Source organism: Vipera berus (assembly GCF_964194415.1).
Source record: "Vipera berus genome assembly, chromosome: 2".
Taxonomy (NCBI): domain Eukaryota; kingdom Metazoa; phylum Chordata; class Lepidosauria; order Squamata; family Viperidae; genus Vipera; species Vipera berus.
In genome coordinates, this window is record NC_138203.1 from 125,080,932 (window position 1) to 125,224,444 (window position 143,513).

Consider the following 143,513-nt stretch of genomic DNA (forward strand, 5'->3'; position numbering starts at 1 on the left):
ACACATCACGTGATGTTGTATGTTTGACACCCATGGTCTAGAACAGGGGTAGGCAACCTTGGCTCTTTTATGTCTCATGGACTGGCTCAGGAATTCTGGGAGTTGAAGTCCACGAGTCATAAAAGAGCCAAGGTTGCCTACCCCTGGTCTAGAATTTCAGGTGCTGGTTTAGAAACTAGGAGATAGTGACTTCTAGGCCTCCCTTAAGCCTGAACGCCAGCTGGGTGACTGGGCCAGACGTGCTGTCTCAGCCCAACCAACTTCATCCATACGATTCATAGGATGGTTCTTGTGGGGAAAATGAGAGGAGAAAGGAGTATTTTATGTCCACTACCTTGCCTTATTTATAAAAATAATAAAGGCGGGATAATAAATAAACAATAGAATTGCCCCTGGAAAGACTTCAGAGGAAAGGAATCTTTACTCTGCATAGAGATGTAAGAAAACCTTTGGCATTTTTAAAAAATGAATGAATAGGAGTTGAATAGCAATAGCAACAGCACTTAGACTTACATACCACTCCACAGTGCTTTGCAGCACTCTCTGAGTGGTTTACAATGTCAACATATTGCCCCATGTAATTTTCAGCCCAAAAGAAAGGGAGGCTTAATTCTTTCCTGGAAGGTCATTTTCCCTTTAAAAATTGTCCACTTACAACTGTAGCACTAACATGGCTGTAAGTAGGAAAGCAGCTGGGTGAGCAGACGAAGCACCAGATCCAGAGGGTAACAAAAATCTTTCCTTTCCTTCAACCCTAAACCACAATCCAGTTCAAAATTCCTCCTCCCAGGGGTTCACTTATGCAGAAACAAACACACAGAGGAATCATATCTTATAAGCAATTCATGGTATTTGGGAAGGATGCCATTGAGCAAATGGCATGCATTACATAATTTAAATCAGTTGCATGCAGAATAAGATGAATTATGGAATGAGTGTTAGCTGAGGATTTTTTTGACTGAGGGCAATGACATAATTCATGTCATAGCCTGCGCGGGCAATGTCTTCGTGATTTGCAATGTAATGTGATGGATGCCTATGATAACATCTACTTGTCCTTCAGCCTCTTGGTTGAATGGATTGGAGTCTAAGTCTCCTTCTTAAGCACCCCATCCAGTATGAGCCATAATTTGTTTAATCAATGACTCAAGTAGTACTACGTGGATTTGAAAAAAGCATGCAAAACCATGGTTTATAAAGACAGTGGCAGGATTTTCACCACACACTAAGCCACATTGCCCAAACCACATTACAGTTTAATGTGATGCATAAACAAATATATTTAAAAGAGAATATAAAATACTCTCTTTTATAACAGAAAGAAATGTTACAAGAGAAATTGAGCTGCTGTATTGCTTTCTTGTTCTGGATAATGACTTATAAGTGATGTCTTATGTCCTATGACACAATGCCTGGAATCATGCATTCTGTTAAGCAATAATGTTTCATTTGGATTTGTAGGGATCCAATATCTGGCTGGAAAGAATAACAGAAGACTATTAAATGGCAGCATGAAGCATTATTAATAAGCTCTAACCATTCATTTGTCATCCAGCAGTCATCCACATTTTTCAGCCCTTATACTGTGGCCCTAATTTACTCATGTGGTGAACCATTCACAGTGATTTGTGAAGTATGATTTAGGCTATTATAGGCTGGATTTGTAGAAAATACTTCACCTGATTATTGTGTTAACCCAATTTTGAAGTTTGTGGAACACACTGAGCAATAAACTATCCAAATCATTAGGATTTGCACCAACTATAAAAAAGTGGGTAAAACTAAATTTAATATATTATGCAAATATAACTGTTAGCAGATCCTGCAATAGAGCCAGAGCATAACTTTCTCATGCCCTCATGCTTTTAATCTTTTTTTTTTGATGTTCAGTTAGGAGGTCATGCAGTGCTATCATATGATCTAAATCTCATAAATAACTATGTATGTCACATCACTCCAAAAAACAAAACAAAACAATAAAGGCATACAGCTCATGGCTCTTTCAAAACTGAACTCTACTTTTAATGCCAGGCTTCCTGCATTTGAAATTTTCTAGATATGTTGGACTTTTACAGCAAGTGATAGGATGGTTTTATTTCATTTTATTTTATGCCTTCATAATTTTATTCGTTATAGTCCTATTGTGTATGCATAAGTATTGAATACCTTTGGTTTTGCTCTTGTTCACTGTAAGCTACTGAAAAATCAGAAGGAATCTAGTAGCATCCACTATTAGTCATTCTGACTTTTTGCTATTAGAAACTAACATGGCTCTCTTCCCGTACTGTAAACTACTCAATGTCTATGTAATTGCAGCAGATATAAACCAGACCATTACATAAAGAATTCCCAGCCTGCTCAGCTAGGCATGAAAGCCAGTTGGGTGACTTTGGGCTAGTCACTCTCTTTCAGCCCAACCCACCATACAGGATTGTTATTGTAGGGAACATGGGAGGAGGAACGTGTTCATATGCTCATCACCTTGATTTATTTGTAAAAATAAGAAAGGCAGGATATAAACAAACAAACAAACAGACAGACAGAAGCCATTGCCAGATCTAGAATCCCAAGGTCAATGAGGGTTGAGATCTTGAGGGTGGAGGGAAGTAAACTCTATCTGGGATGGGTGTTTGATTGAAATGGTCTTTTACCTGCCTGTCTACTTATCTTTATTGGAAGGAAATGGGACGCGATTAATGAGCACGCCTGGGGCCTTCATTCTGAACTGGGATAACTTTTCTGAGGTAGAACTTTTAGAGCAGCGTTTCCCAACCTTTATCACTTGACGTATGGACTTCAGCTCCCAGAATTCCCCAGCTAGCCAATTGGGAAACACTGTTTTAGAATGCCTACAACTTCACAGTAGCTCTTAATACAAAGACATCAGAGACCACCTGCTAGAGCTTGGTAGTCCTGACCGCTTTAAGCAGTGATACTTGTTTGCTTATTCATACAGTTCAGTTTCTAGATAATCTAGAACACCATGCAGATGAACATTCCTCTGAAGACAACAACTCTTCACCCTGGCTCTGTGGTGGCGAACCTATGGCCGTTGCCCCAGTCCTAGGCCTTCAGCTGGGTTTTATAAAACCTTTTCGCTTTAGGCCTCCGCCGCCGTGTGCAAAAGAAAAAAAAGGTTCAATCAATCAATCAATTTCAACTTCTCATCTTGCAAAGTTGGAATTGATTGATTGAACTTTTTAGTCCCATCCAGTCTGCCGTTACCACCGCAGCCACGCCCACCCAATAGGCCATGCCCATCCAATGGGCCACACCCACCCAATGGGCCACGCCCACCCAGCGATACATAAGTGGGTTTGGGTTGCAGTTTGGGCACTCGGTCTCTAAAAGGTTCGCCATCACTGCCCTAGCTGAACAAAAACCTACCAGCCTGCTGTGAGGAAATAAGATGGGAGCACCTTCTTTCCCCAAATTGCTTTGAAAGGTGCACTGAGCCAAAAGCAAGGGAACTCTATGCCAGTAATGGAAGACATGGCAATGTACTTTTATTGGATCATCAGAATGTGCTCAATGGCACATCCATCCCTATTTCAGGCCTTCCTCAAAGATCATGAAAATAGCCTTTGAGGGGTCAAGCTGGTGAATGCAAGTTCCAGATGAGGGCTGAGGAGCTGCATGCCACTATTTTAGACATCAGGTAGGAAATGCTTGAAAGTTTTGATGCTCCTCCCCTAATACATACTGATACAGAATGAGCCTGAGAAGGAAAAGGCTTGAAGGTTTCTAACCTTCTGCAATTCATGGGCATATTTGATATGAAAAAAGTCCATCAATAAAATCTGTTACGAGAAGGACACCAAATGGGAATGTCCCAATTGTTTCTCTCTCTCTCTCTCTCTCTCTCTCTCTCTCTCTCTCTCTCTCTCTCTCTCTCTCTCTCTCTCTCTCTCTCTCTCTCTCTCTCTCTCTCTCTCTCGCAGGTGACTCAACATGGGGGTGGGTGGGTAAGGTTAAAAATCCCTGTTTGACCATGGGGTTCATTGGGGGATTTGGGGACAGTTCTTTTTTTTCAGCCTAATCAACCTTATTTAACTATTCTTGAGAGGATAAAAATTAGAGAATGTCTATTTTGTTGTCCTGAGTTTCCAGAAGAAAGTGAGCATGTAAATGACACTAAAACATAAAACAGATGAGGAATCCCCCAGGCTTGTTTTATAATGTGTAAAATGTCTTTGCAATCCCCAGCACCCTACTTTGGCGATCTGAGAAAAAACTAAGAAGCAAAACAGCTTTTTTTAAACCTTGCAAAAGTTCAAAGCACAACCAGCATTCCTGTGAACCTCAACCTCCCAAAACTGGGATGATTTTTTCCCCCATTTGGGGAATGGATTTAATGATTTAAAAGGGGTGCCATTAGCTCCTGAGAGTGCCTAATGCAGCCCCTTGACATTCCCTAAACAGACAGAATGAAAAAACAGGACAGGTCTGACTTTGTCAGCTTTGCCTGTTACGGTGTCATCATAGCTTAATCAGCAGCCCTCGACTTAACAATCATTTGTTTAGCAACCGTTCCAAGTTACAATGGCAACTGAAAAAAGTGACTTGGAACCAGTCCTCACACATACAAGTGTTGCAGTATCACCACAGTCGTGTGATCCAAATTCAGGTGCTTGGCAAGTGGCGTGTGTTTGTAATGGTTGCAATGTCCCGAGGTTATGTGATGGCCATTGGGGAGGCCTTCCTAGCCAGCTTCCAACAAGCAAAGTCAATGGAGGAAGCTGGGCTCACTTAATGCCCACATGATTCACTTAACAACATTGGCAAAAAGAGCCCACAATTGAGCACTCAGGTAACAACTGCCTTGCATAGCAAAGGAAATTTTGGTCTCAAACCGAAGTAACTGTGGCGATGTTGCAACAAGGGGTGAGGACAAGTGATAAGTCACTTTTTTCAGTGCTGTTGTGACTTGTTTAGCAAATGGTTGCTAAACAAGTGGTTGTAAGCCGAGGACTACTTGTACGTAAACTGCATCGTCCCTTGTACCACCCCACTCCTTGTCCTGATTGCTCCCACCTTCTCCGCTGACTGAGATGTGCCAAAGAAGATGGGCACAAAGGCCAGCCAGATGATGCACGTTGTGTACATGGTGAAGCCAATGGGTTTAGCCTCGTTGAAGTTCTCGGGCACGCCACGGGCCTTGATGGCATAGATGGTGCAGGTCACCATCAAAACAATACTGTAGCTGAGACAGGAGATGATAGAGAGGTCTGACATGTCACATTTGAGGACGCCCTGGGCAAATTCTGGGTTGGGGGTACGTTGTTCTTCATAGTCAATGATGCTATGGGGTGGCTGCACCCCCAGCCAGATGACCACAGCCACCACTTGCACAGACATGAGGCTGAAGGTGATTACCAGTTGGGAGGTGGGGCTGATGAACTTGGGTGGAGTCACAGACTTCTTGCCTTGTTCAAAGATGCGATAGATGCGATTGGTTTTGGTCAGCAATGCCGAATAGCTGATGGCCATGCCCAAGCCAAGGAAGAGGCGCCGGAAGGCACAGATGGTGACACCTGGTTCAGCAATCATCAAAAAAGTGATGGTGTAGATGAGGAAAATCCCGGTGAGCAGGACATAGCTCAGCTCACGACCTGAGGCTCGGACAATGGGGGTGTCATTGAAGCGGATGAAGGTGATAACAATGAAGACGGTGCCAAGGATGCCCAGGATGGCCAAGAAGATGGGCAGAATGGACCAAGGAGAGCTCCACTCCAGCTTGACAATGGGGGTTGGGAGGCAGGCTGTACGATTGAGATTGGGCCGCATGTCAAAGGGACACATTTCACAGTTGAACTCATCCAGTTGGTACTGGTAGCCATCGCATAGCTCGCAGTGCCAGCAGCAAGGAACACCTTTCACCATCTTCTTCCTCTCTCCTGGGTTACAAGGGAGGCTGCATACTGATGAGGGGATCTCCTTCTGTCCACCTGACCATTGCATGTCCTCAATCTGGGGGAGAATCAGAGAAAGCCAGAGAACAGTGACTGCCAATTATCCCAGGGAATCACATCTGTGTTTCAATACCTTGCAGGTTCCTCTTAGTTGATGGGATGTGGCCACAATGGACTTGGCGGCCTCTCAATTAACATCATGAACGTGATTGGGGCAAACTGGTCAAAACTCACTAGTACGTTACTACTGGACTTTGCACAAATGGATAGACTTACACTGAAGATTAAAGAAAAAGAAGAATATTTTCAAATATGGAATGTATTTTATCAATGGCTAAAAAAACAGAGAAAGGGCATAAACATGATTTAAAGATGATGACGATGATGACAACGATGATTGATTAATTCTATGCTGTATCACTCACGTTCAGTCGAAGGTATTCTGTCCACTGGCCAATGGACCTGTATCCTGGGGCTGTAGTATTTGTCAGCTGATACTGGAAAATATCATAGCGCCCAGGGGAATCTCCATTTTCATTGAACATTACCGGTGTCCCAGCACTGCCTGCAGAAAAGAAAAGATTACAGGGAGACACAGACATCCTTCAAGATGGAGATTCTCTAAAGGGGATAAGACAACATTATGCTAAGGGACACCGGCCAACAGAGACTAGTGGGAAGAAGAGTTGTAGGCAGCCTCCAAAGTCAAATGCGGTAGGTCATCTACTTGGGGGCCTCAGAGGTGTTTGGTTAGCTGTTGTGAAAACCTGATTTGCTATTGTGATGTGAGACACAAGAGGCTTAGGGTCTAATCCTGTGAGCCTTTTTTTTAAGACTGTTTCCTGCTGCAAGCATTGATGGATATAGAAAACTGCAGATCAGTTTTCTCCACTTCTCTATCTCTCTAGAAGATGGGCATGTTATCTATTGGCAAGGATAGGACATGTCGAGTATGACATGCCTACAAAATGGGCATGACAAATATGTTGACCTGGAGCTGTTGGTTTGCACCTCAACATGCAGCTTCCTTTTGTTTGTGACCTAAAGCTGCAGAATCTGGGTAAAGCTTTCTTACTCCTTCCTGCCCTGAATACTGCAAGCTTGTACTTGCCTGCCAGTTCGTGATCACAGCCCTACGTTGCTCTTTGCTCAGGTCTCCACGTGTGCAAATGTAGAATACTACCTCTGACATAAGAGTGATACAACCCAGCCTCTTGGCTGAAAAGCTGATCCTCTGCCGATCTCACCATTGAAGTTGACCCCCAGAATGTAGTGCAGCAGGGTACGCCCGTCAATGGGGTCCATCTTGTCACACACCCCGATGTGGCCTGAACACAGCTCCATATGCATGTTGTGTAAGGCGTGGGCCATGGCATAGACAGCGTCAATCACAAACTGCACCTTCCCCTCCTGCTCGTAAGTTGATTCCCGGCCAATTCGTTCATCTCCTGAAGAAAGGGTGGGGGGGAAAGTGAGTCAAAGCCACTGGCAATTCTGAATAGCCTGTCACATTAAGATACTCTCTGGCTGTGAAAGCTTTTTCTTTGACTCTAGTGCCTTGCTTACAGAATTGAGCTCTGGTGGCGCAGTGGTTAGAATGCAGTATTGCAGGCTAACTCTGCCCACTGACAGCAGTTGGATCCAGACCGGCTCAAGGTTGACTCAGCCTTCCCTCCTTCCAAGCTCAGTAAAATGAGGACCCAGATTGTTGGGGTCAATATGCTGACTCTGTAAAATGCTTAAGAGGGCTGTAAAGCACTGTGAAGCGGTATGTAAGTCTACCCACAATTGCTGTTTCTTCCCCAGAAAGACTCAGCTATCACTTGCTCTGCTTTTCTTTTCTTTTCTTGAGATGCAAGATTCTTCTTTTAATTTCCCTGGCCTTTTAGATGTTCTTTTCTTTTTTTTCTGGCTGTGATAATTTGGTTACCTGTCTCATTAGAGCCATCCTATGCCTTATTCTCAAACATACCAACTTTGTTTTCCAAGAAAAATAGCTACCCAAATAATAGATTCATATTTGGGCAGCGTTGTAACTCCTTTCATAAATTATATTGCATCCCCTGTTCTCAGCTGTATTAACAATGCTACTTAGAAGGGGGGGGAAGGTTTGATGCTATTTGGTTTGCTATAAGGAAAACGCTTTGTGCATTCCTCCATTCTGAAGTAGAACAGAATTTATTACGATAGACAAGTTTTCTATTCTTTATATCAAGCAAAAGGATGTGTACCCAGCTCAGAATAAGAAATTAGGCTAGATGGCTGATTATAGGGTGCCGCTGTCAATTTCCTTCCATACTAAAGAGAAAAAACAAATTGAAAAGTACAAGGCTAAAACACTAAAGCAGGGCTTTTCAACCAGTGGTACAGGTACCACCTGTGGTACATTGGCATCTGGCAGGTGGTACGCGACCATCCTAGAAAAGTGGTAGCTGGGGAGGGGAATGAGCTAAACCAGTGGCAGCACCGCACAAGCCTGAGCAAGAGATGGCTGAAGCTGCAGGGCTGTCAGGGCTCAGCGGAAGCGCCAGGATCAGCGCTTCTTCGGGGCTGTTAGGGCTCAGTGGAAGTGCCAGGATCAGTGCCAGGCTCCAGCTGGAGCTTGGCACTGATCCTGGCGCTTCTGAGCCCAGAAGAAGTGCCGATCAGCTGGAATGTTGCAGCATCTCCAGAGGGTCTTGTGATTTACATTCAGATGCTTGGCAACTGATTCGTATTTATGATGGTCACAGTGTCCCAGGGTCATGTGAAGTGACCAAAACCTGCTGCAACCACCCAGCAGATGGGGGAGGGGAATAAAAACCAAACACCCCCACCCCACCCCTCCTGCCAATCCTCCAACAGAAATGCTCACCACAATGAAAACCTCGGACAGGAGGAAGAGCACCGCCGGGCGGGCAGGCAAGTGTCTTGCTCAGCTGTGGCTTGGGGGGCACGTTTTTCAGTGCCATTGTAATTTCGAACAGTCACTAAGCGAACAGTTGAAAAGCCCTGCACTAAAGCACAACCTACTATAGAAGAGTATGGAGATGGGCTTAAAAGGGGATTCAACAATTCTTATGCCAATGTCAGTTTGTGTCCGATAGATGCAAAGGGGGTGAGGAAAAAAGTCAGGATTGCCCTGCCCTGATTCTCTTTGGTATAAAAGGGAAGAGAGAAAATCTGTTAGGCTTTCACTGTTTTTTTTTTATCATATTTTATATTGTAATAACAGAATTGCAGTAATTCCTGTGACGTCTATTTTCCTGTCCTGTTCTATTTCAAAGGGTTGACCTCAATCTTGAAAGCTTGACAGAGATTCTCTCTCTTTCTCTCTCCACCCCTCTTTATACAGATAGTCCTCGACTTACAACAATTCATTTAGTGGCCGTTCAAAGTTAGAATGGTACTGAAAAAAGTGACATGACTGATTTTCACACTTACGACCATTGCAAGATCTCCACGGGTCACATGATCAAAATTCAGATGCTTGGCGACTGACTCATATTTATGACGGTGGCAGTGTCCCAAGGTCATGTGATCGATCACCTTTTGCGACCTTCTGAGAAGAAAAGTCAATGGGGAAGCCAGATCCACTTAACAGTTGTGCTACTAACTTAAACAACTGCAGTAACTCGCTTAACAACTGTGGCAAGCAAAGTCGTAAAGTGGGACAAAACGTGCTTAACCACCGTCTCATTTAACAACAGAAATGTTGGGTTCAATTGTGGTCCTAAGTCAAGGACTACTTGTAGTAAGGAGAATCCAAGCAGGACAATCCTGAATTTTTAACTCACTGCCCCAGTCCTGTTGAGCTAGGCTGAGCTGGATGCTTGCATAATGGCTGTTGAATACCTTCTTCAGGCCATCTCCGTATTCCTCCAAATCTACTTGCTGTTTGGTTAGGTTTGTGACTTGTAGAGATTTTAATTTTTCCCCAAAAGGAAGCAAATGCACCTGTAATTTGAAGTGGTGCATTTAGCATCCCAGAACTTTAAATCCCTTGCAAATGTACGCCTCTTCTTCTTCCCACCTAAAATAGAGCAATTCTGCTCTCTCTTTGTGGAAACCTGGAAGGCAAAGGTGGGCAAGAAATGGCTGTGGTGGAGGCTGGCTAGTGTTGGCAGGAGGAGGCATTTCAACCCTTCCAACCCTTCCAAAACATAACCTCGGATTGCATCCAAGTAATGATGACAAACGTTATATGCCTTGAGGCTGAATTTGGAGAGTCTTAGAGTGAGGGAAAATCTGCTTTCATACAGGCACAACTAATCAGGACTTAAAGCACTCTTACGCACTAAATGGGGATGAGACAAGGGCAACCTCAAGGAGAGGATTTCATTTGTCAGTACAAACTGTGTACAGTACATGGGAATGGGGGTCAGGTTGCATGTCATGATCAAGGCAATGCCTGATGTATAAGTTGTACTTATACAGTAGATGTCTAAGCTTACTGTTGTAAACAGACATATCCTTAGTTCATGTAAAGAATAATAGCCATTCACGAGGCTGTCTATGAAAAGTGATGCTTAGGACACTGATGCCAAGTCAAATTGGCAGGTCTTTTCCTTCCTTCCTTCCTTCCTTCCTTCCTTCCTTCCTTCCTTCCTTCCTTCCTTCCTTCCTTCCTTCCTTCCTTCCTTCCTTCCTTCCTTCCTTCCTTCCTTTCCTTCCTTCCTTTCTTTGCCAGCTCCTGACTTTTGATGTATTTCTTTCCAAAGCAGTTGCAGTATTTTAATCTTGCTTGCCTGCTTTCTTGAACAATTTGTGTAACGATTGATAATTTCTCAGTTGCTGAGGGAGGGAGGCTGAACCTAATTTTCTTGGTCAACTTTTGTTAACTTGTTTTTTTTTTTGGCAAGGCACCATGCACCTTCACCATGCACCTCCAACTGCCGGCAGTTCAGTGGAAGAGAAGCGGATGTGGGAAATATTGGGGAACTTTGGAGATGGGCTTGAGAAATCGAGGGGAACAAATGGATTCGGACTGAAGAAGTCACTAAAACAACTAGAAGCAGCATAGAAAAGGAGGCTGAGCTGGACATTTTTCCAGGAAAAAACAGGGCCTGGAGAGGAAGCAGGAGTTCCTTGCTTTCTTTCTGTCATAAGGGGAGAGGGGACACTTGAAGTCTAATCTCCTCTGTTCCCGGTGGAGTTGAACAACAGCCTAGGCCAGACATGTCAAACACAAGGCCCGGGGGCCGGATCCGGCCCGCAAAGTGGTTTCATGTGGCCCGCGAAGCCATCCTGGAAACAGTGAGGGAACGGCCCCCACTGCCTTGGCCCTGGCCCAGAGACCCTCCTTCTGCCAGAGACCCTCAGATCTGTCCCACTCCTGCCCAGGCCCCCATTGGCACCCTTGATGCGTATGATGTAGAGCTGGCCACGCCCACCCAGTAGGCCATACGCACTCTAGCCACGCCCACCCAGTAGGCCACGCCTACCCTGGCCATACCCACCCGGCCCCCTGAGGGCAACTGCAATGCTGATGCGGCCCTCAATGAAATTGAGTTTGACACCCCTGGCCTAGGCCAGTGATGGCGAACCTTTTAGAGACCGAGTGCCCAAACTGCAACCCCAAACCCACTTATGTATCATTGGGTGCCGGGTGGGCGTGGCCCATTGGGTGGGCGTGGCTGCCGTGGTAACGGCAGACTGGGTGGGACTAAAAAGTTCAATCAATCAATTCCAACTTTGCGATTTCCCGTGAGAAGTTGAAATGGATTGATTGATTGAACCTTTTTTTATTTTTGCACACAGTGCATGCGCCCACAGAGAGGGCTCTGCGTGCCACCTGTGGCCCGCGTGCCATAGGTTTGCCACCACGGGCCTAGGCCTTGAAGCTCTGTGATGTTTTCTACCACAATCACCTCAAAACCAGGGATTAGTGTGCAATTGGGGAATTATTCGTTGAAGCAATTATTCTGTGCATTAACTCCCCTGGCTTTACTCCTCCCTCCTTGGCTCCACACATCAGGAATAGCCCTACCAGTACATTTGCGGCTGCCTTCCTCATATTGGAACCCTGGGCGGGTCAGTTTACATCTGAAGTCTTGCTCCCAGTATTCAGCAAACCAGATGTTGCGCCGATTGTTCTCCAAGGAGCGGGTGGTGAAGTATTGGTCAAAACCTGGAAAGAGAACAAGGAGGAGGATCATAGCTGTGCAGTCATATTTTTTTTCAAAGAACCGTCAATGTTTTTTTTTTAAAGGTAGTTACTGAAGTTGAATCGTGATCAGCCACGTCATCTCTCAGTTGCAGGGTTATCTCCATGTGAAAAAGTTTTCCTTCTTGGCTTTTCAGAGTGGATGACTTTTAAGAGCAAAGGAGTATGTTGTGTGGCTTTTTCTCATGCCAGATGTGTGTGAATGTATGTCAGCATCCAGTCATCAAGTACTTGGATGTAGAGATGGTGATTTTTATCCATCAAGCAGAAACTTCAGTAGAATGGAACATTACTCATTCCTGCCAGTCAAACTTTACCTTACAGAATTCTTTCCCTTGAGAGAGGAGTCCTATTCTCTGTTACATTGTATCCTTTTATTTTAGAGACATTAACGAAGTCTTTTGCGTCTCGTCATTAGCAGATTGAAATCTCTAAGCACAAGTATCGGTCTGGGGTAGAATGGAAGGAAGGCATCTGTCTTCTCACTCATTGATCTTCCCAGCTCTGAAGAGTTGCTTTAAGTCTATTAAATCATGGCTTCTCTATCACTTTAAAATGGATTAGTTGCCAATAATGCATTTTAAAACCCTCGCACATTCACAACCCAGGCTCTTAGAGAACAGAGCTTAAGAATGAAATGCCTCTTTTAAATGAATTAATATGCAGCTGTGCTCAATACAAAATGAAGGAACAGAGAAAATAATTATTTAAGGATGCATTTTCCAAACATTTACTTGGTTTGCTTGACATATGCAACTGGGACATATGTGTCATTGTTAAACTGTGCCAGCTGTAAGTTACAGAGGGTTAGTTTTACCCAGACCAAGCATGGCACTTTTAAATTAAAGTCCCATGCATAGCCATGTCATGCAAACATAGGAAAGAAGATAATTATAGGTTTAAACTAGGACTGCCACATCTGGGCTGCAAGCTGTTGGGAAGGCTTGTTCACATATGCTACTAAGGGCCACCATATTGGATGGCAAAACTCTAATCATGGAATCCTCTGTGTTCTCTGAGCTTGGCTGTTTGCTTGTGGATGTTTCATTATTTGACTAACTTCTTCAGTGCTAGTGAGTATGGGGTTTGCTCCCTGTTTAATTACAGTAGCTTGCCCTGCCAGCATTGCTGGTGTGGTTTTCTCCTTGATAGTTAGTTACCCTTAATTAGGATATTGTTTTCTACTTAATTGTTTGGTGTCCATCCCTACTTATTCGGGTGTAAGCTGCTGGAGAGGATGCATTCTGGTCTTTTTGTTTCCTTCTTAGCCTTTTTATTGTCCTTTTTCAATGGTGTATAAATGTGGCTTATTTCTATGTGTCTGCTGATGGCTGATTTGCCTGAATGCCAAGCTTTCAGAAATTCCTAATGGTTTTAGATTTAGCTTGGTCTAAGATGCTTACAATTTCCCAGTTGAAACTGTGGTTGAGTCTGTCCATGTACTCTGAGATTAAGGATCTCTAGTTCTAACTGGCCATCACAACCTCTGTTGGTGGCTGTGATTTTTATGGTTCTGATCCCCAGCTCTTGTTAAACTTTCCTATAGTGGTCAAGGTAGGTGGCCCTGTAAAATGGGTATTAATAGGAGTCCCCTCTCACCCATTATTTTACTCTCTATCCAATCAGTAGTGTGGGGATAATGAAACAGGCAGAAAGGGATAGAGATAGGTAAGAAAAAAAAAACCCATTCCTGTCTTTTCAGGAAGAATAACAAATGCAGAAGTGGCAATCATTCTGAGGGATATCTGCCACCAGTTTGCCCAGGGTAATGCTGGTCATTTTCTACTAGGTCTCAGGAAGGAAAGTGGATCTTGGAATCATGGCAAAGTGGGCCAGCTGTGTCATGTGACTTCAGCCAATTTGTGTTTCTCTTCCAAACTGCACGCTGCTGCTCCCTTCTGCTCTGTCTAAGCTTTTGTTACCTTCAATTGAGGCTCTTTTGGGTAAGATGGTCACTGCTCCTTCAGCCACTTCTTCTTGCATCAGAATGGGGGAGATCTTGGAGCCCCAGCTGTCAGAACCTACCCAGAGGAACTGCCCTGTCAGATTGGCAAAGCGGGAGGCTTCCAGCACTCTTCTGCAGGGGTGCAATGGAAAAATGAGAGACATTCATGACTAATCCCTAAGCAAGATACAACATGCTCTGTCAATCACCTCTTTTTTTTTTGCTGTGTCCCTGTGATGTTGTGTTGCATGGATATCTTATCCCCAGCTCTTGCATGCGATAGACTTGAGTCTACTTTGGCCATACCGATGTTTTGCTCCTTATTCCAACTGATGCCAGGAAAACCTCAAGATCTGTATAATCTGTCAGGCTCTGTCTAACGTTACCTAGGCAAGTCAAGGGACTAGGAACCAAATTACTAAAGGCAAGATAGGGGTCTTCAGTGAGGACAACTAACAGGGAAAGCGTAACTAATGAATTCAGAACTTCAGCTATAAGCCACCATGTGGTTAATGCTAGGCTAGGACTATATACTATTACATGCTGCACTGAGTCAGGAATAGACACCTTTTTTCCAGCTTGGGAGGTGAGCAGCAATTTATTTATATATTTATGGGGGGAAGCAAGAGACATATCTAATGATGGAAAGACTTTGGGAAATGGTAGTGTGGAGAGGGGTGTGGGAGTATATGAAATCTAGCAGAGGTTAAAGACAGAGTTAATATTTTACGAAAACCTGCTGAAAATTATGCAGCTGCGAATGAGTGATTTTGCTGACAGATTTCAGCAGGATGATCTGCTGTGATCTGTGTGCTAAAAAAATAGGAGCTGGCAGGCCAAATGTGGATTTGAAATTGCCTACTCGCTGCATGATGTGTTTTGATCAAGTTTTTTGATCCAGTCTAAAATTCATGAATGAATTAATCATCGTTTAGTTAATTCTTGGTTCGATTTTATTCCTTTTTAGCTACTTTTGTTGTGTACCTCTCTGGATTGATAAGAGAGTTGGATGGACCACAAAATCCAGTCAGGCCTAACTAGGAACCATAAACAGACCACATACTTGCACATCAGTTGAACTAGTCAAGCTAAAAACAAACCATCTTTTCAATTTAATTTAATTTAACCATTCCCTGAATTATTTTCATTTGCATATCCTACTAAGGTGAAAATAATCTCAGATTTAGCCATCCTGTTCCCTTGATCATTTTGGATCAGATTAACCCACCATTCTGGCTGTTGTCAGGATGAAACGGAAGAGGAAACATGTTCACAACTCTTGGAAGGAAGCCAGAACACAAACGAACAAAAGGAAAAAAAAAGCAGATGGAGCATTTACTTGATGTCATCCTCATTGGCAAAAATGATGATGCCGCGGGCATTGGGAGTCTCCATCAGTCTCTTGATCACTTTGTTAAACTCTCCTGGTCTGGGTTCTCGTGGGATCTTGATGGACTGGGCAATGCAGACTCCACCTGCCAGGTAGGAAAAAGGCCTTAGGAAATGATTGGGAAAACGTGGTTTACTGGGTATTTGCCTTATACACAGAAGGTGCGACATCTCCTATTTAAAAAGAAGTGGATTGCAGATCATGGTGAGCTCTCATTGTGCCTGATCCCCTGAAAGCTGATGGTTGCTTTGAGTTACCTTGGTCTACATTGGCAAGTAATCTGATTTGGAATAAGACTCCTTCCTAATGTTCCGATTCTGTTCTTCAGTCCCAAAGAAGATTATTTTAAACTACATCTCAGTTGTTCTGTCCTGATTCTTTGCTGATGTTTCATATTCCTGGGCATAGCCCAAAGCTATGCTGGTTACTTAGACGGGTTCAAGAAAGCTTCACATTCACTAGAGGCTTTTCAGAATTTCCGGTGTGCTCCAAACTAGGTTAGATGCACCATATATAGAAATGGAGAAAACTGACCACAGAAGAAGACCTAGTGGTCCATTGAGCCTGACCTTTGAGATTTTTTTCTTGTGGTTTTTGTTTTCTTTTTAATTAATTTATTTTTATTTATTTATTATTGTTATTTATTTGGACATGAGTTTATCCCAAGCACATTTAAACTCAGTAATCGTTGATTGACCTAATACCTCTGCTGGAAGCTGGTTCCAAGCTTCCACTATTCCTTCTGTGAAGTAATACTTCCTAGCATTACTTTTGAACTATCAGTTTGTGGTTATGCCCCCACCCCAGTCTTGATTTTTGCTTAATATTGAAAATACTACCTTCTAGATTCTTATTCGCACCCTTAATATATCTAAAGGTTTCAATTAGGTCCTCCACTCCCCTTCTCTTCTTCCAGGCTGTTCAAATAATAATAATAATAATAATAATAATAATAATAATAATAATAATAATAATAATAATAATAATAATAATAATAATAATAAGAAGAAGAAGAAGAAGAAGAAGAAGTTGGAAGGGACCTTGGAGGTCATCTAGTCCAACCCCCTGCTCAGGCAGGAAACCCTATACCATTTCAGGCAAATGGCTGTCCAGTCTCTTCTTAAAAACCTCCAGTGTTGGAGCATTCACCACCTCTGGAGGCAGGTTGTTCCACTGGTTAATTGTTCTAACTGTCAGGAAGTTTCTCCTTAGCTCTAGGTTGCTTCTCTCCTTGACTAGTTTCCATCCGTTGCTTCTTGTCCTACTTTCAGGTGCTTTGGAGAATAGCTTGACTCCCTCTTCCTTGTGGTAGCCCCTGAGATATTGGAACACTGCTATCATGTCACCCCTCACTCTTCTCTTCGTTAAACTACACATACCCATATTCCATTTCTCCGATGCACCATTTTTATTGACTCTCTCTGGATTTGCTCAATCTTATCAATATCTGTTTTGATAAGGTGAGGTCTCCAGAACTGGACACAGTATTCCAAATGGGGTCTGACATATCCCCTATGATTTTCTTTATTCAGAGATAAAATGAGGATTCTTGGAGAGGGAGGGATTTAAAGTGAGTAAAGTGTTTACTGGAAGAGGATTAATACTCTCTCCAACCTGCCATCACTGAAAGATACCTGCAGCAGACTGGGCAAAGGAATATGATACCGTTTTGGACAAATGGCTGTCCTGTCTTTTCTTGAAAACTTTCAGTGAGGGAGCACCAACAGCTCCAGGAGGTGGGCTGTTCCATTGCTAAGCTCTCATAGTCAGAAAATTCTTCCTTGGTTCAAGCACTAGAGAGACTAAATCTATTCTTTGTTCCCTGTGACAGCCCTTCATATATTGGGAGACTGCTATCATGTCTCCTCTTGGCCTTCCCTTCTTTATGCTAAGCATACCACGTTCCTTTAACCGTTCTTCATAGAGTTTAGCTTCCAAGCCACTTATCTTCTTCGTTGCTCTTCTCTGCACTCTTTCCAGTTCCTCAACATCCTTTTTGTATTGTGCTGATCAGAACTGGACACAGAATTCCAGGTGTGGCCTGACCCGTGCAGCAGAGAGGGGTGCTATCACTTTGTGCGATTTTGACCCTAGGCCTCTATTCATGCAGCCCAAAACTGCATTGACTTTTGTATATGGCCAATTATTTGTTGCTTATATTACTCATTGCTGAACAACATTTGGATCTTGTTTTGGATCTTGTTCAGGTTTATCAAGATTTTGAACCTGTCTTCAGAGCTATTAGCAATCCCCCCCTCCCCCAAGCTTTGTGTCATCCACAGATTTTATAAACATGCCTTCTACTCCCTCATCTAAGCCATTTATGAAATGCAATGAGTGCCAAAACAATGAATATCAAATTTTTTCCCATAGGGAATAATGAAGTGAGTCATAAGGCAGCTGACACTGACAAGTTCTAACTTGTGCATTGAGTATCAAACAAACAATGAGTACCAGGACAAAATTTTCATGTCAAAATGCATTGAGTTTCAAAGCAGTTCAGTACCAAGATACCACTGTGTTAGATTTTATCCCTTAAATCCTCTACTATGCTCACTGTGGGGAGAGGAAAAGGATCCTGGAAGCCAAATAAATCTGCAAAGTACTTGCTGCCAGCGGAAAGTGTGAAAACCAATAGTTTATTCCTAAAAATAATTTGGGAAAAGGAGGAATCTCACAAATTAGTGGTTTGTGTATGTAAGAGATAAAGATAGCATCTTCCTTGAATTAACCTTGATTCCCAATGACTAATATGTCCTGGTAGGTATTTTGGTAACAATACAGAAGTGGTTTGCTACTGATATCAGTCAGGGATCAGTCATGGGATAACAAGAGCAAAAACTCACAGGGTCACCAGGTTTACACAAATACAAAAAGCTCAGCCCACGTTAACTAATCTCAATTGCCCATATTTCCATAGCTTCTCCAATGACCATATTTTTGAGTTCACATAATGACCTAGAGGCTAAGCAGAAGGCTACACCCCAAAACCCCAACTCTATTTTACTTTAGATTAAAATGTGATGAGTGTGGCCCAGCTATCGAACAGTAGATATGGAAGTGTTGCATGTAACTTGCTCTGTTGAGCTACCATAATCTCACATTCCATCTTGTCTGGCCCATCATCATGTCTGTCAATAGTATACCCTCTCCTCCTCCACTGGCAGCAATCCAGAGCACAGCTAATCCAGAATCAAAAGCTCATTTGTTTCAGTGTGGACTTGGCCTAGGACTCAGGTGTGGGACTTTTTTTTCCATTGCATTTGCACGCTGCAAAAATATGAGCCAATCTCTGATCCCATGCAGAGATCCCCTTTCCCTGCACATGGAACAACCGCAAGCAGTTTTCATGTGTCTGTTCATGGGCTGTTTTTCCAGGAAATTAGCAGCTTTACCGACCCCCATCATCAGCTTCAGACATTGCCCAAGCTCCTCTTACCAGCTTCCCGGGAGATCTGCACAAAGGCATCGACCCCACTCTCGCCATAGTTGCCCTCAGATGCCAAGGTGGAGACATAATTCCAGCCTAGCGCTTTAACAATGTCTAACATTGCTTGAGCTTGGTAAGAGTCAGGAGGCACCACACGGGAGAAATAATCGTAGCGGTTATTGTCGCTGAGTTCTGGTGCTGTGGATGCATAGCTTATCTGAGGAATCTGTAAGAGTGGAAGAAAATCACGGGTTAAAAGTGATGTTTTTATCCTTAGCCTCCTTAGCCTTGTTGTGCCAGAGACCTTCCTCTCCAGCCCTTCCTTATCCATTTAGTCCTATTTCTTTTGTAAAAATAATTCTGTACTGTACCATCAAAGGCTCACCAAGCTCACATCTTGTCCTCCTCCCTGTTTTTATTTTAATCCATTGTGTTTTATCGAATCCTCCCAGTACTGACACAATATTAAGGCTAAATGGTAGCTTTTTGTTACAAAGCAAAAATGCTCTTAAGAGATGGAGAGTAATGACCCGAGTGAGGCTTAAGCTTCTTTGTCGACTGATTTAGGGCATTTATATGGCTCCCATTAATAGTCATGAACAAAGTAATAATTGCCATAACTGTGTGACAACATTTGCCCTGCACAAATAGCTTAGATCCATTTTCACAATATCTTATTTCTTTTTCTTCTATCCCTTACATTTTATTTTATTTTATTCAAAAAGTTAAAATGTAAACTCAAAAAAAAATTACAAAGACAAAACAAAACTAGACAAAACATTTAAAACTAAGTGCATTAAAAGAAACACACACACACACACACACACACACATATTCACAATATCTTAATAAATAAGCAGCAGTGGATTAAAAAATGAAATCACAAAATATTAAAAGGTCCAGAAATGTTAAAAATTGCTATCATTTTTAAAATATTAAAAGTATTTTTAAAAAAACCCTTGCTGCCCTATAGGCATGGCATGCAACATATTTCCAGAAAGGAAGAATTCCAGGATGTATTGTTAAATGTCCCTTTCTCTGGTTAACTACTCCCTTACTTCATCAGAGTCAGCCTCAGTACCAATTCAAGAAGTCTCATTGTTTCACATGAAGCAGGATGCATTTAAAAAGTGTTCATGAGCACAAGAAAAGATGACATTCCTCCTGTCTCATGTGCTAAAGCCAACTGGGTTTTAACACAATTTTTTTAACAGTAGCTGTATTCCGGCAACATGCTGGCTTGTAGAGTAAAACACACAAACCACATAAACCACAATGAGCAGCTCTGATACTTCCATAACTTCAGTAGAGATCTGGTCTCCATGGATACAATGTGATGCTCACCAGTGGGGAAAAGTCTTGGACATGAAGGCTTCCTCAAGGTTTTATCTCTTTTGGAAGCCTTTGTGTAGTCCGCTCAGACTAGTTTTCTCCCTGCTTTTTCATCAATTTTGGATGGACATTCAGGTTTTGGTAATGTCCCGGCAGAGCTTCCTTGCTGCAAACACCGGGGCTTAAATGAAACCACATTATGGTTTAGGATGCTATGAATGATTGGGCCATTGCTGGGTTCCTAAGACTTTCTTATGCTCAGAACCCTTTTTTAAATGCACCATGCCAAAATAGAATGTAAATGAAGTAAAAGACAGATGAGGCCCAATAATTTTTTAAAAAGTTGGCCTCAAATATTGCTAACTATTAGCAATAATTAGCAATTGCTATTAAAATCATTTCTAATCAACTTCATGTTAAGTATAAAATCATAGCCGTTCTAAGTTCCAAGGGCTCTTTGAGATGACTGAGTTTAGCTCTTGGTCCCTGCAGGAATCCAGAATAAAACATCCCAAATAGATGCCTATTTAGCTTCTGTCTGAACTCATCCAATGAAGGGGAAACCAGCATGTCTTTGGGTAGCTGGTTTTACTGCGGAACTATTCTTAGGGAGTTTTGTTTTTCTTCCCTTATAATTCCAGTGGAATCTGTCTTGTGTAGACCCAGAATTTTCAGCAGTGGTTATATTACCTGGGGAATTTTGGAAGTCACAACTGGAAGCTTCCATGATGGAGAAATACTATTCTATGTGGTCCTTTCTAGTACTTGACGATGCTATCAAATCCTCCATCTGTTTTCTGTTCTCCAGGCCCAGTTTACCCAGCTCTTTCCATCTTTATTAATGAAAATATTTATTTTTCCTACAGATTTTTCCCCCCTGTGCTTTGAATTTTACACTTCATTTTTTTATGTAGAACCACAATTGAGTGCCCTGCAGTGTCCTCTCAAACAGGCACTGACTTTCCAAATGCACCCTTTAAGGAGGGGCACCATCTTAAATATCATCTCCTGAGACAGGAATCCAGATGTTCCCTAGGAAGGTGCAGCTTCTATCATCTCTTTGCTGTTCAACCTCCTTTCCCCCAAATGATGTCGTGTGAAAGGCCTGACTTCTACTTACAGCAAAGAGGCGAAGGACGTTGGCCACCATAATAGAGACAGAGCTGGCAGAGGCCCCAATGACAGCCACCACGCGCTCTGGTTTGGCAATGATGGCTGGCTCCCCATTGGAACAGCGCACATCGGAAGTGTCCTTCTGAATCAGTGCCTGGACAAAAGTCAATGATTGTTCCAAGGCATAGGTGTCACGAGAGCAGGTATCCAGGATTCGGGCCCCTAAGGTTATGTTGGGAAGCAGATCAGGGTCACTGTTGATCTGATCCAGAGCGTAAAGCATGGCTTCCATCCGATGGATCCCCTTTTCTTTCTTCACCTCTCCACAAGGTACTCCGGCTGGGCCACGGGAATGCACAGGGAACAGCCCTCCAAGAGTGATGTCTCCTTCTATCTTGATTGAATGTGGCTGGGTGGCTGCTTGGCTACGTACCCAACCTGGGCCAGATCCTAAGGCCCACAGTGACCAGAACCAAAACAATGGGAAGTTAGTAGACTCCATGATGGCTTCCTGTCTTTTTGAGTACTTGGGATGGCTACAACCTATAAACAGAAGAAGGCAAACACAGAATGGAGTTGGGTTCAAATCTCATTTCAGCACCCACTAAGATTTGCCATTCTGAGCAGATTAAAAGTTAAATAGTACTCTCCCCCACCCCACCCCACCCAGGATATTTCATTTAAAAATCATTGACAGATGCATGTCCAGGCAAGGTTGTTTGTTTAAAATGAGGATATACAAAAGTTCTTCCTTGGAAGCACTTATGCTCTATTCCACTATTTTTTGGAAATGTAGTTGGATACAAGCCAAAGTAGTGTATAAATAAATCAAAATCCACATGTGAATAATGCTTTCTTCAAAAACTGCCACTCAAACAATCCAGCAACACTCACAGATGCATCAAATTCACCTGTTGTTTGTCTCAGTGCACCTAGAAAGGTAATAAATATACTATCCCTGTGAATAGAGGTTATTTTCCTAGTTTTAGGGCTAAGAATGAGAGTTGTTCTCCTCAGGTTCCTTAAAACAACCCACAATAATTGCCTTGCTACATCCAGAGGCAACAACTGTGATCATTTAATGGCTGACAGCACAGAGCAGTATTTCCTTTATCTCCTCTGAACATTTCCCCCCTAATCTCTTAGGCCAGGGGTAGGCAACCTCGGCTCTTTTATGACTCATGGACTTCAACTCCCAGAATTCCTGAGTCAGGAATTCTGGGAGTTGAAGTCCATGGGTCATAAAAGAGCCGAGGTTGCCTACCCCTGTCTTAGGCCATCTTGCAAGCAAGATGTTCAAAGGGAATTTGATCATGGTTGAATCCTTCCCTTGCTCAGCTGTAACCCCTGGATGTCTAGAATTCCTTGGCCCAAAATTGGTTTTCTGTCTTTTGTTCCAACAAAGCTGTTGACCAATATCGTTAGGTTTAACTGAATTTCCTGAGCTGGAAAAAAATAACCGTTCCCTAGGGCTGGAGTTCTCACTGTATGATACGCTTCCCTAAGGGGACCCCAGGAATTGTGAGGGGAGCTGTAGGATCCGGTTCAGGACTTCTGGCTACTGAAAATGGAGCTGCTGATCAGGTTCTCCTGGCATTGGAGGCAGTGAAAAATCCCAAAGCATTTTCCCCTAAAAGTAAAACTGCCACAATAAATCTAAAACTTGCTTTCCTTCTAGACCCCAAAAGCCCTTCTGCAGCTTCTGCCCTCAGCTCTTAAATACATCTAACCTTGGTTTGTTAGGGTTAGGTGTTTTTTTTTACCTTTTGAGGAGGGATGACCATGTTTTGGCGACTAATAAGCCACTGTTGCACAAGACCGGTTTCCATGTCACAACCAGGTCAGGTTCCTTTTCTTTGTCTAAAATCTCTACCATCTTACGATATGTATAATGTTGGGTTAATATATCAACCATCATGAAAGAAACTGTGTTGAAAAGCAACCTGTCAAATGAGCTATGGATTTTTGCCTTCTCCTTTTGCATTCTTCTAAGCAGCCACATGGACACCAGGGAATAAGAATGGTTGCTTGCCTATGTCAGGCATGTGTCAAATTGGGGATTTTAGGAGAGAGAGAGGGGGGGGAGTTGTGGTCTAGTACAGGGGTAGGCAACCTTGGCTCTTTTATGACTCATGGACTTCAACTCCCAGAATTCCTGAGCCAGCATGGCTCAGCATGGAAACCTCTCCCTTTCTCCTCAGCATGGCTGGCTCAGGAATTCTGGGAGTCCACGAGTCATAAAAGAGCCAAGGATGCCTACCCCTGGTCTAGTACCTTCCAGATAGATGGGGGACTTTGAGTCGGGGAAGGCTGTGATATCTGAATGGTGACTCATTTTCTGGAAGTGAGGACATTGAAGCAGTGGAGAATGGGGAGGAGATACTTAGGCTGATCATGCAGGAATATGTGTGAGTGAATAACAAGCAAAGAAAATGAAGCTCCCCACCCCCTTTCTGATTGTGTAACTTTACGGTGGTACAGATCCCATGAGGGAGATGGGTGATTTAGAAACATGAAATATAAATAAATATTTTTTACTAAGCCACTTTTAGGGAGCAACAGGATATCAGCTTTCAAGAGAGCATTCCTTATATGACAAGGCAGGGATGGGAGAAAATAATGTGGTTTGGTTTAAAAACATATTCTTAAAATAATACACCAATATAGCTCAACATTTGGAAAGGCATGAATTTCAGAGGATAAATGAATGAATGGATGGATGGATGGATGGATGGATGGATGGATGTTCTACACAAAACGCACCTTGTAATGAAAATATTCAAACTAAGGAAAATTGCTAGCAAAACTATTCGAATTGTTTTAGATTGCAGATAAGAAGAAACAGGAGAGGGACATGGTGGCTCAGTGGGTTAGGACACTGAGCTTGTCGATCAGAAGGTCGGCAGTTTGACGGGTCAAATCCCGAGTGCTGCGTAGCAGAGTGAGCGCCTGTTACTCATCCCAGCTTCTGGCAACCTAGAAGTTCGAAAGCACGTAAAAATGCAAGTAGAAAAATAGGGACCACTACGGTGGGAAGGGAAGGTAACAGCGTTCCGTGTGCCTTTGGCGTCTAGTCATGCCGGCCACATGACCACGGAGACGTCCTCGGACAAGCGCTGGCTCTTCGGCTTCAAAACAGAGATGAGCACCGGCCCCTAGAGTTGGAAACACTAGCACGCATGTGCGGGGGAACCTTTACCTTTTAAGAAGAAACAGGCGAGCACAGCTCAGTGCAAACTTGAAAGACAATTTCTGAGAAAAAACAAAACTAATGGATGCATCTTTCTCTGTGTGAAGTCCCTCTGAACAAAGCCAGGCTCTTTTGGAGCAGAGCTAAATAGTGAAACAAAAGAAGCCTGAAGTGTAGAGGTGCAAGGAGGGGAGAAAATGTCTTGCCTCATCAGGGCTTCTGTGCTATAAAATCACATTCCGTTCATGGCACCAGGTTCACAAGATTTCTCTGGGAAAGTGTTATTCTTCCACAGACACTCTTTATTTCTGGAGCATTCAAAAGACATGATTTTGGAAAATGCAGTGTTTCTCTCAGTTGCAGCGTATTCCCTGTCCAACGAATATTTTACAACTGCGCATATTGCACATATGTCTCATGAAACTCCTTCCACCTATTACTGCGTAATTATTTTTATTTTATTTCTATGGAGTCTGCATTGGGAGAATTAACTGCGTTCTGTGTGTGTGTGAGAGAGAGAGCGATGGTATGCGTGCATGGTTTTAATGATGAAGTACAAAATAATTTCCTATAGTACATCTCTCTCTCAAAAGAAAAATGCCTCTTGGTCTTTATTGCAAGTCCATTCGTCCATCTGCTGCTGCAGATGGAATAACTTTACTCTTTTGATATTGCAAAGTTATTTAAGGACATTGTGCAAAGAGTTGGGATGCAAGACATTGGGGGGGGGATTTTGATATTGGCGTTTTGACTCCCAAATCCTTCAAAAGTAATTTGAAAAAGGCTGCCATCATTTTTGCTGCCACCAACCTCTGAAAAATAAGAATGGGCTGGAATGATCACTTTTCCTCAGGTAAAAACTGGGGCACATTAATTATATCAATCTTTATTATTATTATTAATGTTGATCTGTAATCTCAAAAATATTCATAGGTTATGGTAGTAAATTGGGGGCTATCTATATACATACGCTGTGCACCCAGTTATACATCCTGCAACTCCTCAAAACAGTATTGAAACACTACATCTTATAAAATAGTAAAACATAACCACAAAGTGTGGTGCTAGTTATCAGTTTGACTGACTTTAAAAAAAAGTTGGGCCAGTTAATCAATGTCGGCTTGCGACCCCCAGGGGAAGAGCCTTCTCTGTGGGAGCACCAGCCCTGTGGAACCAGCTCCCCCCTGAGCTTCGGATGGCCCAAGATCTCCAGTCCTTTCGCCGCGGCCTCAAAACACTCCTTTTCCACCTGGCTGACCTGGACTGACAGGGATTTTAATTATGTTTACAATTTTAACACTAATCTTTAATTTATTTCAATTTTTAATTTTAATTTACTGTACAGAGACCTTTAATTTTTGTTGTTGTTAGCCGCCCTGAGTCCCTCGGGAGATAGGGCGGGATATAAGTCCCATTAATAAATAAATAATAAATAAATAATGGAAGTCATGGGGACAGCAATAGCAATAGCACTTAGACTTATATAAAGAGTATCTCTTTACACTCCTACCATCGGGTAGGAGATATAGGAGCATAGCCAGCCATACCAACAGGCTGAAGAGCAGCTTTTTTTTTTTTTAATCCCATTTATATCCCGCCCTTCTCCGAAGACTCAGGGCGGCTTACAATTTAAGCACAAACCAATGTGCTTAGCAATAGCCTTCATTCTATGTATATGCCTGCTTATTAGGGCTTTCGCCCCCCCCCCAGCGGCATTATTACAAAGTCAGCTTATTGCCCCCAACAATCTGGGTCCATGGGCTGTCAGGCTTTTGAACGGAAAATGATTTTATAAACTTTATGCATGATTAACTTGTGAGGCCGGTGTGTTGTGCAATTAGCTCATGTGGTGTAATAAGATGGAGGGTTTGTGTCACTGTAAGTTGGGGGTGGGGGCACGAAGGGAGGCTCAGCCAATCTCAATGTATACATGGTTGTACTTTGACAATAAAGGTTCATTCATATACCACTTCACAGTGCTTTACAGCCCTGTCTAAGCATTTTACAGAGTTAACGTATTGCCCCAAACAATCTAGCTCCTCAGTTTATCAAACTCAGAAGGATGGAAGGAAGGCTGAGCCAACCTTGAGCCGGTCAGAATTGAACTGCTGGCAGTCGACAGAAATAGCCTGCAATACTGCATTTTAACCACTGTTCCACCACAGTTCAACAGCGGTTAAGTTTTATGACATGAGACGGTCATCTGCTGGGAGGTGAATGGGCTTCGTGGTTCCATTGGTTGCTACTCTGAGGACAGATTGCTGAACTAGATGGGCCAAAGGTTCAGTCCAGCAAGGCACTGCTTATGCGCTTGCAGTATGTTCTTACAAACATATGTTCCAAGACACATATAGACAGGAGGTTGAACTACTGGTCCTGTGGTGTAGCCAGAACTCTTTGGAGCTGAACATGCTTAAAACTGTAGAGATGAGAGTAGATTTTAGGAGGACCCCTTCTAATCTACCACCTCTTACTATATTTGACAGCACAGTATCAGTAGTAGAATCCTTCAAGTTTTGGGGTTCTATAATCTTCCAGGATTTGAAATGGACACCTAACATTAGAACCATCTTTAAAAAGCCACAGCAAAGAATGTTCTTCCTGCGTCAACTTAGGAGGTTCAGACTGGCCCAGGAGCTGTTGATACAGTTCTACAGAGGAATTATGAATCTGTCATTTGTATTTCTATAACTGTCTGGTTTGGTACAGCAACTAAACAGTACAGGTACAGACTCCAATGGATAGTTAGGACTGCAGAAGAAACAATTGCTACCAGTCTGCTTTCCATAGAAGACCTGTACATTGTGCGGGTCAGAAGAAGAGCTGAGAAAATAACTACAGATCCCTCACATCCTGGACACAATCTGTTTCAACTCCTATCCTCAGGATGTTGTTATAGGGCACTGCATGCCATAACAACTAGACACAAACACAGCTTTTTTCCCCCCCTCAGGCCATCACTCTGCTGAACACCTAATCTTCACAGTACTGTCTTCTGTCTAAGTATATTCCCCCATGCCATATGGTTGTAGTATTACTATACTACAGTTATTATATTACAATATTATTATACTTCTGCACCGGAGACAAATTCCATGTGTGTCTAATCACACTTGGCCTATTCTATTTTGTTCTGTTCTGTTCTCTTATTCCATTCCATTCCATAACACTTTCTTCAGGAGAACAGAAATAGTTTTCATAGTGAAGACACTTAGATTTTCTATTCTGCTTTTCTACTATGGCAAAAGCTTCCTTCCTCCCTCCCTCCCTCCCTCCCTCCCTCTCCCTCCTTCCCTCCCTCCCTCTCCCTCCCTCCCCTTCCTTCCTTCCTTCCTTCCTTCCTTCCTTCCTTCCTTCCTTCCTTCCTTCCTTCCTTCCTTCCTTCCTTCCTTCCTTCCCTGGAACCAGTCCTTTATTGACAATCAGTTAAAGATGGCCATTGCACTACACATTTACATTTTATAACTAGAGACATTTCTCTTAAATAACAGAGTAGTGCAGTTTTTGCTAGCTATTTTGATCTGGATCACATATATATTATTAATTCTCTCTATAAGGTTTTATTGTGTGTGTGTATATACAGTGTGTGTGTGTGTATATACTGTATATACACATATATATACATATACATACATACATACATACATACATACATACATACATATACATACCTGATTATACTCTTATTATTAAAGTTTTTATTAGTAATTCATAATCCTCTTTGATTTTAACAATAACCAACTTGGATTTTAATTGCAGCCAGCCAAATTGTTCTAGGATGACTACATTCAGCTTTGGCCTTCCCAAGTTGTAATATTTGTCTTTTACAGAAATCTTTCTTTGGGGGCATAATGAAAAGTCAGACATTATAAGGTAGGAAAAATACTGCTAAATATCTGCATCTCCCTCTCTCTACATATGTGGGGTGTGTGTGTGATAATTCCACCTTCTATATAGCTTTCTTAAGCAAATAAGCTTTCCCACCTCTGCTTCAGTTATGTCGTCCCTTCTTCACATGTAAGCACAAATATTGAACAAGCTAAACTACTGCCAAGTTAAAGTTGGTGCAAATGTGTTGTCATTTTCATACACATACATACTGAATACAACATCTGCTGCAAAACCACCTTTGAACTTGTGCCTGTCAACTGCCAGCTTCTGCTTCCAGTCAGGAGATCCATTATTGCCATTATCGTTGTTGTTACTTCTGATGAGGAATGATTTGCCAGGAAGGCAGTTCTACCCAAGCAAACTTCCCCAGTCCTTGGACATCCGACGAGTTGTCCTAGACCTCCCATCACTTCTGATCAGTCCAACCAATGGGTCCTCTGGCTGGAAGTAAAGGAAGGGGGCTCTGCTACCTTTGCAAAATATTAGATTGAGGAAGATTGTGCTAGAGGAAGCCTGTGGTTTAAAAATGTTCCTGGTCTTTAGGTTATCTACTTGAGTACACACTGTGTTGTCATGCATTCTATGGCTGTTTCTCTGACGGTTCAGTCTCCTTTCTGGCAACTATCCCTCCCTACCATTCTCCAGTGATCCAGCTGGACAAGTCTGGAGCTTATCCTGGACATGCTGGGACTCCATCTGGCTCTCCTCTAAGTGCCTGTCTGGAGCTTCCCTTGCTGACGTTTGCTGTAATTGCCCTCCTGCCCGATTTTTTTCAGAAGGCAAAGGGATAGCAAAATAAAAAGAAAGGGATTCAAGTACCCTCAAAGGAGGAATGTTGCAGAGATATCAGGGGAATCCAAAGCTAAAGGAGAAGATTTTTTTCCCCTTCCTTCCCTAGCTTTTTTGCAACACTTTAGGAAGGAGGCAATGGAAATGGGACCAAGGTCCAGACAGCTACGTATGTTCTTAGCATCCAATGTGAGGATGGTGGGATTATGAGGGTTTTTGCCTCAGACAACAAGATGTCTTGTGCTGGCTCGTATTCTCAGGAACTGCCTACATCTTATCTCTAAGGCTAGCTAAGAATTAGACGTTTAATTTTGCTTCTTTTTTTTTAAAGGAAGATTGGATTTTATGTACAAAAAAGATACATGAGGTTTGAAGCTGGCATCAAGCGTGGGCTTCTCTGTTGCTATCTCTCTCCTGTCAATCAACTTGATTACAACCTCAGATCAGGATCAAAGAGTAATTACCTTGCTTCAAATGATAAATAAGACAAAAGATATACAAGTTCCGTGAAATCACAAAAAAATCAAAGTAGAGTACATTAATATACAATCTCAGTTTCTCCCTTTCTTCGCTTCCTGCTTCTCCATGCAACAGGGCTGTATCTGTCAGACTGCCAGACAGAATTTTGCTACTTGTGTGATTTGGTTGGCAAATCAATCGCTTACATACAAATTATCCAGAATGCCTGGATATTTTTATCTTAAGAGGGCTCTCGTGATTGGAAGTGCCTACAGAAGATGCGTAGCAATACTGGGAGTAGCAGCAACTGACTTTGACTGATCCCCCAAAAGCTAAACAAGGTCATTCTATGGATAGGAGACCAAGATCGTTCCATGGATCAGAGACCACCAGGAAACCACAAGGTTGTAGGTTAGCTTGGGAAGTTGGAAGGATCTTTTGGAAGATGGGAATGGCAGATTGCGTCAATATTGTTGCCCAAGAAGTTCTCAGCTAAAAAGACTCTTCATGGGGCACCTCAGTGAAAAACACATAAATCCTGGGTTATAGAGCAGATGGAAGGCACTGGTCAAAGTAGAAGAGATGAAGGCTTGGGTCAGAAGGAATGGCTTCAAATGGTTGGAAATGAAGAGCAAGAGTGAAAAAGAGAGAAGGAGGGGGAGAAGAATTGGAGAAAGAGGAACAAGGGTCAAGAATACAGTCCTGGGGAGTTCGATGCAGTGGAAGTAATTTTATTTTCTTCTGCAGACCTTGGCCTTGCAGATGGAATATAGCTGGTGAAGATGCTAAAGTCAAGGCCGCTGTGTGCACTGGGCAGTTCAGAAGGGAGTACATCAGATGAAAGCAGGCTGGAGGGCAGGGTAGATGTCAAGGAGAGGATCCCTTTCCTTCCAAGGAGGATTAAGAGGAGAAACAGCTGGTTATGCAAGCAGGGTAGTTATGGAGGGACACTGATTTTTCACCTATTGGCTCTGTTTTGGCTAATAACAAACTGCTTTGTACAGAGTCAGACCATGGTCCTAACTGTCTTCCCCAGCCTTTCCCAATCTAGCATCCACCAGATTTGTTGAGATACTGTAATAGTAGTGCTATACAGAATGATTAGTTAGTTTAGTTTATTGATTAGCCCATAGGCCATATCAAAATACAGAGTTCCAAACATATAATATTAATAGAATCCTATAAAAACAATTTAAAATGAAATAGGGGTAAAATACAATAATTTAATATATAGACAAGTAAAATAAGGTAAAATCATATTTCGGTATTCACCCCTACAACCTACCCCAATCAGTCCCACATACAGTATGCCGATCTTATCTGAACCATTTTGCTCAAGTACGGTGCTGTGTTAAGTTACAGATGATTACTTATAGTTAACTTAGCTTAGGTTTACTCAATTAACTCAGTTTTGTTGGTGTGTATGATCTAAAGAATCCCATATTAATTAGCTGAGCTGAGGCCATACAACATGCAAAGCTAAACTGTGGCTGGCGAGTTTTCTAGTACCATGTCCTAGGTAGCAATGCACACAAATTCATTGACCTGGGAAAGGAACATTCTGGAAAACTTCCAGAATTCCATTTCCCTCTGCACCGTGCTGAGTTTCCTCCCACATTTTGCTGTTAGGGAGATTCAGCTGTTTGCAAAGGTAAATCCTTCAAACTGGAAGTGGTTCACAACTTTCTGGGTGTGTCAGTTTCTGAAATAGATTTGTTTCCTGTAGAGCTTTGTGTGAGGAACACCTCAACCTGCTTCTAATTAGGAGGATTTACTTCTGGAAACGACTCCCCCAGAATGGCATATTCCAGAGGGATGCTGTAATGAAATGTATGGATGACTTTGAGGGACGAAGGAAAGAGATGCTGCCTGGTCAAACAAGCGACGGAGGAGCCCTCGGTCGGTGGCTTAACAGTCAGAGAAAGAAACTTAAGAAGGACCCGCCCTAATTAATCAGATGGTTAAAAGCCGTAGTGGGAAGTTTGCACCCCCAGGCTTGCAAGATTTTGTTAATGTAACCTTATAATAAAGTAGTCTCAAAAGTGCTTTTCAAGAGGCAAGTGGACTGTTTTTTCCTTGAGGAAGAAGAACAAAAGGTTTCATTTCTCATCCAAGAAATTTCATCAGTTGTGATGGCGGGGGGGGGGGGGGAGAAGGATGGAGGATAGGTACTGACAGTTGAGACTGGGGGGTGGGGGTGGGATGGCACGTGGTTTTCTGACCAGATACAACAAAATAGATTTAGTTCATCTTGCCACGTTTCCTGTCTGGTTTACCAGGAATGGTTGACAGATAAAGAATGATGTAGACTTTTCTGGAATGTTCTAACAATTAATTTGCACATCCCTAACGCTTTGCAACACAATCTGAAGCCTGCGTGGTCTGGGAGTTATAGTCCTAACATATATGAATGGAACCAAGTCAGGAGGGCTAGTCTAGGTTGGGTTTTTTTAGAGGAAGGACATTAGCAGGGGAAGCCAGAAACTGAACTGGGACCTGCTTCATGCAGGCTACTGAACCACCTAGGATGCTTCCTCCCTTAGTGCTTCCTATTTTGACTCTCTGCTGGCCTAGAATTTTGTCTGTTGATTCAAAGTTGAAATGGCAATATGTTTTTTCCCCCTGTCATGTTGAATGTTGATTCCTTTGCAGAATCTCTTTGGATTCCTGAGTCTTTATAATTGTTGAACAAAAGAAAAATCTTGAGCTGAAGACTAGAAAGTGATTGAAGTTGTAAAAAGTCTGGCTGGTAGAATCCAGATGACAGTGGATGCAGTGAAAGTAAAAAAATATCAAAACTACACAGAAAATATATCACCTGTTTTCTCAAGTTTGAGCAACATAATGCCTGTGGGCATCAATATGTCCAAGGTATCCTGTTTCTTGGCTCTTGGTATCCTCCTCCTCCTCCTCCTCCTCCTCCTCCTCCTCCTCCTCCTCCTCCTCCTCCTCCTCCCATCAGAATACCACTGGACTTCATATAACTTTTGCTAGAAAATAAAACTAATAAGTTACTGTAATCAAATCCAAATAATAAATGGCTTGTTTAGACAAGTGTCCCCTTATTTGCTCCCCCAAGAATAAAAACTAGGGTAGAACAGGGCATCCTTTGGTGCTAGAGGAGATTGGGGGTGCAGGGGCAAGCATTAACTTCCTTTCTGGCATGTAGGTGTTTTAGGATTGCCCCATGGAACTCTTTTCTGATAATAATGAGGACCCAGATTGTTGGGGGCAATTAAGCTGACTTTGTAATAATGCCGCTTGGGGTGTGTGTGTGAAAGCCCTAACAAGCAGGCATATACATAGAATGAAGGCTACTGCTAAGCTTGTAAGCCGCCCTGAGTCTTCGGAGAAGGGCGGGATATAAATGGAATTAAAATAAAATAAAATAAAATAAAATAATAAAATAAAATAAAATAAAATAAAATAAAATAAAATAAAATAAAATAAAATAAAATAAAATAAAATAAAATAAAATAAAATAATAAAATAAAATAAAATAAATAGATAAATAAATAAATAAATAATTCCTGACGTGCCCGCCAGCATCCATCAGTCGCTATCCCTGTTAAGATTCCTCAGCCTTGAGATGTTACCTAGAGAAGGATCTCAGGAGGAGGTTGAAAGACAGGTCAAACTTTGAAAACTGCTTGGATCCCTATGAAAGGTCACTTTCACTGTTAGATTTCAAGGAACATTTGCAAACTCTGTTAACCTAAAGCTGTACTATGCAAATCAAACAGCGCAGGCTGAGGTCTTGTTAACCTATTTAATTACTTAACCTAGGTCAAAACGGCCTCAGACTGAGTTAACGCAAACATTCCTGGGTGAGCGACACGGAGATAACCATCTTTCTATGGAGAGGGAGCTCACCTCTTGATTTTTTTTTCTTTTTTTCTTTTTAACAGATAGCCCTTTTCTAGCTGACGGGCTCGCTCTGCTTCTCCAGCTTGGTCCAGATGTTTGGGAAAGCTAATATTCCTTCCCTGGCACCAACTTGTTCATCCGGAACCCGCAATAGGTCTGCTTCACATCCCCTTTGGGCATACAACTAGTTCAGCAGACGAAGCCCAATTGGGAGGGAGAGCCGCATCTGGCCGTCCCCCGTGGAGAGCCGGCGTTCGCTCCAAACGGGTGGATCCAATCTCGGGGAAAGCCAGACAACGGCATCTCTTCTCCCAGTAAGGTCTCGGGGTGTGCAAAGAGCAGGCCAGGAGCATCGGCAGAGTGAGGCTAGTCCTCGTGGGGCAAACCTGGCTGCTTCCCTTCCTCCTATCCCATGGGTGCCTCTTCAGGTTCCCCCAACATCGCCCCACAAACCCGCTCGCCCGCCGGCGCTCCTTAGGGTTGAGCCTTACTCTAGGTAGGACGAGGCTGGGCTGGGGACGGAGAGTCAGGCGCGTCCGCTTTGGCGGGCTTTGCTTTCGCCCCTCAGATTTAGCCTGGCAGGCAAAATAACCGAGGATGCCCCTGAGCTTGCAAGTAGAAAAACGCTGCTTTCTCTTCCAGGCGCGTCGGGACGGGGGCCCTTCCGATCCGGTGCGAAGCCGAGTTGCAAGCCGGTTGCAAGCATCTCTTCCTCCCGCGAGCTCAGGTTCAACTCGCCGTCTCCCTTGGCTTTCCCTTTAGTAAGTCCGCGGGGAAAGCCCTCTGCAGATGCTCGGGGCAACTCTCCTCTCCTTGACAGGAATAACGCCCACCCCCACCCCACCCCACCCCACCCCATCCCTCTTCTTTCCTCTCTTACCTGGTGCCGGAGACGCCTGCTGCTGCCGAAGGCTCCCCTGGGCACCCCTGGGACACGGGGGTCTCTCCGCCCGGCATCTCCGCCCGCTCCGGGGAGGACGGTTCGGCGGGCGCCCGAGGGAATTAAGAGATGGCAGCGAAGCGACGGGCAAGGAAATCCGCTCGGAAAATCCTCGCGCTTTAATGCACCCGGCTTTGGAGAGGATTGCCGTGCAAATGGGAGGCGGGAGGGAGGGAGGATAGAGACCCTCCCCCCGCTATGCATTAAGGACGAGAGAGGGAGGAGGGAGGGAGAAGAGAGGAATGCTGCTCTTTTTCTTTCCCTTTGGCCATTTCCAGTTCCCACCTCTCCCTCGCCCGTGTCCTCTCTCCCTAATCCCTGTCTCGCTTTCTCTGCGTCCTCTCTCCCCACTTTTACTCCCTTTGGTCGCCCCAAAGATTCTCTGATTGGAAAAAAAAGGTGTATGCATGTCCACACAAACGCGCGCCTGCACTCATACACAGGCCCCCCGCTCGAATGCACCTTCTCCGAGACCCCTGGGATTTGCCCGGATTTTCGCCAAGCAACCCAGATGTTTAAAACTATAACTCTGCATCCTGCAGGACCCGGGTAGTCCATCACTCTCCAAGTCGCCTTTTGCTAAAAGGTTGTTAACAGCTCATGGGGGAGGTGTAACAATTCAGCAGCACTTATTTCTGCTGTCTCTAACCTCCCTCCCCCTCCTCAAAATGATGCAGCCTTCAAGAGATCCCATGGAAATCTTTGCAGCAGGTCGTTGGGAGGTTCACTGTGGGCAACAAGCCAAGCCATCTTTCGTATTGACTGCCGGTCTGTGCAGGGACACAGAGCCCAAGCCCCAGAAGCCCCCCCCACACACAAAAAAAAGCTTTGTGGGGAGCTCCTAGAGCACTTCTAAATATTGCCACCAATTGTCCCATCCAATGCGTGAAACACAAGGATGGGAATTGCACTGAATAGTTTCATTCTATGCTGACTACATCCAGCCCTTTTTTGATTTTTGTCCTGGGCCTGCCCACTTCTTTATTCTGCTCCACTGGTGTTGAAGAGTGGTTCCTAGGATGTTACTCTGAAGTCAAGTTAAGCCTTTGTCCCTCTTTCTCCAAACAGGTGCTTTATTCTCCACCCTCCCCTGCTGACTGGAGAAGTCAAGGATAAGTACAAGTTCTTTCCAGTTCGCCAGTGTATTATGGAAACACCTGATTTGGGGGATCAGAGATAGCTCACAGCTCTTATGACTATAGTTGTTGGTCATCTTACCATTTAGCCCTTTGCTTAATATACCTTCAGAGCTGTGCAAGGATGCAGTTTTCAGGAGCCCTCATTTTAACTAGATAGAAGTGTCTTCTTTAACCGCGCCAATTTCCCCAGAATTGTCACATCGGGCATAATTTTTGCTGTTACCACCAGTCTCCTCTTACTCACCTCCTCCTCCAACTTTAAATGAGTCAAAGGCTGTAACTTTTCCTTCCTGAAGAATTCCAACCGCCTGCGGACTGCTGCTTTCCCCAGCTCTGAGGAAGAGTTCTGAGTCCTTTATGAAGATCTGATCACAAACTATACACAAAGCCAGTTTTTGTAACAGGTTCCAGCAAATTGAGGATGGGGTGATCCTGAGCTGATTCTTTAGTGAAATTCTACAGTGAATGTCTGTCTGAGGAATTCTGGGAGTTGAAGTCTGCAAGTCCTAAAAGGGCCAAGTTTGAAGAGTCCCCTGAAGTAATTTAAATGGGACATAATCTCTGTGAACTTATGCAGAGTTGACTTGGGAGGCCGGTGTGTGGTGTAGTTGGTTCACATGGTGTGGTAGGATGGAGGGTTTGTTGTCACTGTGTGTTGGGGGGAGAGAGCACAGGGGGGGGAGGCTCAGCTAATCTCAATGTACACATGTTGTACTTTGACAATAAAGGTTTATTATTATATAGCCACCCAGCTCTCACACGGTGACTCTTCAATACATGCCAAATAACGTTGGTTTTGTGGACCTTTGAGACAACCATGGGGCACCCCCAGGAGAGCACACTTTAAGAGAGCACACTTTTTAAGTGTGCTGGATCATGACATAGTTAACCTGCTCCTGAGCTCTTCCATCTTTCTCTCATTCTCTCCTGGAGGGACGTCACTCTGACACCAACTGTGCACCTGTAAAGTGAGATGGTTGTGGTTGTTTTGTTCTCCCCAACAGGCGTGCTTTATTTTTATTTTATTTTTTATTTTAATTCCATTTATATCCCGCCCTTGTCCGAAGACTCAGGGCGGCTTACAAGCTTAGCAGTAGCCTTCATTCTATGTATATGCCTGCTTCTTAGGGCTTTCACACACACCCCAAGCGGCATTATTACAAAGTCAGCTTATTGCCCCCAACAATCTGGGTCCTCATTTTACCTACCTCGGAAGGATGGAAGGCTGAGTCAACCTTGAGCCTGGTGGGATGTGAACCTGCACTAATTGCAGGCAGCTGGCGTTACTTAAGGAGGCATTAGCCCACTGCTCCACCAAGGCTCTTGGTAGCAATAAGGCTTTACCCTTATTGTTTAGTCTCCAATCTGAAAAAACCCTCGTGCAGTTCTTTGCCATGCATTCCTTACTAATTGTTAAGCCGGGTTCACTACACTAATCTGGGTGATTTGGCCATTTGCAAGTTTGACTGCTATGCTGTCAATTCCAGTTATGCAAAAGTTTAGATTCAAGACAGCTTCTTGAAGCGATCCATAGTATGTGCTTCCTGGGCTTTTATCCATATTGAGATGGCCTGGCTGCTAGCCTCTTGAGAAGTCTCCTTTGAGCTCTTTCCATACTTGCACTTAACGAACACTTCCCGGTGGCATCTTTTTTCCCCCCTGTCCTGCCTCCATGATGATTCCTTCATTCATCGCAAACACAGGCTATGAATGAGACAACCTTCAGTTACCCTTAGCTGTATTGGCGTTAAAAGTTATTTTCTCTTGTCCGATGGGCACTCAAGGTGTGCAAAGCCAATTAACTTTTGTCTCCCTTTACCTTGGAGGGATGTCAGGTCACTGTTAGGATTAGGGATGGAGACAAGAGAGGCAGGAAAGATGGGAAATAGGTCAGCAAATGTCATGTTGATCGTTTTCTGCTGGGTCAAAGAAGGGTGGAAACCAATGCAACACACCCATGGGGAAAGGGTCCAAATACACACCACCACATTCTCTCCTCTGTATGCTTTGCAATACTTGGAAACTTAGAAGTAAGACGCTTGAAGGTGTACAACTGTACTTCTTCATGTTGTGGAGTGTACTTCATGTTGTGGAGAGAGTAGCATGTTTAGAATATGGATTCACATATAAGTGAGAATTGTATGCATTGGAGTCAGCCTAGGAAAAGAGTGATGGGTCAAAATCTGAATGCCACGACCATATGGCCAGGCCTTGTTTAAGAGTAGCTATGAGTGTTACTAAATGATGAGAAAAATCTTTGAAATTTTTCCTCATTGATGGAAAGGTGTTACCTAATGGTGATGTTATTTTTTAAACCAAATCTGCTAACGTGGACGCTTGTAGGTTTGTTATAATAAAAAGAAGCAGTTATTTAGACAAATATTTACATACGTATCTTTATATTCAACTATTTCTACAGGACTTCAAAATTGCACTGTTCTCCTTTCTTATTTCGTTCTTTTTACAAAATCCTGGGATGTAGGTTAGCCTGAGACAGGAGTAGGCAACCTTGGCTCTTTTATGACTTGTGGACTTCAACTCCCAGAATTCCTGATCCAGCATGGCTCAGCTTGGAAACCTCTCCCTTTCCCCTCAGCATGGCTGGCTCAGGAATTCTGGGAGCTGAAGTGGGCTCTCAGAAAACCTTGTTTCAAAAGCCATGCTGAATGTCGCCTTAAACTAAGACCACCACCACCCTAATCTCTGTGCATGAAAGACTAAGAGGGGGAAACTGACTGGAACATAGCTCATTTTCTACTTTCATTTCATTTCATTTCATTTTATTATATTTGTATACCGCCCTTCTCCCAAAGGACTCAGGGCGGTGAACAGGGCATATATAAAAATACAGAATACAAAAATTAAAAAGAATTAAATAGTAGCCCAGCTAAAACAATCAATAATAATATAAAAATCCCCATTAAAACCCCAACACATCCCCCATCAGGCCAGGCCGGCTTGTTCAAATAGATGGGTCTTCAGACCGCGTCGGAAGGAGCGAAGGTCAGGTGCCATCCGGAGCTCGACCGGCAACTGATTCCATAAAGCCGGGGCGCCCACAGAGAAGGCCCTCCCCCTGGGGGCCACCAGCCGACATTCTCTGACCGGAGGCACCCTGAGGAGGCCCTCTCTGTGGGAACGCACAGGGCGGAGGGAAGTTGACGCCGGCAGCAGGTGATCCCCGAGGTACTTTCTGGTGCTTTGCCTCTAGGTCAGGGGTTCTGGGAAATTTTGAAAGTTGGAAATGCCCTGATCTAGGGTGTGATGCCATTGAGAGGCTGCTGGGGAAAAGACTTTTTAACCTCAGCTTCAGTAATACAGATCTGCCTGACAGGGATTGTTGTGAAATATAAGCTAAAAGAACTCAGGCTGGTAAAACAATGTAAATACAAGTGAAATAGGGGGGGGGGGGAAATGGCAACTTTTCTGTAATAAAACTGTGCTGAATTGGGCACAGGAGGACTGCCGCGTGCTGAATGGTTCTGGGGCTTCTGCCTTAGCTAAAGATACATGTCTTCTGTGGGCAAAACGGCTCCTTTAGCTTTTATGCATGGCCCCTCCCCTAAAGCCTTCTTGGACCACTAGGCTGCGCTTTTGGATTGCCAAATGGAAGAAGCCACATCTTGGCTCAAAAATAATTGGGTTTTTTTCCCCCCAGGTAGTGGCATATAACATTTTCATAGCACCACCCTGCCATTGTTGAAGTGATGTGACGTTAGCATAGCAGTGGTTGGATAACTCTAGAAGACCCTTTAGATCACTGCTGGGGAAAACAGCCAAAGATGCGATGCAGCTAAGTGAGACATCAGAGGTGAGAATTCACCCTTTCAAGCAAGGGCCTTGGGATGGCCTTTAGTCATGCTGTACAGGAGCAAAAGATGCTCCTGGCAAGGGGCATCTTCTGAGTCATGGGAGAAGTCCTCTTGGGTCCATCTCATATGATGCACAACGAGAGGGCAAAATAACTAGGGCTTGTCTTTGCCCATCCCCAAACGAGCTAGTTAGGGATTGCCAGATGCCTTTTGGACATTAATACAGACGTTCTCAGGGGACGTTAAATGGAAGGGGAATCAGTAGCTATTCTCACTTAGAAGGGGTTGTTGTTGTTGTTAGCTGCGAAGTCGTGTCCGACCCATCGCGACCCTATGGACAACATTCCTCCAGGCCTTCCTGTCCTCTACCATCTTCTGGAGTCCATTTAAGCTCACGCCTACTGCTTCAGTGACTCCATCCAGCCACCTCATTCTCTGTCGTCCCCTTCTTCTATTGCCCTCGATCTTTCCCAGCATTAGGCTCTTCTCCAGTGAGTCCTTCCTTCTCATTAGGTGGCCAAAGTATTTGAGTTTTAGCTTCAGGATCTGACCTTCTAAAGAGCAGTCAGGATTGATCTCCTCTAGGACTGACCTGTTTGATCGCCTTGCAGTCCAAGGGACTCGCAGGAGTCTTCTCCAGCACCATAGTTCAAAGGCCTCAATTCTTTGGCGCTCAGCCTTTCTTATGGTCCAACTTTCACTGCCATACATTGCAACTGGGAAGACCATAGCCTTGACTATACGCACTTTTGTTGACAGGGTGATGTCTCTGCTTTTTAGTGTGCTGTCTAGATTTGCCATGGCTTTCCTCCCCAGGAGCAAGCATCTTTTAATTTCTTGGCTACAGTCCCCATCTGCAGTGATCTTGGAGCCCAGGAAAATAAAATCTGTCACTACCTCCATTTCTTCCCCATCTATTTGCCAGGGATTGAGAGGGCCAGATGCCATGATCTTGGTTTTTTTAATGTTAAGTTTCAACCCAAGTTTTGCACTCTCCTTCTTCACCCGCAACAAGAGGCTCTTTAGTTCTTCTTCACTTTCTGCCATTAGAGTGGTATCATCTGCGTATCTTAGGTTGTTGATATTTCTTCCGGCAATCTTAATTCCAACTTTTGATTCATGTAGCCCTGCCTTTCTCATGATGTGCTCTGCATATAAGTTAAATAGGCAGGGCGACAGTATACAGCCTTGCCGGACTCCTTTCCCAATTTTGAACCAATCAGTGGTTCCGTGTCCAGTTCTCACTGTTGCTTCTTGACCCGCATATAGGTTTCTCAAGAGACAAATAAGATGGTCTGGTATTCCCATCTCTTTAAGAACTTGCCACAGTTTGTTATGATCCACACAATCAAAGGCTTTAGCATAGTCAATGAAGCAGAAGTAGATGTTTTTCTGGAATTCCCTAGCTTTCTCCATGATCCAGCGTATGTTGGCAATTTGATCTCTAGTTCCTCTGCCTCTTCGAAATCCTGCCTGTAGTTCTGGTAGTTCTCGATCCACATACTGCTGAAGTCTAGCTTGTAGGATCTTAAGCATGACTTTACTAGCATGAGAAATGAGTGCAATGGTGCGATAGTTTGAACATTCTTTGGCACTGCCTTTCTTTGGAATTGGAATGTAAACTGATCTTTTCCAATCCTGTGGCCAGTGTTGAGTTTTCCAAATTTGCTGGCAAATTGAGTGTAGCACTTTTACTGCACTGTCTTTTAAGATTTTGAATAGCTCAGCTGGTACTGTAGGTGAAAAAAGGCAAGCATCTGTTCTCCTTGCTCTCCTGCCCCTAATTCTCATCGTTTTGAATCATTTGTCTTCTCCATGTTGTTTTCCTTCTGTCCTTGGGAAGATTGGTGCTTCAGGTGCCCAGGGCAAAGGAGCATCAATTTAAGGGAAGATTGCTTCAGAACCTGTCCTTTGATTTCCTTTCTCCCTGGCCAGCAGCCTTTGCATTTTGCTCTCTGCTGTGAGATGACGAAGGTTGCCTGTTGGAGACCAAGAAGCTGGCCTGTTTTAGGGAAGGAAAAATAGGAAAGGTGTCAGCAATATATTGGTATGAACTGGAGGAGAGGAAACATACATGCTGGGCTTACCAGGCTAATAGTTGTTCGGTTCAGTCTGCAGCCAGCTTCCATGTGATGGGCTTCTTCCTGAGGTGCAGGGGTGGGGAAAAAATGGGACGTGACATTTTTAGCAGTGCTTAGTTCTTGAAAATGACAGGCTGGGAAAGGTTGTATTTGAAAGGAAGATAACAGTATTTTAACGCCAGTTAAAGTTAATAGTTCAAGCTAACTTTAAGCCAACAGAGGTAGCGGTTGGGGACAAAATAATGGAACTGTCGGAGCGACAGGGTAGAAAAAGAGGCAAGCTTTGTCAGATTATGTGTAAGAAAAGCCCCTCCACCCCCAAAAAAACAAAAAAACAAAACTTAGCTAATATTTGCCCGGTTTTCATTCCAATACTTAAAAAATTCGAATAACATTGCAGTATTTCTTAGGAAATGCAAAGTGCATTTCCTGCAGTGCTGGAACTAATATAATAATGATTACATTATGGATTGTAGTCAGTCCTCAGCTTGAAGATAAATCTGAGCAGCATCAGAGTAGCAGTGGTGTTGGGGAACGCGAAGAGGCTTCTTTCTCTCAGATACTTCATGGCACAACTCCCCTATTTGAATTAAGTCCTGCTAAGCAGCTAAGACACGGTGGCTCAGTGGGTTAGAATGCTGAGCTTGTCGATCAGAAGGTCGGCAGTTTGGTGGGTTGAATCCCAAGTGCTGCATAACAGAGTGAGCGCCTGTTACTCGTCCCAGCTTCTGCCAACCTAGCAGTTCGAAAGCACGTAAAAATGCAAGTAGAAAAATAGGGACCACTATGGTGGGAAGGTAACAGCGTTCCGTGCGCCTTTGGCGTCTAGTCATGCCGGCCACATGACCACGGAGATGTCCTCGGACAAGCGCTGGCTCTTCGGCTTTGAAACGGAGATGAGCACCGGCCCCTAGAGTCGGAAACAACTAGCACGCATGTGCGGGGGAAACTTTACCTTTACCTTAAGCAGCTTTTGAACCTGAAAGCACCACTCTTTGGGAAGAGGGGTGAATTTGTCTCCTTTTGAACACAGGTTTAGCATTCTTCTAGAAGAGCATTGGACTTGTGCTCAGCTTCCTTTGAAAGAGATTTAATGCTAAACCCTCATCAAAAAGAGGTTGATATTTGGCTCCCTTTGATTGCTGCCACACAAAACACTTCTATAAAGCCAGAGTGAGTTTTCACTGTTGGATAAACCTGCCAATCTATCTATCTGTCAAAACCCGAATCCTCCTGAGCCCCAAATCATATAGTGTACAGGTGGGTTTAATGTTTTGTGCAATTTTGCAATATAATTGAGTGGGGAATGCCATGAAAAAATGCAGGGTAGAGAAATAAAGAGTCAGAGAATTGCAAAGAATGACTTTTGGGTTTTAAATTGTTGGATCAAGATTTCTCAAGGAGCAAAAAAGGGAGCAAAATAAATACATCAATAATAAATATTTTTTTTAAAAAAGGCTTTGCCTGAAATATTGGAAAATATAATTCTCAGCTATTGAATAATCTATGGCAAGATGTCAATTCTGCAAGTGTTCTGCCTCTGAATATGAGTGAGTGATTTTGGGCTCAAGTATCAATTAAATTCAAATTTACTATTTTCTACTTTACTATTAAAGGAATTCTATGTTATACAGAAAGAAGAAGCAATGGCCTTGGCCTTGCTGTTTCTGATTCTCAGCTCTGAGCCCATTCTTTTTTTTATCCTCCACCAAGAACAGAAAAAAGAATTTCAGTCACACAAGTCATGGCAGAATTAAGGTTTTACAGAAGTTAGTTTTCTTTTACAGCCATTCCTGTTCTTCCCCAGGAGTATTTCGACGTACATTTCTGCTTCTGTTTGTTGGAAATAAGCCCCATTCACACTATATATTCGAATATAGTAGAAATGGAAGTGGAAATAGGAACGGAACATGTAAGCTCCTAAAAGAAGGGATATAATGGAAGAAAAAGTTCCAAACTGGTCCAAGGTTATCTAAGCTTTAAATGTAAGCCAAAGAAACTTGTTTTAGATTTGGGAAGGAATGGGGTCTAGTGATAGTTATCACCTTAAAAACTCTTTATGGCATGGGTCCAGGGTATCTGAGGAACTACCTTATCCCAATAGGACTAACTCACCCCACCTGTTCTGGCAGAAAGGGCTTACTTTAGATTCCGACAACAAAAGATTTTCAGCTGGTGGAGTCCAAGACAAGAACCTTTCGCATTGTGCCTCCCGCCTTCTAGAATATTCTCCCATCAGAAGTGAGACTCACCCACATACTTCCAGCCTTCCAGAAGAGTCTAAAAACTTGTCTCTGCCACTTGGTCCAGGTCCCTGATGGGGGCCTGCTACATTGAGAGTGGCTGATGGGATAGAGAAGATTCTGACCCCCAGGATGGCCATCATCTTGGTCCTTAATGTGTAATCTTTCTATTCTTTCTTTTTAGCACTTTTGAACTTTTTATTATCCTGTAAGCCAAACAGAAGGGATGTGGTGGCTCAGTGGGTTAGGATGCTGAGCTTGTCGATCAGAAGATCGGCAGTTTGGTGGGTCGAATCCCAAGTGCTGCATAACAGAGTGAGCGCCTGTTACTCATCCCAGCTTCTGCCAACCTAGCAGTTCGAAAGCACATAAAAATGCAAATAGAAAAATAGGGACCACTATGGTGGGAAGGTAACAGCGTTCCATGTGCCTTTGGCGTCTAGTCATGCCGGCCACATGACCACGGAGATGTCCTCAGACAAGCGCTGGCTCTTCGGCTTTGAAACGGAGATGAGCACCAGCCCCTAGAGTCGAAAACGACTAGCACGCATGTGAGGGGGAACCTTTACCTTTACCTTTAAGCCAAACAGAGTTGCTATATTAGTGAGATGGGCGGCAAAGAAATTTAATAAATACTTCCAGTTCCTTCGCTCCTCCCAAAAGAAAAGTTCACGCCCTTATGCATGATACACCTGCTCACTCTGTGCTGCCACCTTCCCCCCAATATCCTCCCTCCCTCCGAAATTAATTGCATCCCAACACTACCAAAAAGTTGCCTGCTCCTACCCTCATTCACACTTCCCATCGTGAAAACTCATTTTAGATGTAGGAAGACAAAATTACCTGGATCACGTACTGTTTTGTGGCAGAACACGAACATCAGAATTGGTAGCTGGGGAAATGAGTTTATGGGTAGATGATTCCTTAAATGAATGATAAAGACCCATAAACAATAAAATAATTGTACTAGAGTGAAGCGAGAAGTTAAATTGAGTATAGGAAGACTTCCTGGAGCTCTGTTTTTTTACAGTACAACCGTTCTTCCCAGCTAGGGACTACCAGTTTTTCAATTATGGGCTGTTCCTCACAGCTGTGTCCATGCCATTTCCATCAGTCAACAAGGTTGGTTCAATTTATGTTGGCATATTTTGAATGCCTTGTTGTTGTGGCATATTCTGCCCCAGCAATGAGCCAGCACCTAGCAGATTCCTGAGGAATCACCTACCAGCAGAAACAATAACTATTGATCACTCTCCTTAAGGAGGAGTCAAGTTTTGAAACAGATGGTTAGACCCATGGGTTATCTGCCATAACCTCATCCCAAATTAGCTGACTTGCAAGATTGGATCCTTTCTGCCTATCAAAGCTGGTGTTGCTCTCCTGCTTTATTGTCAGCATCCACCCCCAGAAGATCAGGTGCAGTACCCAACCCACAGGTTGGGATGAGGCTGTCTAGTAAAGCAGGACTCAAGAGGCTCTCCTTTAACTGGAAGCATCCATCATTCCATGCATCTGCCTGAAGAAAGTTCCAAGGGAGGGGCAACCTGCTGTTTGCAGGGGGCAGCCTAGTGAGAAAGAGGGGAGCACTTGGAAAGCAGTGCCCAGACAACAGAGGGGAGAAGGCATGCCCACACCAGCCAAAACTGGTCAATAAAGGCTAGAAGACTGCAGTCTCTGACAGTGTCCTCACTAGCTTCACTGAGGTAGATCTGTTGTATGGCAAGACAGTTAGGAGATCAGGGAAAACAACCTTTTGAAAGATGGTCAGAGGTGTTGAAGGTGCCATTATCAAGATATATCCTTGGAAAATGGTTAGTATTTTGATTAGTACAGTAGGATGTGAGGAAGAACCCAATATCTCCCAGGTTGATGAGATTTGTGATCTAATGTACATGTAGGACCCAAGACTGATGGTTCTATATTGTTTTAACCAATCTTTTCCTTCGGCTTAACGGTCCTGCATACCAGCTCTGTGAACTGCATAGACTAGAGGACCACTTCCATAGGGACTGGGTTGAATTAATACTTAAAGAATCAAGATCTCTTCTACAGCCCATCTGTTCTGTACCAGCCTGCTACCGGCCTTGCAGAAAGGCAACCCCTGTACAAACGGCAGAGGCTGGAATACGTCTGCCAAATTTATTACACAAACAAACAAAACATGAAACAAGATACCGGAGCTTTGATCCTCTATCGGAGCGGTTGCTTTCAGCAAACCAGCCCTCCCCCAAACACTCCCTTTATAAGAGTTCAGGGCGTGGCCTCTCTTTGCCTCCTTCCGAGAAGTCCCACAGCCTTTCTCTGCTTGCTCCTACTTGACTGCCTCCTGCGTCGGGCGTCCTTGAACAGGGCCAGCTGTGGGTCATCTTCATCCACACTGTCGGGCTCACACAGCTGGGTCTCCACCAAGTAAGAGGGGCCTGGCTGGGGGCTCTGCGGAGCCTCCAAGCCATCATCAGCAAGTTCTTCTTCAACACCCCCCTCCTCCCCCTCATCTGAGTCATCCGACCCAACTGCCGAACCCACAGGCTGACCCTGAATCACAACACCATCCTTCTCCTCCATGCACACTAGGAGACCTTGGATCACCTGAACTTTCTCTAAATGTTTTCGCCTCCCCCACTCCCCATCTTTTCCCTCACAATTAAATCATCCCTCTTAATTAAAATAAAAGGCCCAATGTTTACTCAGCTGGATATAATTAATATTGGCTGCGACCTGGGTTGCAAGCTCTGGCTTTCCCAGCAGCTGAGGAGTTTGGGAACGGATTTGACTGTATTAGCAGAGGAAGAGACAGCTGTCTCACTTACTGATACACGGATGGGGAGGGAGGCTGGATTAAAAAAAGAGGAACCTGGCATTAGATTCAGTGGGTTTACACAGAAGAGGAAACAAAATTATCCACAGAGATACATCTCAATCACTGGTCTAATTACACCATCCATTATTCCTTATTAAAAAAATGTATCTTTAGCTCAAGCTGTAAAAGCATTTGTTTTACCTACGAAGCCAGAGCATCTCTCGCTTTCTCTTCCCCTCCCTCCCCCCCCAAACCAGTTCAAATAATCAAAACAAAAGTATTAGCTGAAATACAAGATACCAGGATAGGTCTGTCAAACTAAAGTGGCACCCCGCTCTGTTAATGAATTGCCAGCTCAGATAGAAATTCTGATGGATTGTGTGAAATAGTTTTCGAATCGGCTTCTCTGGCTGCATTGTTTCATTCAACTTGCTTTGTGATACATGGTTCATCTTTAACAAGGTGGCTTCTTACTTAGATTTCTGGCAAAATGTTCTGGAAATTATGACCTTGGCCCCCATGGTTGAGTTTTGCTGGGGCCTGCGTGTTATCATCCAGCTCTTCCCAATGATAGAAACTGAAGGGGAAAGTGACAGTTACAGGGAGGAGACTTGTGAGGAAGTTTATTAAGCAACAATACAGTAACACAAGTCAAGTAGTATGTCTTGGCCTTTCGAAAATCTTCCAGGTCAGGTTTGCCCATCATGTAAATAACTATAATAATCAGGTTCTTCTTACCTTCTGATCTGACAGAAGTCAAAGCTGACTTGAATAAGATCGAAGCTGATTTGGATTTGGTAATGATGCCACATCAGGGATTTGCAATGGGTTGCAAGGGGTTGTATTGTGGCCTTTGAGTGGCACGTTGGGACTGTGGTCCCAAAAAGTAGAGGGTAGAGGCAAGAGAAAACGAAATCTCATTTCATTCCCATTTAATCAGTCATACCTTTACATACCATCAGTTACAATGAATTAATTTTAATAAAAATGAAATCAAAATGTAGTTTTGTTCTGACCCTCACCAATTTTCTTTTTCTTTTTTTCTTCTTCTTTTTTTTTTTGGAGTACGGCCTCAGGTTTAAAAATCTAAAAATAGGCCGCAAAAAGGACTGAGGTGGAGGAGCAAAAATGCAGCTTGAGGGATTATATTTTCTCTTCTTAAATTCTAAAGCCCAGAATTATCTAATTAATCCATGTGAGGTACACAAGGGATAAAAGGAAAAATGTCTTCAAGATCATATGGTGAGCCTGAGGAATTTCTGGATGGTTTTTAAAAGGGAAGCAATTCAACAAATTCATGAAGGATGAAGTTAATCCCTGGCTACTAGTCAGGATGCCGATATACTGCATCCAGTAGCCAGGATTGTCAGGACCATTTTTTTTTAAAATGAGGAGAGGTTGCTTCCTTTCTTTTACTTTTTACCTGATATAAAGCTCAAGCCATTATCTTGCCAGAGGGAAATTACTTACTGGAGATGCCTACCCCCCCCCCCCACAGAGAGAGACACTAAAATTTCTCAGCATGGGTTTTCCCAATCACAATAATAATAATAATAATAATAATAATAATAATAATAATAATAATAATAATAATAATAATAATAATAATAATAATAATAATAATAATAATAATAATAATAATTTTATTTATATACCGCCCTTCTCCCGAAGGACTCAATCATCTGTACCATTCTGCTAATGTACAGTAATAGTGCATATGAGACAGAGACAGATTATAGAAAGAAATTATTATCAGGATGCGACTGATATCTCTGAATAAAGAGAAACAAGTTTTACCAGCTGTGGATGCCACACATATTTTTTTTTCCTGAAATATTTCTAAAATATGATAGATTCCTTGTGGGTGGCAATTCCTCTCCCTTTTTCACCTTCTTCCTGATTTCCTTCTGTAACTAAGGCGATTTTCTGACATGTCATCTCCCCCTCTGCTGCATCCTTTTGTGGGTTCACCAGACTTAATCCCATGTCCTACTGCAGCCGTTTCCTGCCATAACCTCCTGGGACGTCATGTCACCCGGATTATGATTTACAGGACAGCAAGGAAGAAGAATTCCAGGGTAATATTAATCCCCTGGCCTCTTCCACAGAAAAAAATATTGATGCTATCCATGGCGATCTTAATGAAGTTGGTAAATATGATTATCTCCCACTTAAAGTGCAGGGGAAAGCAGGGTGAAATTGATGGATTTATCCATATACTCACTGGCTCATAGGAACTGTAAATGCAAAAACCAAAGGGTAGAATCGCCATGCTTTTTATGTTTGATAAATAACCCTAGCCTTTGTCTTGAATAGAAGCTGGACAATTTCCCTACAACAGTTTCTCCCAAATTTTCCACCAGCACTGAGTAGGGTTCCCCTACCACTTTCATTCATCTGTTTGCATATTCTTGGATGCTTGCTGTGCAACCTCTGTACATTGCTGAGAATGTGGGAGCATATGGACGTAGCTACACACAGTCTTGTTGGGCCCTCTCATACCTGTCTATCAGTTTGTTTGGAAACCCATTCTTTTTTTTCTTTTTTTAATCCCATTTATATCCCGCCCTTCTTCGAAGACTCAGGGCGGCTTACAATCTAAGAAGCACAAATCAATGTGCTTAGCAATAGCCTTCATTCTATGTATATGCCTGCTTATTAGGGCTTTCGGGGGGCCCCCAAGCGGCATTTTTACAAAGTCAGCTTTGTAAAAACATTCATTGTTCCTTGCAGCTGTAGACTGCAGGAGAACTAGGTAAGCTGTAAAACCATGAAGCTTGCCTCCTGTGATAGATTGAACAGCCTCTGCAAAGTTTCTGAGGAACCCACGGTGTTAGATTGCTCATTTTAAAAGATATGCCTGTTGTCCTTCATAGATATGCCTGTAGTCCTTGTGTATTGGGCACACCCAGACTACCAATGTTGTATCCAACTGAGAATTAATTTTACTTAGTATTTGGTGTAATGACAAGGCTGTGGGTGTCCCTAGTTTAAATATCCCTGCAACTATGAATAATATTATTTGTATTTTTAAGTAATGCAATTCCTCCACTTAATGGATTTTTCTTTGTTCTCAGCATGATTCCAGAATGAGAGATTTTGCAGCTAATATGCTTCATTGCACAGGGAGTATCCAACTATATATTTCTATAAATTGTTTTTAAAATGTATGTAAAGGAATGGGCTAGGAGGTATTATGCAAATAAATCTTTTGCTCATATACAGACAAAAGTCCTAGATTTTTATTCTAAGGCTTCAAATTTCAGTCTAGCATTAGGCCAGGAGAGGATAAATCTCAACTGGTTATAGTCAAGGAGAGAAGCAACCTAGAACTAAGGAGAAACTTCCTGACAGTTAGAACAATTAACCAGTGGAACAACCTGCGTCCAGAAGTGGTGAATGCTCCAACACTGGAGGTTTTTAAGAAGAGACTGGACAGCCATTTGCCTGAAATGGTATAAGGTTTCCTGCCTGAGCAGGGAGTTGGACTAGATGACCTCCAAGGTCCCTTCCAACTTCTTCTTCTTCTTCTTCTTCTTCTTCTTCTTCTTCTTCTTCTTCTTCTTCTTCTTCTTCTTGTTATTGTTATTGTTATTGTTATTGTTATTGTTATTGATATAATAATTTTATTATTATTATTATTATTATTGTTATTATTATTATTATTATTATTATTATTATTATTATTATTATTATTATTGTTATTATTGTTATTATTGTTATTATTATTATTGCCAATGGGAAACACAGCATTTGAATTATTCTACATCCAATACCAAAATCTCTTGGGCTGGCCTTGCCAAATTCAAATCAACTTCCAGATTTTTTCCCCAAGTTATTTATTATAATAGGATGCAAATAATGCATTATATAATGTAGATATTGGCAGGGTACAGCAGTATGATACCATATAAACTTGAAATTGTTAATGCTCTAGCGATTTGGATAACCTAAGCCTTCCAAATTTAAAAGTAAAACTTTGATTCCAAATCTTTGCTGTGGATTATTTTCCCTTTAAAAATACTTTGACACGTAATATATTTTTGAAAATAGATTCAAAAAGATGCAGTGCCAGAAGAGCCTTGCTTTGGAAATTAAAGCGTTTCATTTCTTCTACTTCCCGTTATTTATGCAAAGCTCTCCCATTTATATTACAGATGGCCACACATAATACACTTAGAAAAACCGCCTTTAGATCTTGGCATTTGGATTTCATGCATTCTCTACTATTCCTCTAGTAGTTTGTGCAACTGTACTAATGACCTAACTTACATTCTGAACTTGCACAATCCATTGCCAACACTAATTCCCATAGTTCTTCAGATCTTCCTGTCTCTAGTTATTGATTTTTCTTTTGCCTGTTCCAGCCTATTACACAGTGGGGAACCTGTTTGGCCCTCCAGATGTTCCTCAACTACAAATTCAAGACACTCTAGCTACCACAGTGAGGGATACTAGGATATGGAATTCACGAACAACTGAATGCCTACTCCTGCCTTATTGGCTCTTTCAGTTACATCAGGGGTGTCAAACTCAATTTTATTGAGGGCCGCATAAGCATTGCAGTTGCCCTCAAGGGGCCGGGTGGGTATGGCCTGGGTGGGTGTGGCCTGATGGGTGGGCGTGGCTAGAGTGCGTATGGCCTACTGGGTGGGCATGGCCAGCTCTACATTGTTCGCATCAAGGGTGCCTATGGGGGCCTGGGCAGGAGTGGGACAGATCTGAGGGTCTCTGGCTGGAGGAGGGTCTCTGGGCCAGGGCCAAGGCAGTGGGGGCCGTTCCCTCCCTGTTTCCAGGATGGCTTCGCGGGCCACAAGAAACCACTTCGCGGGCCGGATCTGGCCCCCGGGCCTTGTGTTTGACATGTCTGAGTTACATGCCTAGGAAATGCAATCAAAATAAAACTAGATTTTTGCCTGGATAGGTCAGCATGCTCTGAAACAAAGCATGGGATTCTAAACCTCCGATTGCTTTCACTTAGCGAGTGAGATGAAGCTCAGATTCCTGTAAATAAAGATAATGCTAAAGGCTGAGTTTGCTTTGCAGCAGGTCAGCTGAATTCATTTCGGTGCCCACGGCTATCATGTTGCCTATCTCTAATACAGGAGATGAGTTTACATAACCTTACTCAGACATGTTCTGAAATGTTAGTCTCATTCCCTCCACTCATAATAGCCTAGCTACACCTAGTCCACATTTATTAAATTTACATTAGTTAATAATGATTCATTTATACTCGAAATATATGAGGTGTCTATATTCTTTCACCTTTCTTTCCTGTTGCTTGAGTTCTGAAGTACTCAGGGTTTTGCCATTCAAACGCAGCTTCTGTGGGTCTATTTTCCTACATAGCTTTAAGTTCTGCCGTTACAAATTGCAATGGTCTAGCTATTAATAGTCTAGCTCCATCTAGTGAAAGATGGTGGTAGCAAATTCGGTTGCCCCTATAAACATGTGATGATTTATTTATTTACCCCTTTCTCCACTTGCAAACTGAGGATTTGGGAAGTTGAGGCTCCACACATTTGGATGACATCAGTTTGGGAAGGCTGGTTTTGTAACACAGTGGCCACGGAAAAGAAGAAAAGGCCCGCTAACGGTGCTAATAGTGCAAGAGAAAAGGTTAGAAAATGAAATTTTGCCTGGTACCTGCAGAATTTTCATGTACTCTTAAGCTAGTGCACCTATATGTATTTCTATTTCCCTTTCCAATTGGTTATGCTCTGATTTTTCTCCCGATTACATTTTTCCCTGCACCATTCCTCTTTCTGGGATCAAGGGACTCTTTAATGATCTCAGAAGCGAGTGAATTGATTGCCCTCTCCCCTGACTCATTGGCATGCAACGGTTCTTTTACTTATTACATTTCATTTCTCACCAGGAGCATAGGGAATCTCAGAGCAGAATTCTTTCTGTTACAATAATTCCACTAAAATGCAAATGTAATTGCATCGCACGCAGAGAAGCACCACTGAGATTAGCCTCAGACCAATTAGTAGGCTGAAGCTGCTATAAAATTGTTTAGCTTGTTGTCCAATATTTTTTTTGGTTTCAGGAAACTGAGTATATTTTTCACCCTCAAGTGTCTTTCACATGGCATGTTGATGGATGCTATTTATGGACAAGTCTAGTCTCAGAGCATCACACCAAGGCTGCATTTAATGAGGGTCTGTGTTGTTTCATGAGCCTGCTTCAAAGATTATCTTTCACATTCTATTTTTTTTCTTATAAAAAAGAGGGGAAAAAACAAGAGAGGGAGGGAGAGGAAAAACAGAGCAAGGGAGGGGAATACTTGTCCTGGATGTCCAAACAGTCAGCATCCACAAACATGATTCTCAAGCTTTTATATTAGTTTTAATTTTATAGTTTACTTTGGTTTTATTTTATTTTTAGTTTTATACTATTTGCATTGCTTCTCCTTCTTTAATCAATCAGCTCTTATTCCCAGACTAGAAGTTTAATGAGTTAGCCCATCTTATTTAGTCTTTAATCTAAGGGACATTTCCATATGGACACTGGAGGTATGAAGTCCCAAGGGTGCTTTTTCACAAGGCAACTGGACTTCCTTGTTTTTCTTTGAAGACATTTCACTTCTCATCCAAGAAGCTTCTTCAGCTCTGACTGGATGATGGGGAATGCAAGGATTTATACTCTTTGCAGACAGCTGGTCATTTGCATTCTTTTAGAGAATCATTGAGGCCAGGTGAAGGCTTATCTGTGTCATCAGGATGACCCGAGTAATGCAAATGTGTGTGAAGCCTTCTTGGAACTGCTGAAAGGACTGTGTTGTAGACTGGAGAAAGATGACGTCGTATCCCTCCCCCTTTGTTGAGAGAGGGCTGTTCAATTTTGACATAGATGGCCTCTTTGACCCCTCTTTCAAACCAGTGGTCCTCTCTGTCCAAAATGTGGACTTGCTGTCTTTGAAAGAGTGGCCTTTGTCTTTTAAATGCAGATGGACTGCTGAATCTTGTCAATAGAGGGGGAGGGATACGTCATCATCTGTCTCCAGAATACTATACAGTCCTTTCAGCAGTTCCAAGAAAGCTCCACACCTATTTGCACTACTCAGGTGACCTTGAGGACACATATAAGCCTCCAGGTGGCCTCAATGACTCTCTAAAAGAATGCAAATGACCAGCTGTCTGCAAGGAATATAAATTCTTCCATTCCCCACCATCCAGTCAGAGCTGAAGAAGCTTTTTTGGTGAGAAGTGAAATGTCTTCAGAGAAAAACAGGGAAGTCCAATGACCTCGTGAAAAAATCACCTTTGGGATAACTGCGACCTGGATGACTGAGAATCTCCACAGACATAGAAGTATTGAAGGGGTCCTTTTATGTGCCATTGAAAGGGTGCAGCATCAGATAAAAGATAATAGGAAGGTGGTCCTAGTATGCTCCACTAGATGTGATTTCTTACAAAAGGTTATTTTGGGGATTACGTGTACATTTTAGAAATGGTCACTACCAGAATTAGGAAGGCCTACATGTTCTGAAACTTGAGGATGAAATAGGTTGTTGCATAACTGGAGGATCTACCTAACATTTGAAAGCCGAGTTACATTCCTGTTCAGAATTAAATTTGGTGGCAAATGTCTTTTTTTTTTCTTTTTCCAAATGCCAATCTTTATAACAAATGCCAAATCTCACAGAAGCCCAGGCCGCTGTTTGCAAATACAGCTGATCAAGGAAACGTTGCAGTACTGAAAGGAAGTTTGTGTGGAGGAGGGATTCATAAAGAGGAGGGGGAGGCATTTCCTCTGACAGCGGGTAATTTCAGTGTCTCACTGTGTGACATTTGATCAAATCGACTGTGAAGTGGCTGGTGAATTATCTGCTCCAAATAGACATGATTGACAGGACTGGGATAGTAAAGGCGGTATGACCCATTATGCAGAAGCACAGTTGGGAAGCCTGTGAGTGGCTATGTCAAGTTCACAAATGCCTTTGGTGATTTCAGTAATTTCTTGCTGCTTCTTTGTAATTTTGGAGTATGTTGCGTGCAAATGACTGACCTATTTCCTTGTAGGCAGTCTCCATTGAATTAAGTAAGGGTAAGATTTAACAGAGTGAGCGCCTGTTACTCGTCCCAGCTTCTGCCAACCTAGCAGTTCGAAAGCACGTAAAAATGCAAGTAGAAAAATAGGACCACCACGGTGGGAAGGTAACAGCGTTCTGTGCGCCTTTGGCGTCTAGTCATGCCGGCCACATGACCACGGAGACGTCCTCGGACAAGTGCTGGCTCTTCGGCTTTGAAACAGAGATGAGCACCGGCCCCTAGAGTTGGAAACGACTAGCACGCATGTGCGGGGGAACCTTTACCTTTACCTTAAGATTTAACCAGTAATCCATTCAGTCCATTTCAGTGGCTTTTCCTTTCCCTACCTCTCTCTTTAGCCTTTTCCAGCCTATGCGATACTATTTGTGGATTTGATGAAGATTTTGAGGAGTTATTGCCTAAACACCTCTGTGAGGTGAGTTGGGCTGAAGAGAGAATGACTGGCCCTAAGTCACCCATCCAGAATTAGAAAACTCACAGTTGCCCAGTTTCTTGCCTTAACCACTAGGCCAAACTGGCTCTCTTATGTACCTTATTTATTTATTTATTAAAAGTATATGTGTTCCATCTCATTGTCAGGCAACCCTGGGAGGCTTACAACATCATAACAAACATTAAAACATGAATATAAAATTCATAAAAATTAAATAGCTTAGGAACCAGAACAAAACAGGGTGAGAGTGGGATCTTCCCAGCCCACTAATCACTTCCAGGCTGGAACATCCCCAATGGGGCCCTAGGCCAGTGATAGAGTCAGGTTTTTGAGGCTCTTTCAGATGGCCAAGAGGGCAAGGACAGATCTCACCTTGAGGTACACAATGTTACCAAGAGTGGGAGCCGTGGAAGAAAAGGCTCTTCTCCTGGACCTCACCAGCCAGAATTCCTTGACCAACAGGTCTACAACATGCCCCCTTCTGCCAGTATGAGTGGGATGGGCCAACCCCATTGGTTCCTCAGATAGCCTGGACATAAAAGGCTTTAATGGTAATAACCTTTAATTTGGACCCGGAAGCAAACTGGCAACCTGTGCAGCTTGAATAACAGCAATATTACACGACCACTTTAGGGGCCTCTAGAATTGACTGCACCACTGTCATCTGTAGCTTCCGAATATTCTTCAAGGGTAGCCCCATGTGCAGCGCATAGCAATAGTCCAAGGTGACTAGGACATGAGTGACTGAGTGCAGGAACTCATGATCCTGGAAAGTGCACAACTGGCACACAACTCAAAGTTGCTCAAAAGGTTTCCTAGCTACAACTTCCACCTGCTCTTTGGGCAGCAGTTGTGTTCAACTTCAGGAATTCTGGGAGTTGAAGTCCACGAGTCATAAAAGAGCCAAGGTTTCCTACCCCTGGTCTAGAAGAACCACAAAATTACCCATAGGATGTGTCTGCAGATGTTAAAAGTCCCAGTTCCCTAAGTCCCAGGCACCCATAGCCCCTCAGTTTCATCAAGCTTCAGACAAAGCCTATTTGTCCCCATCTCCACAGCGTCCAGGCATCATAAGAGGGCAGAGACAGCAACACTTGGTTAACCCAGAATGGAGATATAAAGCTGATGATACTTCATCCCATAGTGTTGAATGATCTTGGAGGCTTCATGTAGATGTTAAAAAAGGAGCAGAGAGAATACTGAGCCTTGCGGCACATAACAAAGGAGTGGCTGGATCTTCACTTCCTATCAAACCTGACAGAGACAAGCCTTGGAGAAAGGGGGCAAACCAACGCAAGACTGAGCTGCCCAGCCCCAGATCCCACAACAGGCCCCAAAAGGATACCATGGTCAATGGTATCAAATGCCACTGAAAGGTCAAGGACAGCAAGGATAGATGCATTATCCCTCTCTCACTCCCTCCAGGTATCATCACCAAGTGTGACCAAGGTTGTTTCTGTCCTATAACCCAGCCTGATACTCCCATGTAACACCTCTACTCCGTGAGCTGCATTGCCTTCCGGTTGTCCTCCGGGTAAGATTCAAGGTGCTGGTTACGACCTATAAAGCCCTAAATGGCATGGGTCCGGGTTACTTACAGGAGCACCTGCTGCCGGCATCAACTTCCCTTCGTCCAGTGCGCTCCCACAGAGAGGGCCTCCTCAGGGTGCCGTCGGTCAGAGTGTCGACTGGCGGCCCCCAGGGGGAGGGCGTTCTCTGTGGGCGCGCCAGACCTTTGGAACCATTTACCGGTGGAGCTCCGGACGGCTCCTGACCTTCGCTCCTTCCGACGTGACCTAAAAACATATTTATTTGAACAAGCCGGCCTGGTCTGATGGGTTTAGGGGTATTTTAACGTTTTGTATTAATCTATTTTTTTTATTGAAAAGTTTTAGAGTACATTTTATCTTTAACAATCCCCCCCTCCCCCCACCCCTACCTAACCCTCCCTATCCCTCCCCCCATTCCCCCTCCCCCCCCCCGACTTCCCAGAGCTAAGTACAAGGTATAAAAACAAAAAACAATCATAAACATCCATATGCTAAAAACAATAAACTATTAATTCTATCGCCCTCTAGCTCATATAAAATGACTACAAGCAATACTAACGTTACATAAAAAAAGGAAAAAAGAAAAGAAAACTTATTCAAATGCTAAGTGAAACTTTTTAGTCCCATATTTGTTCTGGATATAATCAATCCATTTTTTCCACTCCATAATATAACGTTCTTGCGAATGATCTTTCAAGTAAGCCGAGATCTTTGCCATTTCCGCCAGGTCAGAAACCTTTAAAGTCCATTCTTCTATAGTCGGCAGTTCCTCCTTTTTCCAATATTGACCTATTAAGAGTCTTGCTGCTGTAATTAAATTCAACATCAACTTAATGTCCACAACAGTAGCATCTGTAATTATGCCCAGCAAAAACAATTGCGGACAAAACTTTATCCTTTGCTTAAAGATCTTTTGCATATTCCACCAAATTTTTATCCAAAAAGCCTTAACCTTTTTGCAGGTCCACCATATATGAAAATAAGTTGCATCTTCACCACCACATCTCCAACATTTAGGTTGATAATTCGGATACATACTTGCAAGCTTTTTAGGATCTAAATGCCATCTATAAAACATTTTATAAAAGTTCTCTCTTAAGTTTTGAGCTTGCGTGAATTTTACGTTCCTCACCCAGATCTTTTCCCAAGTGTCCATTGTAATAACTTCTTGAATATTCTGGGCCCATTTTATCATACAGTCTTTAACAAGTTCTGTTTCTGAGTCAATATCTATCAATGCAAGATAAATCCGTTTAATATGTGCTGGACCCTGGTTTCTAATTTGCTTTATCAAATTTTCATCAGTCATTGAGAAACCAATTTTCTGATCTTCTTTCCACCTGGCACGTAATTGAGTATATTGGAACCAAGTTTGAACGATCTTCTCATCTCGCAAGAAATTGTACGGCTTCAAACACCAGACGTTCCTTTCCAAACTTAAGATCTCCTTAGTCACATCATGTTTGAAGCCTACGTTTATGTTTTCTATTGCATGTTTCGGGATTGCCCACAACGGCATCTTGCAATCTAACTTATGTCTATACTTCTTCCAAACTCTCAACAATGCCTGTCTTAAAATATGCACTTTAAATACATTATCTACCTTCTTATCATACAACAAATATGTACAGGGCAATACAATAAAATACAATATATAAAAATTAAAAGAAATATTAAATACAACAGCCCAATTCAATAGATTAATACATACGTTTTGTATTAATCTATTGAATTGGGCTGTTGTATTTAATATTTCTTTTAATTTTTATATATTGCATTTTATTGTATTGCCCTGTACACCGCCCTGAGTCCTTCGGGAGAAGGGCGGTATAAAAATTAAATTAAATAAATAAAATAAATAAACTTTCCTAAAAAGGGAAGATGAGAAACTGGACAGAAATTGCCCAAGCAGGTGGATCTAATAAGGATTTTCCGGCTAAGGGGGTGAACCAGGGCCTCTTTAAAAGGTCCCGGAAATGTCCCCTCCTGCAGTGATGTATTTATCACTGCCTGAATCCACTTATAGGCCATAGTCCTGGAGGCTTTCACCAACCAGGAGGTATATGGATCTAACTGACAAGATAGCAGATTGCGCTGACGGCATTGAGGACCAAGTCCACCTCATCAAGTCCATCAGGATCAAACTGTTCCCAGATAACTGGATAAGGCGACTCCCCAGGCATCTCTCATGGACCTACTCCACGCTTGGACTCTTTATGCATCTTCTGTACCACTTTATTCCTAAATTGGGAGGCCCTACTCACTGTCACGTATTCCTTGGTAACCTCCCATTTCAATTATTGCATCTCACAGGGGGTCCTTGAGACCACTTGGAAGCTGAACAGAACAACAGAGCGGGAAGGGACTTTGCAGGTCTTCTAGTCCAACCCCCTGCTCAGGCAGGAAACCTGTTCTGTTCCCCCCTCCGGAGTACAAACAAACAGACAAGCAGTCACGACTAGCAAGGGTTAATTCTACAGGCTGTAGTTAATTGCCTTCAGATAAGGCCATGGCAGCAAAATAGGCTGGTTATCTCAAGCCTCCGCTGGAATGAGATAACGTCCAAACAAACAGTTCAGAAGCAGATGTACAGAAGCGTTGCCAAGAATTCAGACCAGGGTTTCAAACAAGAAGCAGAGTTCCGAAGATGTGACCAGAAGTTGTTTAAACTATTGTTCGTCACAAAGTTCTGAGAGCAGCCACACCCCCTTTTGTACCTAGTGGGGTGTGGCTCAATGACTCAGCTAATCCCTGGCCCTCCTACTCTTCCTACGCTGCTGTAAATGCTTGGCCTTGCGTCTTTCTCGGGGGTCAAGCCATGAGTCATCTTCGCTAGACTGTATCTGCTGCAGCTGCTCGAGCTCCATCCCAGCCTGGCTCCCAGCCTGGCTACTCCCAGGCTGCTCCTGTCGGCCTTCAGATGGAGACAGAGGCCTTGCCAGAGAGGAGGGCCCCGGAGAAGGAGGCCTTGCCAGAGGGGAGGGTCCCGGAGAGGGAGGCCTTGCCAGTTTCTCCCCATCATCCTCAGAGTCCTCTTCCTCGGGTAGGACAGGCTCGGGGGTCGGGGCCACAACAAAACCCTTATACCATGTAAGCTACAGTACATCTGGTTAATTCTAATTCTTTAAGTACATTAAACAATGTCATCTGTGGTAGTAGGACCCAGGAAGCATGCCTTTTCTTTCATGACGTCTGATATGGAACAACATCTCCTGCAATACCCAAAGTTCAGATGCCCCAACCCTACTGGCATTTCATAAGATCTGGCCATGTTATTGTACATTTTCATTATTTTGTTTTCCTGTAAAAGATTTCAGTTTGTTTTTCAATTGAATTGTACAGGTGGAAAAAAAATTCAGAAGTGATTTTTTTACATCTCAAAAACATGGCATTTTAACAGGGATGTGTAGACTTTTTATATCTGTATACTATATATGCCAGAATAATCTTCTGCCAGCTCAAAGACTGAGGAACAGCACATTAAATGAATTGTGTGCAGGAGCCCATGAAGGGATAAATAGCAGTTTAAATGAATAGTGGGAAATAGCCACATTTGTAAGGGATACCCCACTGTTTCTGGAATTGACACAATTACAGTGGGATATTCGGCTTTATGGACTCAATCCTCAGACCAGGTGCACTACTAATCCAAATTACACATTAGTTCCTGAGAAAACCACAAAGCATAGACAACTTCCCAGGAAAAACCCTTCCAGCCACCGTAGATATTGAAGCTCTTAATACCAACATCTCAGGTGATAACAGATTACAATACATCAAGGATATTGTTCTTCATAACACTCTTAGACAAGAGAATTATCAAGTTCTGCCACTACTATTTCAGATTTGGAGTGAAAATATATATCTGCAGATAAGTGGCAGTGTCAGAATCCATTTATATCACATTTCATAAATGTATGGTTAGAATATTGTGCTTATTCTCGGGATTCTGCCATCTCTCCGGGGGGGGGGGGGAGAGGATGGTTATTCAGATTGCAGTAGGCTGTTTTCAAAGACCAGGAAAGCTTTTGATCTGGGGGGAACAGGGGGAGAGAGAGAGATCTGGGTTGCATCTCCATTTGGAACTGAAAGGAAGAAAGCAATAACAATAAACACAAGGAGATTGACACCTAAGTAAATGATGTGAGCCTGACCAAATGGATTTGAGGGGAGGGGGTTGAAACGGGAATGCTTTATATAGTATTGAAATGTAACTCAATGTCAGATCCTGTCTTGTATTGCCACAACCGATCTCATCCTAGTAAACTTTTCCTTTTGGACAAACTTGGATCCAGGAGTTCTTATTTCTTAAGATGTGAATTGGGGTGGGTCCTGACAGGCAGAGTCACTGAAAGACTTAAAAGAGTGCTTCCCATTCTTGCTTTGGGGAAAAAATATTTATTTTCTTTTCCTCTTGGTTTCTTCCTCAAGAAAAAAAGATAATGAAATATTTTAAAATCTTTTAAAATAATAGACAAGATGGTTAGGATATGAAAGAAATTAGTCAATGTTGGAAATATTCACTTCACATCAGGAAAGTAATCTGAAGGGAGTGAGAACCTCTTTATAAGCAAAACTTCACTTTTCAGAAATGAATGAAAAGATAACAAGATGTAGAAATTTCTGATAGGGTTAATTAAAATTTAAAAAATGAAAATGATTAATCAACATTGTGTGTGACAAATTGTATATTCTTAGATTCTTACCTCTCCACTTCCCGGTTTTTATCATCTTTTTTTCCCTAGAATTTTCTGCATCAATAAATACAATGGAGAACAAAACCTCAGCAGATTTACAGTAGTTTTATTTTAGTACAATGTTACTGATTTATTCTGTTTTCAGCCTTAATTGTATTGTATGCTCGATTCTCCTAAATATATAAAAATGAACAAATGCTGTGCCATATTCCTTAAAAGTTCAGCAACTTTCAATTTTATTAGTAAAAAATAAAATAAATGAAAGGCACAAGGAAGCTAAATATATTTTCTGAAATGATTGTGATGAACAATGCATTAGTATCAGTATTTTATAAAGGAAATCAACCGCTTGATCCCTATATTTACATACCTCCAGTTTTTACCAAGAAGCTTCCACAAAATCTATGGCATATAACCAGATCCTATGATATTAACTATCATATGCACTCACAGATAATACTGTATCTACATCTAATCATTTTTATATATTGATTTGACTTTTAATTCCTTTATGACTTTGTAAATAATTCAAAGCACAAACATATCTAATATGCCTTCCTCCTCCTATTCTGCCCCACAATAACAACTCTGGGAGGTGGATTGAGCTGAAAGAAAGTGATTGGCCCAAAGCCATCCAGCTGGCTTTCATGCCTAAGGCAGGACTAGAACTCACAAGTCTCCTGGTTTCTAGGCCAGCACCTGAACCACTAAAGCTAACTGGCAATATGATGAAGAAACAGGAATTAGGGATTTTAAAGGCATTTTCCCAACTATAATATTCATCCCCAAACAACAGATTCCCTAGTTCAGGGGTAGGCAACCGTGGCTCTTTTATGACTCATGGACTTCAACTTCCAGAATTCTGTCGGCTATGCTGACTCAGGAATTCTGGGAATTGAAGTCCACGAGTCAGAAAAGAGCCAAGGTTGCCTACCCCTGCCCTAGTCGACGGTGATGAACATTCCGCAACTGACTGCTTCAGATCCTCAAGACTTGAGACTCCTTCAATAATATTTCTTTTACTGCCACCTACAGCTTTCACATAGTACCCCACAGCTTAATGCAAGAGACTAATTGCCTTGTTTTATACACCTTGAGCAACAAGTTTGAATATGAACCAAAATGTCCTGTATGGTACAATTGATAAATCATCTAATATTAAATATTACATCATTACTTGTCAAATGTTCTGACTTTCACAGATAGTATATTTTATAGTTTCCAAAACATCCTGTATTTTCCCTAGCTTCTATTTTCTAACATTCCACATTACGGCTAGGATATTCCTATTTTCAAGACTACAAATTTCATTTTAAAAGGGTGTTGCAGGTTTTGGAGTGGACTGTAAGTTGTTGGTTTTGTTGTATCAGTCTGGCAATGGCACTTGTTTGTATTTGATTAATGACCGCTGCCAGTGATGGGATTCAGATATGTGAACAACCGGTTCTCTGTGTGGATGCTGCTTCCGGAAGTCCATTCTGGGCCTGGGCAACAAAAAATTAGCTACCGGTTCTGCTGAAGTGGTGCTAACTGGCTGAATCCCACCATTGACTGCTGCTTATCTTATTTTGTTGCTCTGACGTCTACATTCCAAAACAATCCTGCCTTTTCCTTTCTGTCTCTTTTCCCATGTCCCCTACAAATCAACATGCTTATAAAATCTTTGTGGCAAGCATTTACTCAATTCATTTGATGGAGCAGACCTATTACACAAAATTTGATTACATAATAAACTTTATTAGTCAGGTACATTTTGCTAATATATATATTGCTAAACAAACAGACTAATTGCCTTATTGCAGCAAGTTAGTCAGTATTTTCCTATAATCTTTATCACCACATCTATTACAGATTGAAGTACAAAAAATCTGTAGCCCTCCAAATGTTGAATGACAATTTGTAACAGGGCCAATCATTGTAGTGGTAAAGTGTGCTGAGATAAGTCAAGATATATCTAAAATATTCATAGGCTATCTGATGATATCAGAAAACAGCCTGATAATACATGTTTGACTCATTTATGACTACTAACATGACAGTTATAGGTTTTCTTATCTGTTTATCTTTCCTCAAATGAATAGTCTCAATTTCCAAATCAGACCAGAACCATTTCAGTATCAGATCAAAACATACATTAAACTGATGCAGGTCAAGGCAAATAGAGAACATATAGCAATGTTGCTTTACAAGGGCCAGACAGGCAATCATATTAAAGATATTGCAGTATTTTCCCATTTGTAAAATATCGAGATGTATCAATAAAATACAGAAATGTCTAATATTTAAATAATGATGATGGTGTCTAAACTCTGTTTAATCCTCACCCACAGTGTCACTTTCTGCTGATTCATAACCATTTCTTAGTAGACACTGAGGGAAAGTGACTGATTAAGACTCATAGGTAAATGCCAGAAGAATGTTGTTTTAAGGTGCCTTGACTATTTGAATAAGAGATAAGAGAATACTGTATGAGATTTGCACAATACATACAAGCTGCACTGTGATTTCTTTTACATTGCCTTATTCTTGTTTTCCCTTCTGCAGTGTCAAAGTATGAAAGGCACAATCTATCATGCACTTACGGCTAATAAATTGAATTTTAACAGTGATGCACATTTGATCTAGAAACATAGTAAAAGATTAAAAAAAAGATGACAATCTTAAGTGTGGGATCAATTCTTTCCAGATTTGTTGACTCCAGTAAGGCATTTGATAAAGTAGACCACAACCTACTCCTTGGTAAGCTAGAAAAAGATGGAACAGACAACATGAGTAGTCCTCAATGGTACTACATCCACATGGAGAGAAGTAAGCAGCGGGGTATCACAAGATTCCATCTTAGGCCCAGTACTCTTCAATATCTTCATCAATGACTTAGATGAGGGAATTGAAGGGGAACTCATCAAATTTGCAGATGACACCAAACTGGCAGAAGTAGCCAACATCCCAGAAGACAAACTCAGGATCCAAAAAGATCTTGACAAACTTGAACAATGGGCCCTATCCAACAAAATGAGTTTCAATGTGGAGAAAACTCTTACATTTAGGGAGGAAAAATCAAAAGTAGAAGTACAGATTAGGCGAGATCTGGCTTAAAAACAGTAACTGTGAGAGGGACCTTGGAGTCCTAGTGGACAATCACTTGACTATGAGCCAGCAGTGTGCAGCAGCAGCCAAAAAAGCTAATACAGTCCTGGGTTGTATAAACAGAGGCACAGAATCAAGATCACGCGAAGTATTAGTACCGCTTTATAAAACCCTACTAAGACCACACCTGGAATACTGCAGCCACTTTTGGTCACAAATCACAAAAAAGATGTTGAGAGTCTGGAAAAAATTCAGAGAAGAGCAACTAAATGATTGAAGGCCTGCAGACTAAAACATACGAAGAACGGCTGCAGAGAACGGCTGCAGGACTTGGGTTTGGCCAGTCTAAAGAAAAGAAGAAATAGGGGAGACATGATAACAGTATTCCAGTATTTCAGGAGCTGCCACAAAGAAGAGGGGGTCACGTTATTCACCAAAGCACCAGAGGGCAGGACAAGAAACAATGATTGGAAACTGATCAAAGAGAGAAACAACCTGGAATTAAGGAGAAACTTCCTGACAATGAGGACAATTAACCAGTGGAACAGCTTGCCTCCAGAAGTCGTGGGCACTCCATCACTGGAGATTTTTAAGAAGAGGCGCTGCTAGACAGTCACTTGTCTGAGATGGTTGAGGACGGTTCTCCTGCTTGAGCTGGACTATTCCATCAGACTACATCTGCATAGCCAAAGATCACTCTAGCTGAGAATTGCAAGAGTTCATGTTCAACATCTGTAAAAGGGGTGGGGGGGTGGAGGCAGATCCATTTATTTGTACAAGTCCCTCTTTTTTTTGTTGTCGTTTTGCCGCGACAACATTTTCTTATAACGGCCCAGGTGAGATTGTTGCAGCAGGTAAAACCAGCAAACGAATCCTCCCACACTTGATCGGCTAGCTGGCGATTGGCTGCTTTGACATTTCCACGATCTCAGCCTCGTTCCACCGCCTCTACTTCTTCATTGGTCGAAGCTGTTGGAACTCCGCCTCCTTTTCCATCGATCTCTCGTCACACAAAAAAACATCGCTTCCCTAACCTCAGGTTTAGTGACCGTAGACTTTTGATGAAGAGGTAAAAAGTTCTATGGTTACCCTTCGTCAACACTGGCTCGGTATCAGTTCTCCCTCCGTTTTAGCTCTATGGGAGGAAATGCTCGCTTCCCTTTGCGACAATGCCGTTAATGAAGGTGACGCTCAACCTACGCGGAGCACATTAGAGAAGGACGCGAAATAGAAGGAACGCCTTGGAGGAATTAAAAGGTAGTAGACGTGTATGGAGATTCTCAGTTTTTCCTTGAAGACGTCTCGCTTCTCATCCGAGAAGCTTTTTTCAGTTCTTCATCTGAAGAAGCTGGATCAGAAGCGAGACGTCTTCAAGGAAAAACAAAGTCCAGTTGCCTTTTAAAAAAGCACCTTTGGGATAAGAGGTAGCAAGGAAGGGTAGAATCTAACAGTAATTCAAAGTTAGATTGGGACGGGGTTAGTAAGAACCCGATGTTCTCATTTTAATTATAAGCCTGCCAGAGCCTTACTTATTATATATTGATTTACGTTTAAGTTATTTTTTTATATAAGTTGTTTTACAAAGTAAAAAAACAATACACATTTTAAGGAAAAAAGTGAGATGAAGGGGGGGGGGAAGATGTAAAATGGCTTCCAATTTTCTTTACAGCCGTCATAAATGCATTTATATTTTATTCTCTTTATTCTCTTATATCATGACTCCTTTTTTCATGTTCTACTCTTGTCTCCATAAATGTATTTTATTCATGTGTCAAGTCAGTCATAATTATTGTATATAGCTCCCCATCTTACATACAGTCAAAATATATTTGAAAAAGAAACAAACATTAAAAACTGTTGTATAATTAAAACCATCAAAGCTAAGATTAAAAAAGAGCATATCTATGAAAAGGACAGCCAGGTAAATCTAAATAAAAAGATAATCAAATACAACACCATTAAAAGCCCCAGTTGCTGTTTGCCTATTTTATTGGAGTCAGAAGGAAAGTGTGCTGGTTGAGCAAGCGTGGCAAGACATTATGGACTTTTGGAGAAATGGCAATATAAATTTCAGATAATTGATTTTATATCATCGTTTGGAGAATGTGGACAAATATTGGATGTGACCGAAAGCAGTTTCCTCCTAAATTTTCATTACTGTATTCTGTTTTTGTATTATAGAAAGAAAATAGTTTTTCAGTTATGTCCATACATTGCCCAATAATAACTAAGGACAAAAACCAGATGGATGATGAAGGTGCAGGAAAATTGCAACAGACATCGATGATTGAAGACTCAGTAATGAACACCAAAGAGGAAGAAGTAGAGACCGTTTCAGAAGATAAGGAAACAGAAGAGGATTCTCAGTTGGATTCCTCCAATCAAAATGATGTCAAAAAGTTTGTGCCTGGCATAGTTTATCTTGGTCATATTCCTCCACGCTTCCGGCCTCGGCATGTCCGAAACCTCCTCTGCGTTCATGGTGAAGTAGGACGTATTTTCTTGCAGCCTGAAGGTGAGGTTGTATGGTGCATTAGAGATAGTAAGCAGTTCTAAGTATGCAGAAAAGAGAATACTAAATAATGTTAATGCACCTTCCAACGTAAAAGGCTGTAATCATTTTTCATTATACTTGTCCTTAATGTGAGAGGCATGGTTTTCAGATGGGAGCTATCTTCAGATGGGTGTAATGCAGTTTTTATCATCTCAAAAGGAAATTATCGTCATGACTCCCTATGTGCTCGCAAGAGATCTTAAGTCCAGCCCAATTTGAATGCCTCTCTTAACTCCCGCTCACTTCCCTTAATCGCCAGTTGGTCAGATTATTGTAGAGAGCTTAAGCTTGCAATAAATCTTTATACTCATTTGAGTTGCCTAAATCTCCTGATTTGCCTGGCGCTTGACAATTGTTAATGGTTCCATTTTACACTTGGGTAAGTTGGTTTAAGGCTGAAATATTCATAAACCAATAGGTATGCATGACTAAGCTACCCTAATTCAAAGTCTGTACGGTTTATGACTCTTTTTTTTTTTGCATTCCCCAGAGCGATTTATCCGAAAGAAAAAGAAGGCGGCTGGTAGTAATGCCAAAAATTTCACAGAAGGTTGGGTAGAATTCCGAGATAAGCGTGTGGCAAAGTTGGTAGCTGCTAGTTTACACAATACTCCTATCGGTGTTCGTAAGAAAAGCAAATTCCATTATGACCTGTGGAATATAAAGGTGTGTTATCTGGGACTGAGTATTCTGTTAATCTATTCATAATCTAATTGTTGTTGGGAACAACTCAATCTGTTTTTTCCTTGGTTCTTCAATGAAATCAAAAATTAATTCTGATTTGAAGTTGTGAAAGTGCTGTTCCTCCTGCATTTCCAGCTTCTGTTCATGAAATTTGGTACAAGATACGTTGCTTTGCTAAACTTATATTTGAATTGACAAGATAACTCGGCCATATATATATATATATATATATATATATATATATATATATATATATATATATATATATATATATATATATATATATATATAGACACTGAAAGGATTAAATCAATTTTATATGTCCTATATTTATGTTTTCTTATAGTGTCCTTGGTTAAGATGCAATGGATTGAAGCAAGAGATGGTCAAACAGCACCCCATAAGTCAGTGTACATGCTCAAAAGAATTTTTATATAGGACACGACAGCCCTAATTTTAAAAATCAATCTGTGATTTAATATTTTACTTGCTATAAAAGATGTAATGAATCCCTATGCGTATGTTGCATTTGATAAATAGAGTATATTTTGGAATAAATGTATTTCTTGAAGAGGCACTCATACTTCTTCTCAATTCTTTAACGGATTGCGAGTGTTCAAGCGCATGAACTCTGTATCTTTAAAATATCTTTGGTCAAGGGATGAAATTATATGAAGATGATTAATTTCAGATCACATGTTTATACTACACTGAAAGATTTCTTTTTTTCTCTCTCTTCATCTGGGAATGTGACAGATAGCTCAGGCTCGTATCAAGACAAGTGTTTGCAGTGAGCTTCTCTGGTTAGATTGGGGGTTGTGACTGGTCCTACATTTGTCACTGAATTTCTACCACCAGATTCTTTATTTTAACCAGTTATAAGGAGAATAGAACTTGTTCCAGACCATATGTTAATGTGGGGATAAAGTAGCTTCAGACAATATGGAAACTATTTACACTAAGGTTAGATCTTCTCAACCATGAGTTGTTATCCAGTATGCAGGTATGATAATCTTATGATCCATTAACTAGTTTTCATATCTTCTTTAGTATTTGAACCGCTTCAAATGGACTCATTTGAGTGAGCAGCTTGCATATGAAAGGCAAGTGCGGCAGCAACGCATGCGGGCTGAAGTTTCTCAAGCCAAACGAGAGACTAATTTCTACCTGCAGAATGTGGAGAAGAGCAAGCGCTTTTTGAAGAAGGACAGTCAGAGAGAACATGCCGAGAAGAGCTGGGGCTTCGTTCAGCGCTGTACTGAGGATGAAATTCAGACCAGCAAAGGAAAGAAACGCCTCAAGCAACAGCTAGCCCGCTCTGCTGAGATTCAGCAGAAGTCCCAGTCAAACAAATCTCTGTTGACCAAAATCTTCAATATCCAGCAATAAGGACCTCACTCACGTTCCTGGTCTAGGTCTTGGCAGCTAACTTTTGTGAGAAGAGCAAACTAAGTCTGCCGTCAATCCTACTAGAAGAAAATGCTCAGGTTGTTTCAGTAAGTACTTGTCCTGCTGTTTTGGTGATACAGAAGTTGCAGACTTGCCTTCTGAGCAGAACATTTCCTTAGAAAGCCATGTAGAGTTTTTCTTCTCATACTCTGTGGAGAGTACGGACCACGTTTTTCTTGAGGGGATTAGGTAAGAGGCAACTTTCTCTTTTGGTTGTTCCTTTACTGATTGAGAAGTCAAGGGAATAAAGGAAAAGGCTGGACTCTTTTGTGAAGGTTGCCTTTGGTGAAGACCAAGATATTTTAATCCCGCCTCCATTTGTAGAACTGATATATTGTTAAAGAAGAAAATGTCAAGAATCTCTGCTTGCTGTGTGGAAATAAAGACTATGATGTTACAAGACTATGTGTCATTAGATATGCTAGTCATTCTGACCAACTATACTTACAATTTGAAGATTATATATTTTATATTTATATTTATTAAACTTATATACCGCCCTTCTCCCGTAGGACCCAGGGCGGTTCACAAGGCAATTAAAACAACATTACAATACAAAAATTAATAGCAATTAAAATAGATTAAATTTTTCTTGATTAAAATCTAAAACCCGTATATCTCTAATTAAAAACCCAATTACAATAAGTTAAAAAAATTAAAAAATCCTCAGTCCTGGCTGGAAAGCTCAAAGAGCCAGGTCTTCAGGTCCCGGCGGAACGAACGAAAATCAGGGGCAGTCCTAAGCCAAATAAACTCTTGGATTCATCTTTTTGCTGTCACATATTACTAGTTCAAATCAGCTACTGTTCCAAAATCAATTTCACAGTACCATTTAGTACGCCGTACCTGTGCATTTGATATTTGTTTAAATCCACCTGTCTCTGTTAAATTATATTACTTTGAACTTGTGCCCTCCATTTTGTTTTTCAGACTTCGTACAGTTCTGACAAAGCAAGCCAATATATATCTTTCCACTGATGCAGTGATGTTTTGTTGGGCTCTGGGCTTCCAGATAGATAATCAGATCCATCACTCCAGTTTACAGGATATAACTACCACCTTACAGCATGCAAGTTTACTTGACCTTTGTTTAAAGTCTTCTTAGTCTCCTGGACTCCCACTTGACTCTTTTTTTTCTATGAGGCAGTTTTTATTCCATCAGTCAGGTTTGTTTTCAATTTAGCGACTTCCCTCTCACATCTGGAGTTAACTACACTAGGCAGTTCTTTCAGTTCTCTTTGTAAACATATTGGTTCAGAGCATCACTGGACTGCTACAGCCTAGTGAATGAGAATACGCATTTTGCCAGAACCAATTGACCATCAGATCTGAGGCCTCACGGGAGTCTAGCTTCCCTTCCTGTATTCAGAAAGCCGCTTCCACTCCTCCATGAGAAAGTTCATTCTTAACTGTGTTGTAACGGTGCTGGTTCTTCAGGAGACACTCGTACTGGTGGATAAGAGTTAAAAAGTTAATGTCTGGGAATGAAAAAGAATTGTGCATTCCTTTTTCTGATCTGCAGATTTGACCTACCCCCAAACTTGTTTCATGTTCAGCTACTGGGCAAAATCTCTTTATTCAATACTTTATCTAGGCTGAGAGACTCCACAGATACCGTCTGCCTGGCAGAGCTTTGTGTGCCTGTATATGTAACCTATGTAGCCCAGTCTCTGCCTGTTTACTACATTCAGAATTGGCTCTTTTATTAACTATGTAGTTGTTTGGGTGTCCTTTAATTTTTTTATTAAATATTTCCCAATATTCTACCATTGCTGTTTTGTGACTATACTGTTCTGGACGTAGTTTGACAGTTTGAAGATATTCAGACCCATCCAGATGCATCTATTTTTCTCATTATGTAGGTAGATCACCTTATGCCCTGGTTTCCACAGCCACATTATTGAGCTGGATCCAGCCTCATATTTCTCCCTCTTATTTTGAAACTTCATTGCTAATCAGTAGAGAGATCTATCATGAGTATGGCCCCTTTGGTCCTTTCATCCCATTAATGCTCCCTTGAGAAACATGTAGAGTTGCTAAATTGTTTTAGGCATCTTTCTTTTATAAAGGAACGTGTTAATTTTTCTTGCAGAATTACATCTCCCGTCTCCAGAGACTGTATTAACATCTCAGTTTTCAGATTGCACTTCTCTACTGTAGGAAAATAGAGCATAGCCTGGCTGGAAGGTGTTCCTCCTTCCTTGACAAATCATCTTTTTGCCCGGCTTCTGCTTTGTTGCTAATTCTGTCTGCTTTATTTCCTGAATTTCCTTTGGAGCTTCAGTTGCTTTTTGAGAGGGGTGTCAAACTCAATTTCATTGAGGGCCACATCAGCATTGCGGTTGCCCTCAGGGGGCCGGGTGGGTATGGCCAGGGTGGGTGTGGCCTACTGAGTGGGCGTGGCTAGAGTGCGTATGGCCTACTGGGTGGGCGTGGCTAGAGTGTGTATGGCCTACTGGGTGGGCGTGGCCAGCTCTACATCATTCGCATCAAGGGTGCCTATGGGGGCCTGGTCAGGAGTGGGACAGATCTGAGGGTCTGGCAGAAGGAGGGTCTCTGGGCCAGGGCCAAGGCAGTGGGGGCCATTCCCTCACTGTTTTCAGGATGGCTTCGCGGGCCACATGAAACCACTTCGCGGGCCGGTTCCGGCCCCCAGGCCTTGTGTTTGACATGTCTGGGTTAGAAGAAAGAGATACTTTCTTCTCCCAATATTGGGATTGTTACACTTGCTTAATCCATGTGTATGTTGTAGCCTTCTTGCTTGTCTCGTGCATGTTATAGCCATCTATCGCCTGCAAAAGGTTTAAATATGCCATCTTTCACCTTTGGCTTATGCAGTTTGCTCCTAACTGGACAATTTCCAGAAAGGTCTGAAGATGCAATACTTCTCAAAGTGAATCTTGCAACGGTGCCCTGACTGGTCCCAGAGGGACCCTGGCAGGACTAATGTGAAAATTCTAGAATGATCCCAGGGCAATAACATTGCAATTCCCAATTCTCTTGAGTTGCTGCTGTGAAAATACTTCTAAAGCTTCATGTAAGAGCATAAATCGATAAGGAATATTAAAGGAATATTAATAGCATACTGTGTTAATAAGATTCAATATACTATTGCACTTTAAAAAAAAACCTGAGCTCTGCAACAGCAACAGATCAGTTGACAATTTTTATATTTCTAAGAGGCTTGTTTACCCTTAAGTAATTTGAAAACGTTCCTTTTTCGTATCCTTCGAGGAGGTGCAACCTGGTGTTCAGATTCCTCCAGCATTTCCCTAACAAGCTGGAGGATATTTCACTGATATTACCGAATCAAGACAGTTGATGATGCTCTAATTTTGACTGTTCCCTGATTCTTGTAAGGAGATGCAAATGGCAAAATATTTTTTTAATTGTTAATCAAATTTATATCCTACCACAATTGTAGAAGACTCTTGACAGCAAAACAGTACTTAGAATCAATAATAGGATGGGTTGAGGGACACATTAGGAAAACATCCTAGCAAGTAAGTATAGGAACAATATTGGGAGTTTCTGCTCAAGGAGGGACTGTAATTCTTTAAAAGAAAGAGGTGTAGAAGTTTGCCTGTATTGTGATCTCACAATGTCACTGTGAATCAGTTGGCCTCAGCAGCGTGGGTTACTTTGTTTATATTGAGTGGTTCATTCCATTCTGGAATAGGGATCATAGTCCAATAATTAGACATCTGCAGGGGCGTTCTTTAGGGATAGTGAGTCAGCAATTACATTGAGTCTGCACTTGTGAAGGACTCTGTATCCAAAATATGAATTAGAAATGTTCAGAGGGATTTTTCATCCAGGAGTGTCAAATTAACTACAATCTTAAGAATTATTTCAGAATTGTGGGGTTTTCCCCCCCACAAACTTCTATTTATTTTATTTATATTATTTTAATTCGATTTATATCCCGCCCTTCTCCGAAGACTCAGGGCGGCTTACAAGCTTAGCAGTAGCCTTCATTCTATGTATATGCCTGCTTATTAGGGCTTTCACACACACCCCCAGCGGCATTATTACAAAGTCAGCTTATTTACTGGTCCATTGATCTGAATGCACAGAAGAATATATATTCAGTACAGCAGGTTGAAAGATTTTATACTTATATGTACAGAAAAATAAGTTGAGACTGCAAGGTAACTGCATAAACCAGAGTTCCCCAACCTTATCAGCTTTCCGGACCGGTGTGGGGGGAGAGGGGATGGTTCACATGAGCGGCAGGCAAGCATGCACCCAAGCTCATCCACCACTTCCACGGCCTGATTCTGAAGGGCTCAAGGCCTGGTTGGTAGTGGGCTGCGGCCTGGGGAGTCCTGACAAAAACAATGTTTATGCCACCATATTTATTTACATTAGATATTTTGCATTCATGCCCCGAGATACACTGACAACCTAATACTAAAATATTTTTCAAAAATATTTTCAGAACACATTGGCAAACCCTTAATTTTATCATCATCCATCTCATTTAAATACCAGAGAGGTATGTCATTACATTTATCAACCACAATTGGCCAAATAATGCTGTTGAGGTTCTGATTGAGCCTGGAGGCAGTTCATCCTGGAACTGACTCACTCAATCCCTTTGAAGTCTCAATGGCTATGGATACTAGGGCCTCCTGGACCCAAGGATTTTCTGTCTATACTCTTGAATGGCATAGCATTTGCACATTCAAGAATGGTACATAATCTGGGGAACCTTTCGGACTCAGGTGCTGCTCAAATAGCAGGTGGCAGTTGTAGCCAAGGGGGCTTTTATATGGCTGCATCTGGCATGGTGCTCTTTCTTGGACTGGGAAGTCTTTCAGACAATCACTCATGCCCCGGTCATCTTACAACTCAAGTACTACAATGCACTATAGATTGGTCTGCTCATGAAAACTCTGAAACTTTGGAATGCAGCAGTGTGGGCAATAATGGACATGCCTCAGAATGCCCATGTGACACCTCTGCTTCATAAGCTGCACTATTTTGCCAGTATGATTCTGGAAATGATATAAAGTGCTGGTCATCAACTCTACATGGCACAGAGCCTGATTATTTTAGGAATTGTCTATCTCTGCATGGCCAGAATATGCTGTGATGCCTTCTCTGTTGTGGTTCCTGTTTTCTGAAATTCCCCACTGAAATCCTTGTGGCCTATTCTGTTGGCATTCCATAAGGCCTTGACGATCTGGTTGTTCTCTGGCCTTAAGTTCGATGCCTTTTTGTCTACTTTCATATATAAAGTGACTGGATCCCATCTTGCTTTGATCTGTATTGCATTTTTATTATTTGGGAGTCTCTCAGAGTCAGTTTGGAGTTGGCCAAAATCTAAACTGAATTAAATAAGTTCAGTAAATAATAAAGATCACGATCAATGTTAAGGAGAACTTTTCCAGCTGGTGTAATACTGAATTAAACTATATGGGGGGGGAATAAAATCTATCATGATCACTATCCCAGCATAAAGAAAATATTTTAAATCAATTTAGAGCATGAGAAGAGGAACATCTTACCCTAGCTCCAAAAAGACACAAAATCAAGTTCCCAGCATTTCTTTGAGAAGGGCATTCTGGAAGCAGGACTCCCTTAGAGTCATCCACCTAATTTTTCATGGCGAGGCAAACAAAATCATGTCTCCAAGGATGACCAAAATGCTCAGAGGGTGGAAGGAGGCATTCCCTGAGATGTTCAGCAGCATTCCCTCTAGTCCCATGGACAATGGATGCCGCATCGATTCCCCAAACTGTCAAATCATACTCATGCATTTTAGATGCAAATGTATTGAATGTGTACTTTCTTCTAGGGGGAGAATTCTGAAAGAGGAAGGAAAAGTGTCACGCGGTGCCCCCAAGACTCTTTTTCCAGTAGTTAGAAAGGACATCATGGTTGAAGCAATAGCATATTGTGGTCCAATAGTGGTCCAACACTGAATAGATCCTGACCACAATCTGACCAACAATTTGAACCGGGACCATCTCAGTCTCAAAAAAAAGGTTGGAAACACTAATGAAATGGTACTAAACATTTAATTTTACTTAAAATACCTCTGAAATTGAAATGCCACATATATTGTCTGAACAATAGAAAGAAATGATTCAAAATGAAAGACGCTGAATGACTTCTAGAAATTTATTTTAAAATAAATATCCTTGCAACACTTGTATGATCCGAACCTAATGCTCAAAAATTATTTTGAGGACACTAAAAAAAATTCACACACACCCCCTATGCACCCACACACAGACTTATGCTTCCCACCTTAGAAGTTTAAAATGAACCCACCTTCTTAATACAATGCACAATTTTGCTTTGCCACTTGTAGCGGATAAAAAACCCCAATTATGAAATAAACCTACATATTTCCTTGCCTCAGCACCACTGAACCCAATTATTGCTATACTTTAGTAATAATGCCAGACTTTATCTGAAAAGTATCTTTCTTTAAAATTAATTCATAGAATCATCACAAAGGGCATATTTAGGCCTTTAAATCCAACTTTTCAATCAGGGTGGGATACCACAGTAAAGCATGCCAGAAGGGAGTCTGGTTACTGCTTGCCAGGATCCAGTAAAGAGGAATCATTACTACTTGGATTCCTTTGTTAAATTGTTCTTGTCTCCACCCAACCTGTCAGCCCCCAACATTCAGTCGTATTCTGTATTCTGTAATTTAGGACAATTATTCTATTTCATGCACTCTGGACAATGGAATGCAACTCTTGGGTCTTCTTCCTTGTAATTTGGACACTATGAGGATATAATCCTTAAAAGATTTTTATGACAGTAGCTCCTCTTGGGATCTCCCACTGTAGATGATCAGGCTGAGCTCGAGGGAGGGGGTCAACATGTCATCAGTCTTGAGTCCCTTTGCTCCCACAAAAGGTTTAAGTCCAGCCCACCTTGAATTCTGTTGATTCTTATCTACGGCCAACTTGCTTTGACTGTTAGTTCAGAGCTCTTGTAAAGAGCTTTAGCATGCAATAAGCCTATATATTCTTTTGAACTGCCCGGACTCCTGATTTCCCACGCTTGACACCTGCTGGCTCATTCTGAAAGACAAAGAAAGGAAGTATAATACTTTTATCTTGAAGCTTTCACCTACCTTTGGAAGAGAGGAAAACATAATTACACCAAGCTGGCCCCCTACAGCCAATTGATAAGAGATTAAAATGTCATTTTTCAATGTAGATTTCAAAGCTACAAAACAGGACTTTCAGCAGACTTTCTCTGTTCCTCAGAAGCCAAGCTTCCTTTCCCTAACTTAATTACTGGCGTGTAATTACAATTGTATTTTGTCCTAGTTTAGTTAAATAAATGTGCATCACAAAATAATTCTCTACAAGATGGAAAAAAACAAAACACCTCATAATCTACACCCGGAATTAACTTACACTTGTGGTTAAGAACACGTTTGCATCTAATCTAAAAAAGGAGCTTTCCACAACTGAAAAAAAGTACATTACCTTAGTTGGATAGTTGATAATTAAAGAAACCAGAAGGCAATATAGAAGGAATATAACCTTTATCTTTCATGCTTCTACCCTGAAGAAAATCCCCATATCATAGAATTCTCCTGAATAACATTAGGGAGAACCATTAAGAATTCCTATTTTTGTCATTTATCCAAAACTTGTGAATTAAAAAAAGAAAACTTGTTTTAAAAACAGTTCTTGGCATTAAGACCAAACAAACTTTCCTCTTTTGCTTTGTGGGATTATTACTTGGTTGTAAACAGTATGATGGCACCTGGTAAAGAAATCTATAAAATCAGGGTAAAACATTTTTGGCAGACATTGCATAAAAAAATGCAACGAAATGTAAGGCAGGGATTTTTGTTATTGTGGTTGCTGGGAATTGACCTGAAAGTGTCTTTGAGGACTACAGGTGGCATGTCATTACACCCAAGGGGTGTAGGTGCAGAGATGTTTATTCTTTTTTGTTGTTGTTCTTTTATGGATTTTTAAAATAAAGGTGCAGATAGTTCTTAACCTAGGACTTGTTTAATGACTGTTAAGATGGTACTCAAAAAGTGACTTGTGACCAATCATCACAAGCATCACATCCCCAGTCACATGATCAAAATTTGGACACCTGGCAACTATATATTTGGTTGCAGAGTTCTGGGGTCACATGATGCCACTTATCCCCTTCCCAGGGAGCTTCCGGAAAATCAATGAAGCCAGATTCACTTAATGACCATGGTAAAGGTATACATTTGCACTTAACACTTAATAACTGCATCATTTAGCAACAGCTCTGATCCCAATTACAGTTGTTGAGGACTACCTGCCGTATTAGCTTTTGCTTGCATGAATTTATTTACATGCAAATTTACAATAAGTGGTATTTATAAGGGATGGGACGGGACTGAAGGGTAACTCTTAAAGAGGATGAATTGGGAACAATTATTTGAGAGCTGTGGCATTTATCATTTCGTTGCTGAAAAGTGGGAAATACTGCTTTGCATCATAACCCACATTTGTTTTGATGAACTCTACAAATAGCAAAATAGATTTTTGAAGGAAAACCCTTTAGAAGCCACAGCACACATTCTAATAAATAGGAGTGCCCCATCTTAAAAAAAGTTATATTCCAAATTTCATGAGCCTTGTCTTACTAGTTGGAATGCCATTTGGTTGTTTGATTAACTATTAGATCAACACAACCGAAGACCCATAGCCTGCCTTGGTTAAGGGCTTTGTGTGGCAAATAGTAATGTATGGAATTAGTACTTAGTACTAATTAGTACACAATTAGTACTCCCCCAAACTTATTTCACTGGCTGAGTGGACCATCCAATATTCACGTCTGCGAATGACATCAACATACGCACAAGACAGAAGCTCAAGAGGTACCCAAAGAGCAAGTCTGTTTTCAACTCCAGCCTTCAGGTAAACTCTCTTCCAGGATCCAGAGGTGCCCCTTCCACCTGCCAAATAAAGCCAGGTTACAATTCTAATTCAGCATTCATTGTGTGATAAAATTAACGGAGCCTTCCGGGTGAATCCTCATCATCCTGGGGATAATTTATATTAAACATTATGCTACGTTCATCCAGATTCCTTCAAGGACAGGACCATTATTATCAAATTTATTTGCTGCTCTTATCACTGTCCAAGGCAACTCTATGCATTAGAGACAAAATAAAAGACAAATATCAGCAACAACTTCACTTTAGAACCAGATACCTCTCGACTTACAACCATTCACTTAGTGACCAGTTACAGTGGCACTGAAAATGTGACCGACCAGTCCTTGTACATACAACCATTGTAGCATCCTGTCACGAGCACAATTCTGGTGCTTGGCGACTGGCATTTACGTGTCCGAGGGTCACGTGATTGCCACTTGCAAACTTCCCAAATGCTTTCTGACAAGCAGTCAGTGGAAAAGCCAGACTTAATCACACCGTCCAGAGCTACAATCATTTGCTTAACCCTGGCAAGAAAAGGTGGTGAAACTGAATGCACCTCACTTAACAGCCACCTTGCTTAGTGATGGAAATTCTGGTCCCAAATGTGGTCACAAGTCAAGGACTACCTGTAAAGTTGTCTCTACGTAGGGTACTAGGTCTCAATGCACAACATGGAAGATTCAGCTATACGTCAATCTGTAGGCACTTCCACTGAATACATTATGTGCAACTTAACACGGCAATCTAAACATTATTGTGGACTCTTGCACAATCGACTGTAAGTGAAGCTTAGTTACTTGACACCCAGAAGTCAAGACATACGTCAACATAGTTGTTTTGTACAGGTTCCATTTTTCTAATGTATGCAGCTTATTTTATTACATGCGATATCACTCTTCAGACATCTGACTTAACTCCTGCTGTCATGTTGGACCATAGGATGGAGGAGCTGCATATTAAAATGCTTCAATATTTATAATTGGTATGAAGTCTTGCAGTTTCATTGCTTCTTCGTTTCAGTGTTTGCATTAACGTTTTCTGTAACATACCTGTGCCACACGATACCACAAAATAAAAAATGGATCAACAGTCATTTTTCAATAGTTAAGATTTGGGGCTCAAAAACAACAGTTCAGAAGCCCACTTTGGTCACAAAATGGTATTTTTATACAGTAAGAATAGACTAACGTAGCTATCTTTCCTAAGGCAATATAGATCGGCGTATAATTTTTTCCACTCAGTATTAAGAATCTGCAGGAACAGCTGAATTATAGTCAGCGCTATGAAATATACTGAGGAAAATTTGCGTTATCTTTTCCTTTTAATATTGTATAATTACATTGCTGATTTGAAAAATTAAAAGATTTCTGCGAGGGACTAAAATCTTGCTTTAACAGCCCTTTGCTCTTAATATTTTAACAAGAAACATATATATTCACGAATATTTTAACAGTAGTGTATCTTCTACTGCCTCTGAAATGAAACCTCGTCTCACAAACATAATGCAGACCTAGTAAGTTTGGTGATTCTTCAGTGATTATGCATACAGCCCCACTATGAATGCATTGTGATGGTCACAAAATACTTTAGGAACTAAAAACTTTTGAGACTCAATGGGCAAGATGAACAGTGATTGACAATCATTCTTTGTGACAACTTACATACTTTAATTCATGCATAAAAAACGGAGACAACAAATGTTAGTGCCTGGGAATGTGGAACCACAAATATTATTTCATCATATTTAAATTGAATCTCACATTTCTGACAACCTTTAAAGTGTGTTTATTTGCTATATCTAAGCAATGCCTAGGTTGGCAGGGAGTCCTTAAAAAAAAAAGGCCACAATGGTGTCTTGTATGCAAAGCTTTAACAGCACTTTACTGTAAAACATTCAAAAGGTTCAAAAAAAAATTATGGTGAAACATCTATGTGAGAAATGAGACATTTCAAGCATCTGGGATGCAGTCTAAACTTCCAATTCAAAATACCTGTAAAACTTTCATAAATTTTACATCTGAAATGTTTCAAAACCAAATATTTTACACACTTCTATAACAGAAACAACCCTTCTAGTTTCAAAAAGCTCAATTTCCAAGCTTTAACTGCAACATCTATATGAAATTATTTTATAAAACGTTATGCTTGTAGCCTGCCCGCTTATGTGATTTGAGTCCTCTATCAAGATTTCCATTTATCCAAGTACCCATGTAGTTACTGCAGCCTTAACTTGGCTGCAAAGAGTTGTAGTATTACAATGTCAAGAACAGAATTCATTTTCAGAAGGGCATTTAATAGGCTTCGTGAAGCCAAAGAACTGAATACAGGAATACCTTAACCACTTTTAGTACAATATTGAATTACATGTGAGTCTTCCAGTTTAAAAGAAAAATATAAACAAACAGTTTTTCAAGAACTTGCAAGTTCTGCAAGCTTCAGGTTCTAGGTACATCATACAGTATAAATTTGTTTCTGAAGATCAACACGAGTCTCCCTTAATAATCAAGGGGGGGGGCTGCCTTCCTCCATGCCCCTTCCTCACTACATCATAGTACTTTTACAAAACTACCAGGTATTAATGCATTTATAAAAACAAGGAGGACCTTCACACCTTGCTCAGGCTCTGGGGAATTATAGGTGATATATAGGTCAGACCCCCCCACACACCTTGGCTTGTTAAAAGAAATCAGGGGGAAAAAACAATAAATGTATTATTCAAAATGCTTAAACACACCTGTAAAAAATAAAAAGGAAAAAAAAAGCAAATTAAAAAATTCCTCCAAAAAGATCTAACAGGCCATCCTGTAGCAGAAGCTGTTGGGCTGCTTTGTGATAAGACTACAAAAGGGGAAGATACAGGTAGAGAACTAAACAAGATTCAGCGAAGCTCCAAAAATCTTTATAAATACAGCCATTGGAAGGACGATCTTGAGTCAGGAAGGATTTATGCTCGGTGCAAGCTGAGAACGAGAAGCAGGTACAAATTGTAAAGCACACTGAAGAAACTGGTACATTTAACTAAACTAGTCTCCCTCCTCCCAACCCAGGCCAAATTGTTTACAGCCTTGGGTGATGGTGCTGTCAACTAACCTAAGAAGCAGCATAAGGAAAAGGGGTGGGGGTGGGGGGAAAGCTAAGTTTCCGTTGTTAAGGGGATGTTTGCAAACACTTGTTCTTTCAAAAAAGCATGGCTCTAAGTATGTGGTGGTGTATTTATCAAAGTGTATAGTCCAAAGGATGTTTCTATGTGCAAAGACTGCAGTCAGAATTTGTATAGACTTGCGCAACAGTTCCTTTTAAGAATCAACTTGTAAAGATGTTGAACTGTCCCACTGTTTTTCTCCAGCAGGACAGTTCGTTTAGGCTGTATTCTGCTGGCAAAATCATCATTTAGAAGGCTAAATACTATGTTTCACTACCTATTACATCAGGAGCAGACTTCTTAATCCCACTTGAACATACTAAAGAAACATACTTACCTAATTATCATAATTGTCTCTGTAAGAGCTTCCAGAGTAACGGTCCCCATAGCCTCCCTGATTTCTGCAAGAAAACCACAAGACTGATTTAGCCCAATGCTACAGGTAAATTGTGCAAATACTAATTCTGAGAGTAAAACTCACTGCAAGTAAAAAATTACATTATCCTATCTGTGCAAATGATAGTTGTGATTCTAGATATATTTTATCATTATCATCTAATACAACTTATTATGGATGGGCCAAATCAACTATTTTGATGCATCTATTATGTATTTCCTCAGATTTTTTTCCATTAGTTGTAATATTAAGCAGAAGGGCTGATTTAAAGAGTGATTGTGATCTGAAATACAGGCAGGCATACAATTAGCACCTGTCCAGAACCACTTAAAGCAGTTGTATTCCCCCCCCTTATTTGGTTCCTGCCATCTTGTAGCACTATGCTTAAGATGTTAGTAACAGGTGTTTCATGTCCATTTTTTTATTGTGTCTTCCCTTTGAATCCATATCTATTTTTCCATCAGTTTATATTACCTAGAATTAGGCATGTGGGTTCTGAATGGATTCTCATGTAATTTTGTATTTAAGAACCCTCTAATCCATATCTTAGAAGATATAAGAAACAATAATCCAGAATTCTAAGTCAAACTGTATGCAATTGAAATTATCTATATTTTCTCTGCTCATATCTGTTTCAATCCCTTCCCTTCATTCTTGAATTGCACCTGGAAGGAAAATGGCAAACAGTACAGTTTGTGAGGCAGAGGTATTGCAAGGGCACATCAAGGCATGCCTAATATTGCCACGTGGTTGCATTCAGGACCAATTATAACTTCCACATTTTTTTTTAAATTGCCATTGCTAGGAATGAATAAGAAAATGTCTAGTGGGATCCTGAAATATTTTACAGGGCAAGTAGCGGGGCTGGTGTGCAATGCTCCCTCTCTCCCCATAGCAGCTCCCAGCATGGCATTTTTCTACTGAACTGTCCCTCCCGCAACCCCCCCCCCCCCGGTTGTCAATTGGCCCATGTGCCCATTCTTTAATGTGCAGTAATAGTCTCAGATGAAACAGGTTTCCAGCATGCAATACTCTGCTGGCCTTTCCACACCCAATTCCCAATGCTTTGTTCCCCCTTTCTCTCCCTGTTATGGACTGCTGATGTCCTTGGCTTTTCCTAATTTTTTCACTGTCCTCCAAACTATTTCTGCCTGGAATAATCATCTCTTAATCTGTATCTGGCCCAGAACACTTCTACTTTCTTTTGTTAATGAACCAATACGTATTTATGTATGGCTCAGTTGAGGCATGAAACATTTTGCGCAACTCTATCCATTTTCTGTACCCAATCTGTAAGGATCACAATTTGCCTCTATCTAAAAAAGCTTACCTGCTGCCATAATAGTCTCTGGATCCACCATATCCACCGCTTCTGTTGTCATAACGGCCACCTCCATATCCTCCGCCTCCTATTGCAAAGAGAAAAGTATCTGTTAAATCTTACTGTTTCAATGCAGTGGAGGTTTATGATAAAAGGGCAATTATAATATTGTAGGAAAGCTCACCTCTAGAAAATCCACGTCCACGCCCTCTGCCTCCAGAAGAGCCACGGGAAGATTTTCCAGCCTGGTCAACTCTGATCTGACGTCCATCCACAGACTTATAAGAAAAAAAATTAAATAATTTTTTTATTTGATACAATTGCATCTACTGCCAAAAGGAAGATGCTTGAGGTGAGGATGAAATGGGTATAGTTAGGTTACTACTATAGTTACTAATTTGATTCTAGCATGTATGTTCCTTTTCTTTCCACAAGCCCAATTTGATAGCCATTTTTGGAGGAGCTCTAAGGGTTGTTCAGCTGCAGACTGTATTTCTCCATTTTACAGCTTGAGAAGAGGGACAAACTCTCTTCTAATGTATAATACATAATGCCTGAAAAACAATACAACCAGTAAATTACATTCTAACTTTCTGCAGCCTATCTGCATCTTCCTGAAACAACTTGCAGATAGATAATTCAGACTCAGGCCACAGCTCAAATATATTTAAATGTCAATAATGCAACAATTATCTGAAAAAACAAAACTCAGTGTCTTAAATAGGGCCAGGATTTGTTTGTTGCAGCTTTCAGATAACTGTGCACATTAGTTAAGGGGAATTACAGTAATTCTAATGAATTGTTTTATTGAGCTAATATTAACAATCATGCTATTCACTCATTACATTAATTTTGAGACGTTTTATGAGTTTTTGCAGGCCTGGTAAGAATATTGTGCAAATTAAAACTTAAGTCTATTTTTAACCTTAACAAAATTCTGTGAAAAAAACTTCAAATGCATGCAGTTGCTACAAAAGTTAAAGCACTTTATTTCTTTCTTACTATCCAGTTTAGAAGACACATTATTTTTCTATGAGGCTGTGCTTTATTTAACAAGAGATTAAAATGGTTAAAATGGATTACATCAGCGGTCCCCAACCTTTCCAGTTGGTGGCCAGTGCAGGGGCAACATGTGAATGGGAGGTATACATGATCACAGCTCCATTTGTGCCTGTGGCATCTGCACATGCTCTCCTGGAGTGTCACACACATGCTTGATCGCCACTTGCACAAGTGGAGCTTCACACACGTATCTCTCCTGTGTCCTGGTTTCAAACAGGCCGCGGCCTGATAGTCTGCCACGGCCCAGGGGTTTGGGACCCTTAGATTAATGACTTCTGAAGTATTTTTGAACTTTAGGGTTCCAGAAGTTTCATACAGCTGTATCTACTATGAGTAGAGATACTTGTGTAAGTGGACATAGCTGTAGGATTTGAGGGAGCATAATGTAATATTACAATTATCAATCTCTTATTACAGGACAAGTATGCTAAGAAATAGCAAAGCATGAAACTTCACTGTAAACATCTTGATAGTTATCAACTAAAGTTCTCACCTCTCCATTCATGGCTCGCATGGCATCCTTGGCATCTTCAGGACGGCAATAGGTAATAAAACCAAATCCCCTGGATCGTTGGGTCTCTCTGTCTTTCACCACAACCACTTGAGATTATATATAAAAAAGCATGTTAACTTAGATCACAGATGTTCATGTCTACACAAACTCTTTCAAATCTCCCTATTGTCAACCCATATTAACTGTCAGGCAAAAGAAACCAGGAACAGGAATAGAGTTCAACGCACTACAAGTTTATTCCATGATTTGTACAAAACAATCTGATCTACCAACAGTCAAACCAAACTGGTGATAGATAAGGGTCAACAGGATTCACAGAAGGTTGGACTTAGATCTTATGTGGGAATGTAACAACTCCAAACTGATGACACGTTTAACCCTGCCCTCAGGCTCCACCTAGTTATCTCCTATATTAACTATGTTCAGCTGATTACCATAAAAGTAAAATTGTTAGTCCTTACTCATTAAGGTAATTAACTTACCACTCATCGGTGCAAGTCTTCCATAATATGAAATAAATCCTTACCATCATGTTTATGCTTCTATATGATTTTAAATTAAGACCATTCAAATTAAAGTAGCAAATAAAATAGCAAATTATTTGTTTAGGATTATTTGAAGCAAAGTTACCTCAAAAGTAAAACACTGGACTATGCCAAAACTTAAATCAAGGAAGCCGGCCTGGCCTGAGGGGGGATTGGTGGGGTTTTTACTATTTTTATTGGGGTTTTTAGTATGTATTAACTGTATTTTTTAATTGGGCATGTATTTAATTACCTTTTATCTTTTGTAAATTTCTGTGTTTTATTCTTGCCCTGTACACCGCCCTGAGTCCTTCGAGAGAAGGGCGGTATAGAAATATTAATAAATTAAAATTAAATTAAATTATGCTAAATAATTGGAAAAAATCTTACATCACTAGGAATGGATAGTGATGGTTGATTTCATGATTTTAGAGTGAATTGTTGAATGGCTACACTTTTTTTAGCTAATTGGAATCATGTTAAAACAAACCAAGATGAAGGAATCAGAGGTTGCTGTTAATCATGATTACTGATAGTGCACTAAACTATGGAGCATATTTTTTTTGCAAAATAATTTTTCTTAAGATAGACTGCTTCCATTCTGTTTTCTAAGATTTTTACTCTGCCCCTATTGCACCTGAAAGTACGATATGGCAATATATGTAATGAGGTTTGCTTCCATCTGCTCATCCCAGTTATGCATGCTAAGTCTAGACTGTGTTTAATGATTAAAACTAGTATGCCACACAAAGCTACACTACAGAGGATTTCTGATTTTGCATGCAGATAGATTTATTCTACAATGAATGGTCGTGCCAAATTTTCTTCACCCCAAACAAAATGCAGTTTGTTCTGGATAGAATTCTTTCAAAGGTTTGTTCCGTTTTAGCTGCTGCATCTTGTTCTTGAAAATGAAAATTGTTAAATATCCCTTTCTGAATCAGAGCACTGGGAGGGACCAGTTACATTCCTGTTGCTACTGTTTGGAATGAACTGAATGGAATTTGAACATAAAGCAGCAGGCGTTCAAGGAGTGCGTAGCATGTTGCAAAGTTCTGGTATCTCTTAATCTTTGGAAAAAAATTCAACTAAGATGATCCAAGGCCTGGAGACTAAAACATACCAAGAACAGCTATGGGACTTGGGTTTGGCTAGTCCAGGGGTAGGCAACCTTGGCTCTTTTATGACTCGTGGACTTCAAGTCCCAGAATTCCTGAGTCAGCAATCCTATTCACACTGCTGCTCATGGATGAAAAACCTGTAACTGATTTGGGTTCTTTTAAACAAAAGAAACAAGACCAAACAAGACTAAATTAGAATAGAATGTTAAGAGTTTCCAGATCAGTGTTTTGTCCACACCTCTACTGAACATTTTATGCACTGAATCACAGTACATGTTGTTGATGGTACATCTAACTTTGTATACAGCAATATAATTAAAATGTGATTTTGTGCAACCTAGCATGTCTGAAAAATTTTCTCACCTTCTGCAATGTCACCATAGGGAGAGAACAACTGCTCCAAATTTTGTTCATTGGTGTCGAAACTGAGTCCTCCAATGAAGAGCTTTCCTTCATCTGACGCCATTGTCAAAGTGATCTGTAAGCAAAAGGTTCTTTAATTCCGAGAAAATGCAAGGATATACATAAAGGCAAAACTCACACTAGTTAAAATATATTTATGCTGCTTCAATTACTGTAACTTTTAAGTAGTTCATAGCAATAATATAAATTCAGTAAACATGCACATGCTACTTTAATGGATACAAGCTTTTAACAATTATTACTCAGAAGTATATTCCATTTAGAATTATTAAAAATTTCAGATTTAAAAGGTTTTATACTGAAAATAGATTTTTCAAACATCTGTCTCTTATTTGTAATTTGAACAGTGTAAAAACAGTAAATGTTTTTATCTTTAATTGGGGTAATTTTTAACTTGAAATTTCTGTCAGGGATGGAACTTTTTTAATTTGAACTGTTTTATGCACTATTTTTTTTACCCTGACAGTTTAAATTTCTAACCTACTACATTTGAATTTCAACTCCAGCAAGTTGAATGATGCCTCTTTAAAAAGGCAATTGTCGTGGTATACTTCAGTATTTTAGTGCTATAAAACTAGGATGTGTTTGTGTTTTCTCAAGGTAGAGGATGATGAATGCCTATAGCCACGACTTCTCATTCCCATTCATATCACTCAATGTATAATTTGAGGAAGGGGGGGAATAGTTTAATTATATGCATTTGAAAGGCTGTTTCATTAAATCTTACTACCTATAGCAGAGATATATAGGGGTTTTGGGGAGATAAGCGGTACTTGGTACTTTAAAATCTAAATATATGCAAAATATTATAAAATCAATTTTTTTGTGGATTTCAAGGTAAGCAATCTACTATTCTTTCAGGACAAGAATTAAACATAGATCTTACTGTGTTAATTGGTATTTACGGGGCAGTGTCAATTTTTATGATACATTCAATGGATACAGAAGGCTGAGAGAGAGCTGAGATCTGTGTCCAAATGAAGCAAACCTAATCAAACAGCACTTTTGATTTCATCACAAAAGCAGAAAAAAGTTTCCTGTTTCTCCAGATCAAATCTGATAAAACCATGTAGACCTGTAAAAGTTGCTTTAGAAGTCTTGAAAACCTTTTCCTGTTATGTCTTTTCCAATGCGAGTTTTTGAAGGCAGGGATAATCTGTTCTTGCATTATTTTATTTTTCCTTTATAAAATGTGTACACCTTCTTTGATAATGTATGTCATCATTCTTTTCATCTCTGGGAAACTGAGGGTCTGCGCTACTTTCCTCCGGAGGAAGCTGCCTTTCAGGCCAACTACAATATTTTATCCTGTAAACTGGGATTTAAGGTACCATTATCAAACCTGTCTCCTTTATAAGCACCACCTGCTTATTTACAGCCTTCATGGTATTGTTACATTTCATGAAATTGTGAAGTATATAACATTTCCTGTTGAAACAGAACTTAAAATATTTATATCGGCACTTGTATCTGGAGGTTCCCTTCGAAATATAATATACACACGATTTGGTTAAACCTTAAATGATCCCAGCAGGCAGTTTATAAGAATCGCCTGCCGCTTTTGTCAGATAAGGGGTAACAAAGCACTGTAAAAACCAGCCTGCCCGCTGCATTCTTCTCAATAAGGAATGAAATCTGTATTTTATCTTCTTGCATTATAGGGTAAAGGGAATAAAGTACCGCCACGGTTAAGGAACTGGAGGCATTTTCCCTCCCAACGTATTCCCCTCCCCCCCCGGTAAAATGGCCACGAGCACGTGGTCCGAACAGAATGCGGGAAGGCGAGTGGAGCGCAGCTCACGTTCCAGAGAAAAACCCAACTAAGCATGCGCTAAGTCCGCTCCCTCGCCGCCCTGCTCGGGGTGAAGATTTTTCCTCCCCACACCGTTATCCCCGCAGGCTACTATACTCGTGTGAAACTTACCGCGTTTCTCAGAGCGGCGCGTCCTTCCTCCCTGTCCGTTAGGCGCAAGACAAGTGAAAAATGAGTTTCAAAACAGCGCATGCGCGTAAGGGCCCAGTAGTTCTTTCTGGGCAACCGCCATTTTGTGAAGCGTCTCTCCTTTCTTTCCCTGCCCCTTCTTCCCTCCTCTCCTTAAAAGAAGCCTTTGCCGCCCCCCCCCCGGTTCTCTTCGCTAATCCTCACCCCGGCACCCTCACCACCCACAAGAGCCCGAGCGCACTCCGATATAAAGCACTCACCGAAATAGGCCTCGAAGCAAGAGCCGCGTAAAAGACCCGTCCGCTACCGAAGCAAGAGCTATCGCGATGGCGGCGAGGGAAACACGAGTGTTAAAGCGAGGCTGGTTACACACGCTTCTGCGCGGCTCCGGAGCAGCCATTGGTTGGAGTTGCCAGTGGGCGAGGCTTAGCCTAAATAGCGGAGACGCCCATCCGCTCTAGGAGAACTCTTTTTCAAACTGCGGCGTCTTACTGCAGCCCTATCAGCGTTTCCTTGCTAGGAAATACATCTGTGCAAACGGGTCCGCGAACGGTGCTCAGTAGAGGGAGTACGGCCGCGTACGTGTCGCAGCGGCCATAGCGGGCCTCCAATTCGCGGGTTTCCGCTTTCCAAGAGAGTAATAAAACTGGGAGAGTGAGCCAAAATTTGTGTAATGCCTGATCTCCAATTTTGGGGGTGGGGTGGGGAATAAAAAGAAGGTTTTGTTGAAGACAATAGACCTCTAATCAAGAAAGTAAACCTCTATAATCAAATGTTGACGGATATCCTGATTGTAGATATGGCATGATTTCTGTGAAGAGGCAGATAGTAGTAATTGACTAAAAAAAAACTTAAAAAATAAAAGGCTTGCGGAAAAGGAGGCGTGGAAGCTAAAGAATAATTGGGAGGGAAGGAGGAACTTACACCCTCACATCACAACGAAAATCTCATGAGATACACACTTTGAATTCAAAGTATGTACGCCAGGCACTGGATCCTGGATTGGATGACAATTTCACGTTTTTCATCATTGCAGTTTTAATACCAGACTGCTATGCTGCTGTACTCTGACATTCATTTTACCAGGAATCATGTTACACCAGCAAAATGGAAGCAAGTGATGTTCTGTTTGTCAGATTAAGTCATATTTGAAACATCCAAAAATTTCAAACATTTGTGTGTGATTGCATATTAAGTTCTATCACCGATCTTGCCTGATTCCAGAATAGTAGAGCAAGAATGAAATGTTTATAAGTCAGCATCAACTTTTTCTGTGCTTTCATAATTACTTCATTTGCAGAAATTGGAAATTTCATTTTCCCCCCCTTTCCATCATATCGGTAGACTAAGGTATTCCTTCAGGGGAGATTGCATATTGAAGTGTTATGGAAAATATTATGGAAAATAGTGAAGTTGGATCAGATAAATGGATGCATTGTTGAGCAATTATAGGAATGCTAGTAAAATAAGAACACCTAGTTGCCACATCTTTAAAGTATTTAAATTTTAAAAATTTGTTTTAGCAGAAGAATATAAGTACTATATAAAAACCACTGAAATAACTTCAAAGTTTTCTGATTTGATGTTCTAGTCCAATTCAAGAGAGCCAGTTTGATGTGGTTATGGTGCTGGCCTACAAACAGGATACTGAGCGGAGACCGAGTTCTAGGCCTCCCTTAAATATAAAAGGGAGTCTTTGGGCCAATCACACTCTTACAGGGTTGTTGCAGAGAAAATAGGAGGCAAGGATACAGTACAGGTAGTTCTCAAATTAAACGTTTTTTTAGTGACTCTTCAAATGACACTGAAAAAAGGGACCCATGAGCACTTTTTACACTTTTGTTGCAGCATCCCCATGGTCATGTGATCAAAATTTGGACACTTGACAACTAGCATCTATTTTTGACAGTTGCACTGTCCTAGGGTCAGGTGATTATCATTCGTAAACTTCCCAGCTGGCTTCCAATAAGCAAAGTCAATGGGGGAAGCCAGATTCACTGAACCACAAGACTCATTTAACAACTGCAGTAGTTCACTTAGTAGCTGTGGCAAAAATGTTGTAAAATGGGGCACAACTCACTTAACAGTTGTCTTGCTTAGCAATAGAAATGTTGGGCTCCACTGGGGTGGCAAGTCAAGGACTACCTGTGTTAGATATGTTTGCTACCTTGAGATATATAAAAAAGGCAGGATAAAAAAATCTAATAATTAACCATAAAACCAATTTGATTTGATGTTTAACCAAATCATCAAATTAAACAGCATTTTATAAATATTTACAGAACATATTCAAGACAGGACTTATAAAAAAATAAAATATAAAAGAAAGCCATTCTATCTTCTAAAGGATGTTCCACAGAGCAGGGGCCGTTGTGGAAAATACTTCTGTTCTGTTCCCCACTAGTGCGACACTCGCTCACAGGATCTGCAGCATACCATTTTTGCTATATTGGGTTGGACAGATACTCTTGGAAAAAGGTGATCCCTCAGGTAACCCAGTCCCAAACCATATAGAGCTTTAAAGGTGACCACCAGCACCTTGAATTATACCCAGAAACCAATGAAGTTCACACAGAAGTGGTATTATGTATGCCATATATCTGGCACCATTTATTACTCTCAAAATCATATTCTGCATCAGATGAAGTTTCCAAATGCTCTTCAGGGCCAGCTCCGTATAGGATTATAGTAGTCTAAAGAATTTATATGGGCATAAGTGAACAGAGCCTCCAAGAATGGACTCAACTAGTGCCAAAGGTGCGCAAAAGCCTTCCTAACCATGGTTGGCACCTGATCTTTGAGCAAGAGACACAAGTGTAGGATCACAGATTGTGCACCAGGTCTATCTGGGGTAGCACAAATCCATCCAGAACTAAAGAAGGAAGAACTTTGTTTCCACTGGTTCCAAATATTCACAGCCACTCCGTTTTGCTATGGTTGAGATGGAGATCATTATGCCCCAACCAGTGCCAACAGCCTCCAGATACTGAGGCAGGACATTCTCAAAGAGTCTGGGACAGAGATATAAAAGGTATCATCTGCATATTGATATCTCACCCCAAGTTCACAGATCATCTTATACAGCATCCTCATGTAAATGTTAAATGGAAGGGAAAAATAGAAACCTGAGACACCCCACTGGTTAGGGGACGCATGCTGGATTTTGCTCCATTAACATTGACTGGAACCAGCTCCGGAGAGAGAAGTAACACCAATTCCTGAAGCTCACCCAGGATACCATGATAGGCCAAAGAAGTCAGGGGTCTAGATAATCCACCTCATCCTGGTTTCTCTGAAGCTGCCATGTGACCACACTTTCTACCACCTTTCCTAAAAAGATTGGAGACTGGACAAATAATATCCAGACTACTTGGGTTAAGAGATAGTCCATTGACGGGGCCATTACTTTTAAGAGCTGGTGGGACCACTCCTTCTCTAGAAGGGGGAGTTTAACTACCGCCTAAACCCACTCATGCATCCTCTCCTACGCAGCCTTAATTAGCCATAACACACAAAAGGCCTAACTAGCAGCTGAGAGGGCCCAGTCCATTTCTTCAGGTTTTGCAGGCTCAAACTCTTCCCAAATAACCTTGCAAAGAGTAACCCCCACTACTTGCATTGATTCTGCTATAGGGCTGGGGTCCAATGTAGAGCAAATATGTCTGAATTTGCCAGATGTGCATGTTCTTCACAGCAACCCTTTAGATATACTTTGATACTGCTCCCTCCGAGGGAGGGACTAAAATTACACAAAACAGGGCCACTGAGCGACTATCAGCAGATATAGTAAGGGTGGAGATAGGACTTAATAGCAACTTTACTTCATGGTCTTTGCTTCACCAGCGATGCTTTAGGTGTCTTAGCCCACTTAAGTTCCCTCAATTACATCAAATACTTAGGGAGCTTTGCAAAACCTGGGCATGGAGAGTCTGCTCAGGTGCAATCTGATCTAAAGCGGTTGCCTCTTTGCTACTCCCATGCAACCACCAAAGCTTCAATCAGATTTGAGTAGCAGGTTTTCCAAAATAATTCTGAAACCCAATTAGTCCATTAGTTCAGACATGTCAAACTCGCAACATCATGTGACATTGCAAGACGTTATCAGGACTGTTTTGCCATTGCCAGCAATGGGGTGGGTGCGGCTTCCGGATGACATGTCCAGCCTGCGGGCCGGCAGTTTGACACCCCTGCACAAGTTGGTAGGACTGGAACGATGAATAGTCTTGATCTCCATGTGGAAGATGGTACCCAAGAATTTGAGGTTCACTAGTGAGTGATCTATCCATGGGAGAGAAATCAAAATCTCCCCCAAATCCAGAACATCTGCCATTGCTCTGGGCAGGAAATCCAGATTTGGCATATTACCACTAAGAAGGATACCACATATTACCTTTGACTTTCACATTATCCTCTATTGGAATCTTATAGCCTGCTCCCATCCCTTCAGACCCCTTCCCCCTTCATATCAATACACGTCCTGATCTATGGCTACCTCACACAAATTCCTGAGGTCTTTGCTACCTAAAGCGCTTCCGCATGGACCTCAACAAATATGGGTAGTCAGAAAACTTATTCAGCCTTTTAATTATAATCCAACAGCACTCAAGTTCTCTCACTGGATTGCTGAGTACCCCACCACACAGGGTACACCTTCCCTTCACGGCTCTCACTCAAGGTGGTGAACTCCTTCACCCACCAAACCCTCTAGCTGTTATCAGTCCCAATCTTCTTCCAGAGTGTTTTCTTGACGTTTATAATCGCTGTGTACACATTTGTTTTATTGTCCTCCAGCTAAATAACAGAGCAGACTCAAAATGGCTCCGTCTTGAAGGGTGGGTGAAGGAGTTACAGCTACAGCCCTGGGGCAATCACCTGCCTGCTCCTGTCCTATGCCTGCTGCAGCAAACCTTTACTTCCAGATCATCTTAGTTGGCTGGTAGCTCTCATTTGCATCCTGGTCGATGTTCCACTCAGCCTCGTCAGTGTGATTTCCTATTACATGAGCATGGGTGCTGGCATCTTTCTAGATATAACAGCCAGATTAACAGTCTTCAGTTTTGTGATTGTGCCACTGATTATATCACCGAAAGCAACTGGAATACATTAAGCCAGCAATTGTTCAGTCAGTCCACTTTTATTAGAAACTCTGCCATGTTGACAGTTTTGGAAATGAAAAAATGTTTTAGGGCAGAGAACATACTTTAAAAAAAAACAATAACCTTGTGTACAGCAGTAATGCATGATCTAAACAAAAGCATTAAAGGTTCTCTAACTTTGATCTGACATTCTTCATAGAACTTTTAGGTCAAGGATTACACAACTATATTGCAGATATGTATATCCATTTCCCCAACTTCCAAAATCAATACAGGATCAGAATAATTATTCATCAATATACAAGTTCAGTAAGGTGGTTAAGATGTTCCAATTTTGTATGGATTCTTAGATAGAACTATGTTGGCTAGTTACAAAAAAAAGTCCTTGTGGATGCATGTATTTCCAGCAATCTAATACAACCTAGTGACAAGTCCTCTTGGTCTGTTATGATGACACTTGTTACAACAATCCAGATAGGTGTGAATTCCAGCAATCTGATATAAAATATAAGAACAATTAGCATGCTGAACCAATTACATATAAGCTGATGAAAATTAAGTTTGCACCAGCAACCATTATGCAGAAGGCATGTTTAAACCCAAAAATTGGATCTCCACCTCCCTTATTTGAAGAAAATATATAAATTGTTAAACAAACCTGATTGGATAATCTTGGCTCCCATCTTCCTCTGGTTCACTGTCACACTATTCCAGTAAATAGAGCAGAAAGTCCTGTAAAGAAAGGATATGCTAGTCAATCATCATACAACAGAGAAAAGAAACCTTTGATGATCAGACATATTTTGTGACAGACTATCAAGGTAGAACAGTGACACCTATGCCTGGAACTAATACCTCCTAATTTTTTTTATTTTTTTGGAACTGCTATGCCTGTTCGTGCTTATACCACTGTACTACCAGAATACACTCTTTCAAACAGAAGGGGCTCTTAAGGATCTCAGGGCTCTGTCCATTATCCAAATAACATCAAAAGAATAAAACAGTGAATATTGCAGCACGTTTTTTAGCTTTAAAAAAAAGTTGTACCATGAATGTTGATAGCACACCTTACAATATTCTTAGTATGTTCTAAGTATCATACACAACAGGGCAAATTTGCTTAATATTGAAAATGTAACAAAATTTATTTTCTAGATTTACTGGCATAATTTCTCATATAGGCATTGAACAATTCAATCGTTTTGCCTGTGAAAGTTGAATACAAATCTATTTTCAGACTTCTGTACTTCCTCTTCAACTATGAATGTCAACTTCTATTCACACTTCATCTCACTTGAGGGAAGTTTAGCCCCAACCCTTGTGACTTCCCCAAAACCTCTTAAAATGTAGCTTTTTTAGCAACCCTGGTTAACCACTGCCAACAGGGTACCTATGCTGAGTGCATCATGGACAAGATTCTAATGTATTCCCTCTTATTACCTTTATTTATACTGGTTTTAAATGACATTTGTTGGTTTGATTGTATGCCACCTAGGTATAAGATGAGCAGCCATATAAATTTAATCCATAAATAATTATAATCAGATTAGGTGTATTATGTGATGTTGGCGAATAGAATAGGTATATTATTTAGTATTACTTTGAAGAAAGAACATTTACTTACTTTATAGTGTGGTTTTTAAACCCTAGGTGAAGCAGCAGTCTCATTGTTCAATACTTCAGTGGTCAATGATTACCGTATTTAGGGCAGAACCACTATAATCTTCTCCCCTGCAAACAATAAGTATCACTTAAAAGAAGTTCAATCAAAATTTCAAAAATATTTAAGCGATTATACAGTTTTAACAGGATATTTCAGGCCTAGGTGACACTGTTCACCAAGTCCTCAGAAGATTCCCCAAGTTAACATGATTTTTCTCCCATATTTAAGCCCTTGTTCAGAATTATGAAGTTATCTTAAGAAGTGGGAATAGAAGGTTCCCACACCCAAAACTGTATTTTATTAGGAAACATCAATCCAAGTAACAATCCAAGTTTTCATAAAACACAAGAGACTGGAAAAAATGAGGAGAGAGAGGTGGCTGAATGGATCTGAATATTGTTTTAGCTGACTGCCTTCCTCCTTCTTGAAGTGGAATGTCAAGTTATAGGAGCCTGGCAGAACCTCCCCCCAGGATTAGGAAAAAAAACCCAAACAGATAAGAGGTCCAGGTTCTAGGGTCCAATGAGACCCTAGATTTGCCCAATAAATTTGCCAATAATAAAGGTCTGTTTGCTGCAGCAACAAGAATGGAGCTCTATGGGAGAAAAGATGCAGACATGAGCAAAAGAGTTACCTCGAAATACAGGACTATTTCCACAAATGAACTAGCCAAGAGCAGCTTTCGTCTCACATGGATCGCACTGAAGGAGGACAACACACTTCGGGGTCTCCAAGGACACTGGCTTCCACATGCTAGCAGAGAATTCTCACAGTGTAAGAACAGGACAGACCTAACTACAGGTAAGGCCAGCTAAGCATCAGTCCAGCCTTAAAGCTGAACAGAAGCCTTAGGCCTTCCAAATGTCAAAAGCTTATTTCTCTACCAGCTCAAAGCCATTTATTTCTCAAACGACCAAGTAGGGCATTCCCTACTTTTGGAAGTGTTTGTATAAGCAAAGGAAGTTCTTTTCCATGCCCTCCACTCTAAGAATACCAATATTAAAATGCATTACAGTTAAAGCAAGTAGCAACCCATGAAGGTTACTCAGTGAACATATTTGAAAAATTTAGAAATGTTACAAATTCAAGTATCACCATACAGCTTACAAACTTAGCATCTTGTTTCTTCTACGGCAGTATAGACTTGCAAACCAGAAATATTAATTAATCAATACTAGTCAGAGTCAAATCTATAGAATGGCACGTTTAAAAACTATTTAAGTGCCACTGTATCCAGAAATCCCACTGGGATCCTTGTTAGCAAGTCTCTAAAGTTCTTTCATCAACAGTCATCACTGGGCTGCAATTTTTATTTCAGACACTACCCCTCCTAAAAGTAAAAAAAGTTTTCCCCAAGTAGCATTGCAATGTTGATCCCAATACACTTTGAAACATTCTAGAACAAATATATTGGCCATACTTGAATCATATTTGATAATATCCATTTACAATCTAATATCCATCTGATATTAAGATACATTTAGACTCTTATATAGATAATGGTGTTAAATTATGCTAGGGCAGGGGTGTTCAAACTTGGCCCTTTTATGACTTGTGGACTTCATCTCCCAGAATTCATCAGCCAGGCATGCTGGTTGAGGAATTCTGGGAGTTGAAGTCCACAAGTCATAAAAGGACCAAGTTTGAAGACCCCTATGCTAGGGCATTGTTTAAACATATTTAGGAGGAAATACAGTTATCTATAATTATCCCACCCGATTTGTCAGATTTTTGCATTTTTATTTCATACTTTTTTTTGAAACTCTTGGCATACACAAACCCCTCATTACTCAGATACCACATCAGGGCCTCATTTAAAATGCTTTTACTTACTGTCTACTAAACTATCAAAGATTTGAAATGCAAACATTAGGAACAGAGAATTGTTTCAGATGGGATTTTAATGGGCTTCGTAAAGCCAAAACCTCAGTACAGGAAATTCCTTATCCACTTCAAATACAATTAATTGAAATTATGCATATTTCTTCCAGTAAAAAAATGGACAATATAAACAAACATTTTCAAGAACCTCTCAGCATTCAAGTTATAGGTTTACTTTACATCAAAATAGCTTTTACTATGATCAATGTAGTAATACCAATATCTTTAATAATACCAAGATTCTTTTGCCTTGCCACCCTTGCTTGTTATGCCAAGAGATGAACATCAAATGATTGTACTTTTTCAAGAGTCTGGTCAGCTTCCAACAGGTTTACTTTGTAGGGCCCCATGTGTCAAGTTAAAAAAACTTAGATTGCAAAGGCAAGACAAATAAAACTGGATTTAAAAAATGCTTAAAAACCACTTAAAAAAACCCCTTGAGTAGTCTAATAGGCTATCTTGTAGAGGAAGCTTTCAGGCTACATGTGATAAAAGCTATATAAGGGGAAGATCATGTAGGTAATTAAACAAGATTCAGCGAAGCTCCAAAAATCTTTATAAATACAGCCATTGGAAGGACGATCTCGAGTCAGGAAGGATTTTTACTCGGTGTGAGCTGAGGACAAGAAGCAGGTATAATCATAAAGGCACAGGTTTATGGACATGTTGCAGCAATTCATCAGTCCTAAACTTTTAGATTAGTGTTGCTAGGAATCTCGGACCCTCCCCCACTTAGCACTCAGATAACTTCTCAATTAAAAATTTAACTCTTTAAGGTCCAAACATGCACTCAATTTATTCATCAGTAATGTGACTGAAGGTCTGCAATCAATGGCAAATACATGGAAAAAACACGGTGTTTGATTTTAACTCGGTAGCTGTAAGTTACTGCCACTATCCAGTGTAAGTTGGAGCACTGAAAGTTTTAGGGCAATTTGGAAAGACTTTTTCACTCCCTTTTCCAACGCCTACTTACCTCAGTTGTCATAGCTGTCTCTATAAGAACCTCCTGAGGAGTATCGATCATTGTAGCTTCCTTGACTTCTGAAAACAAGGAATATTATTTTATGCCTCTTCCCTATAGAATGGATTTGTAAAATAAAATTTGTACTACCACAATTACCTGCCGTAGTCACGTGAACTACTGTAGCCCCCACTTCGGCTATCGTAACGTCCACCATAGCTTCTGTCTCCACCATAGCTTCTGTCTCCACCATAGCTTCTGTCTCCACCTATAATTAAAAAGTTTTAATGGCAGCTGAATTGCAGAAACCCATCTCTTTCACCTTTAGTTCAATCCATTAAACATTTATCATAGGTGTCTTGCTCTTACCTCGGGAATAGCCACGACCTCGTCCCCTGCCTCCAAAGTAGCCACCTCTGGATCCACGAGAAGATTTCCCAGCATGATCAACTCTGATCTGGCGCCCATCTATAGACTGATAATGAACAAATACTTCAGAAGTGATTGTCAGGGAATGGAACTGATTACTCTTACACACGTTTTTCTAGATATAAAACCATTTTTATATTTTAAAACAGGATTTTAGCCAATGAATATGAATGCAAAGTGACAATTTATATTTATAATAAAGCTACCACTCATAATTTATTTATTAAATATAAAGACCCCTCTAATGCTAGAACAATTCTTGGCACCTTACACTTAAAAAAAAATGTGAAACATTATTTAAAAAACCATGTCAGGACAAAACATTATTTAGCAGAGTGTAGCTTCAAGTCAACGTTTGACTCTAACTGCTAAGTCCCTACACTTTTCCTGGCAAGGTTTTCAAAAGCAGTTTGTCCCTGCTTGTTTCCTATGACTGAGAATGATTGGCCCAAGGTGATTCAACTGGCTTTGTGTCTAAGGTGGGGCTAGAAATCATGGCTTCTAACTGATACCTTAATCACTACCCCAAACCTGTTGTCTCCCTAACACTGTAAACAGATTGCATATCCCATAAAAATTACAACAAGCAGTAGCTTGGACAACCCTACCCCAAAAGCCTTGGAGAGCCACCAAATAGTTGCTACAATGTGGACTGTGTGGTAAACCTATGTTACATGTATTTACACAATCATGTAAAAGTCCAACCAGTAAAATCTAAATATTCTAAGGTGAACTTTTAAATCCAATATGCTAACCTAACCTCTTCAAACTAGGTAACTTCCAGACATATTGGGAGAGATTACAATTAAAACATAGCTGGAGGGCTTAAAATGAGGAAGGCCAAACTAGTCCTTAACCATACCAGCTCTTTGGAAGACTACAATTTTTATTTATTTATTTTTATTTTAATTCCATTTATATCCCGCCCTTCTCCGAAGACTCAGGGCGGCTTACAAGCTTAGCAGTAGCCTTCATTCTATGTATATGCCTGCTTATTAGGGTTTTCACACACACACCCCAAGCGGCATTATTACAAAGTCAGCTTATTGCCCCCAACAATCTGGGTCCTCATTTTACCTACCTCGGAAGGATGGAAGGCTGAGTCAACCTTGAGCCTGGTGGGATGCGAACCTGCAATAATTGCAGGCAGCTGGTGTTACTTAAGGAGGCATTAGCCCACTGCTCCACCAAGGCTCAAATATAGAAATAATTATTTTCAACCGCTAGAGATTAATTTATTCCCAAAAGTCATGCCACATTACTACCAGACTTTCTATATCAATCCAAGCACAGTGATCAATTTATCTTGCTGTATTAACTTAGGCAGTTACTATATTTAAGATCTTTTACATACTAGTCCTCTTAGAAGATCCAGGAAATTTAGAAATATTTAATTACAGAAAGGAGACCGTTTATAAAAGACATTTGGGGAGAACATATCTAAAAAAAACCCCAAATAATCTTCGGGCAAGGAACATAGCTACTATAGCAGAAATTCCTTGGCAATATTCTAGGAAATGCTCAACAACTCTCAAAATACCTCAGAAATTAATAAATGGAGAAGTATGCCGGAGATTTAGGAAATTACTCTCCAACAACCTTGAGACCAATGTGAACATACAGTATGCATCTATAGAAATGGTGGGAGAGTTTGCCTTTTTATTATAGAAATACTCTTTTGGTTCTTAAAATGGTAAATTTAATCAACAAGCAATAAACTGATATATAAACTGAAAACTCTCCCATTTTATTTAGTATTGCAAGAAAATCATCACGCTATTCCCTTTCAAGATGAACTTCATGGAAAATGGAAAAAATTAAGTGAGTTTACAGTAACATCACTCAATATACCATTCTTACTTACAGGATGCCCATGTTAGCTCAAATTTTTCACCGCTCAGGAATATTTTGAGTGAGGCTACCATAAACTCAGTCTCAACTTGTCCTTCATAGATTTGTTCTACAGTTTAATCCTCATTTGTTCCCTCATTCCAACTACTGTCTTCAGCATCCTCTGTGTTAGCAGTATGTTGAATGTACTTTTTTTGCTGATGAAAGGCAGGCAACAGAAAGTTATTTTGCAAGAGAGTAATTCTAGCTTGCATGGAATAAGTGGTAAACTTTGAAGGAAACTATACTTGTGAATACTGACTAAGCTGTATCTAAACTTATCATATCATTTCGTTACTAATAGCCAATGGGTATCAGGGAGTCCAGTAATTTAGTCAATTAGGTAAGAAAATATGAAAGCTTCAATTGACACATTAAAGGTAAAAAAATGCCTAATGTCAATAATTCCTGATGCTTTAAAAGCTAAATGCTATGGTGCTAGTTTTATTTCCTAGAAACATCTCACTAAATACACTAGATATATTTACACTGTGGCCATAACAAATAATATAATTTTGAAAAAAAACTCACCTCTCCATTCATTGATCTCATGGCATCTGATGCATGATCAGGATTGGCAAAGGTGATAAAACCAAAGCCTCTTGATCGCTGTGTTTCTTTGTCTTTGATCACAACAACTGAGTGTACAAGGGGGAAAAAAGTCATTCATCTCGTTTGGTTAACTTCAACAGTAACTCATTCCCCTTTATTAGCCAAACACATTACCTTCAGAAATAGGACCAAAAGAGCTGAAATGCTGTTCCAGGCCTTGTTCATCAGTATCAAAGTTCAGTCCCCCAACAAATAGTTTTCCTTCTTCAGAAGACATTATGGTGACAGACTGAACAATAAACCAAAAGAAAGTAAGTGAAATATGTAACCTTTATTGTCACTTTTTTTCTGCAAACACATTGGCACACATTAAAAAAATTAAGTTCTGATGCCTGCTCTCAAAAGTATATGCGTGCACGCACACACAGATACACACACACACACACATATATATATATATGTATATATATATCATATACAATATACTAGCCATATTTCCTTACGAGAGACGTAAACCAAACGACTGAGAGTCCACCAGGCCCAATAACAAAAACTCGTAAAGCACTGAACTACCCTAGAGGACTTTCTATTATTCCACACGCCGCCGCCGCCGCCACCACCACGGCGTGGGTAATTCCGGCGAATCTACCAATGGAGGATCGCCAGGCCTGAATTGAGCACATGGCTCCGAACGTCACAGGGCATCCGGAATTCCACGTGACCTTAACCGTTCTTCCAGGCCGCTAAGCGGAAGCTGCCCGCACGAGCCTGTTCCGCCCTCCTCGTCATTTCAAAGTTAACTTTACCCAGCGCCCCGTTTGGGTCCGGGATCCTTAACAGACGCCTTAGGCCGCGCTCCCCCGCCAGCAAAGACGCCCAAGGTATCCTTGGCCCGGGAACAAAGCGGCAGGAGGAGCCTTGCGGCGGCTTCCCGACATGAGGAGACTGAGTTTCTACCGCTGGGCCCCGAGCGCCATTTTGTTAATCCCGCGCGAAGGAACGTTTTGTTCCTTCGTGCTGCCGCTGTACTCCCCCCCCCACCAACACTCCATGCACTCCACCACGCATGCGCACCGCACGCCTACGTTATTTCCTTCGGCCGTTGGCGAAGCTTTCGGGACTCGAGCTTTTCGCCTTCCCAAAGCCCGCCGCGCACACGCGGTCGGGAGCACCCACGCGCGCCTCTCGTTCCTCAAGAACGGGAGGCCGTCATCTCCCTGTAAATAGGCTAAAGGCAGGTGTGTTTTTTTCCACTCCCCCCATGGGGGGGGTGGGTTAAAAAAACTTTGGAGTTTACTTACGAGAAGTCGCCTGGGCTGGACGTACTCAAAATGAGGCCAAAACACCGCCCGCGCGACGCTTATATTGGGTCCCGCCCCCCGATCGCGATCACGTGGCCGCCACAGGGCCGTTCTATGGCTGTCGGGTGTTGCAGCGCGGGTAAGGCGGCAGGACCGCCGATCGCGCTTTTGCTACCCGTTTCCTCTTGCCGGATGTGTAAGCGCCCGGGAAAGGAAACTCTCGAGGAAGAGTCCTTTCGGTTGACTCGTAGGTGGGCCTTAAGTGCTAACGTGACCGCACGCACGATCGCTAGCTTATTGGGCGTGAAAGTGTCTTCTGGATGCTTCCCCGTAATTGCGTTCAGATACGCGTACTTGTAAAGTTGTTTTTAATCCCGCCTTGTATTATTTTTATTTAAGCGAAGCTGCTTTTACTTTCGGTTCTGACTGCCCGATTCCACGTGTGTATAAAAGAGTATAAATCAGGGGTCTTCAAACTTGGCCCTTTTATGACTTGTGGACTTCAACTCCCAGAATTCCTCAGCCAGCTTTGCTGGCTGAGGAATTCTGGGAGTTGAAGTCCACAAGTCATAAAAGGGCCAAGTTTGAAGACCCCTGGTATAAATCCTTCCATTCCCCACCATCCAATCAGAGCTGAAGAAGCTTCTTGGATAAGAAGCGAAATGTTTTCAAAGAAAAACACCACCAAGTCCTGTTACCTCGTAAAAAAGCATCTTTGGGAAAGCTATGACCTGAATGACTGAGAATCTCTATAGACGTGTGTAGCAAAAGGACGGGGACAGGAAGAAGCAGGCGGGTGTTTCCAAAGCAGTATGATTGTCAAAACTAGAGTGCAGAATTCCGGGCGACCACGAGATGGCGGCAGAGAGCTAGAATTCTCCGCACTTCAGGAGCTACCATTTTCTGATCCTACCACTTTTTCTGGCTGAGATGACGATTGCCTATGAAAGAGTTTTGAGAAATTAATGCTCTCGTCTTTTCCCTGATCAAGTAATGGGGATTTGCGGATCTTGAGTCGGTGTATTCTGACATAAAAGTCGCCCAGAAAAGAAATGCCTGTTTGGCTACAAAAGGGAGAAAGGCTGGAAAGAAACTTTTTACCATATGTGGTTCTTTGTTGGGTTTTGGTTTGTTCTTTTTTGCATGCCGCCATTATTGAGTTGAGTAGTCTTACAAATCCAGTAATAAGTATTTTTTTTCTGAAGAGTTTTTAAATGGTGAGAGCTGAACAATCTAATTATGTGCACTTCTACTCAGGAGATCCTTTGAAGGGGGAGGGGGAATTGATCAGAACGATGCTTTCTAAATACAGTGAATGCTTACTCCCGTAATCACCCAGTCAGCACAATCAGTTGCTGGTTCCCTCATCAAATACTAAGGGAATTAGAAAACACTTCAATTCTCCTGTCCCCAGTGTGTGAAAGAGCAGATGGGACCTCTTGTGTGACTATGGAGATGCAAGTTTTGCCATACGTGAAAATTTCATTCTGAACCTTTTCCATTCTAGCAGACAAAATAACTTGAGTTTTACAAACATAGCTGTCTCTGGCATGTACTGTAGTTGCTAGGATAAGCACAAAAGGTTGCCATCACATCACCTTTTCCCCCTGGGTTTGGCATATATTTAAAGACAGGAAGTGCTGCTAGAGAGGATCATGATCTGCTCCTGCTTGATTATTAGGATAGCCTGAATATATTAGCCCCCAAATAAATGCTGTTTGTAAATAGGAAACAAGATTCTAAAACAGAGGTCTTCAAACTTGGCCCTTTTATGACTTTTGGACTTCAACTCCCAGAATACCTGGCTGAGGAATTCTGGGAGTTGAAGTCCACAAGTCATAAAAAGGCCAAGTTTGAAGACCCCTGTTCTAAAACATATGAAGGCACATAAACAAGATAACTAAAACATATGAAGAGCAATTGCAGGAATTGGATTTGTCCAATCTACTGAAAAGAAGGATTAGAGATGACATGATAGCAGTGTTCCAATATTTGAGAGGCTTCCACATAGAAGAGGTTTTATTTATTTATTTAATTGGATTTATATACCGCCCCTCTCCGAAGGGACTCGGGATGGTGTACAGGGCAATTAAAACATTATAAACAACACATAATGTATAAAAATTAAAATAAAATTAAATCAAATAGCCCTAAACAATAAACACATTCTAAAATTTATTTATTTTTTTAAAAAATTAAGAACTAAAATCCCAGTCCCTTAGTCCAGGCCGGCAAGTTCAAATAGCCAAGTCTTCAGGTCGTGGCGAAACGAGCGAAGGTCGGGAGCCATCCGGAGCTCAACCGGAAGCTGGTTCCAGAGGGCAGGCGCGCCCGCAGAGAATGCTCTCCCCCTGGGGGCCGCCAGTCGACATTCCCTGACTGATGGCACCCTGAGGAGGCCCTCTCTGTGGGAGCGCACAGGGCGATGGGAAGTTAACGCCGGCAAAAGGTGCTCCCGTAAATAACCCGGACCCATGCTATTTTCCAAAGCATCAGAAGGCAATGCAAGAAACAATGGAAACTAATCAAGGAGAGAAGCAACCTAGAACTGAGGAGAAATGTCCTAACAGTGAGAACAGTTAACCAGTGGAACATCTTGCCTTCAGAAGTTATGGGTGCTCCAACACTGGAGACTTTTAAGAAGAGATTGGACAGCCACTTGTGTGGAATGGTATAAAGCAGGGGTCTTCAAACTTGGCCCTTTTATGACTTGTGGACTTCAACTCCCAGAATTCCTCAGCCAGCATGCCTGGCTGAGGAATTCTGGGAGTTGAAGTCCACAAGTCATAAAAGGGCCAAGTTTGAAGACCCCTGGTATAAAGTCTCCTGCTTGAGCAGGTGGTTGGGCTAGAAGATCTCCAAGGTCCCTTCCAACTCTGTTGTTCATTTGGAAAGGACATATCTGCAGTCTGGAAATATTCCTTGATCCTCTGCTGTTACTGGATTTGCAGGTGATAGGTGTGTAAAGGAGTTGTTTTTTGGGGGGCTATTATAACCAAGACATGCATACTGCTGTATAGGGTTCAAAGCAGCATATACAACCCTCCTGCAGAAAATAAGGATAATAGGTATCTTGGCACTTTTGTTTGAATTAGAACAATGGCATAAAAGAGATCTGCAGCATACCCACTCTGCTGGAATTTACTGAGCGGGCAGAAATGATTGGAGCTAAGTGGTCCCTCAGATATCCAGACCCGATGCTATACAGTCGTTCATACATTTTTATTGTAGTTTGCAAAGTGAAACAGGAGAGTGTCAGAAGCTGAGAACTAGCATGAAACAATTATTTTGAAAGGCAAAGCTGTCATTGAATGACCAGCATCAAGTGTGTGAAAAATATTCAGAAAATATTCTTGGGAGTTGAAATGGAACATAACTCTTGCTTTGTAGGTACAGCAGAAACGGTAGGCTAGGAAGGGATTGAATCTTGATTCTATTTTTATATCTCTTTTACCTGGATTTAAAGTCAGGGTTAGGGTTTTATATCTCTTTTACCTGGTTTTAAAGTCAGGCATGACAGTACCTGAGAAAAAAGGCAGATGTGCAGGACTACAGAATGTTGTTATCCATGGAGCCCAAGAAATGTTATCATCTCTCTCTCTGCAGGCTTGTACATTCCAGTTGCTGGACTAAGACATTGGTCACTCCCTGATGTAATGAGCATTGTGCTGTGTGAGGGTAATTGTCAGGCTGAAAACCAAGAATGACACATGATTCTTCCAAATTGAGGACTTTATTGTTCCACACCTATAGACAAAACCTTGCCAGACTGAGCACTCTACTATCTGCATCTACAATATATTCTGTGAACTATTAGGAGGGGCTGTCTTCACCCTCTTTCTCTCACACACAGTATCTGGACTGAATTGACTTTTACTCCTCTGGAATGCACCCGGTCCCTCTTGGGAATCTTTGCTTACTACACTCCATCCCAGTAATGGAAGTTAAATTTCAATTCAGTGTGCATACAGAAACATGTTGTTATTGGGCTGAACTGGACTGTTGTGGGAAGATAGTGGAAGAGGAATGGTATGCATGTTCCCCTGAAGGAAAAACATAGTAAAACCCTCAGATTGAACTTAGCTCTTGGTGGCTACATGGACATAACCACAGGATTTTCTTGGAAAAAAAATTGACTGTCATCACTTCAAAACAGAAAAATCCATAAAGTGTTTGGGAAAGATTTTGTGTCACGCCTATCTGCCTGAAGCATTTGGTTCTCAGGTTCTATTCCAAAGTTCTAACAGATTGTAGATTGTTTTGTACTGTCATTTGTTTAGATTAAAGTTTGTACAGGTTGTGCTCAAGTTATGACCACAATTGAGCCCGAGAGTTACTAAGCAAGACAGAAGTTGTGAGTTTTGCCCCACTTTATGCCCTTTCTTGCCATAGTTATTAAGTGAATCACTGCAGTTGTTAAAGTTGTGACAAGGATGTTAAGTGAATCTCGCTTCCCCATTGACTTTCCTTCTCAGAAGGACAGAAAAGGTGGGTTGCATGACTCCAAGACACTGCAACTGTCATAAATACGTGCCAGTTGAGAAGGATCCAAATTTTCATCATGTGACCATGGGGATGCTGGAATGGTCATAAGGGAGGGGGAGAAAAAAGATCATGTCACTTTTTTCAGTGCCATTATAATTTTAAGCAGTCACTAAACAAATGGTTGTAAGTAGAGGACTACCTGTATATTATTTTATTCAGAGATACAAGTCACATTTGTTTCATTATTCATTTGTTAAAATTAGGTGTATTTCTAATCCAGTTGGTCCTCATAGTTTTATGCTTTGTCATCTGCAGCCCAGCTGATTTTGGTTTCTATTCTGTGTCAAGTTGGAATAAGGAAGTTTGAAGCACAAGCCCTTTCAGACTGAAAACATTCTACGTGCCAGAAAAAATGAACAAGACACCTTTAGGTATTTTTATCATGATCTCCTTCCTTTGCCTGTACTTCTCCTCAGTCCCTGCAAGCAAAGAGCTCCTAGTCCCAGTGGATACCGGGATCAAGATTAAGAGAAAACACAGAAGTGGATGGGGTAGCTGTAGAGCCCACAGCGCGCAATGAATTATACCAGTCCTCATGACTACGAGGGCTTTGAGGATGATGGGGGACAGAACAAGGGAAGGGGGCAGAAGTAGGAGAGGGGGGTGGTAGAGCGTAGGTGGAAGGGAAGTGGGGTAAATGAGGATGTGGTCCAACTGTGGGGGAATATTGGTATTGTCGAGGAGGAGGCACAGGAATGGGGCAGATGGAGAGAACAGCAGGCGTGGTTGGCTTTGGTAGGACCCGTTCTTGCTTTCGCTGCTTTGCCCGCCGGTTCTGGAACCATACCTGACAAGGACAGAGCAAAAGCAGATTATGAATAATACGGTAAGGGCAAAATTGCATAACAGCCATGTTTGTCTAGAGGGCCAAGAGAGGTTCTTAGCAACTACCCGGCTTTTCTACTCTCAGCTGAAATCCTTCTTAACAGATTTAAGTGATCTAGCTGCTACTACATCAATAGATTGTGAATGCCTCAAATTTAGACATGACACTGAATACTTAAAAGTTAAATGGATGCCAAATTTCAAACTGATGAACCCACTGATGGGATTGAGAAAATACTCAAATATTATTGGGGAATAAATTCACTTGGAATTCAAAATATAAAAGGAAAGCATGCGGCTTTCAATAGTTAAAAATCAAACATCCTTTAACCTGTAGTGGTATGTAGCAGGGATGGGCAGGGAGTGGGTGGGCCCATGATTAATGGAGCTCAATTTCTTGGGGCCCTCGGCCTAGCAGCTTCATGTTAGCAATGAACTCACATCTCTAGCAAGCACGATATTTTGCGTGCCTGGCAGCCATTTAAGGAGGAAAAGGAAGGGCTGCCAGAAAACGTTTCGAAGGGAAATAGATGGTTCTGTCCATGTTCTGTGAATTGTATCCAGGGTGAATTTCCATTAGCACTCTTGATGGAAAACAGATTCTTTGGTATAAAGCAAGGGACAACCCATGACTGCTTTATTTACCCAATTTCTAAAAAGCCTTTTGGGGCTATTTTAATATGTCTAGTAGCCCACTAATCAGACGTTTTCTGGCTCTGTAGATCAGGTACCTGGATGCGAGCTTCATTGAGTTTGGTAGCCCTGGCCAGTTCTTCTCGGCAATAAATATCAGGGTAATGATTTTTTGTAAAAGCTGTCTCCAGATGGTCTAGCTGGTCTTGGCTGAAGGTTGTGCGGTGTCGACGGCGGGTAGGAATGGCAGTGGTATTCAGGGAGTCAGGGACTGCTGGAGAAAGCAGGGGCCCTCCAGCCAGGCCAGGGAATTTCTTATAGAGGGAAGCATCAACATCTGGAAGGAAATAAGAAAATTCCCTGATGTCTTGTTCTTCTAATCTGAAAGGAACTTCTCTTTAAATATTCCAATATTCAGACGATTCAAATATTCTGAATATGGCCTGCTGCAATTGCCTGAATAATTCCCATCCTTGTGAATGTGGCAGCCAGTACTTTGGCGTGGTAACTAGTATCTAGTACCATATCCAGGAATATCGTTCATTACAAGTGGAATAGGAGCAAAACGCTTTTGGAGGTGGATTTATAATAAAAGTAGGCCCTTGTCCAGACCCTCATTTGCCCCATCATCTTAGGTCTTATGCCTAGATGACTAGTTTTCCAAAAATAAACACCGGGAACCCCAATTTACATAGTTATTTACTATTTACATAGTTATTAAGTTGCGGAGCAATGAGACGCGTAGGCGATGGCTGCAATGGAATCTTTATTGGATGGCAGGCTGGAACAACAACAACAACAACAACAACAACTGGGGGAATGGGGTTACCTGGGTCCTCTTATACCTGTCCAGGTGGGCGCTAACCAATAGATTCAAACCTTGGTTTCCTGCCTGGCTGGCAGCCAATAGGTTTACTTGGTTTTCCCGCCAACGCTGCTCCTTACCGGAGCTGTCCAGCAACAGCGCCTCCTGGAGTTCTTGTAACTGTAGTCAGCCCCATACATTACACCCCTTCCCCCATAAGAACAGACATTGCCAATCCACTTGAACCTTTCCCCCCCAACATAACTATGTACACCTTGTTTGTTGACCCCTTGCTTCCCTCACGTCCGCACATAGTCCGTGAGGTAGGTCGGGGGCCTGTGCTCCTGGCCTGAACGCCTCAGTGTTCCCCCCGCGTCCTGTGTGGTGTTGTCCGCATTGCTGGTTTGTCCAGGAGCCTGGGGAAGCCCCGGGACAACGGTTGTTTCTGGTGCCCGATCCCCTTGGCCCTGTTGTTGCGATGTCTGTGTAGGTCTTATTGTCCACAGGTCAGTGTCCCCGCTGGCCTCTTCTGTGTCGGGTTGGTCAGGGTGGTTGGAGTGCGTCGCTGGGCCCACCTGATGTGTGCTGCCTGGTACATTCTCAGGAGCTCTCCTCCTGACCTGGTCTACATGTCTTCTCCACTGACGGCCCCCCTCCACCCTTACAATGAATGACAATGGCCCCGTTCTTTCAACCACCTCCCCCGGCACCCATGCATGTCCATGCCCGTAGTTCCTTGTCCAGACCAGTTCTCCGTTGTTGAGTTCTCTAGGGGGTTTGGGTTGATCTGTGTCAGCTGCCACTCTGTCAGGGTGGAGTCTGTCTAGCTTTTATGAGTCTTCTGCCCCAACGCAGTTTCACTGGGCTCTTTCCTGTGGATGTACAGGGTGTGGTGTGTTGATAGAGTAAGAATTGTGCTAACCTTTGCTTCCAGTCCCCTTGGATGATGCGTTTCAGAGCGTCTTTGGTTGTGTGCACCATGCGCTCTGCCATCCCGTTAGACGACGGGTGGAATGGGGCGGCTGTGACCTGTCTAATTCCGTTGGTCTTTGTAAACACCTGGAATTCCGTGGAAGTAAATTGTGGACCGTTATCAGAGACTAACACGTCAGGGAGGCCATGTGTGGCAAAGAGTTCCCTGAGCACTTGGATCGTCCTCCCCGTGGTCATGCTACTTACTGGCACCACCTCCAACCACTTAGAGTGGCTGTCCACTACCACTAAGAATGTATGTTCCTGAAATGGTCCCGCATAGTCAATATGGACTCGGGACCAGGGAGTGTGTGTGGCCTCCCACTTGTGGACTGGTGCATGGGGCTGTTCCAGCCGGGACCGCTGACAGGTGTAACAGCCAGCTACCTGTTCCTCTATAGCCTTGTCTAACCCTGGCCACCACAGGTAGCTTCTGGCTAAGGCCTTCATTCTCACAATTCCGGGGTGCCCTTCGTGGAGTGATTGTATGACCCTGTTCCTCATCTTCTCTGGTATGATGACCCGGCACCCCCACAACAAACAACCCTTGTGGGCAGCAGATGGTCCTGTAAATATTCTGGGCCTAAGCCCCTGGAACTCTGTACCGCACTGTAAGAGTAGCCTCCCCCCTAATTTTGATTGGTGTTTGTTGGAAGTCGGTTAGTGTGAGACTGGATGGCCTCAAGGTGGCCCTTTGCTTACTCCGGCTGCATATTTGAGTAAAAGTCTCGTGTGAGATCACCGAGACCGCTGAGCCGGAGTCAAGTTCCATTTTACAGGGGACGCCTTGTATCCATATGTCCAGCGTGATTTTTGGGGTTAACGGTCGGCGGGTCCCCGTGTTACAGACAGCCCGCTGGCCTTCGGAGCAGTTAATTGACGTGATTTGTTGTCGGGCCGCGGTACCTGTCGATGGTCTTCCGCGTCCACATCGTGCAGGCTGTCACGGTTCCGGTTCTGGCAGACGGCCGCAATGTGGCCGGTCTTGCCACAAGCCCTGCACTTGGCCGTCTGGAACTTGCAGGTGGCCCGGGGGTGGTTGCCCCCACACCCAGCGCATTTCTGCTTGGAGATGCAGCAGCTGCATCCGGAGCACTTCCGCTCCTGGTTGGCCACTGTCATCCGTTGGCCCCTCTGGTTGTTGCGCTGCGCCGGTGGATGGCCCTGCTTCGGCTGAATCGCATCCACTTCAGCCTGGTCATTGGTGTTGCTGCTTCCCCCGAACACATTCGCCTGGTGAACGGCTCCACCGGGGCTGCTGGTGTGGGATCCGGTCTGTTGTGGCCCTTCAGCCATGTCGCGGGCCAGAATCTCATCTTGGACCTCCTGTAGCATCAGCTTAGGTTGTGCGAAGAGTTTCTGCCGCAGTTTTCGGTTCCAGAGACCGAAGATGATCCTGTCCCGTAACCTTTCATCCAGGTTCTTGAATTTGCACAAGCGGGCTGCTTGCCGGACCCCTGTGATGAAGTTAGCGGCCGATTCGCCTGGCCGCTGGTCTCGCTTCTCGAACTGGAACCTCCATGCCAGTTCTGACATGCGCGGGCTGAAATGCTGGTCCAATTTCACTAGGAGATCGCTGTAGGCGACTTCGTCGAGAGCTGTCGGTGCACACAACCCTACTGCTACGTCGTAAGCAGCCAAACCGCTAGTGCAGAGTAGGGCTGCCACCTTTAAGTCATCGTCCTTGATGCGATTGATCTTCATGAATAATTCGACTTGACCCACGTGTGACTCCCATCGCTCTGGGTGTGTGATATCGAACGCCGATATCTGCCCGATTTGTGCCATGGCGTCTGGTCCGTCCGCGATCCTGCTCCTGGGTTCCGATCCTGCTTCTAGCATTCGCTGTGGTGACCGGTGAGCGCGGCTGCCGCTGCGGCTGTCTCAGTGTCGATTGAAGCAGAATCCCATCCTCGTCGCCATTGTTAAGTCGCGGAGCAATGAGACGCGTAGGCGATGGCTGCAATGGAATCTTTATTGGATGGCAGGCTGGAACAACAACAACAACTGGGGGAATGGGGTTACCTGGGTCCTCTTATACCTGTCCAGGTGGGTGCTAACCAATAGATTCAAACCTTGGTTTCCTGGCTGGCTGGCAGTCAATAGGTTTACTTGGTTTTCCCGCCAACGCTGCTCCTTACCGGAGCTGTCCAGCAACAGCGCCTCCTGGAGTTCTTGTAACTGTAGTCAGCCCCATACATTACAGTTATGGTAATGGTAATAGATTGTTTAGTTTCCAAAAAATCCTGGGCCAAAAGTGCAACAACAAAAAAGAGAGCTTAATATTTAGAAAGGCTTTTCTATAATGAAAACTACTAATTCCACAAATGCTGGATCCTATCATATTTATTCTCAGTCCCGGCAGTCTCCTGACTTCCGTCAAAGGTCCTAGATTTTACATATCTTGAGGCTAGCTTTTTGTGGTGTCAGAATAAGAACATCCTCAAGATATGGAAATGTCTTTTACAGGTACAATGAAAGGTGATTCAAGTCTGCTCACTCAGGCTGGAGAAGAAAGGAAAGCAACATCATGGGCACATAGCCCAAACAACATGTTATAGGCATGTTTTGTCTTCTGATTAGATGCAAGTGAGGAAACCTCCCACTGGGCACTGAAGAAATGAAGTTTCTCCATTAGCATCTGGGTCTGTGAACTTCCATTTTCAGTACAGTACTATCCCCCCTTGGCCACCAGTCTCAAAAAAGGAGATACAGTCCATCATTAAAAGCTTAAAGAGCAATAAAGCCCCAGGCGAGGATTTTTTACCAGCAGAATTATTTAAGAAATTTCCCAACTGGTGGGGCCCTGTATTAGCAGGTCTTTTTACACACATAAATAACACCTGCCATGTACCAGATGGGTGGAAGATGGCAATAGTTGTCCCCATATATAAAAAAGGGAATAAAAAGGATCCTAGTAATTATAGGCCCATCAGCCTGATTGACATTGTAGCAAAAATATATGCTAGGTACCTTTTGAACAGAATTGAAATCTGGGTAGAGGAAAACAACATCCTCACAGAAGAACAAGCAGGTTTTAGACAAACCAGATCTACTATTGATAACTGCTTTATTTTGAACCATCTAATTGCCAAATATTTATTTTTTATTTTATTTTTATTACATTTATATCCCGCCCTTCTCCGAAGACTCAGGGCGGCTTACAAGCTTAGCAGTAGCCTTCATTCTATGTATATGCCTGCTTGTTAGGGCTTTCACACACCCCCAAGCGGCATTATTACAAAGTCAGCTTAATTGCCCCCAACAATCTGGGTCCTCATTTTACCTACCTCGGAAGGATGGAAGGCTGAGTCAACCTTGAGCCTGGTGGGATGCGAACCTGCACTAATTGCAGGCAGCTGGTGTTACTTAAGGAGGCATTAGCCCACTGCTCCACCAAGACCCCTGTTTGCTGCTTTTATAGACCTTATAGCAGCATTTGATATGGTAAATAGAGACGTACTATGGAGTAAATTGACATCTCTTAAAATAGAACCCAGACTCCTGGCTTTGATTAAAGCCCTTTACACAAGTACCTGTTTGAGGGTGCGGTATGGGGTTAATGGGGCCCTGACTAACAGGATTCACACAAATAAAGGGATAAGGCAAGGGTGTATCCTGGCCCCATTATTATTTAATTTATACATCAATGACTTGCCAGGGTTAATGAAGGATACCATGGTACACATGCCGATGATCCTAAAAACTTACTGTAACAGCTTGCTTTATGCTGATGATATGATTTTATTATCATACTCACAAGTAGGATTACGTAGGCTATTAAGAAGATTCAGTTCTTATTGCTAGGATAACTCCCTAATTATTAGCAAATACAAATCGAAAATAATGGTGTTTGGAAGAAACCATCAGAGACATAAGTGGCAATTAGATGGTGAACCAATTGAGCAGGTTAATACCTTTGTATATTTGGGAGTAACTTTTTCCAAGACTGGATCTTGGGCCTGCCATCATCAACGAAGTACATTTAGAGCAAAAGCCCGTTTGAATTTATTGCTCAAACTAAAGAACCATAGTTACCCAGGGTCCCTAGCTCCACTACTCAAAGTTTATAAGGCTAAGGTTACGACAATGCTCTTGTATGGAGCAGAAATTTGGGGTCTTTATTCAACCACAGCTTTAGAACACAGTCCCAGCATCTGAGATGTATTTTGGGTGTAGATCCAAGAACATCTGCTGCAGCAGTTAGAGCTGAATTGGGAATTCATACAATTCAGGCATTATCTAAAATTAGAGCTTATAACTACTGGTGCAAAGTTAATGAAATGGAGACTGATAGACTCCCCAAATTATGCCTACTAGAGCAAATAAAACTGCAATCACAAATCTCCTGGATCACCAAACTAACAAATTTTGTAAGAAGCTGTGGCCTTCCTGTTTCTTGCGTAACAGGAGAACAATCTAAAAAAAGAGTTGCCCAAAGAATTAAGGATATAGAAGCACAAACTGATATAGCTATCCTTAGTAAGGTGGGTAACTTGAAATGGCTGAGTAAATACAAATGTACTTTTCAAGTGGACAGTTATTTGAAGTTACAACTCCCAAAACATCTTAGGGAGATATTTACGAGAGCGAGATTCGAACAGCTTGACACAATGGTCAGATATGGGAGATTTCATGCTATACCGTACAATGAGCGTCTCTGCATTTGCGGAGCGGCAGAGGTAGAGGACCTGGCTCACATCCTATTTGACTGTTGTCTGTATAAGAGGGTTGAGAGACAGGTATCTTGGTCTATATACCAAACGAATGACCCATTGGGATCCCCATATCAAAATAACTTACCTTATGTCCGGCCAGAACTTGAAAATAACATTCAACGTAGCACAGTATTTGAACAAAATGATCCAGTTAAGATCTGCATATGTGGGACTGATTGGGGTAGATTGTAAGGGCGACTCCAAAATATAATGTTATCATATTTTATCTATATCTTAAATTTGTATTTTATTACTATTTCAACTTAAACTGTATTTTAATTCCATTTTAAATTGTATTTTATCAAATTCCATTTTGGATTGTTTTTATCAAGTTTTGGTGACGGTTTGTTGCTGGAACTTTGTACTTTGATATGGCCCAAGGGCTAATCAATAAAGTTGTTGTTGTTGTTGTAGTACAGTACTAGAAAGGGTAGCAGGGATTGTAGGAAATTGGCATAGCAATCCTCAGACTACTTGGAAAGCTGCTGTCATCAGGAAGACCTGAAGCAGGGGATCAACATGACAAGATCTTCCCAGGCCCCCTCAAACCAGAAGCTAGTTATATCGGCTAGTTATACCATTCAGAATATTCCCCTACTTCTTTATTTATTTAACATATTTATAGACTTTGCAGTCCATCAGATTCCGTGTGGTGTACAAAAACATAAAACCAGCCCATAAAACACTATATGAGAGCTGTATGCAACGAAATTTCATTTTGATGTATGCTGATTGGTGTACATTCAAAGTGACAAAGTTTTTTTTAATTTATTATTATTATTATTATTATTGTTGTTGTTGTTGTTGTTGTTATTATTATTATTATTATTATTATTATTATTATTATTATTATTATTATTATTATTATTATGCCTATCAAATCATTTTGTATATTGTATATTGATACGATGCTATCATTAATTTGTGGGCAAACCTACCTCATTTTAAAAAGTTCCTACATTGTGCAGGATCTGAAAGGTAGCAAAGGGGATTGATTGAAGTGTTGTGATGATGATGACACATTTAGGGAAGCCTAACTGTATGGCAGCACTTAGGAAAAGGTACTTTATGCAGGGGGCAGCTGAACCCCATATTCCCATGATCTATATAGACACACATAACTATCTGAATGGCTGCTTTTTACAGTAATAAAAAAGCAAAGGTATGAGAAGACAATTAGGAACACAGTGGCGACAGCAGGAAATAAAATACTTATTTCCTCATCCTGTCCGTCCCATCCCACCTTATCTTGTTTTGCTTAAGATTCTTCCAGTGCCATTCCCTGCCACACATACATTAATCCATTTTTTTTATTATGCCAGATAATTTGACTCATAAACCATGCCAGAGGGCTGGATTTGTCTCTCAGTCTAAGCCACACACGCATCATTAACCAAATCCTATGTATCCTATATATGTACTACATATGCATGTGTAAAGTATATAAATACACTGTACTAATATGTACATCATAGAATATGTCCTCAAGATACAAATGCTACATTTCAAATATTCTTTATATTGGTATACCTTAATATCTTTTATTTTTTGGATAAATTAATGTTTTCTTTCTGCACTCTTAACACAATGGCTTGCAGACTCCCCAGGTGCTAGTGTGTCCCTTTTTGAAGACCTTTGGTTTAAAGAAACAGTATTGAGTGAATCACCTGTGGTATTAAGCTCCTAAGATTGTCTTTGAAGGGATACCGTACTTTCACTAGCACTGTTTGGTACAGCAAAATACCCCTTTAAGAAAAGCAAAAGCCAACATGTTGTGTGTCTTTGGCTGAGCATTTATATTTTGATGTTTTTTAATGCTGGCAGCTGGCAGCATCCGATACTGTGATATATTGATAATCAAATCCTGTGATAGAACAGTATTCTTCTCTTGCAGTTCCATCTCACCAAAGTAGCTAAGATTAAGCTTGGGAAATATGATGCTTCAGCCCCCAGTCTCTGGGGGAACCTGAGATCGTGAGAGCCAAGGCAACACAATGGCCTTGCCTGAGAAACTAATTAATTTGGGTCCCCAGTGTTGAGGAATTTGAGCACCCAGGTTTGGAGCCAAAGATTTTTCTCATTAAGAAGTGTGCATCCCTCAGTTTGGGGAGGATCTGCGCTGAGAATTATAAATCCACGAAGCATTTTCAATCTCCCCCGTACTATCTACTAGCTCTGGTTGAGGGATGGGGGAAAAAATATCCCCCTTCCCTCCACCCAGTGCTGTATTTCTGTTGAGGATGTAAGAAAGTTGCCCTGCTTAACAGAGCTGCCAGCCAAACCACACCGGGCAGGGGCCACAGTTCTGTCCTGAACACAGGAATCCTGGATTAGCCAACCTGGCTCCTCCAAAAGTCTGAGAAAGCCCCTTTCCAGGAACTAGGAAGTCACACAGCAGGAACCAGCCCTGTAGAGTGTGGGTCCCCCTCTCCCTCCTGCCCCCACCATTGCAGTGCAAAGGGAAAGACTGGAGGCAAATACAAGAGACACTTTCTCTGGGGATTTTATGCAGTGAATCAAGACTGCAAAGTTTGCAGCGTTGGACTCAGAGGGCAGAATCGATCAAAACGGCATGTGGTGCCTGGATATGTCTTTTTATTGTGTTATTCTGTCCCAAGCTCAGAAGAAATATATTAGTCAGGGATGGTTTAATTTGGAGTTCTGCCCTGAGGAAAGAGTGGAGCAGATAGCCGAAATGGCCTGCTTCAAATTTATGTAATGTAATTTCCTGGCATATTTTTGCTGTGCCATACTTTGTGGAGATTAAATGGGAAGGAAGGAAGGAAGGAAGGAAGGAAGGAAGGAAGGAAGGAAGGAAGGAAGGAAGGAAGGAAGGAAGGAAGGAAGGAAGGAAGGAAACCCCCACAGCAAGCATGGCTAATTTAATAGAGAACCAAAGCACAGAGATGAAAACTATTTTAACCCCAGTGGTTTAGAAAAAAATCATTCCTCAATTTATCCTGAGCATGTTCATGGGCTCCTAACTACTGGCTTCCATGATCTCTCATTTGGGAATGGATAAGCAATGTGCTGGCTCCCAATAACTATAACCCTGAAATCCTCTTCACCCAGCAACCTTTCTCTAAGTTGTTGGATGACCTGTTCTTCAACCAACTCTCTTCTATTCAATCTGCTTTGCATCAAGGTTCCCTGTTGCCTGTGGACCAAGGTTCTTCAACTCACCAGCTCTCTCAGGATATGCTTCAGTGAACCCCACACTCTTCCTCTTGCCTGCTTGTCCACTCTCCATCTCCTTTAAGATCTTCAGTGCTCCCCACTCCTAAACTTATAAGTGAAGGCTGACGTCACTTTTTTCATCTGACTGTGTGTGGGTGTGTCAGGGCATCTTGCAGCTTTACTAGATGCCTCCTATCTCTTGGCCTGGAGAGCCCCATTCAGTGGTGGAGATGATCAACAAAGGGAAGGGATAAAGCAACACTAAGGAGCATGGAGTATTTGAAATCTGGATATGGCTGCAGCTTGGCAGGTCGGCTTGTGTACCTATAAAAAGCATCCACACATAGCTGTCCTTTACACAGACAACAGATGTGCACAGGTGCTTTAGATGAGTCTTGCTCAGCTAAAATTTCCATTAATTTAGTCTGGAAGCCACAGTCTTTATTAAAAGTGTATTGCAATTCTCTGTTGAGGATAGGCTGGTGTGAGTCTTACCATTTTTACAACATTCTCTCTGATCTGAGAGCACTGAGGCATGCCAATTGCCACGGGAACAGGTTGAGCGGTTTCCCTGCCTAAGTGCATTGGAGGCCCTCTGTGGGTGGCAGCCCAGGACCGAGATAAGGTTCCAGCAATCATGGCTGTCTATTGTCAGGGCAAATCCCTTGAAATAGCAGAACTACTCAGCCTCAAAAGAAGACACTGCCTACATCACCAACTCCTACCTCTGCCCTTTGAGTTTAATTCATAGCCTCAATAGCCTCACCACATTCCGATTCTGGCTATCCCACCTAGAGGCGGTATGTCCCAGCAGTCCAGCCCTTGTCATTCTGCAGGGCTTTAATATTAATAGTGCAGCTTAAGAACAAATCCAGGCACAAAAGGGCAAGATGGAAGCAAACAGGTCTAGCAGCTGTGTGAATGTGGAGGGTAGAGGTATAGATGTGCGAGTGTGGCATTCTCAATTAGTCCAGATTTGTGGGCAGCGCTTTCTGGCTATGGAATGAGTTCCAACAATGGTTTTTATGACCTACTCAGCCAAATTGGTTTTGCTTATGCCTGTTCCTTGCCTTGGCTGCCCAGGATATTCCGGTAATATAGGACAAGAGTGTGAAAGAGCTCCCAGTTCTTCAAAAAGGGAAGATTTCATTCAAAGGGTCAGCATAATTTATGATGAAGTGTTGTATTTCACAATTTATGATGAGTGTATTTTCATGTTGTATATGATCATGATTATTACTTGTATGTACACTGCGAGCTTATGCACCGGAAACAAATTCCTTGTGTGTCCAACCACATTCGGCCAATAGAGAATTCTATTCTATTCTATTCTATTCTATTCTATTCTATTCTATTCTATTCTATTCTATTCTATTCTATTCTATTCTATTCTATTCTATTCTATTCTATTCTATTCTATTCTATTCTATTCTATTCTATTCTATTCTATTCTATAAATGGAAGAGGCTAGACGTTGTTTCAGTTTCCTTGTATGCCTTTACCCCTACCACTGTTTGAATGTGATGAGCTGCAAAGGGAAAAGATGGGGTATGGGGTGGCTGGGGGAAATTATCACAGCTGTGTCTGTATCTCATTATGCTCAATGGCTTTCCAGAAGCCAGAAAATAGATTCTAATTTACATGTAGATGGTAAACACAGAAGACTACGCTCATGATCTCTGCATATCTGCTGGCCCTGCTTGGTTGAAAGTGAAAACTATGCACATATAACTGAATGCGCAAGTCCTTTTCTGTCCTTTCTGAACATGAGATCATGTGCTGAAGTTTGAGTAGAAGTTGGGGTTGGAATCTAGCTTCTTGGATTACAGAGGCATTTGCAGAGTGTCTCAGAACTTGATAGTTGCTTCCTTCTTTTTATCATCTACAGTACGTCGCATGAATGAGCTCACCCATCAGTTTGGGGTCTAGTATCATCAATAAATGGAGGATGCCCCATTGTACATCTTGAATCTGAGCTCGCCAAGTAGTGATGCTATCAATGTCTTATCTCAGTGTCCGGAGTCTGGGTGAGTCTGGATGGGGAGGAGCAGATGCAAGCTCAGTCCTGCCAAGATGGAGTGGCTGTGGATTTTGGGCCCCTTTACCTGGGGATTTTCTGTCTTGAATGGGGTTGCACTTCCCCATTCAATACTGGTGCTCATTTTCGGGTGGGGGGGATCTTGCATTCAAAGTCCTTGCTTAAAGAACAGATGAAAGCTGTGACCAAGAGGTCACAGCAGATTCTGGACTCTCGGATCCGACGGGGACAATTACAGTACCTAGTGCAGTGGACGGGGTATCCTATTATGGAGGCATCCTGGGTGGGGGAATCAGACGTCCAGGCCCCCCGATTGTTATGGAGGTTCCATCGATAGTGCCCTAGTAAGCCAGGTGGGGGGTCAGCAGAACAGTCCACAATAGCAGGTAAGTGATTACATGTTTCTCCTTGCCTTCCAGGTGGAGCCTTGGTAGAGGAAGCTGCCTGTCAATCCCCATGGGCTCGACATTCAAGAAAGGGGGGGGGGAACGAAAGCAGCACAGAGTGGAATACCGCCGAACAGCCGGGAGGCCTGTTGGCCCGACTCCAGTGTCGCCAATCAGCTGGTGGCCCCATGCGGCCTTCGCATCACCAGCAACCATCCCCGGCACGACTGCAGCACTGCCGGACAGCTGGGAGGCCTCCTGGGCTGACTCCTGAGCGGCTGGCAGCCTCATGTGGCACCGGTGAGGCTGCTGCGTAGCTGAGGGCTGCGAGGCAATGGCAACAAAGTTACAACGGACCGTGGAGTTGCCCGAGGGTGAGGCGGAGGCTTACCTGAACAGAGAACGGCTCCGACGCTCCGCTTGTTCTGTTCCAGCCTACTACTGGCCCTGCAGAAAAACCAGGGACAACCCCTTTACAAAAGGCAACAGGCTGGAAGTATGCCCGCCAAATTTATTTACACAAAAGAGATCCAACACAGAGCAAACTGAGCAAAACAAAATACGAATCACTAAAACAGAAGGTGCTCAAACGGTTGCCTTCAGCAACCAGCCCTCCCACACATTCTCCTTTTAAACAGTTCAAGGCGTGGCTTCTCTCTGCCTCCTTCCAAGGTGCCCCATTGCCTTCCTCTGTTTACTCCTGATTGACTGCCTCCTGTGTTGGGCGTCCTTGAACAGGGTCAGCTGTGGGTCATCTTCATCCACGCTGTCAGGCTCACACAGCTGGGTCTGAGTAGTAACCAGATGGGAGGGGCCTGGCTGAGAGCTCTGCGGAGCCTCAGAACTGTCCTCTGCAGGCTTTCCAAACCCCTCCTCCTCCTCATCTGAATCGTCCGACCCAACTGCCAAACCCACAGGCTGACCCTGAATCACAACACCACTGTGCAACGCCAACCGGCAGAGACAGGATGGAAGGCCAGAGGGAACTGACTGCCTTTAAGGACAAACACCAGATGGTGGCCTGCTGTGTGTGGGAGGGTGGAGCTGCAGGGAGGGAATGTATTTAACACGCTGGGAGCAAAGCACTCCCAGCGCTCACTTTGTTTGCGGACCATTGGAATAAAGCATTTGTTGAAGCTTTCCTGTGTGCCAGTCACCCTGTCCTTCTTCTGTTGTGTCTGAGGAGGCTAGGGACCGGTAAGGATGCTGACAACAGCTTTAGTTAATGTGGGAAGCTCGTCTGATGGTCATTCATACTCTAGTTACTTCATGGTTTGACTACTGCAGTGCATTGTATTTGGGGTTGCTGTTGAAGGCCATTCAGAAGCTGTAGCTGGCCCAAAATACAGGGAATGTTGGTCATACTTCAATGCGCCCATGTGACACCACTTTTCCACAGCTTGCAGAGTTGCTAGTAGTTTTGATGCACTTCAAAATATAAGCTTGTGTAAGGTATAAGCTCTTCATGGTATAAGCCAGGTTACATGATGATTTCTGTCTGTATGATAAGGTTCCTCCAGAAATCCATATTACATTCTGATGATGTTCTGCTAGTTGTTGAAAACCTGGGTATTCTCCCAAGCCTTGAGGTAAGGTGCTTGTGGAGTCCTATTTGGTTGGCTGTTGTGTAGACTGTTCAGACGCTGAGGTTTTTTTATTGTTTTCCTGTTTTAAGTGTGAACCATCCGTAGACATTTTAGAACTGAGCATCTTTCAGATCAATCAATCAATCAATCAGTCAACTAAGCCAGTGTTTTTCAACCTTTTTTGGGCAAAGGCACACTTGTTTCATGAAAAAAATCACGAGGCACTCCACCGTTTTCCGCACCGTTGGACCTCCCCACGGTCGCTACACGAATGGTCGTAAGTCGAGGATGACCAGGTCCCTTCCAACTTCTTCTTCTTCTTCTTCTTCTTTATTATTATTATTATTATTATTATTATTATTATTATTATTATTATTATTATTATTATTATTATTATTATTATTATTCTCTTTATTTTATTTTATTTTATTTTATTTTGGGGCTTTTGTTTGTTTGTTTTTGCTGTGAAGGAAAAGGAAAGCTTGCATTTCTTTTTAATTTATCTTTCTGCATTTTCTTTTTTCTCTTCTTTTCTTTCTTTCTTCCTTCCTTCCTTCCCTCTCTTCCCTCCCTCTCTTTTCTTTCTTTATCTTCCTTCCTTCCTTTCTCTCTCCCACTTTCTTTCCCTCCCTCTCTCAATTTCTTGCTTTCTACTTGTTGTGGAAATTGGAAGCTACTTGCATTTCTTTTTAATTTTTCTTTCTGCATTTTTCTCCTTCATTTATTTTTCTTTCTTTCTCTTTCTTTCTTTCTTTCTTTCTTTCTTTCTTTCTTTCTTTCTTTCTTTCTTTCTTTCTTTCTTTCTTTCTTTCTTTCTTTCTCTCTTTCTTTTCTCTTTCTTTCTTTCAATCTTCCTTCCTTTCTTTCCTGCCTTTCTTTCTCCCACTTTCTTTCCCTCCCTCTCTCAATTTCTTGCTTTCTACTTGTTGTGGAAACTGGAAGCTACTTGCATTTCTTTTTAATTTTTCTTCCTGCTTTTTTTTTCCCTTCCTTCCTTCCTTCCTTCCTTCCTTCCTTCCTTCCTTCCTTCCTTCCTTCCTTCCTTCCTTCCTTCCTTCCTCCCTTCCTCTCTCTCTCTCTTTTCTATTCTTTTTTTTCTTTCTCCCTCCCTTTTCCCCTTCCCCCTTTCTCCTTTTTTTCCCTTCCTTTTTTCTTTCTTTCTCACCTTTACCATCAAAAGCACTTCACTCCAGAGGGGGGGGGAACCCCAAAGGTTTTTAATTGCTTTGGTCCAAAGGACATTTTATTATGCAACGTATCAAAAGGACAGGTTAAAAAAAAATCAGCCATGTAATTTTTCAGACGCAAGCGAAGCCTCCAAGAGCGAAGCGGTCAGATCCCTCTATTTCGGGCTGGGGCGAGGGGTTGCGGCGAGCAAAGAAAGTGGAGGCAGGCAGCCGACCAGGCGGGAGTCTCGCATCCTCAGCCGCGCGGGGAGTAAGGAGTAAGCGGCGCGTGCTGGGGAAGAAGAGCTTTTTCGAACGTTGCAGGCAACCAACCACGCAACAGCTCAGGCGAGCCGGGCTAGCCGCCCGTCCGTCCTCTTCCGATAAGCGAGCCGGTCGCCTCTCCCCAGCTTCTCTCTCTTCAGCAAGAGACCCTCCGAAGCCAGAGAAGGGGGCGGAGCTACGCTGCCGTGGAGCCCTGGTGCCTAGAGAGGTCGAGCCCACTTCTTTTCCCGGGCTTTTGCTTCCAGCAAAGTAGGGCCGTCAGCTTAGCCAAGGCTCCGGTGCCCAGCACTCCCCGCCAGAGAGTCTTGCAGCGCCGCTCCGCCCGCGGCTGTTCCTCCTCCTCCTCCTCCTCCTCTCACCGCTGTCTCCTAGGTCAGTGTTTTTTCAATTTTTCCCACGGCACACCAGGCAACATCTCGCGGCACACTAGTGTGCCGCGGAACAGTGGTTGAAAAACACTGAACTAAGCAACCAACCAACCAACCAGCCAGCCAGTCAAATAGCTCAGGGCTGGCTTCATACAGCAAAGTTAAGGAGATGGATTTTCAGAGGAGAGAGAAAATCAGGAATGGCTGCCATTGCATGAATATGACAGATGAGAATTTCTCATTCCAAAAGGTTGGGCTTGAGACTGAGAGCAGATACAGGCTATGACATCAAAGGATGACCTCAGAGCTGAGGTTCTAGAAGTCAGGTGAACTGCCATCTCTTCATGGGGTACGTTGGCAAGTGTGTCTTGCTGGGCCAATTAAGAACTTTGCTGTGGCCTGGAGAAGTTCGACCTGCTATCAGGCAAAAAATTGGAAAGTTGGAGCCTCACTTTGTCAGCTGTCACTCAGAATCTTCTGGAGCTCTTGACTTGGCACCCATAAAGGATAATACTCTGAATGCTTCTTTCTTTCATTTTACCTGGCTGCTATGCTAACTTGACATTTGCTTGGACTTCACTTACATGAGGCAAGCTATTTGCTTGCAGTCAATCATTCTGAACTTTGGGACTGAGGTAAGAGATGGGCCACTGATAAAATAAGCCTTCCTCAACTCTTCTCCCTCCTCAGAGGGCGATAATTATTGGCTGGTTGCCCTGCATCAGAAGCCAGAGGACTTAAGTTGAAATATAAATTGCCTCCTTGTAGATCTGCTTAGATCACTTCTGTTGAGCAGCTCTTTCTATCTCTGAGTGTGAGAAGTACCTGTATAGTCAATTAAGTTTGGGAAAACAGTATCCCTCACTGTTTGTCAGAGTTGAGGGCAGATGGGGCCCACAACACCTGGAAGGTGTACTTCTGAATGCACATTCACAGAGACTGTACAGCGAGTGATTATACAGCCATCCACACCAAAGCGAACTGAAATTATTGTCCATTTATTTGTACCCATGATTTTTATAGGTGTCGATCATTGAGTGCTGATGGGACATATGATACCTGTATATAATTGTATTTTCCACATCATAGGCAGAGGGCAGTTTATTTGTCCTGAGTTTCTGCCTTAGTGTTATCATGCAACACTGTATGTCGTTTCTACCTTATTTCTTTATGGAACTGACTGGGACACCCATCGGGAGTGTGATCAGTAGCCCATAACATAGTCATCTGATACATACCCAAGTAAACCAATGTATAAATCTTGTGCACATTTAAGGTATATCTGAAAGGGGCTAGGGTAGGCCAGCATTTGAATCTGAAAAGTCTCCTACTCAGATCTTGAAGTACATGAGTCTGTTTCTCTTTGCCTTGTACTGAGAGTTGCTCCCTGCAATCCTTTATTGAGTGACTGTAAGTAAGAGCACTGCTGATTAGGTCAGACTTAACAGAATATGGATTCACTGGGGCCCTATGCACTGTAGAGCCTTATGTCAGTCTATTAATTCAAGTTTGGATCTCCACTGTAAATCTTCCACACATTGCTTCTTCTCTTGCTATCAGGTGCTAGGGGGAATAAATGTATTCTCTTTTTCCTGGGACATCCCTTCATGTATCAGAAGATTGCTGTCATGTCTCCCCTCAGCCTTCTCTTCTTTAAGCTAAACATACCAAGTTCTTCAATTACTGTTTGTAGGATTTAGCCTCCAAGCCCACGAACATCATTTTTAAATATTTTTTATTAAAACTTAAAAAAAATAAAGATTAAAAATTAATGCAAAGTAATATAAATCAAGGAAGAAAAAGAAACAGGAAAAATGCAAAGAGAAAGCAAAAAGTGCAAGGGGAAAAAAAGCTAAAGAAAAATAGAAAAGAAAGAAATAAGATATCAAGAAATGGCTTCCAATACAAGTAGTTCTTGACTTATAACCACAGTTGAGCCTGGGAATTTGGTCGTAAGTCGTTGCAGTCATAAGTCGAATCCCCACACACTCAGACTTATTTTTATGATGGTCATTAAGTCAATCACCATGGTCATTAGGGAAATCACATGGTCATAAGTTCAAATCCAGCCTAGCCCGGATCCATCCTAGCCCCAATTCTGGGCATATAATCAGGTCTTGAGGACCTTACCAAAGACCAGTAGGACTGGGGCCAACCTAATCTCTGGAGGGAGAAGTTTCCAGAGGGCAGTTGCTAAGGCAGAGAAGGCACATCTCCTGCTTCCTGCCACCTGGCATTCCTTGACTGACAGGACCCAGAGCATATTGCTTGATCAGACTGAATGGGTAGAAATAACTGGGAGAAGATGATTCCCAGGTAACCCAGTTCCAAGCCTTGAAGGACTTTAAAAATGACAATGGGTTGTACCCAGAAGCACAAGCAATGCAGTGCACATAGTGGTGATGTTACAGTCTGCCAAGTAGCTGGCACCATTTGCTACCCACGCAGCTGCATTCTGCACCAATTGAAGCTTCCAAATGTTCTTCAAGGGCTGCCCTGTGTAGAGTGTATTGCAGTAGTCCAGATGGGATGGCATGAGGGCATGACTGACAGTGAGCAGGGCTTCCCAATCCAGGAATGGGTACAATTGGTGCACAATTGAAAGGTGTACAGCCGCCACCTGTTATTCCACTATGAGCTGCGAGTCCCAAGTGGACCCCCAGTTTGCACATTGGGTCTGTCTTAGACAGAGCTGCCCCATCCAAAACTAAAGATGGAGACTCCTCAGCATTGGAAGGCCCAAACACTCATGAGCCAGTCTTGCTTAGGTTGAGCTGAAGCCTGCTCCATCCTAACTGGGCCTCTGCAGCCTCCAGACTTTGGGACAGGATGTTCATGACATCACTCTGGCAGCCTGGGGTGTAGATGAAAAGCTAGGTGTCATCAGCATACTGTTGATACCTCATCCTACACTGTTGGATAATCTCACCTAATGTCCAGTGGCCTCAGGTAGATGTTAAACAGCATTAGTAGTTCTGTCTCCGACTACAGCTTCTTCCTTGCTTTCGCCCATGTGATTTTTCTTTTGGTTTCTGAAACATTTCTGTAGCCTGACTCACATGCATACTCTTTTCCAGTCTTCTGAAAACTTTGATGAGTTTTCTTATTCAAAACATTCTGAGTAAATCAACCCAGAAACTATTCCAGTTGCAAAAGACAGGAGGTGAGCAAGGTTGAGTGCTGTTAATAAAGGGTTTTTTTTTAATACATAAACCAAGGAAGACTTGAGCCTCTTCTCTATATATGTGACTCTTAAATAAATACTTTGAAGTATTTCATGAGCTGACCACTCTTTCCACAATCCACAAGTCAGCTCTGGACATTTGGCAATGCCATCTGCACTTCCATCTTGTGTGCCTCTGCACTGCACTCCTGCTTCCTGATGTACAAAAACAACTCTCCCTATCAAAGTGCAACCTTCTCATCAACAGTTTGCCTCTAGATGTTTCTCTTTTCTTTGTAGATTTGCCAGCCTGGGAAACCCTCCCCGCCTCCCATTTTCAGGGTACCAGAGATAACAGAAGCACATTGTTGAAGAACAATGAAAAGTCTCTGCCTGTGGTTAGCTCTGTTGACCTGCCTCATGGTGAAAGTCTATGGCAAGATCTTCAATCGTTGTGATCTGGCAGCAATATTGCAACGCTGGGGAATGGATGGGCACGAGGGCTACAGTTTGGATAACTGTGAGTAGCCTCCTGACTGTTCTTTTTTAAAATAATGATCACAGCTTTCTATCTGAAAGGGTGGCCAAAAAAAAAGAAAAGAAAAGAAAAGGGGTCCGGAGTACCTCAGGGAACACCTGCTGCCGGCGTCAACTTCCCTCTGCCCTGTGCGTTCCCACAGAGAGGGCCTCCTCAGGGTGCCACCGGTCAGAGAATGTAGATTGGTGGCCCCCAGGGGGAGATCTTTCTCTGTGGGCGCCCCAGAGCTATGGAACCAGTTACCGGTTGAGCTCCGGACGGCGCCCGATCTTCGCTCCTTTCGCCGCGATCTGAAAACATACCTGTTCGAGCAAGCCGGCCTGGCCTGAGGGGGGATTGGTGGGGTTTTTACTATCACTTTATTGGGGTTTTATTAATGTATTTATTGTTGGGCATGTATTTAATTACTTTTTAATTTTTGTAGCTTTGTGTTTTATTCTTGCCCTGTACACCGCCCTGAGTCCTTCGGGAGAAGGGCGGTATACAAATATTAATAAATTAAATTAAATTAAATTAAATTAAAAGAAAAGAAAAGAAAAGAAAAGAAAAAAAAGAAAGAACATACTGGTTCTTTCACAGTACATGTTTTAGAACAGACTAGAAAGCCTGAGGCAGGAATATAAATGGCTCTGAATCCTGCATTCTTCCAGTTCTGTTCAGGTACTGTGTTTGATTCTGGAACTTTTTCATGTGCCCACACTGCAGGAGTCAGCTAGTGCAAGGCTTATTATTTATATAGAGCTGCCTCGGCGAGGTGGGTAATAGAAGTTTAACAATAAATAAATTTAATTTTTTTCATAAAAAAATAGAATGTTGTAAAATAATTGGTTGGAGCACCTTTAGTACCTTTTGCCAATGAGCAGTGGAAGTATGGAGGATCAACACTTTAGGGTGTTCCACATCAGCTATCCCTTCTTAAACTATTCACATGGAATTCTTTTATAAGAATTCTTTTATAACCCAGCTGGCTTAGATACAGTATTTAGGTGAGAAACTATAGGTAATATGCCTCCCCCCCCCAACAAACTAATTGCCAGTGGTCTTGATATTTTAGCAACAGTGGAAATAATCTACTGGGATTTGATGTAACTATGAACCAAATTGTTGGTGATCTGGACCAGTCCTGAACACTTGGCAAGCCTCTTTCTAGCCTCAAGAATACATTAGCTATGCATCTGATAACACCTATTATGTCCCTAAGGAAAGCTGATTGGACCCATTCACAGACTGTAGGATGTGAAGGTAGATCCAATTATATTCTATATATCCTTTGTGCTATTGGTTTGGCTTGAAATAATTTAATTGTTGCCAGACCAAATTTCCCTCCTTGTATTCTATAAAATTTTGGACTGGCTGTGGCCCTGTTGTACAGTATGCCTTTGAGGCAGCATAATTAATTTGAGCCTTTAATTAGAGTAGCCCCACAGTGAGATAGGCAGCAAATAAATTTAACACATAAATAAATAATAAAATTCCTTATTGTTTTAAAAATAACCTCTATATACTTAAACTGATTTACCTCTTTGTTTATACATTTATTGACTGTTCATTTGTGCATTTGGCTGCTATTGGAAAACTTTTTTTGTTTTTGTATAAGTTATGATCAGATTTATTTTTATAGATATAGTATATAGACTTGACTTCCATACTTGTAATTGCCACTATGGGTCGAAATAGCCATCTTGTCCAACCCCCTTACCCAAAATGAAAAGAAACATGACCTGTCTTGACACTAGTAACAAAGTTGGATGTATTGTGTTATGCTGAAGATGGTAAAGGATCCTCAGACCTAGGACAGTCTTTAACTTAGATGCAACAGACTGAAGAATGCTAATAACATTTGTAGCACTGTGATGCATCCAGCCTCTTTGTTGGTCTGGATTACATGGATATGTGGATTAGAAATAGCAATAGCTTTACAGCTCTTTACAGAATCAGCATATTGCCCCCAACAATCTGGGTCCTCATTTTACTGACCTTGGAAGGATGGAAGGCTGAGTCAACCTTGAGCTGGTCAGGATTGAACTCCTGGCAGTGGGCAGAGTTAGTCTGCAATACTGCATTCTAACCACTGCGCCACCACATCTCTTGAAGTCCTGCTGGAGAAAAGATGTAGAATATGCTTTTACTATTCAAAGAACACAAGACAAACAATAAAACATGTCTGAGCAACATAATGCTTAAGAATAAGGCTCCAAACATTTATGAGAAAAAATGTTTGAGTATCTGCAAATATTCAACACCCTGCTATCCAACCCCCTATTTTCCACTAGTTTAGTGTCTTATGCAGGATCTCTCTCTGCAAATTTTACATCCCATGTCTTAGCATAGTTATTTTGAAATAATATACAGTTCATATTTGTCAAATTGATACCCAGCTATTTTATTTTCTTCTCAATATTAAAACCTGTTTTATTCATCAGTTTTATTTGATCTTCTACATTCATGTTTTTTTGTTAATATCTTTGTCTTCTGTTATTGACCTTGAAACCTGCTAATCTACCAAATTGTTTTAGTTTTCCCATTAATATTTTTCAAGGATCTTCCAAACCAACACCAAAGTCAACTGCAAAAGCCCTGAACTTCTAAATTACTTTTTCAATTTTTATTCCCACAATTCTCTCCTCTTGTCTTAAATCTCTATTCAGTATTTTAAGAACCTGAATAAAACAAGAGAAAAGACAGTGGGCAATCCCTATCTTGTTCCATTATCTCTGTTTTGTTAGATCTCCATTAACAATTATTTGCTCCTTCTGTGAATTAAAATTTGATCTTAGCCATTTTATAAAGTTATCTTCAAAGTTCATATCTTCCAAAATTTTGAGCAAATTCAAATTATCAACACCCTTCTCTGCATCTAAGAAAATCAACATGGCTTATTTTTTATTAGATTGTTGTAAACTAAAAAAATTTGGTTCATTTTTATTTTAATTTCTTTTACTGTTAGCATAATTATAGTTGTAAAAATTAATTTGATGAGAAATACTTCTCTGGAAATTTCTTTAATTCTTATTTTCTTTTTATCTCTTCCAAAACAGCTTGTCTTTCCTCTTGCCTCTTCTTTTTGTGTTCACAATTATGTTGTACAAAATAACTTTTGATTTTAATTTATTTTTACAATCCTCCACTATTGCTTCTTTCTGTAACATTTCATTTAGTCTCCATCTAAATAATTGGATTTCCTTTCATAAATCAATGAAAGGATCTGAAAAAGTCTTTGGTAATATATCTGTTTCAGAAACTTTAGTAGCCAAATTCTTTGAAGTTCAAATCATGTCTATTCTCGAAAAGGATCTACGTCTTTCAGAAATTTAGGTGTACTATCCCAAATTATCATTTTTGGGGATCCATATATCAACCAGCCCTAAACTGTCCATCAAATAAAAAAACTTATTTCCTTTGGTGATTTTTTTTTCCAGACATTCCATCAAGTTGTGGGGAAATCTCTCCATTCCAATCCCCCATTGAACACCAATTTTCTTTTTCTTTTTTATTTTTATTTAAAAAGTTTTACAATACATTTTGACTTTAATCCCCCCCTCCCCCACCCCCACCCAACCCTCCCTATCCCTCTCCCCCATTCCCTCCTCCCCCCCCCGACTTCCCAGAGCTAAATACAGGGTATAAAATCAAAAAACAAACATAAGCACCCCTATGTTATCAGCAATAAACTATTAATTCTGTCTCCCTCTAGCTCATGTAAAATGAATACAAACAATATTAATATTACAAATAAAGTAAAAAAGAAAAAGAGGAAAACAGAAAAAAAGCTTTACTCAAAATAGATTTTCTTAATCCCAGTCCTTATTCATATTAATTTCAAAAAAAAGAAAAAAAAAACTTTTTCACCTACTATTTACATTCTCCAACCTTTCTCTAATTTCTAAACAAATTCTCAGTTACGCGCCAAAAGCGCCTATCTCTATTAACCTTAATAATCTCCAACCAAACTAAACCATGATCAAAAATAATTCTTGCATGTATCACGCCAAATGTCTCGCAGTTCCAAATCATCCTTGAGTTCAAATAAAAAGAGTAAAAAAAAAAGATTTAAGCAGTCTGTAAGACAACTTGTTGTTAATTAGGAGCTTGCATACCCATTCTTAGTTCAACATGTACTTTAAGTCCATAACCCTAATATACTTTTCTAACAAACAAACAACATCAATCTTAAATTGTGTTAAATATTAAAAAAAAACTTTCTTTCTCCTCTATGATAAATTTAATCCCTTGACATTCTAATTTAAAAATTTAATCAGCAATCTTAACGCCCCAAAGCTTTTGGAGCACGTCTGTCATGACCCCCAAAACTTCTTTGGACCGCGCCCCTCCCACAGCTTCACTGTAAGTACACCAATTTTCATAAGAGAAACCTATTGGCATCTCCATAGGTTCATTATAGCAGAGGTCCCCAACCTTTTGGGCACCAGGGACCGGTTCTGTGGAGAGAGGTTTTTCCACCGACCGGAGCGGGCATGGTTTTGTGTGTTGCCTGCATCCCATGGATGGGGCTTTTCTTGTTTGTGCAGACTGGTTGCTGGCATGCCACGGCCTGGTACCGGTCCACAGACTGGGGGTTGGGGACCCTTGCTTTGTAGAACAATGATTTCTTCTCATTTAGAACATAGATTCTCAGTATCAAAGTCTTAGTCCCATGCAAATTAGGTTATGCCCCAAAAAATCTTTCCTGGATAACAATCAATACAAGTTTTGATTTTAGTTGGGTCTTTATACACAAGAAACCTCCATTTCATTTTTAGCTGTTGCTGAGATAAATTCTTCACCCAAATATTTATGAATCAAATATTTTATTTCTTTTTTTCTAATATGTGTCTCTTGTAGGCAAATTACATCTTGTTTTATTTTTCAAATAATGTTTTTTCCTCTCCTGAGAAGCATTGGCGTCATCTATATTCCATGTTAAGCATTTGTATTCTACTTGCATTTACTAAAAAAAACCCACCTTGTAAAATGAATAATTATTGCAGAATACCAAATTCTTTCCTGTGCGTGAGATTATTTTGCATTTAATTTGAGAAAATGAAGACTATGCAGGTAGTCCTGGACTTATGATGACAATAGCATCTGAGAATTCTGTTGCTAAGTGAGACATTTGTCAAGGGAGCTTGGCCCCATTTTTATGACCTTCCTTTCTACAGTTGTTCAATGAATCACTGCAGTTGTTATTAAGACACTTGTGAAGTCCACCTGGCTTCCCCATTGATTTTGCTTGTCAGAAGGTCGCAAAATGGGGATCATATGACCCTGGGATACTGCGATAGTCACAAATATGAGTCATTTGCCAAGTGTCTGAATTTGGATCACATGATCATGGGGATGCTGCAACGGTCGTGTGAAAAATGCTCATAAGACACTGTTTTCAGTGCTGTTGTAAATTTGAATGGTTGCTAAATGAACTGTTGTAAGTCGAGGACCACCTGTATCCCACTACTCTTTCTTTCCCAATTGGTCTTCCGGGACTAATTTCTGTATTCTACTACAAGCGTGCAACCAGGCCACATATCTTCACATATATGCTGCCAGCTACCCCGTGTGCATTTGCGATTCAAGCCTTAGGCCAGGGGTAGGCAACCTTGGCTCTTTTATGACTCGTGGACTTCAACTCCCAGAATTCCTGAGCCAGGATGGCTCAGCATGGAAACCTCTCCTTTTCTCCTCAGCATGGCTGGCTCAGGAATTCTGGGAGTTGAAGTCCACGAGTCATAAAAGAGCCAAGGTTGCCTACCCCTGCCTTAGGCAAACTGGATTCATCATGTAGTGCTAATAATCTGTCTATAAAACAAACGGTCTTATTTCTAGCATGATTTATTATTTATTACCTGCTTCTTTTCTGAACCAAACTTCCACACAGATGTGAATCTGTACATCACTTTCTCCCTTCAGGGGTCTGCTTGGCATATTTTGCGAGTGGTTTCAACACAGCTAAGGTGACCCAGAACTCTGATGGTACTTCTGAATATGGCATTTTCCAGATCAACAGTCGCTCCTGGTGTGTTGATCACCACAGCACTTCAAAGAACCTCTGCAGCTTATCTTGTCATGGTAAGAGGTTTTTTTTCTTTTCCTAAAATATTCCTATTAAAGTCCAGTTTGTAAAGAGAGAATGTTGGATCTGGGTCTGGATTTCTCTTTATTTCTCATTTTTGTTAATGTGCAAAAGCTTGTTATTAAAGAGAATTATAGGTAGCTCAGGAATGAACTGTGGGGTCCTTGGTGCTCTCTGAGCTTGGTTGTTTTCTTGCAGATGTTTAATTACTGTACCTGACAAGACCCAGTAGCCTGAGAAGAAAAAACAGGACTCATTTACAACATACAGTGTAAGGACTGGAGCAGCCACTATATACTGTATGACAGACAGGCAGAAGATTAGCAGAGAGCATCCATGAACACCAACTAGCAGGCAGAGGACATGATGAAAACTCCTTAATTTCACAACGCATGGACAGATTCAACTGTAGTTTCAGCTGGGAAACTATGAGCATCTTACACCAAGCCAAATCTAAAAATGCTAGTGATTTCCTGAAAGCTTGGCATTCAGATAAATCAGCCATCAACAGACACACAGAGAAAAACCACATTTATTCATCATTCAAAAAAGACAATAGCAACAGCACTTATATACCGTTCTATAGTGCTTTACAACAGGGATCACCAATCCCCACTCCATGGCCCAATAACAGGCTGCAGCCAGTTGGGAACCAGGCTGCGCAAGCTCCATTTTTGTCAGTGGCAGACACACATACAAAACCATCCCTTCTCCTCCTGTCCCTGCTGCTGCCGGTCCACAAAACTGGAAAGATTGGGGACCACTGCTTTACAGCACTCTCTGAATGGTCTACAGTGTCAACATATTGCCCCCCAACAATCTGGGTCCTCATTTTAGTGATCTCAGAAGGCTGGAAGGCTGAGTCAACCTTGAGCCAGTCAGGATCGAACTCCTGGCTGTGGACAGAGGTAGGCTGCTATACTGCATTCTAACCAGTAGTTCACTACGGCTCCAGTAAAAAAAGCTAAGGGAGAAACAGATCAGAACACATTCTCTCTAGTAGCCAATAACACTGGCAGGGCAAGCTACTGTGTATAAACAGAGAACAAACTCCACATTCACTAACATTAATGATGTTATCCAGTCAGTTAATAAAATGTCTATAAGCAAACAACCAAGCTCAGAGAGCACCAAGGCACTCCACAGCTATTCAATGAACATTTTTGCTTTTTACAAATGTTGCATGTTATTTCCCATGCACATTACTTTCAGCCTATGTATTTTGTACAAATTTCAATATAAAATATCTTTGTTCACACACACACACACACACACACACACACACACACACACAAAACCTGGATTATATATTTTAGAAATATGCAAATGAACATGTAAATTGTATACTAGTTGGAAGTCATAAAACTGGAAAAACATGCCTTCAAATCTCAAAATCAACTAATTTCTTCTCCATTCCTAGGTGGAAGTAGTGAGCCTATAAACAGGATGAACACATCAGTGACAGATGTGCAATTGCTTAGATTCCTTATGTACACAAATCAGACATTCTACATTCATGGATTTAGTGCACTTTTTAGAGTGCCAGGGGTTTTTTAGTGCTAAATCTATATTTTAAAAATAGCACTAGGGCTGTAGCCCTGTCCTACTGAAAAATCCATTTAAACTGTATTTAAACTTTCCCTCTGGAAAACATTCATGTTTTGCCAGCTGGGTGCCATTGGTTCTGTCATTTATGAATCCACCTCAGGTTTCCAACTGCAAGGGGTTAATGTGGCCATATTCTTCCTTTTTAAGGGGGAGAAAGTTGTACCTGTCCCACAGGTTACCCACTAGCATTGCCAATCATGGCTACTCCCCACCAGCCAAGGCAGAAGGTGAGGAGGGAAGAAACTTCATGCATGTTTTTTGTTTAAACAAAAGAGATGTACTTTGAGACTTGCAAGACTGATGTCAGACTTTTGAGATAGTCTAGACAGGAAGCATCAGCCATGGGTACTAACACCATCTTCACTGTAAGTTAAAGTAAGAGAAACTTCCAAGTCTGAAAGCAGATCTTTTTTTCCAGCCTTATCAATGTCCCTTACCCATCTAAATATATATGGTTGAGCTTCAGGGTTTATTATTCCTCAAGTTCCTAAGAAGCTATTTTAGGGAACAGGATGTTTCACTTGTCTTGACTCGAATGTTGCATTTCTATTGTAATTGTCATCCAATTAAAGAAGGTGTGCATTTTAATTTTGTATTGCTATGCTAAAAGTTCCACCTTCCATCATGGACATCTCTAGTTTAAGGGCATCTTCCTTAGTGGAGAAGGTTTGGATTTTACCCTCCTAAAAAGCAAAGATTGACTAGATCAGTATGAAGAGTTGTCAGGTTGAGTTGTTAGGTCTGTTGGCTGTTTTGTTCGAATCTCTCCCATTCTACTCCATGCCACAATTATTTCCCGTTTGCTCACTAGATTTGGTGACTGATGAAATCATTGATGATATAATTTGTGTCAAGAGAGCTGCAGCAGGTCCAGAAGGTTTGGAAGCCTGGTAAGGGATTAAATTTATCTTTCATCAGCCTTGATTTTCTCCTTCACCCAGCCCTCCACTCACACATCAAATACAATTTGAGCTTTTCCCTATTTGCACCCCATTCTGGCTCAAACATGGCCCTCCAATATCTTTTTCTGCTGAGTCCTTGTCATAATGTCTTCATCTTGTCCTCAAACCATGACAAAGAGGGAGAGAGGGGGGGAAGAGGGAGAGGAAGAGGGGAGAGAGGATGGGGTTTCTTTCAAAGGAAAGTCAGGGTGCAGGCAATGATTTGAAACACAACTAGGAGAGGGATTCATAATGGGGACAACATATTTCATGCTGGAATAGTTCTCTGTTGACCCAGAGATGGGTGGGCAGCACCCTTAAGTTTATGCAATATGGAAGAAAGTGCACGGGCTACTTTACAGCTATCTACTTCTGTTGTCATCTCATTGCCTTTTTTTCTTTATTCCACATAGCTGTATTTTCTTTTCCCTTTTCTTAATTTTGTCCTCTAGGGATGGCTGGCGAAATCATTGCCATGGAAAAAACCTGCATTACTGGACAGCTACTTGTAAACTGTGAATTGATTTTACCAGCAACAGAATTTATCATTTGCTAATCAGCTTCTTTATCATCTTGTGCTCTTCAGTTGTGATCACAGAGTACAATCTGATCAAAGGCATTTTACAGAATAAAGCTTCTTTTTGAGATAATAAGTTTCATGTGTTTGTTTGACCAAGGATGGCTTTGGCAAAAGGTGGTGGTGGTGAAGTGTTGGATCAAAACTTAGGATGCCAGACTTTTTAACTTTTTCTCCCCGAAACTTTCTGGAACATCAAGATCTGTATCCCAACTTTGGATTAGTGACAGAGTTGCTACCACTACCTTTTTTCCAGTGGCACCTCATCTGGCACCCTTCCTCTAATCCCAGTATATGAGAGACGTAAGGTTCTCAGTACCAACGCTGTCTTTTGTAGTAATAAAAAGGTTAAAATGGAGAAAAAGAGAAAGAATTCATATGTTAAAGGAAGAAAAGATAGTACAGACTTGGTTTCACTTTATACAATTACAAGCTAGATGGATAGAAGATCAGAAAATTGGTATAATAAAAGTTGATGAAAATTTGATAAAGCAAATTAGAGATCAAAGTCAATCGCATATAAAAAGGTTATATAATGCTCTTATAGAGATTGATTCAGAATCGGAGTTAGTTAAAGATTGTATGATAAAATGGGCTCAGAATATTCAAGAGCCCATAATGATGGATACTTGGGAAAAAAATTGGGTTAGAAATGTAAAATTTACACAAGCACAAAACCTAAGAGAGAATTTTTACAAGATGTTTTATAGATGGCATTTAGATCCTAAAAAGTTAGCATGTATGTATCCAAATCAACCACCTAAGTGTTGGAGATGTGGTAGTGAAGAGGCAACTTATTATCATATATGGTGGACATGTAAAAATGTTAAAGCCTTTTGGATAAAAATATGGTGGATTTTTCAGAAAGTTTTTAAGAAAAAATAAGATTTGCTCCACAGCTATTCTTATTGGGGATTATTTCGGATTGTACTGTTATAGAAACTAAATTAATGTTACACTTAATAACGGCAGCCAGACTGTTGGTGGCGCAACATTGGAAGAAAGAAGATTTACCTACAATAGAACAATGGATACTTAAAGTAATGAACGTAGCTGAAATGGCAAAAGTTTCAGCATATTTGAAAGAACAGTCACAAGAAAAATATATTTTGGAATGGAAAAGATGGATTTATATTCAGAACAAATATGGGACTAAAAAGTTTCAAATAGCATATGAATAATTTTTAACAATTATAGAAGTGTTATTATAATTACTTTAGTTTTGTTATAAGGGAGGTAAAGGGTGGAAGGTTTGTTAACGTTGTAATAGATATTTAGCATATGTTTGCATAAGATTGCTATATGTAATACCCTGTATTCTGCTTTGGGAAGTCCGGGGGGGGGGGAGGGAAGGGGGGAGGGTTGATGGGGAGGGGGGGCTTATTATTAAAAAAATTTGTAAAACTTTTCAATAAAAAAAGAAAGGAAGAATTCATATGATTCAACCTCCTTATTCAACCTCCTTATCTTGTAGCATAGATGCATGAAGCTAGGATTTCATCTCTCCCTATTATATGAAAGGTAGATTAATCTCATAAGAGATCAACAAAATCAAATTTTGTTTCAAAAACATTGTGTAGGATATACAGTGCATTCAGAAAGCATTCAGACCACCTTCACTTTTGTCAATTTTGTTATGCTGCAGCCTGATTCTACAGTTGTTGAAATTCATTTTTTTCTCATTAATCTACAATCAGTACCCCATAATGACAAAGTGAAAACAAAATCTTAGAAGTGTCTGTAAATTTATTAAAAAGAAAAAAACCCTGAACTATCACATTGGCATAAGTATTCAGACCCTTTACAACAACACTTGAAATTTATCTCTGGTGCCTCCCATTTCTCTTGATCGTTGCTGACATGTTTCTACACCTTGATTGGAGTCCACCTGTGGTAAATTAAATTGCTTGGACATGATTTGGAAAGGCACATGCCTCTAGAAGGCCTCACAGCTGACAGTGCATATTGTAACAAAGCAAAAGCCATGAGGTCAAAGGAACTGCCTGCAGAGCTTAGAGACAGGATTATTGCAAGGCCCAGATCTGGGGAAGACTACAATAAAATTTCTGATGCACAGAAGGTTCTCAAAAGCACAGTGGCCTCCATAATTCTCAAATGGAAGAAGTTTGGCACAACTAGGACTCTTCCAAGAGCTGGTTTCCCAGTCAAACTGAGCAATTGGGGAAGAAGGGCCTTAGTAAGAGAGGTGACCAAGAACCCGATGGTCACTCTGACTGAGCTCCAGAGTTTCTGTGTGGAGATGGGACAGAGTTCCAGAAGGACAGCCATCACTGCAACCCTCCATCGATCTGGACTGTATGGCAGAGTGGCTAGACAGAAGCCTCTCCTCAGTGCAAAACACACGAAAGCTCACTTGGAGTTTGCAAAAAAGCACCTGAAGGACTCTCAGACTATGAGGAAGCAGATTCTCTGGTCTGATGAAACCAACATTGAACTGTTTGGCCTCAATTTTAAACATTATGTCTGGAGAAAACCAGACACTGCTCATCACCTGCCCAATATCATCTCAACAGTGAAACGTGGTGGCAGCATCATGTGTTTTTCAGCAGCAGGGATTGGGACTGGGAGATTGGTCAGGATTGAGGGAAAGCTGAATGAAGCAAAGAACAGGGCTATCCTCAATAAAAACCTGTTCCACAGCACTCAGGCCCCCAGACTGGGCCAAAGGTTCATTTTTCAACATGACAACGATCCAAGCACGCAGCCAAGACAACCCAAGAGTGGCCTAGGGACAGCTTTGTGACTGTTCTGGAGTGGCCCAGCCAGAGCCCTGACTTGAACCCTATTGAACATCTCTGGAGGGACTTGAAAATGGCTGTCCACTGATGATTGCCATCCAACCTGACTGAGCTTGAGAGGATTTGCAAGGAAGAATGGCAGAAAATCCATCAATTCATGTGTGCAAAGCTTGTTGCATCATACCCCAAAAGACCCGAGGCTGTAATTGCTGCCAAAGGTGCTTCAACAAAGCACTGAGTGAAGGGTCTGAATACTTACACCAATGTGATATTTCAGTTTTTTCTTTTTAATAAATTTACAGATATTTGTAAAATTCTGTTTTCACTTTGTCATTATCGGGTAGCTGAGTGTAGATTAATGAGAAAAAAAAATGAATTTCAACAACTAGAGAACCAGGCTGCAGCATAACAAAAGTGACAAAAGTGAAGGGGGCCTGAATGCTTTCTGAATGTACTGTACACATAAAAGAAACTTATGAATATATGTGCAATGTTCTAGGCAGACCACAAGATGGTGTTGAGAGCTAAGAAATGACACCTAGCTTATGCTTCCATTTAAAAGAGGAAAAATAAGCTTCATCCCAGTTTGTGATAGCAATAAGAAAGCTCAGGCCAGATAGAATAAGGCAAGAAGCATATTGGTATCTTCGTAAATTTATAGTTCAAAAAGAACCATTAAGCAATGAAAGCTTGCCTTTTCTGACCAGAAGTATATACTAATAGCATTTCCTTATGTTTCTCAGCACACCATGGTGCCACCCTCACACCCAATTCCAAACTTTAACTCCTGAAATGCCCACAATTCTGTATGTTAGCTGCAGTGGGATGCAGCTGGGAGATGGGAGGCAGCCTGGGCCAAGAATTCTCTTCAATAGATAACCCTTGAAACACAAACACAAATATTAGCCAGCCATTGGTGTAGCAGCGTTTCCTTCCTTGAAACAATACATCTATAATACTACTAACGCAAAAAGCGTATCACAATTGTTCATAACTCCATGTCTTCCCCTCTTCACAGTAACAGTGTTATGGCATCCTATGTGTAATGTATTGGGCTTTGTCTTGCTCAGGGAATATCACATGGGGTTAATTGCTGGAAGGTTGCTCAAGCAGGGAAGGTGGCTAACGCTCCCAACTCCTCAGACAACCCGTCTCCAGCGCCGCCATTGGCTGCCTCTAGGGCGGCAATAGGTTGCTTTAAACCTATTGGCCGCCGCCTAGAGGCCAGGGTATAAATTGCTGCATTTGCAGCCCTGTTTCTCAGTTCAGTTCCTACAACCAAATAAACAATGATCTTTGCTGAACTCACTTGCCTCGTCTCTTCATTGAAGCAACGAACCCAGCATCCAACACTATGATCAATGAAAGGGGCAGTTACTCGTCCAAAATCTGGGACTGTCTGTATTTGGAAAATCTTCCTGCCTTGGTCTTCCAAGAGATGCAGCCTTTGAAAACCTGCCATAATTCCTTGCCTGTTTTAAGAAATGTTTAGGGAGCTTGCTTACAAAAGGTAGAAAATATATTTTTTTCCTAGCTTTTCACTATCTTTAGAGGATTTCCTCCCCTTTGTTGCCATTAGTGTGTTCTGAAAGCCTGTGACGTAGCTATTGCTGCATTGCCAGCTTTTGACTATGTTCAGCTTCTTTATCCCCCCCACCTCCCCAATTCAATAAAGTGACAGAATACTTGACAAAAGTGCCAGTCATTGAGAAAGAATCTCCTTTGCTGTCTCAGTTTTTGGAGATTGACTTTGCAGTAAAACGATACTGAGTAGTAGATGGATTCATTTCTCTCCTACCATACCAATTTCTCTCCTATTTATCAGCAAAGCAGCATCAGAAACTGAAAAGATGGTGGAATAAGAAGATGGTTTTGTCAATGAAGGGAGTCATGCAATACTCTGAAAACAATGTGTGCTCTAAGATCCATCTACAGCAGACATGTCAAACACAAGGCCCGGGGGCCAGATCCGGCCCGCAAAGTGGTTTCATGCGGCCCACAAAGCCATCCTGGAAACAGTGAGGGAACGGCCCCCACTGCCTTGGCCCTGGCCCAGAGACCCTCCTTCTGCCAGAGACCCTCAGATCTGTCCCACTCCTGCCCAGGCCCCCATAGGCACCCTTGATGCAAACGATGTAGAGCTGGCCACGCCCACCCAGTAGGCCATAGGCACTCTAGCCACACCCACCCAGTAGGCCACGCCCACCCAGGCCACACCCACCCGGCCCCTTGAGGGCAACCGCGATGCTGATGCGGCCCTCCATGAAATTGAGTTTGACACCCCTGATCTACAGGAAGTGAATGACATGAGTGGAAGGAGTAAAATAATGGGGAAATCCACGAATCAGGTACCATAGTAAGAGGGGTCCAAGCAGAACAGATGATTATAATCTTATTGTCCCTCCTCCCTCTTAGATGTTATACAAATCCCTTCAATCCTTCATTTGATTCATGTCTTTCTTAATCTTCAAATCTGTAAATTCTTGTTTCTTTTTTTTCTTTTAGCAAAATGTCCACATAAGGTTCAGAAAAGTAATTTTTCCCCTCTCTGACCATTTCTGTGATGGCTGACATTTTCACCATCCATTCTCTCATTGTGGGGATTTCATTATTCTTTCACCCTTGTGCATTCCTAAGGGAGCAGTTTTGTGTTTTTTTTTTGCAAAATATTTAGCAGCCACAGGTTGCATCCTGCAGAATTTTACCTGCTCCCTTTGCAGCCTGCAGAGAGCAAGCAGCCCGGTTTATATCAAAACCTGCAGCAGGGCATGGCCTTGGATTAAATGAACTCCCAGACAATTGCCGCAGTTCTAGAATTTCCCAGATGTTCTCAAGAGGAGAAGAGGGCTGGTATCCCAGGGAAGCTACAGCTTCTATGACAAAGCAAGGGTGGCTGTGGTCCCTCCAGTTTCAATGCCACCTATTGACCTCTCTTCTTACAGATGGTAAGCTTGTTGGGTTGGTTGGGGGGGGACTGCATGAGACCCCCCAAGTACCTGAGTTGCAGTATCATGTGCTGCCTCACTGAAAGGAAAGAGGATAATAAAAGAGAGGGGGGAAATATATCCATCTGATATGCCTTAACAGTTCATAACAGATGCTCTTAATGTCACTGGTTTTAGGGGGCAACTTCACACTGATGGTTCAAACATGAACATCGTACTACCAGGAAACTGAGTATCTGGATCCATACCAATCGGGTTTCAGGCCCGGGTACAGCACAGAGACGGCATTGGTCTCGCTGGTGGATGATCTCTGGCGGGCCCGAGACATTCCTCTGTCCTGGTCCTTTTAGACTTCTCAGCGGCTTTTGATACCATCGACCATGGTATCTTGCTGCGATGTCTTGAGGGGTTGGGAGTAGGAGGCACCGTTTTACGGTGGTTCCCCTCCTACCTCTCGGGCCGTTCGCAGACGGTGTTGGCAGGAGGTCAGAGGTCAATCCCTAGGCCCCTTAGTTGTGGGGTGCCTCAGGGGTCGGTACTCTCACCCCTCCTGTTCAACATCTATATGAAGCCGCTGGGTGAGATCATCCGTGGTTTCGGGGTGAGGTATCATCAATATGCTGATGATACCCAGCTTTTTATCTCCACCCCGAACCAACCCAGCGATGCCCTCGATGTGATGTCCCATTGCCTGGAAGCGGTACGGATTTGGATGGGGAAGAACAGGCTCCAGCTCAACCCGGCCAAGACTGAGTGGCTTTACGTACCGGCATCTCGACTTGTCCAAGAGGTTCCATCTTTGGTTATGGGAGGAGAGGTGTTACCTTCTGTTGATAGGGCACACAATTTAGGCGTCCTCCTGGACTCACGACTCAGTTTTGAAGTTCATATTGGAGTCGTGGCCAGGGGGGCATTTGCCCAGGTTCGCCTGGTGCGCCAGTTGCGCCCCTATCTGGACCGAGATGCCCTACGTACAGTCACTCATGCACTCGTTACCTCCTGGATAGATTACTGCAATGCTCTCTACATGGGGCTGCCCTTCAAGACCACCCGGAGGCTCCAGCTGGTGCAGAATGCGGCCGCGCGGGTAGTGATTGGAGCATCCCAATACTCCCATATTACACCCCTCCTGTGTGAGCTGCATTGGTTACCGGTTGTCTTCCGGGTGAGATTTAAGGTGCTGGTACTTACCTTTAAAGCCCTACATGGCCTAGGCCCGGGATATTTGCAGGACCGTCTGCTGCCGGGAACGACTTCCCATCGCCCAGTGCGCTCACACAGAG

At 41.9% G+C, this 143,513-nt stretch overlaps 5 protein-coding genes and 1 long non-coding RNA gene across 13 annotated transcripts in view; 3 read left to right on the forward strand and 3 right to left on the reverse strand.

Moving 5' to 3' along the window:
• Positions 1-21,769, reverse strand: part of LOC308664199 (metabotropic glutamate receptor 6-like) — a gene marked incomplete at both ends in the record, with an annotated part of 25,494 nt that extends 3,725 nt beyond the window's left edge. Inside the window, 8 exons of the mRNA XM_081321230.1 lie at positions 5,035-5,970; positions 6,338-6,477; positions 7,160-7,360; positions 11,881-12,021; positions 13,980-14,134; positions 15,342-15,477; positions 18,832-19,048; positions 21,275-21,769. Coding sequence (XP_081177356.1) covers positions 5,035-5,970; positions 6,338-6,477; positions 7,160-7,360; positions 11,881-12,021; positions 13,980-14,134; positions 15,342-15,477; positions 18,832-19,048; positions 21,275-21,769 — 2,421 coding nt within the window. The remainder of the gene's footprint in view (positions 1-5,034; positions 5,971-6,337; positions 6,478-7,159; positions 7,361-11,880; positions 12,022-13,979; positions 14,135-15,341; positions 15,478-18,831; positions 19,049-21,274) is intronic.
• Positions 21,770-65,455: 43,686 nt separating this feature from the next.
• Positions 65,456-71,135, forward strand: ABT1 (activator of basal transcription 1). Of its 2 annotated transcripts, XR_014025281.1 has the most exons (5): positions 65,456-65,562; positions 66,487-66,820; positions 67,350-67,525; positions 68,594-69,039; positions 69,923-71,135. XR_014025281.1 is itself a non-coding variant. In XM_081318830.1 (4 exons), exons 2-4 carry the CDS (start codon positions 66,508-66,510, stop codon positions 68,930-68,932), a joined length of 828 nt encoding a protein of 275 aa, XP_081174956.1. In that variant the 5' UTR covers positions 65,456-65,562; positions 66,487-66,507; the 3' UTR covers positions 68,933-69,392. The 2 variants fall into 2 exon arrangements, 1 of the variants encoding a protein (XP_081174956.1); XM_081318830.1 differs by lacking the exon at positions 69,923-71,135 and having other exon boundaries at positions 68,594-69,392.
• A 3,972-nt stretch (positions 71,136-75,107) lies between these two features.
• On the reverse strand, positions 75,108-88,767 carry LOC308662701 (cold-inducible RNA-binding protein-like). Of its 5 annotated transcripts, none has more exons than XM_081318834.1 (10): positions 88,613-88,767; positions 88,335-88,365; positions 86,351-86,465; positions 84,322-84,428; positions 82,951-83,044; positions 82,776-82,854; positions 81,386-81,449; positions 78,789-80,866; positions 77,848-77,921; positions 75,108-76,041 (listed from the first exon to the last, which is right to left on the reverse strand). In XM_081318834.1, the coding sequence occupies exons 1-7, from the start codon at positions 88,750-88,752 to the stop codon at positions 81,386-81,388; spliced, it is 630 nt and encodes a 209-aa protein (XP_081174960.1). In that variant the 5' UTR covers positions 88,753-88,767; the 3' UTR covers positions 75,108-76,041; positions 77,848-77,921; positions 78,789-80,866. The 5 variants fall into 5 exon arrangements, with proteins under 5 accessions (XP_081174960.1, XP_081174959.1, XP_081174961.1 ...); XM_081318833.1 differs by having other exon boundaries at positions 78,729-80,866; XM_081318835.1 differs by having other exon boundaries at positions 77,826-77,921; positions 78,729-80,866.
• A 4,700-nt stretch (positions 88,768-93,467) lies between these two features.
• Positions 93,468-102,307, reverse strand: LOC308662702 (RNA-binding protein 3-like). 3 transcript variants are annotated; one of them, XM_081318836.1, is made up of 10 exons: positions 102,129-102,204; positions 101,002-101,116; positions 100,807-100,913; positions 98,326-98,431; positions 98,116-98,224; positions 97,969-98,036; positions 95,746-97,608; positions 95,073-95,179; positions 94,107-94,180; positions 93,468-93,943 (listed from the first exon to the last, which is right to left on the reverse strand). In XM_081318836.1, exons 2-6 carry the CDS (start codon positions 101,102-101,104, stop codon positions 97,970-97,972), a joined length of 492 nt encoding a protein of 163 aa, XP_081174962.1. In that variant the 5' UTR covers positions 101,105-101,116; positions 102,129-102,204; the 3' UTR covers positions 93,468-93,943; positions 94,107-94,180; positions 95,073-95,179; positions 95,746-97,608; position 97,969. The 3 variants fall into 3 exon arrangements, with proteins under 3 accessions (XP_081174962.1, XP_081174963.1, XP_081174964.1); XM_081318837.1 differs by having other exon boundaries at positions 95,073-97,608; positions 97,969-98,033; positions 102,129-102,307; XM_081318838.1 differs by having other exon boundaries at positions 95,073-97,608; positions 102,129-102,201.
• Positions 102,308-104,977: 2,670 nt separating this feature from the next.
• On the forward strand, positions 104,978-119,823 carry LOC308664200. The gene is made up of 3 exons (XR_014025626.1): positions 104,978-105,086; positions 106,929-107,044; positions 119,692-119,823. It is a non-coding gene; the product is annotated as an uncharacterized lncRNA (long non-coding RNA).
• Positions 119,824-127,173: 7,350 nt separating this feature from the next.
• LOC308660951 (lysozyme C-like) lies at positions 127,174-136,468 on the forward strand (the record flags this gene model as incomplete). The annotated part of the gene is made up of 4 exons (XM_081315598.1): positions 127,174-127,315; positions 133,238-133,396; positions 135,820-135,898; positions 136,402-136,468. The coding sequence occupies 4 exons, from the start codon at positions 127,174-127,176 to the stop codon at positions 136,466-136,468; spliced, it is 447 nt and encodes a 148-aa protein (XP_081171724.1).
• Positions 136,469-143,513: the final 7,045 nt, after the last annotated feature.

Excerpts from the sequence above, each read along its gene's own strand:
- ABT1 (XM_081318830.1), top strand. The coding sequence starts at position 66,508 with ATGTCCATACATTGCCCAATAATAACTAAGGACAAAAACCAGATGGAT. Across the intron at positions 66,821-67,349 it reads TATTTTCTTGCAGCCTGAAG|AGCGATTTATCCGAAAGAAA; the intron begins GTGAGGTTGTAT and ends TGCATTCCCCAG. Across the intron at positions 67,526-68,593 it reads ATGACCTGTGGAATATAAAG|TATTTGAACCGCTTCAAATG; the intron begins GTGTGTTATCTG and ends TATCTTCTTTAG.
- LOC308662702 (XM_081318836.1), bottom strand. The coding sequence starts at position 101,104 with ATGTCTTCTGAAGAAGGAAAACTATTTGTTGGGGGACTGAACTTTGAT. Across the intron at positions 98,432-100,806 it reads TGAGATCAATGAATGGAGAG|TCTATAGATGGGCGCCAGAT; the intron begins GTGAGTTTTTTT and ends GTTCATTATCAG. Across the intron at positions 98,225-98,325 it reads AGGTCGTGGCTATTCCCGAG|GTGGAGACAGAAGCTATGGT; the intron begins GTAAGAGCAAGA and ends TTTTAATTATAG.
- LOC308662701 (XM_081318834.1), bottom strand. The coding sequence starts at position 88,752 with ATGGCTGCTCCGGAGCCGCGCAGAAGCGTGTGTAACCAGCCTCGCTTT. Across the intron at positions 88,366-88,612 it reads TTGCTTCGAGGCCTATTTCG|GGAGGAAGGACGCGCCGCTC; the intron begins GTGAGTGCTTTA and ends CCTAACGGACAG. Across the intron at positions 82,855-82,950 it reads TGGACGTGGATTTTCTAGAG|GAGGCGGAGGATATGGAGGT; the intron begins GTGAGCTTTCCT and ends TCTTTGCAATAG.